The 140295-nt window shown below is 35.2% G+C and overlaps 16 protein-coding genes, 1 long non-coding RNA gene, 1 other non-coding gene and 2 pseudogenes across 23 annotated transcripts; 9 read left to right on the top strand and 11 right to left on the bottom strand.

Moving 5' to 3' along the window:
- The first annotated feature begins 3875 nt into the window (after positions 1-3875).
- LOC110699280 (putative serine/threonine-protein kinase-like protein CCR3) lies at positions 3876-6816 on the top strand. The gene has a single exon (XM_021876782.1). The coding sequence runs from the start codon at positions 4188-4190 to the stop codon at positions 6594-6596; it is 2409 nt and encodes an 802-aa protein (XP_021732474.1). The 5' UTR covers positions 3876-4187; the 3' UTR covers positions 6597-6816.
- A 3717-nt stretch (positions 6817-10533) lies between these two features.
- Positions 10534-19300, bottom strand: LOC110699279 (NF-X1-type zinc finger protein NFXL2-like). Its single transcript, XM_021876781.1, is given in 14 exon segments — positions 10534-11026; positions 11139-11228; positions 12432-12638; positions 13222-13303; positions 13889-14073; positions 14497-14670; positions 14881-15043; positions 15140-15225; positions 15593-15685; positions 17107-17173; positions 17454-17509; positions 17583-17696; positions 17800-18581; positions 18584-19300. Coding segments are annotated over 14 exon segments (2604 nt in total). The 5' UTR covers positions 18930-19300; the 3' UTR covers positions 10534-10867.
- Positions 19301-19795: 495 nt separating this feature from the next.
- On the bottom strand, positions 19796-25445 carry LOC110699278 (phosphoinositide phospholipase C 2-like). 2 transcript variants are annotated; one of them, XM_021876779.1, is made up of 9 exons: positions 25137-25445; positions 22658-22854; positions 22339-22474; positions 21914-22147; positions 21602-21840; positions 21191-21308; positions 20942-21094; positions 20741-20827; positions 19796-20277 (listed from the first exon to the last, which is right to left on the bottom strand). In XM_021876779.1, exons 1-9 carry the CDS (start codon positions 25443-25445, stop codon positions 19984-19986), a joined length of 1767 nt encoding a protein of 588 aa, XP_021732471.1. In that variant the 3' UTR covers positions 19796-19983. The 2 variants fall into 2 exon arrangements, with proteins under 2 accessions (XP_021732471.1, XP_021732472.1); XM_021876780.1 differs by lacking the exon at positions 25137-25445 and adding an exon at positions 23186-25121 and having other exon boundaries at positions 19984-20277.
- Positions 25446-27993: 2548 nt separating this feature from the next.
- Positions 27994-29849, top strand: LOC110699421. The gene is made up of 3 exons (XM_021876935.1): positions 27994-29038; positions 29138-29277; positions 29831-29849. Exons 1-3 carry the CDS (start codon positions 28760-28762, stop codon positions 29847-29849), a joined length of 438 nt encoding a protein of 145 aa, XP_021732627.1. The 5' UTR covers positions 27994-28759.
- A 196-nt stretch (positions 29850-30045) lies between these two features.
- On the top strand, positions 30046-31657 carry LOC110699462 (protein FAR1-RELATED SEQUENCE 5-like). The gene is made up of 2 exons (XM_021876962.1): positions 30046-30601; positions 30865-31657. Exons 1-2 carry the CDS (start codon positions 30168-30170, stop codon positions 31364-31366), a joined length of 936 nt encoding a protein of 311 aa, XP_021732654.1. The 5' UTR covers positions 30046-30167; the 3' UTR covers positions 31367-31657.
- Positions 31658-34920: 3263 nt separating this feature from the next.
- On the bottom strand, positions 34921-36453 carry LOC110699461. 2 transcript variants are annotated; one of them, XR_002506899.1, is made up of 3 exons: positions 36370-36453; positions 35681-36215; positions 34921-35098 (listed from the first exon to the last, which is right to left on the bottom strand). It is a non-coding gene; the product is annotated as an uncharacterized LOC110699461 (long non-coding RNA). The 2 variants fall into 2 exon arrangements; XR_002506898.1 differs by having other exon boundaries at positions 35681-36212.
- A 195-nt stretch (positions 36454-36648) lies between these two features.
- Positions 36649-38943, bottom strand: LOC110699420. Its single transcript, XM_021876934.1, has 5 exons — positions 38451-38943; positions 37894-38178; positions 37633-37794; positions 36933-37040; positions 36649-36819 (listed from the first exon to the last, which is right to left on the bottom strand). The coding sequence occupies exons 1-5, from the start codon at positions 38784-38786 to the stop codon at positions 36649-36651; spliced, it is 1062 nt and encodes a 353-aa protein (XP_021732626.1). The 5' UTR covers positions 38787-38943.
- Positions 38944-46460: 7517 nt separating this feature from the next.
- Positions 46461-51774, top strand: LOC110699419 (annotated as a pseudogene).
- A 151-nt stretch (positions 51775-51925) lies between these two features.
- LOC110699277 (phosphoinositide phospholipase C 6-like) lies at positions 51926-57779 on the bottom strand. 2 transcript variants are annotated; one of them, XM_021876778.1, is made up of 9 exons: positions 56862-57779; positions 55573-55769; positions 55334-55469; positions 54792-55225; positions 54566-54683; positions 54038-54190; positions 53867-53953; positions 52198-52297; positions 51926-52045 (listed from the first exon to the last, which is right to left on the bottom strand). In XM_021876778.1, the coding sequence occupies exons 1-8, from the start codon at positions 57189-57191 to the stop codon at positions 52247-52249; spliced, it is 1506 nt and encodes a 501-aa protein (XP_021732470.1). In that variant the 5' UTR covers positions 57192-57779; the 3' UTR covers positions 51926-52045; positions 52198-52246. The 2 variants fall into 2 exon arrangements, with proteins under 2 accessions (XP_021732470.1, XP_021732469.1); XM_021876777.1 differs by lacking the exons at positions 51926-52045; positions 52198-52297 and adding an exon at positions 52674-53311 and having other exon boundaries at positions 56862-57775.
- A 6582-nt stretch (positions 57780-64361) lies between these two features.
- On the top strand, positions 64362-78239 carry LOC110699276. Of its 3 annotated transcripts, XM_021876774.1 has the most exons (10): positions 64362-64710; positions 64910-65087; positions 65497-65579; positions 65948-66042; positions 66161-66255; positions 76981-77155; positions 77234-77308; positions 77399-77517; positions 77640-77761; positions 77862-78239. In XM_021876774.1, exons 6-10 carry the CDS (start codon positions 77042-77044, stop codon positions 78038-78040), a joined length of 609 nt encoding a protein of 202 aa, XP_021732466.1. In that variant the 5' UTR covers positions 64362-64710; positions 64910-65087; positions 65497-65579; positions 65948-66042; positions 66161-66255; positions 76981-77041; the 3' UTR covers positions 78041-78239. The 3 variants fall into 3 exon arrangements, with proteins under 3 accessions (XP_021732466.1, XP_021732467.1, XP_021732468.1); XM_021876775.1 differs by lacking the exon at positions 65497-65579; XM_021876776.1 differs by lacking the exons at positions 64362-64710; positions 64910-65087; positions 65497-65579; positions 65948-66042; positions 66161-66255 and adding an exon at positions 76765-76824.
- Positions 78240-82612: 4373 nt separating this feature from the next.
- LOC110699459 lies at positions 82613-84797 on the top strand. Its single transcript, XM_021876961.1, has 3 exons — positions 82613-82759; positions 82883-82964; positions 84154-84797. Exons 2-3 carry the CDS (start codon positions 82915-82917, stop codon positions 84380-84382), a joined length of 279 nt encoding a protein of 92 aa, XP_021732653.1. The 5' UTR covers positions 82613-82759; positions 82883-82914; the 3' UTR covers positions 84383-84797.
- Positions 84798-85353: 556 nt separating this feature from the next.
- LOC110699458 lies at positions 85354-86693 on the bottom strand (annotated as a pseudogene).
- Positions 86694-88790: 2097 nt separating this feature from the next.
- Positions 88791-93892, top strand: LOC110699275 (peptidyl-prolyl cis-trans isomerase CYP19-4-like). Its single transcript, XM_021876772.1, has 8 exons — positions 88791-89037; positions 89280-89366; positions 89519-89597; positions 91174-91221; positions 91331-91354; positions 92085-92267; positions 92649-92724; positions 93418-93892. Exons 1-8 carry the CDS (start codon positions 88960-88962, stop codon positions 93563-93565), a joined length of 723 nt encoding a protein of 240 aa, XP_021732464.1. The 5' UTR covers positions 88791-88959; the 3' UTR covers positions 93566-93892.
- Positions 93893-96323: 2431 nt separating this feature from the next.
- Positions 96324-97061, bottom strand: LOC110699274 (protein EARLY FLOWERING 4-like). Its single transcript, XM_021876771.1, has one exon. The coding sequence runs from the start codon at positions 96954-96956 to the stop codon at positions 96546-96548; it is 411 nt and encodes a 136-aa protein (XP_021732463.1). The 5' UTR covers positions 96957-97061; the 3' UTR covers positions 96324-96545.
- A 2912-nt stretch (positions 97062-99973) lies between these two features.
- On the bottom strand, positions 99974-100339 carry LOC110699418 (protein EARLY FLOWERING 4-like). The gene has a single exon (XM_021876933.1). The coding sequence runs from the start codon at positions 100337-100339 to the stop codon at positions 99974-99976; it is 366 nt and encodes a 121-aa protein (XP_021732625.1).
- A 1748-nt stretch (positions 100340-102087) lies between these two features.
- On the top strand, positions 102088-102161 carry TRNAN-GUU. Its single transcript has one exon. It is a non-coding gene; the product is annotated as a tRNA-Asn (tRNA).
- An 818-nt stretch (positions 102162-102979) lies between these two features.
- LOC110699273 (DExH-box ATP-dependent RNA helicase DExH17-like) lies at positions 102980-113143 on the top strand. The gene is made up of 28 exons (XM_021876770.1): positions 102980-103148; positions 103493-103579; positions 104309-104492; positions 104928-105089; positions 105173-105410; positions 105491-105527; positions 105623-105669; positions 105941-105978; positions 106154-106175; positions 106264-106476; positions 106581-106737; positions 106823-106874; positions 108080-108151; positions 108290-108339; positions 108430-108547; positions 108621-108684; positions 108822-108905; positions 109037-109162; positions 109243-109439; positions 109532-109720; positions 109805-110053; positions 110149-110198; positions 110436-110453; positions 110988-111070; positions 111469-111664; positions 111800-111837; positions 111929-112270; positions 112345-113143. Exons 2-28 carry the CDS (start codon positions 103512-103514, stop codon positions 112926-112928), a joined length of 3678 nt encoding a protein of 1225 aa, XP_021732462.1. The 5' UTR covers positions 102980-103148; positions 103493-103511; the 3' UTR covers positions 112929-113143.
- Positions 113144-114414: 1271 nt separating this feature from the next.
- LOC110699270 (GDSL esterase/lipase CPRD49-like) lies at positions 114415-119413 on the bottom strand. Its single transcript, XM_021876769.1, has 6 exons — positions 118890-119413; positions 117640-117717; positions 116011-116151; positions 115311-115387; positions 115077-115226; positions 114415-114852 (listed from the first exon to the last, which is right to left on the bottom strand). The coding sequence occupies exons 1-6, from the start codon at positions 118998-119000 to the stop codon at positions 114639-114641; spliced, it is 771 nt and encodes a 256-aa protein (XP_021732461.1). The 5' UTR covers positions 119001-119413; the 3' UTR covers positions 114415-114638.
- Positions 119414-120476: 1063 nt separating this feature from the next.
- On the bottom strand, positions 120477-131759 carry LOC110699269 (putative ABC1 protein At2g40090). The gene is made up of 12 exons (XM_021876768.1): positions 131031-131759; positions 129667-129821; positions 129378-129503; positions 128680-128775; positions 128457-128557; positions 128204-128240; positions 125543-125761; positions 125062-125173; positions 122515-122606; positions 122227-122406; positions 121915-122028; positions 120477-121046 (listed from the first exon to the last, which is right to left on the bottom strand). The coding sequence occupies exons 1-12, from the start codon at positions 131212-131214 to the stop codon at positions 120828-120830; spliced, it is 1635 nt and encodes a 544-aa protein (XP_021732460.1). The 5' UTR covers positions 131215-131759; the 3' UTR covers positions 120477-120827.
- Positions 131760-132867: 1108 nt separating this feature from the next.
- Positions 132868-134839, bottom strand: LOC110699457 (probable indole-3-pyruvate monooxygenase YUCCA10). The gene is made up of 4 exons (XM_021876960.1): positions 134228-134839; positions 133898-134131; positions 133471-133593; positions 132868-133244 (listed from the first exon to the last, which is right to left on the bottom strand). Exons 1-4 carry the CDS (start codon positions 134837-134839, stop codon positions 133062-133064), a joined length of 1152 nt encoding a protein of 383 aa, XP_021732652.1. The 3' UTR covers positions 132868-133061.
- Between the last annotated feature and the right edge of the window lie 5456 nt (positions 134840-140295).

Raw genomic sequence — 140295 nt, 5'->3', positions numbered from 1 at the left:
GTGTTGTAGTGGTGATTGGGGCTATAATTGGTAGGGAGGATCGCGTATTTGATCCCCGCAACAACAATTGAGAGGGGACTGGAACCTTATCACTCACAACTAATGCTTGAATCAAAATTAACCCAAAAGATGGCCTGAGAGGAAAAAAAAAATTAAAGCCATAAAAGGCTGAAAAAAATAGTTATAAAATTGTTGCATGTAATATTCGAGAGAAATAATTCCAGCTTTCTACAAAACCGAGGGCATACATGTAGACCACACATGCAAAGTACTAATGAGTTAAATAGTGTTGTCTAGTCTCCAAAAGTGGATGCCATATCCATAATCGAATCAATATTTTCACAATATTTTTATCCCTGCATGTTACATAAACATTTGTACACCAATCCTAAAAAAAAATAAAAATTAAAAAATGTATTTGTATAACTGTATAAGATACAGACATACAGTCATACATTATACATAGTGATACGGGTATTTTGGAGCATAATTATTATTTTTTTTAGGTAAAATGAAGGATCCTACTGAACCGACACCTCTCATAGGTTAAGCCAACCCAACTCCGCAAGTTAAATAATTTTGGAGCATTATACATTAGTACATTACAAAACAAAAATGTATGATGTCAATTAGCTTATTTTGTTTAAGTATATAGGGTAATCTTCAAGATTTAAGATTAAATCTCGCCTACATCATTATTTTTTATGTATCTCTATAATCAATTTAAATATGTAAAACAGTAGAAGGAAATATATATTGTATGGTTAGGATTAAAAATGTTTTAGATAATTAATACTCCTTTTTCAAACTTTTAACCATAACTCTTCATACCCCGAGTTTGATATATTATGTACAATCGTGCATTGACATCACGACATGGGTGCATATTAATATGTATACCAAAATAAAATGTGGCGTATAAAAGTAGTTATGAATACTGTACTTTTATAAGAGAGAAAAAAACCGAATTGCACCCTTATCCTATGGTATTCCATCCGTCCCTTAATGATATTTCCTTTTGGTCAAATTTTAGTCCCAAAAATATTCACCCCATTTGCTTTTTTCAACAACCATTAATATTAATTTTTTACCAAAATTTCCTCCAGTTTGCAACAATATTTGTGTAAATTTAGCTTTTCCATGTAAATTTTGCATTTTAATATACTTTTATTACTTTTTCTCTCTATTTTTTTGCATACCCTATGTAAATTTATCTTCCAATGTACTTTTACTGCCACCTCCGATACATATTACGTGCAACTTTTACTATTTTTGTCCGCTAGACATACATTCAACTTTCCAAAACTTCACAATTATAGTAAATTTTTTTTAATAAAATTACTTCAATACCCTTACTTAATCTTTTATAAACTGATTTAGATAAATAAAACACAACTTATTAAAATCCTAATTTAACTTAATTAATCCAACAACTTTCACCAAAATTCATTTCCTCAACCATCCATCTAAACTCACCCATCTTCAACTCCCATCAAATTGTTCTGGAAATTGAAACCCTAACTCCATGTTCTTCATCTTCATCTTTAACCTCAACCATAAATTTCTCTCTCCTCATCTGAGCCGAGTCTCCTCCAGACACCACCTCCGACCACGCTTTCGCCTCCACCTCCACCTCCACCTCCACCTCCGACCACCCTATTACTCATCCTCCACCACACCTTCTCATTAACCTCAACGCAAGTGATGGCGTCAAGATCGTTCGAACTCCCGCGGCTACATATTCTTGTCTCTCTTTCTCTTTTTCTTTTTAGTGAAATTGTTTAGTTCTGGTGGGTTTGAAGCCAAATTGGATGTTTTTGCCATTTGGGGGCGCAATAGGGTTGGTTTGTTGGGTTTCGCATGTTTTCCGGGTGAGCAAGTGTGGGTTTTGAGTGAGTGTATGTGCGTGGTTGGTGAGGTAGGTTTTGAGTAGGTGGGTGGATTTTGGGTGTTGGTGGGTCAATCGGGTAGAGTACCGGTGGTTGGGTCAATCGGGTAGAGTAGCGGTGGTTCAGGTCGGGTAGAGGGTGGTTAAGGTTGGGTACAACGGTGGTGGGATTTCATGTGGGTCAGTGGTGAGATTCAGGGGGTTAAGTGGGTTATAGTGGTACGGGTTGCGGTAGCTGGACGGTGGTGGGTAGGGGGATTGGGTGTTGGTGGTGGCAGTGGTACTTAATTAATTTTTCACTTTATTAATTACATTCATTTAACTTCCTTAAACAAAAATTTCCATTTTTTGTCTAGGAATCCGTACTAAGCCTCAAAGTTGCACATAATGTGTAACGGAGGTAGTACTTCTTATTTATGTTTCTTAAATCCCGTGAAATTTCACTAGAAGGGACTATCATTAAGAGACGAAGGGAGTAAAAGCTAAAGAACGCCTTGAGGACGTAGGATAGGATAACTAAAAGTAGAATTATTAAATTAAAATGAACATTTATTACACTGATCAACGCGTAATTTTGGCATACATTCCTAAATTAATACGGAGTATAATTTTAGGAGGTATTTTAAATGCTTATCTAATGCTTTGGAGGCGTTCGTTAACAATATCCTATTTATATACTCCATCTGATTCATATTAATCGCAACAATAGGTGTAGCACAAAGTTATAGGATTTTTTTAGGGTAGGGATGATAAGGTGAATTTTATAATATAAGGTATGGTTAGTAGAGATATATTTAATTGTTATTAAATGAGAGATATAATAAAAAAAAAAAAAAAAAAAAAAAAAGTAGTGTAAATAGGGTATGTAAGAGTAGGGCTGTTCATCGGTCCAAGACCGGACCAAAAAATTGAATTTCAAGAACCGAAAACTGGACCAATAAAGTTAGGACCGAACCGAAAAAATCGGTCCAAAATCGGACTGGACCGGTACAAACTAATTTTAGAATTTTTATAAAAAAATTTCCTAAATTTTAAATAATTTATGTAAAACTCGAAAAAATTTATGGAAAACTCGAAAAAAGTAAAGAAAAAAACAATATTTTAACGTCTTTTTTTTGTATATTTGGCATAAAAAAACTCATACGAGTAAAGTTTCCAAACTTGTTAAGGAAAATCTTAATTATTATTAAAGATTTTATGTACTCGTATAATTTTAAGCAAAAAATCGGTTCGATCCAAAATCAGAATTTTATAGGGTTTTGGATTGGATCGTACCAGACCGATTAATTTGGTCTAGTCTGACCGGGGTCGGTTCGGACCGATTCGGTCCATTTTTTCGATTCGGTTCCATTTTTTGGGTCCGAACCAATTTTTGAACACCCCTACATAAGAAAGTAAAATAATAAAATATTTATACAAGTGGGGTTAGTGAAAGAGAGAAATAATAAAATAGTAGTGGGTCTTTACCAAATTAAAAAGTATTACAACTATTATAAAATAAATGTAAAAAAAAAGTGTTGCAATTATTACGAAACGGAGGGATTACTCCTTACATAGTAAACCAAAATCCAAATGAAAAAACAGTCATCATTAGTCAACCCACATTTATTTCCTCACTTCCTAATTCTCTTTTCAAAAAGACTTGCGTGAACCTGGTCCACAATAATATTATTGTGGACCCGAGGTCTATATACACGCAACTGACATTATATTGAACATAGTGACCATTATTTTTAACATAGTAACCTTATTTTTAACACAACCTTTAATAAAACCACTACAACGTTTAATAATATTGTGAACTTGAAATACGACGCTATTATCTTAATTTTAACATAGTGACCTTTATGATTCATATTGATCGGTATATAAAATATTTCATTACAAAAATAACCACTTAGGCCTATATATTACCAAAATGATTTTTATTTCAACATAGTGACCTCTTTTTTAATTATAGTGACCTTTTTTTTTATTAATAAAATAACCATACTTTCTCTAATTTTAGTGGTCCACAATAAATTAGTGTGAACTAAATCCATTTAAGAATTTGTATTCTCTTTTAACGGCATAAAATACTTGTACTTGCATTAAATTCCCTCCTAAAATCCCAAAAAAAAAAAAAAATACCCCAATAAAAATTTCATCTTTCTTGTTTCAAAGTTCCCTGTTTTTCTGTTCATATTTCTCTGTTTTCTGCTTAATTTTCACTTCAAACGTTTCTTCTTCTTCCTCCAATGAAGAAACCACAAATTTCCCAACCCCAAATCTTAAATTCTCCCTCAATTAATTCCACTTTATGACGATCAAAAACCCACAAATTTTCGCCATTTTTTTCTCTCTCTTCTTTCTCTCTCTACCCCCCCTTCTCCATGGCCTCGGCTCCGGCTCAACTCTCGCTATCTCCTCCGCATCTTCCACCGTTTGCGGCATCGTCGCCGGAGAAATGAACCGCCGAATAGAGTGTTTCAGTAACGGTCAATTAATTTCAATTCAACCCAATATTTCTTACGCCGCCATTGCAGGTGGTGGGAGCTTTTTCTGTGGACTTAGATCTGGAGGAACAAGTTTACTATGTTGGGATACAACTACAATCACTGTAAATTCATCCACATTTACCCCAAAAAGAATTTATTACAGTAGTTCTTCGCCATTGAAAGAGATTTCAGTTGGGGATTCTCAGGTTTGTGGGGTAATTAATGGAACAAATGAGGTAAAATGTTGGAGAGGAATGATGGGTTCGGGTCAAAACCCATCTGGGGTTGGTGGGTTTGGGTCGATTTCATCTGGGTTTGGGTTTTCTTGTGGGATTTTGATGAATAATAGTAGGGTTAGATGTTGGGGTAGTAATGAAACCCTAGCTTCTGAAATTGAAAATCAATTTGGGGGTTTTGCTATGGTTAGTTTAACAGCTGGTGGGCAACATGTGTGTGGGTTTAATATATCTGGGTATTTGGTTTGTGTTGGTAGGAATTTAGATGGGCAATTAGATTATCCATTTGATTTGAATGAATCTTCTGGGTTGTCAAATTTGGCACTTGGATCAGATTATAGTTGTGCAATTAGGAAATTGAATGGTACAGTTGTTTGTTGGGGTAAAAATGGTTCATATTCAAGTAATTTGATTAAAGGGGTTGATTTTGAGTTTTTGGTAGGTGGGTTGAATTTTGTTTGTGGTTTAATTACTAGGAATTCTTCAATTATGTGTTGGGGTCCTGGATGGAATGGTAATAATGCTTCTTTGGGAATTGAACTTCCTTTGCCAAAGATTTTACCTGGACCTTGTGTTCAATCTGATTGTGATCAATGTGGTGTTTATCCTGAATCTGAGTCTCTTTGTTTTGGTTCTGGTAATATATGCAATTCTTGTAGTGTTCCATCATCAGTGGCGCCGGTTCCGGCACCGCCACCTAGGATATTGCCACCTTCGTCGTCACCATCGACGTCGAAGGGGTTGAGAAAAGGTCTTTTGGTGTTTGCCATTGTCGGGGCAGTAGGTGGGTTCGCTGGGTTATGTACTATTGTTTATTGCTTGTATACTGGTGTTTGTTTTGGGAGGAAGAAGATTCATAATTCGGTACAACCAACGATTACTCGTGGGGGTTCGAGTAATGCTCGTACCTCTAGCAATAGTCCTCCTTCAAGGTCCTTGACTATTAGGCGTCAAGGGTCTTTAGCATTTAGGCGGCAAAGGAGTGGAACATCTTCTACTAAACACGCTGATAGGGCAGAGGAGTTTACCTTCCAAGAGCTAGCTGATGCTACTGGTTATTTCTCTTTGGAGAATAAGATTGGTGCTGGTAGTTTTGGTGTGGTTTATAGGGGTAAATTAGTGGATGGTAGGGAAGTGGCAATCAAGAGAGGAGAAACAGGACCGCGAACAAAGAAGTACCATGAGAAGGAGAGTGCATTTGAATCTGAATTAGCATTCTTGTCTAGGGTACACCATAAGCATTTGGTTAGACTTGTTGGATATTGTGAAGAGCGCGATGAAAGGCTATTAGTTTACGAGTTCATGAAGAATGGAGCACTTTATGATCATTTGCATGATAAGAAGAATGTTGAGAAAGGAAATAGTGTTATTAATGCCTGGAAGATCAGGATTAGGATCGCTTTAGATGCTGCTCGTGGTATAGAATACCTTCACACTTATGCAGTCCCGCCTATAATTCATCGTGACATTAAGTCTTCAAACATCCTATTAGATTCTGATTGGATTGCTAGAGTATCTGATTTTGGATTGTCTTTGTTGGGTCCTGAAACTGATCAGGATTTCAGGCCAACTAAAGCAGCCGGGACTGTTGGGTATATTGATCCCGAGTATTATGGGTTGAATGTGTTAACTGCCAAGAGTGATGTTTACGGTCTTGGTGTTGTATTGCTTGAGCTTCTAACTGGAAAGAAAGCAATATTCAAGGATGGCAGTAGTGATGGAGATCCGACTAGCGTGGTGGATTTCGCTGTACCAGAAATTTTGGCCGGTGAATTAGTGAAAGTTTTGGACCCGAGAGTAGGACCGCCTGAATCCAATGAATCAGACGCGGTTGAGCTTTTTGCTTTTACTGCATTACATTGTGTGAATTTGGAGGGAAAAGATAGACCTACAATGACCGATGTTGTATCCAATTTGGAGCGCGCTCTAAACCTTTGTGATGATAGTCATGGTAGTATCTCTAGTGGCGGAATATTATCAATTGGATCAGATTGAAAAAAAATTCGAGCAAGATTGATGGTTTTTTTTTTACATTCTTTTCCAGCTTTTCCTTCATTTTGTATTCATCATTTTTCATGATTATACATGTTTATTGAATGTATATACTTCATTATTAGACACAGTAGGTGTAGAGTAGGAAAACATGATTTGTTTCATCCCTGGAAAATTATTGTAATTTTCTTGAAATGAAGTGTAAATTTGAATTTTCTTTTTCCTTCACCTTTTTCCCTTTAGGCGAGAATGAGCTGGCACTAGACGAGGCCATGCCACGTCACCTTAGTTACGAAGTCACAAAGCTCTTCCTAAATGGAAAAAAACTTCACGACTTTTTAAAGCGAACCCTAAAGTTAGCTAACCAATCTACATACTTATCGGCGACCTTTTCCTTGTGGCACGATGCATGAACTTAGATCATGCAATCAAAATCATAAGAAGGAAGTTAAGATTAGAAAATCTTGTGGAACTCTAGAAAAGGATGTTATACCAGGAGACTTTGGCAATTACCATATTATTTCATTTTAAAATAAGAAACGGTCCAAAGAGACGTCGGTCATAGTCCGAGTCTTTGATTTTTCAATTCATAATATACTTAACCGGCGAAGGAATGGCGTTTTCTTAAATTAAATTTTGATGATATAATATTGACATGCATGTTCATGCAACATTATTATAATAATTTTGTCATGAGTAGCTTAGTGATCCTATTAGGAAAATGACAACAATCAAAATATTGTTTTGTCATTAAGAAGTAAATTCAAAGAATAATGTACTACTTGGATGAAAGGTGAATCTTGGAAGAAAAAAAACATCGTCCTTGTAAGAATTATGTAGAGCTGTGAGCTAAGGTAGAAAAATTTATAAATAATAATCACTCTATTCCTAAAAGTTCGACTTACTTTATTTGGTCTCCAATATACGTCTTTGACTAGTAGTTAGGTCAAACTTGCTCGCAACCCGACTTGTACTAGTCCACCACGGGGGAATTCAATTCAAGTCCCAACCCATCAACTCGATACAAATCAACCCATCTTGATTCACTGGCTTAGGGCTTGTTTAGTTCACCTTATTTTTGCTTATCTGATTTGATTGTCTGATTTGACCAAACTTTAACCTTATGTGTACGATAACCTATAAAGAAGAAATATATCAAGTGGGGTCTTGTTATATTCATATTAATGTGTATTTTATTAATGTATAATTTTTATAATTTTTTTTCATTTCATTACGTAATTAAAGTTATTTAGTGATAAAAAAAACCCACACATAAAACGATAATCTAATCTGAACTTATTTTTTGTGATCTGATCTGATCTAAACTTATTTTTTCTAAAATAAGTAAAAATAAGTTGAACTAAATAAAGCCTTAGTCCGGCTTACTTTTAGCAATTTTACTAGACCAAAATGAAATAATAAGTCTAGCTGTATGTTTAATTAATGTAATACTGCAATGTCATTTGGGAAAAAACTTGCCACAATTGACTCCCTTTTGGAATATAAAAATTGTTTTTGGGACTATTGCCAAGTCATCTATCTCAATTCTAGAATCTTAGTATATATTGCCATCATTAATACTAGTACTATTATTAATTAATAGATTATGCATTTATACTATAATACCTTTCTTCATTGAGTAATCCAACCATTAAGCGGAATTTTTTTTTGCTGTGTTATAAAGGTTTATATTTCAAGTTGGAGCTAAATCTTGCTACGGTAATACTATAAGCGTTCTTATTTCCCTTATTTTGAATTATTGAAGCATAATTAGTTTTCAATATTAGGAAAAAAAAAATTTATTCCGAACAACCTACTTGATTCAATTAAGGTGAATCCACGTCTCCACCCCTCCACGAAATACCATTATGAGAAGTCTATAAACTAACACTTTGCTATCAAAACGCATAAAAAGTGATAATAAACGTCCCCACATAAACGAACACATGTATAGTATAGAACATTATAACCATAATAGATTATGACATTTTAAGATATGAAAACAAGAGCCACAAATTCAGTAGATAAGATAAGATTCAATTCAAGTAATTACCATATTATGAAACCAATATTTTTGGCATTGAATTTGGTCAAATTGGTGGGCCTACGATTGTTGAGTCTGAACAAGATTATATACAACTGCTGTTGTCCCACAGTAGCTTAAATTAAACTATAAGTAGGGCTCAATTAATAATGGAGTTTTGTTCATGAATTTTCATGCATACATAACATTAACATGCCCATACAATACAACCTAACAGTACCCACCACCTTATTATATACGAGTATATAATTTTAGCAATTTTATTAAATTAGTCGGTGCCTCTGCTTTTATTTCTAATTCTGATATTAGCTATATCTCATAATAATAATAATAATAACATCCAATGCATATGTTTTATTAAAAAAAAAATGAATGTATTTGGTGAAGTTGTGGATTTGGCCGGTGATCTAAATCTACCTCTGTTGATGAGTTGCTTTGTGTACTTTTTTGTGTACGTTGTCTATATCTTTGGTGAAGTTTGAACCTTAATAGCTATAGAGTTCTAGCCATTCTTGCTTTTCTAGAAGTCTAGAACACAAGTTAGGAATAAACACGTGTCTTTTCAACATTGATATAGAGAGCGATCATTAGATAGGAAAAGGTAGCAATATTGCACATAACGCTAACTATCTAGCGAAGTATAAAATAAATTTAGTGATTAAAAACAAACGCCATAAATTGCCATCTCTATCACATGGCTAATCTTACTTATATATTGGGGCTCTCCTCATTAGTTGGTAGGTAAAGTTACCAAACATTCTATATACTTCTCCATCGTAGTATTTTAGCAACAACTAAATTAAACTAGAACCATTCCATCCTTGTTGTATTAGCATCCCACGGAACACAGGATTTTTTTTTTTTATTATTAGAAATTCATTTTGGTAAAAGAAATGATCATTTAGACTTATTCTCATGATCTCATTCCCCCCAAAAAATGAACTTATATTATCATAACATATATTTTGGATAATATAGTTTATAATGTTTCTCAATACGTCAGTACCATGCTTATGTTGAATATGCATAATGTTGCTTCCTCTCTTATTATCACCCTTTTTGGGTACCACATGTTTAGTGCTTTGTGAATGAAGATAGCGGTATTGCCTGTATACAAATTAATTCAACAATCAACATCTCATTTTTATTGATATGCTTATATTCTGTATTACATTCCATTACTTTACACCAAGTTGCAAATCTTTATAGTTGCATATTCATAGTTCGTATATGCTAAGATTTGCATCAAAATATAAAAGGCTAAGACGCGTTTAAATTATATTTGCCCTCTTTATTCCTTCTTCTTCTGGTTGAGGGATGGAATTTACATCTTCACAAACAAAATGAACATGCATTTAATTTTGATACGATGATATAGGCCGGTTCTGTTTTAACAAAATGACCGTAATTGATTCGTTCTTGATTTAAAATCACACGCACACATGATTGGTGCACAAGAATACAAATGTTATTGTGCACCCAATACACGTAAGATGAGCTAGGAAAACAAAACGGACAATTAACACAAGTGGAAAGTTCAAGACGGCTGTTCTAGTTCTAGCTCTACAAGTTATAAAAAAAACAAACATCTTTGACTACCAAATTCTTAATCAGATGTTATATTGTAGGGCTGCTATGGTTTTATTTCCAATCAATTGTTGAATCCTTTATTCATTCCTTTTTTGACCGGACCTCCTCTCATACTTCAAAGGTTCCCTACCTACCTCTCATACGTGATACATGTACAAGATAAACTAATAAAGCATAGTAAAAGAAGATTTAAAAAAACGTTGAAGATATTGAAAAAGAAAGCCTTCCAAAATTTACAACAAAAATATTCAAATAAACCATTTGGTAGGTAATAATAAAAGTAAGGGACTTTGCTAAACATACGGGTCATTAAATTCATTGATGATTTGCTTATATTGTTGTATGCAATAGTAAATTAAATTTTGTGAAAGAGAAAGTACAACAGATTACATGTTACATTTTTTTAGCATCCTACATATGACCATAAGAAAGATGTAATAAGGTACAAAATACTTTCGAAGACATTTTATACAATACATACCTGAAAATTTGAAATGCCTGATTTTCAACTCTGTAAGTATATAGCTGCTCTAATACCATACGAAATACAATAGTGTAGGAAAAAATAAAGAATGGTGTAGTATAATCATGTCTGTAATGTCTTTACCAGCCACAATTAGCAGTATTTTGCCGGTGATTATTAGATCCTTCGGTATCTTCTCTTCTCACGGTGTTCTTCAACTTTGTTCATCCAGTCATTGAGTGACAAGAGACCCTTGTATCCATAGCATGCTACAGCAACTAGAGCTACCAAAACAATGATGAACATAACAAATCTTTGCAGCCAGGTTCTGAATTTCTGTTCATAAGCATGTAATTACAATTAGACAAGTTTAGGAATTAACTATGGACAAAAGGATAGAAAGTTGTTGCATTGGGATATCAATCACTAGAGAGGACATAGAAAGGACCTGAAATTTCGAATCTTGCTTCATTTCTTGTACTCGCCCACGCCTCTTTCTTCGCTTTGGTACATTTGCTTCATTCTCGATCACCTTTTTCTGTTTGACAAGAAGCAAGTAAAATTACAGAGTACTGAATTCATATCCAATCAGAGGTGGCAAAGGAGTCTTTCGGTTCAGTTTCAGGCCATATTTTTTAGAGGTGGTTACGGTCATTTGGTTCAGTTTCAAGGTTAGGGTCTCGTCATATTTGAGCCTACTGTCAACAAGATTATCATGATAAATTACATAATAATATCCATCACATTAATTTTTGGGTTTGGGATAATTGGGGTCATATTATTTCGAGTAAAGGTTTAGCCAGGGAAAGAAATGAGAAAATATAAGTTTATCTTAAACAAAATCTGTTGCTCTATGGGTATAAATGTCATTTATGCCTTTGAGTAGGGACTATTATGTCATTTCAACTGCAAAAATTTTTTAACAGTACATCTTCAAGCTTAAGGCGTGAATTGACGGAGAGGCAACAATGAAGAATATCAATGGAGAAATTCAATGAACAAATCAAGCTCAATGCAAGTTTCAATGAAGGACATGGTTACCCCTACCCTTTGGGGTTGACCATACCCTTAATTTCACTCATTTTCATAGGGTTTTCATTTTTATTTGGCGGCGAAGTCGCCCTCATCGTTGACGGAAGGTGGTGTCGAATTTGTCGGTGAAAGTTGGTGTCAAAGATGTTAAAAATGGTGGTACTTATGGTGTCGGTGGAAGGAGGAAGAAGGAGATAGCTTTAATGGAGGTCGAAGCTTTTGACAGAGGACGTTAACTTGAGCAACATCAGCATGATGTGTAAGGTGGGTACTGTTCAAGTTATTTACAAAATGACCATTAGATGATTAAGATATGTTTATCTTGATGATAAATGGGGGCTCCCCCAAGGGAAATTGGCTACCAAGCAGTTTTGCCAGGTCTACATCCAGTCAAAGTTACTATATGAAGAAAGCAAAGTACTAAAAATCAGCTTTTATAAAAGTAAAGATGCTCAACTTAGCATTCCTCAAAAAAAAAAAAAAAAAAAAAAAAAAAAAAAAAAAAAAAAAGCTCAACTTGTTAAGTTAGCATGTATCAAGAAGAATTAGGCTATTTTTCGAATTGTCTCTTATTTATTTAGACTTTCCTTCGATTTCTTACTACCATCAAACTGTCACTTAGTTAGCGTTATTCTATGAATTGCTACAGAATAGGATGCATTAATGTTAAACGGATCACAGCAGCTTAAGCCAAGCAGGAAAAAATTACCTCTGGTGCCTTAGATTTTCGCTGCAGTAATTCAGACTCAGCAGCTTGGGCTTTGCTTTTACAGCTGGAATCACAGGAAAGAAGTCCATATCCATATTGAGTTTTAGGTATATCTTTAAGATCATGACCAGAATTTCTATAGCTGGTTTGAACATCACAACACAACCACTCCTTTTTCAAGTTGTGGCATCCACAACGAACAGTAACCTTGCAAGAAGAAAAAAAACCCACCTTAGATGAATAGGTTAAAAGATGAATAGCACTTAAAATTACAGATGTAGATGAAGTTGATTTACATGTAACATTAGTAGTTATACTAGGAAAATTAACTTTCTATTTGAGCCTACTGGAAGTCATTTTGATATACTAAGCTTTGAACAAATAAACAACCAGCAAAGTAGTTATTTCAAATTTCCAATTCCCAAAAAATGAGCATTTAACTGACCCAGTCGCCCTGTCACAAGAAGAGCAAGGTTTCAAGTGGAACTACTTTTAGTAAAGTTCACTGCTTTGAAGAAATTCCTGACATCACTCGACAAAGGACTACGGTGTTTGTGTTGCGATAAGCATTGTAAATTGGACCAAAAATTGGGAAGGAAACAGAAGTAATACATGGGTTACTCAGCCATATCAAATGAGTCACATGCAATGTTGACAGCAAAATAATACAGCCGCAAACCAAGCAGATGTATTGCTAGGCTAGTTTGTGGTGGAGCATAGAATGCAAATGTTAAGCTACAACAAATTTACATTGTACTCTCCACAAAAAGTACAACTCAGAAGTAATTACCTTTTTACAGCATTTCTCGGGTGAAGGACAAGGACCAGGATGACAAGTCTCCGGGCAAAGATGTGTACAATAAGGTAACTTTCTGCATATACAACATAAAAATCACATATTGGAATTTGCAAGATTTTTAGTCAATATTGTTTCAAAAGAGAATACAGTCTACAATACCAATACAACATCAATGATTCAATGACAAAAAAATATAGGATTTTTGTTATATACTATCAATACTATGATATGTTATTCTACGATCTACATTAACCAAATTCCAAACATGCATAATAGTGGCTAATGTGTTTTTGACTTAAGGCTAACTAGATCAAACAATTAATACTCACAGCTTTCCCAATATCGGAAGTGATAAGTTTGTCCTTATAATCAGTTCACATGATAATAATCTTTAATCTAGTTTGTAAGCTGATCATACTTGTGTGAGTTGTGTCTATGTGATCATGCTAAAATAATGACTGCCTCTCCAAGGTTCTAGTTATGTCCATCCAAGAAGCAAAACCCTTCCGTGCACACAAAACGTCTTTGTTCCAATTACAAATTAAACCTAAACAAATACATAAAATCATATTTGCACAGGTGCAGACGCCTGTTGGAATTGCGATTCTATTTTTAAATTTTCCAATGAGAGGATACACTACTTTTAAAAAAAAATTACCTGTGGCAAGGTCCACCACAAGAACGAGCACTCAGTTGTTCCTTTTCAGATAAGGTGTTATAGTATATACACTCAAAAACATGGACCATTGCACCACAATGACATGCACGTTTTAAGAGCACTTTGCACAGGGGGCATTCTTCAGGATGGCATGGCTGTGGGAAAGGGTGTGAACATGCAGTGTCCTTTCCTGAAATTAAGAAAAATAGCACTTATATGATGTTTCTCCTCTGCAGAAAAACATACTCAACAAACTCAATTAAGTGATTAACTCCAGCTGCTGGGAAAGATTAAGCAGACAAGCAAGAAGTCCATTGGAAACTGCACGTTACATTTTTTATATTATTGATAAGATCTCTCCTTCATCAGTCCAAAAAAAAAAAAAAAAAAAAAAAAAAAAAAAAAAAAAAAAAAAAAATTAACTAAAGAATATAACAAAAATTTAAAGTGGAACTTCCAAAGCAATTACTCCACTGGTCAAGATTAGCTAGGGGCAAGACTAATGCATCTAGACCTTCCCAAGCCTACTGATTACAGGATCTATACAAAGTAGATTGTAATAAGTTGAAGTGCTAAACAAATAATTAGACAAAAAAGGTAAAATCTACCTTTTGGCAAGGGAGAGTACAATCTTCACAGGGCACTCCTCTTGTACGCTGATCTGATGAGGATGACACGTTCTGAAGGGCATGGCAAGTCTTTGTGCAATAATGATTGCCACAAGCAAGAGAATTTCCACACAGGTTGTCACAGGAAAATTGCGCTTTATTTGAACAAACCATCTGTGTAGAAACAAACAAAGAAGGCATAACCAAGCAAGTTTATATATATTGCAACTGCATAATACTAATCAAAAGTAATTCTGCTAGCTGGAAACTACATTAGATTATTAGTACGTGCCTCAATTTAACCTTTTTATACCAATAAGGAAAACAAGACAGTCGAAATCAAAAAACAACCAACAGAAAACTCAATTTCTATATAATACCAACCATTCTTTCTGCTGCAAAGTGTTGGCCAAGACAAGACCTCCAAACAAGTTCTGGACATGGTGGACATGGAGTTCCCACTGTTGGTTCACTCTGAAGATTGTGTTTCTTTTTCTTCGGTTTCAGTGTGAACTCTGGGTTAGGTGGAGGTCGAGGACCATGACACCTAAAACCAGAAAAAAGAAAGGAAAGATTATACAAAAAGAAAATAATGAAGACCTTGTCACTTCACCCAATCTTTTAAAAAACGCAAAAAAATTACCTTAGTTTGCAGGCATGGCCACAAGGATATTCTTCACCACAGGGAAGTCCACAAGGTGGGCAGTTTCCATAATGACATTTGTGAGGCTAGTGCACAAAAAACAGTGAAAGATTTTATCAGTGATCATGTTGTTACAATTAACAACGAAATTTAAAAATCTAGATATGCACTGAGAAGAATGATTTTTTAAGCCAAAACAGTGTTGGTGTGCTGTGGTGTGGCATGTTATAAAAGACCGACAAATTCAAGCCGGATATTTATGGGCATGTGTCTATCAAACAAATGTTATTAAGGAAAAAGAGACATAAGTAACTAAGGAAGACGATAAAGCCAAGCAAGAAAAACAATCTGATAAGATATTTTCACATCCAACCTAGTGCAGACTTCAGACTATTCAGAATTCAATCCAGAAAGACACACCAAAATGTTGTTGAGAGGCAAATCAAAACATACCTTACAAATTGATTTGTGCCTACATAACGGAGCTATCCGACATGTTTTGCGGCAACGAGGCGGCTTCTGTTCCGTTTCTGTTCCACAAGGAACCTGGTTGCAATTACGCAGATAGCTTGTAAAAACAATTCAAGTGAGGTGATTTTAAATAACATATATACTGTAAGGCTGTAAGCTAGGCAACATTTATACCAATTTACTGTGGGTTATTTTGATCCTTGCTGTTATCAAGATTTTGAAATGAAATAGAATTGGTTTCAGAAGGATTTCTTTTGTCAAAGAAGTTCCTCATTACACTCTTCCCCAACCAAAAGTAGATAGTTAGGTTGTTTTGATTCTTGCTCTAAACATAATTCATTAGCATCTTCATAGAATGATAGTAACTAACTAGGAGATATCTTTAAGGAGATTCCAATCAACAGAATCTTATATCATGTAAGTATGTAGCTAGTAGGTGTCTGATAAAAAAGCAACCTTCATGATAGTAACTAACTAGGAGATATCTTTAAAGAGATTCCAATCAACAGAATCTTATATCATGTAAGTATGTAGCTAATAGGTGTCTGATAAAAAAGCAACCTTCTAAAAGACGAAAAAACAAGAAACTCAATTGGATGATGATATCTCTTTGCCCTGAAAAGACACCTTTTCACTCTTAAGTTCAACAACCATTGAGGATAAAGTTTGACCAAATTTGGTGGGTATCCGTTACTGTAGGGGCAAGATTGTATAAATTCTACTTACAATTTCCATGCCCTAGATAGGGGTTACTTCAGAAACAATAAGCTAACTTTGATGTTGTTGGGTTAGTGTGGCCAAAATTCCATAAGCCCAATTAATTATGTCTCAAGGTCTCCAAAGATTTCTAGAAAATTTTAGTACTATGAGAAAATGATAGGAAAATTGTGGAAGAACCTAGAAGAATTAGATAATTCTCAAGATGCTTCTAGATTTAAGTGGATATTTCAAGAGCATATATGTATGTAGAAGTTTCCAAACACTTCTTCCACCTCCATATCTCATCTATAAATATTCATCATTTGGAGAATGTATCCAACTACACCATCCTCCAATGCTCCGATCCTTATACATAGAGGTTTTTACCTACATTTAAAGAATGTAGGCTCTCTAAGAAATCATGATCGGAGCTTCTACATAAACATAATCTCCTTTCCCTATAGTGAGGGTTTGGTTATACTACTCACCCGGATTCTTGTACTCTCCGTGGATTATTTCTATTGTGTGTCCCTTTTTACAACTCCCCCTGTTCCTAAACAATTGACATGGTCAAATTTGGCACACATGTCAATGTACTAGTTTGACCTTAGATGTATAGGATTAAATGTTAGTAAAAAAATATAAAATAATTGATATTATGAAACTTTATAATAAAAATAATAATACCTATTTCACAATATATTTCATTATAAAATTTGTGTTTTACATGTTGCTAAAAAATGATGGTCAAATGAATAGTGAAAAAAGTCAAATGTGTCAAAACGTTGAATTCTCACCTCAAAACGTGTCTCCCCACAAGCACATGAAATGGTTACCATAAGTGGACAAGGTGCACAGGGTCCCCTAAAACAATATAACCATAAAAGCAATACTTTAGGTTTCTCAATGAAAGAAAATAATGATTTTTCAAGTCTATATACATCATGGTACAGAACTATATATAGTTGTGAGTAGTTGACACTAGATAACTAGCACCAAATTAAAATCAGAGTACAACATCACTAACATGTACGCAGATTCTTTTTGTTCATTCTTTAAAAAATGGAAAAGTAAAAAACTTTTAGTTAGACCACTAGCATTATTTGTTTTGCATGACAATTATGCAGATACAAATGTAGTATACCTATGACATGGAGAAGGGCATTTGTGGTTTCTACAACGGAGCCTCCTGCCACAAATCTGAAAACATTCGGAACAAGATGTTATGGAAACCACAAAACATGAGCAACAATTATAGAGCAATAAGATGCACCTCTGCACAAGGTGGACAATCTCCATCACAGCAACGACGCCTACATGCGTGGCGCCCACAATTACGTTCTCTCGAACACTTCCTTTCACATGCCAAATCTTGATAGCAAGGAACCTATATTATTGTCAGTAAACATTGGTCCATGTCTCTATGCCATCGCAATATAGGCATATAGTATCTAAATCCACATTCAACCAAAAGGAAGAAATTTATATACCTGTTTCTTTACGCTTCCACATCGACATGACTTTGTGATCATTATTCTACATATCTCAACGCAAGATCCACGATGACACCTTTCATGGCACGTATGCTTGCCACAACTCAGCTTCTTATCACAGGTTGCCCCACACAATGCCACCTCAACATCACAAGGTATCCCTTCATAAACTCTCCTCCCACAGGGACAAGTCCTCCTACCCTTAAGAGGGCAATGACTGCACACTCCCCCATGGCACCCTCGCTCACAAACATGCTTCCCACAATCCAAACCCTGCCCGCACGGATTATCACATCGAAAATCCCTATCACAACACTCCCTCTCCTCCTTCACCTTCCCACATTGGCACCTATACACACCCTTCTCCCTACATGGTGGACACTCATCATTATGGCAAATCTCAGCACACCTATGAATCCCACAATCCAAAACCTTATTACATTGCTTATTACATGAAAATTCCTTAAACCCACATCTCCTAACATCCTGAATCCCCCCACAAAAACACCTACTTTTCACTAATTTAGGGCAAGAAGGACAAGGTCCAGGGTGACACAACAATAGACAAAAATGCCCACAATTATTCTTCAATGGCCTCCCACATATCTCCCCACAAGAATGGGGCAAAATCCAAGGATCATGAGGTGGGTTTTCCAATTTACCACAAAAACAATAATAATTCTTAGGAATTAAAGATTTAGAATACTCAAATCTACATTTAGGACAGTTCCATACCGAAGTATCAGCCGCGGTCTGAGCCGATATGGGGAGGCGCGTGAAGCAGCAAGAGCAGTAGATTGTTGAGCCCAATTCTGAATACATTGAAGATGAAACACAGCGAAGCAAAACCCATTACAAGACCAAGTGGGGTCAGTTGATTTGATGCGCTCAAGGCAGATGAGGCAAGAAAGAGCTCCTGAAGAAGAGGAATTAAGGAAAGATTGGATCTTTGTAAGGTCTAATGATTGTGGGGAAGAAGATGAATCTTGGCCATTGATCTCGAGGTAAGCTTTGAATATGGTGTTGGAGAGATCAACATGCCGGAGTTGATGGGCGGAGGAATTGGGGACGGTGTCGGAATCATAGTCGGAGGAGTGGGATTGTGGCGGGTTTTTGGTGGAGGACATTTTGGGACTTAAAACCAAAGATTAGCAGAAGAAAAGAAAATAAAGAGCAAATTAATAATCATCCCAAACTAGCATGTTTGATTTCAATTTTTTTTTCTTTTCTTTTTTCCTTTGTCCAGAAAGCCACAACGGCGAGGATGAGATATCGAAAATCGATCCCAAAATCCCTTAAATCGGGAGGAAAGCAATAACCTTTTGGATTATTACTCACTCTCTCATTTTTTCCCATTGTCATCCAAATCAATTACTTGCATGTGATTATAAAGGGAAAATCTTCTTTTTGTTGCTTTAGATATAACAAGTAATGATAATTGATTATAAATTGAGCCTTAAGATTTTTGTTTTAAGTCAAAGTGCTGCTCATGTTTGTGAATTTTAAGTTGTGAATTTTAAGTCAAAATGTTGATCAGAGAACATATAAAAACATAATTTAGTTGTCATACTCAGAATTTTTGGTATAAAATCATACTCAGAAAATATAAAATCAGCTCAGAAGATGATTTTGGTTGTCAAACATGTTTGCCTTCTAATCATTTTAAGTTGTGAATTTTAAGTCAAAGTGCTGATCAGAGAAGATATAAAAACATAATTTAGTGCTGCTCTACTGATACCTACTCTGCTTAAATAGTTAAATCTGCTCTGCTGTGTTGACACCTGCTATGCTCTTCTCTGCTTTGTTAATTTCTGCTTTGCTGAAATCTGCCCAGAAGCTCAAAAGAACAGGGCCTAATGCATTCACTTATCTTGTTCAATTAGGGAGCATTCACTTATCTTGTTCTTCACTTAAAACAAAACATTACCCTAACTAGACTTATTTTAGTTATTTAAGTTGTGAATTGAACATAACCCTTATTGAACAAATAACATTAACAAAAGAAAATAAAATTGAACAAGTGAAGGTAATAAGCACAACTTTGTCAACATCCAAATGAACCATATATACAATGGCAAAACCATAACCATAACAAAAGATCTAATGACTTGTTGCATTTTCGCACACAACGGAAAAGTAATACAACACATAGGTGAGAATGAAAAAAAGGAGATGAACAACTCAAATAAACTGAAAGCGCATGAGAAGCTTGACAGATGAGTACTTGATTCCCTCACGGCTACAAAGTGGGACAGACCGGATACCTTCTCTGATCTCCCAAACAGGCAAACATGTTTGACCACCAAAATCATCTTTCTCAGACATGTCATACTCATGAACTTCAATTCGAAGGAGTGCAAGTTCAGGAACAGTCAGTGGGAAGACAAACTCTTCATTCCAGGCTGGTATCCAGTTATCTTCTAATGTTTTTGTTTTCTTCATCACAGTATCTGCTGCCACTCCCGCAATCCCAACCTGAAATTGAAATTTATTGAGATGTTTAAGAGGGCACCTAGTTGCCACCAAAAACTAAAGCATTCTGTATATAACAATGTTCAGAGCTTGTGTATGCTGTTTTAAACTCAAGAATTCAAGATAACTCAATGCAACACCCTAGGGGCTGCTAACAACCTTCTTATGATTTAGGAGATTGAAAAATGCAGTGGATAGTATCATTATCAAGACAGACACAACCCCCACGATCCCAAGGTTTTCTTGTCATATATACTCATATTCTTATTATAAAAGTTGGGATAGGGTGAAAGCTTATTCCCATGCGGAGGGGCATATAGAAACCTAATGTGTAAATATATGAATCTATGTCCTGCACCTTGGAATGAGAGTCCATGAGAACTAAAGTGGACTTATAGCTTGCAAGTTAAACCTAGTGTTTAAAAGTATTCTCGAGGTTTTAGGTTGTGTTAATTTGGCAGCTTACCCTAACATAAAAATCCGGAGGGGAAAATTGATCAAAATGTGTATGCTTGAAATCATAATACCATCCTTCTCCCATAAATACAGTCACCTGCAAATTCAGAAGATTAAATGAGCACCTTTCTACATAAAATTAATTTGTGAGGTCAGACAATTGGCAGAACGTTTCGTCAACAGTACAAATAATTTGATGTAAGCCACTAACCTTCAAAGTCTTTTTGACTTCAAGTTTAGCTTTAGGATCAAAGACCTCGCCATTAGGACCACCGTTCAGAAGAAAATCTGGCTTTTTTACATAACCACATCCACCGTTAGCTCTGAACATTCCTTGCATCAGCCACAGGGATCTTCCATATCCCTGTCATTGGAGAAAAAAATAATCTTAAGCTGTACAGGGACAATGCATTACAGAGATAGTACAAGCTTCATTGCTTTGACAAGGGAGGTTAATAACCTGCATATTAAATGCAACCATCTGAGCTCCATGCATCCATCCAATGAGAGGGTTGTAATTTGATGAGGTAATTCGAGTTCCCTTAGGGTAGATCCTAAGCATATTATTCTGTGTAAACCTGAAAGAAAAATGGAAAACTTACTAACATCTGATTTAGTAACTGATTTGTATATGAATTTCAGGATAGGGAACGGGGAAAAAATGAGCTGAAACCCAGTCAAATATTAGTTGTCACATAATCTCAAGTCCCAACCCCTTATAATTTAGAATATATCAAGTATTAAGGACTACTCCATTAATCTATTCTCTCAGCCATTATTGAAGCACTGTAAGACAATGTAGAAAATGTTACGCAGAAAGAGATATTAGCAGGGCTCACTAAGAGAAATATGTTAAGATTGACATAATTACCTGACAATCTCCTTTCCATAGCGAGATGCTGCCTTTTCAAGCTGTTGTTCACTCAAGCTAAGACGTCTCACCTTATTAGGATCCACCTTTAGTGCTTCGCTTAGACCACCCTTGGGTTTTCCAGCATGAATAGCAATGAGGCGTGTGTATTCTGGTGCCTCAAACTTCTTTGACTTGTTAATGTCATCATCAACTTCTTCGTCATCATCGTCAACATCTCCATCATCCAATTCGTGATTCTGGAATTCATTTTGTTACCACAAAAAAATTGAGGCACTAAATAGAGGAAGCAATTTTAAACAAATTCTATACCTTCTGACTATGAGATTTAAGACTAGGGACTTCCTTTCCCCAAGCTTCCTCATCTCCAGAATTGTTGCCCCTCTGCGAATCTTCCTTTGCATCTTTATCTTCATGATACACTATTGGCGGCTTTGTCGATATCAAAAAACGTTTCTTCAGTGAAGCAGGGGAAGGAAGTTTCTTAAAGCATTCTGAATCCTGTTCCGGTGAAAACAGTGCGTTTCCAAATGTTTGAGTGATCATCTACAGGATAAAATCATTATTGAGTTATTTGTTGGATGGATGTTTCCATAAGAAAAGCTAGTAATTTATGGCTCTCAATAGAGAATTTATGGCTCTCAATAGAGATGATTAAGGTCTATAACCAGTTATGTGATTAATTAGCTTTCAAAATACAGATTGACCTTCAATTGATTAGAAGACCAGAGATTCACCTCAGCAGTTTTAGCTTGAAGATCGGTAGTAAGGTGGTCTTCAAGAGTTATCACGACAGGATAATCGGATGTGGAGAAGGCATGTTCCTTGATGGATCTTAAACATCTAATGAGCTCAACAGGTGAAGTCATTGTCCTATACAAGAGTTGAATCATACCCAGAGACAGTAAATGATAAGCACAGTATTACAAAGAAGACAATTGACTTTAAACATGTCAAAATATTAAACTTCATTAACTCAATAAGACAAGTCATTGCCACTATGTCTAGGAAATGCAATATCATTTCTAACTTCTTGATTTGAGAATAAACACATACCCTCCATGAAGAACATCAACATTGTCTTTAGAAGAATTGGGCCATATATCCAACTCGATCACTCTCACAGCCTTTTCCAGTGCATGTATGATAGGAACATCACTACAGTCACTAGTCAGTTGATTCCCAGTAAGATAAGAATTGTGACCGGTATATATGAAATAGTGAGACAGTGGAGCAGTCATATCTTGGTGAACCTACAAGAAAGAAAATATGATAATTGGTGGAGAGCATGAAGGACATATGCTATTAGCTTGCAGTTTAATATAAAACATAATGTAGCTATATTTGCAGAAACTTATGCAGCATAATATGATATGACTTTAGTTCAGGAACCAACTACACAGCTAATTCCGTTCCAATTAGAAGATGGTAAAATAGATAGCATAACACACATAAGAGAGTAGGAGACAATTACAGACAGAGCAAACACAGATGATTTTTTTTCTTTTTTTTTTTTTGGGGGGGTGGGGGGAGCTGTGGCAAAAGGTGTACTTCTACCAACATAAAATACCAATGGTCAATTACCTTAAAAATCCTCCAGCTTAGGGCGGGGTGAACGAGGATCAAGTGTACACAATGTTGACAATTAAAAGAGACCAGCCCTCCCCCTACAGTTTAACAGTGACTTTCTTTTATATACGCGTCACAAAATGAGAAGTAAAGGACAATTTCATGAGATATGATCTTATCTCTTGAACCCAGTGTTAAAAAATGCTCATTGGATGCTCTTTCAACTTGTTAGAAATAAAGTACTCAAAATGGATTTTTATTTTCGCAACAAATGAAATCCCATGGCCAGACCAGCTCAGTTTGAATCCATGAACTGATTCTCTTTCCACATGCCTGACCATAACCACAAAAATTGACTTGATGTTTGTGATGCTATGGATTTGTGTAGGTGTAACTAGTGCACTAAAAAGAGTTTGAATACATAAAATGCAGATGCAAAACCCCACCCAAATTATATGCTTTTCCAGACTTATTAAAGCATGCACTCAACTGACAAGCACAAACCAATAAACAGATATAACAACCACCCCCAACAACTGGCGCACAGGAGCTCAGGCATGGTAAAAGCAATACGAAGTTATTCTGGGTTAGAAGATAATTTGGGAGCTCAAACATGGATGAAAAGATACCCAGCTCCATAAGCGTAATTAAGACAGCAATAGCAAATAATCCAAGGAAATTAGACTATTGGGCGATAAAAAGATCTGGAATAGCGGTACCAGCTGTAATGAATTGGAGTTGATCAAGAAACACACCAAACATCACCAAGTATTAGCAATCTAGCAAACACAATAATGAAGAAAAATATAAAATTATAAATAGGGAAACGCAGGCATTACTTATATCCCATAAATCACAAATTCATATGAGAATGCTAACTGTCCTCACAAACTAGATTAAAACTCAAGAAATCAATGTCATTCCACAAATAAAGTGGCAAGAGTTAAGCATATGATGCAGTAAATAAGGAAACCAGGCATGATCATCAGTAACTTAGACAGAAGGCAAATCTAAAAAGAAAAGAGCGGAAGATTTATCAATTCAAGAACAAAAACAATTTTGATTGGCAACATAATTTAGAGTACTTAATAGTTAATACAGAACTTTATGGAAGGGGTGGAACTGAACAACTACAATGAAGCTCAATCCACAACATAGTCAGCACTGCCTTTTATTTTATTATCCATAATCTAACTTTTATTGCAATGAATTAACTTAACACATCAACCAAAAGGTATCCTTCATTTGCATTGCAAGCACAGAATGCAATTTGCATAAGTGCTAAAACAGCAGCAGATTAAAAGCAATTACAAGTTACAACAACCAATGAACAAACTAATAGAATGAAACATCCATCATCCTCTAAGGAAAATCCACTATCCAAAAAAACATTAACACTAGTATATCCTTCAGATGTCCTTGTAATAAACATGATCTCAAATAAACGTACACCCAAGCGTATAATAGACTTCACCTTTTCAACAATGCTATCCCATTCAAAGTCCAAACTTTTTGCATGAACACTTGTATTTTATCAAAATCAACAGTAATTGATCCATTTTACCGCACAATGGATTAATAATATAAAAAAAAAAAAAAACAGAAGCTAGTGAAATCAACAAAACAAAAGCCAAAACTACATTTAACACATCAATGTGACTAAATACAATTACTTCAAATAGTAATATGCATATGCTTGTCTAAACATGCTGTAGCTTCATCCATTGCAATAGCTTACTGGGGCCCACAACAGAGTGAAAAAAGTCAGTACAATTTAGGAAACACATTCCAAGAGCAAATTTCACCCCAATTGGGTAACCAAAATCCAAAATTCAATCCAACCCATTAAACTAAACCATCAACATCATCATATATTTCACAAATACCCACATAATAATTCAACCTCAAAAAGCAAAATTGAAATAAAATAAATGGCAAAAAAATCAAAATTAAAGTAAAAATATACCCCAAGTTCAGGAGAAAGAGGAGGATTAAGATCCCCAAAAAGATACTTGAAAAACCCTTCAAGATTAAGGCCATGCTTATGAAAAACAACAACAGACCTAACACTATCAATTAAAGCTTGAGCATTTTCAATAGTAGCTTTTTCTTCTTTTTGTTCTTCAACAAGAAAACGATGAAGAAGAGTAGGAGTCATAACACCATTTTCAGAGTAATTCTCAAATAAGGCCTTAATCTCTTTTGGGGCCTCTGAAGCTGTAAGCTTGAATCTTCTTCTGCAGCAAAAACATACTTTGTATGTTTGGTTTGACATTGAAAAAGATGAGAAATTTTTCTGGGGTTTCTCAGAATATTTTTGGAACAAATTTAACAGGAAATTGGTGTGACGTTTGGCTTTTTGTATGCCAAAATTTAATCTTTTTTTGATGAATTTAAGAATTGGGTTTAAATTTTGTGGAATTAAATTAATTTATCGTAGTTATGATTGATTATGATTGTTATTTGTTCAAGTAAAGGATAATAAATTTGCAGTGAAAAAGGAGAATTAATTAAATTGAAGAAAATGTGATGGATTTGCTCGGCAGAAACAGGTGGATTGTTGCAGGTTTTGGGCCCCAGGTGATTATGGTGTATTGGACCTTTTTTTTTTTACTGTACTTTTTTTTTTTTGGAAGTGAATGTGTGCATTTTTATGGTAGAATATTCTACTTATGTGTTGCCATTTTTATTTTATTTTTTTGACAATATTGGTGAAATTTGACCCGACTCGAAAAAAAAAAAAACACAATTTAAATACGAGTTACATCGATAAGGTTCTACTCCGTATTGGGTTAATAGGCGATGCTTAACATAGATGAAGTTAACTTCAGAATTTATATAACTAAAGTCAAGAACGGATCTAGGAATTTATTATAGACCAGGTTGGATATCTAAAGCATAGAATAAGAAAAACAATACTCCATACTTACATATCTAAAATTACTTAAGCCAATAAAAAGGATATATATATATATATATATATATATATATATATATATAGAGAGAGAGAGAGAGAGAGAGAGAGAGAGGGGAAGGCTCATATAAGAACCCTCCTCTATATAAGAACCCATTATATATAAGAACTAATCTGGACCGTACAATTAGTTTAATCTGACCGCTGAAAATAAATGATTAGTAATGGCATTTTAGTAATTTTCGCTGTTCTTTTCCCTTTCTTTCTCCTTATTCACGTTTCTTCTTTCCTTTTTTTTTGGGCTTGGAACATTACAGCTCTCTCTCTCTTCTCATACATTACAAATTTACAACTCTTTCTCTCTCCTCTCATACATTACAACTCTCTCTCCTCTCATACTTTTGGATGCAAATTCCTTCAAGAAATTAAGATTTGTTATTCAATTTTTATAATTTTGATTATCCTTTTAGTTAATTTATTTATTGATATCTATTTTTTGCGAATTTTTGTTGAATTTTTTTTATTTTGGCGAATTTGTGAGAAATTTTATTTTTTCTAATTATTTGTGGATATGCAATTCATCAATTCGAAAATCAGCAAAAATCTGTTTTTTTTTTTCTTTTTGCGATTTCATCATTCAGTTTATGTTGATTTTATCTTCTTTTTTTTTTTTTTTTTTTGCGAATTTTCTTGAGTTTTTTTTCATTAATTTCATCAATTTCGATTTTTCATTTCCAGAATTTTTCGATGTTATATGTTTTTTTGTTTTTTTTTTCCGACTTTCGAGCAATTATTTTCTGTTTTTTTCGATTTTATCTGTTTTTTTTTTTTGCGAATTTTCTTCAGTTTTTTTTCATTAATTTTCTGTTTTTTTTTTGTATTTTTTTTTTTTTGCGAATTTTCATTTCCAGATTTTCTGTTTTTTCCTTTGCTTGAGTTTTTTTCCAGATTTTTTATTTTTAGTGGATTTTAATTTCTAGTTGCTTTTTTGCTACAATATGTGTTTTTTTAAATAGGTTTTTGCATATTGATGGATTTAGATGGTGTTCGACCTAATTATCCTTCTTCTTGTGTTACTTATTCAGGTAATTTTATTGTTTTTAATGTTTTAATTTCAATTTACTTACATGTTCTAAAGTTTCTTTACTACGTTCTAAAGTTTATTTACTACGTTCTAAAGTTTTCTCTATATGTTCCCATCTGAATGATAAGCGCAAATGCCATGTTTCGTTGCCTGTTGAACTCCTTTTAGAATGCAGAATACATCGGAGTATGAAAGAGTGGTTGATGAAGGATTATAAAAAGTAGTACGTGTTAGATGCTTCATCCAAATATACCATAAATGTACCAATCGCAATTGAAATCTGCTACTGACACTGTATATTTTCACATGGAATTGAATGTGTAGTAGTGAGTCCTAGTGATAAGGGTAAACAACAATACTAATTTAGAATTGTCATGAGTCACATCTTTATGAAATAGCAGAGATATTTTCACAAGCTATGTTAGAGTGTAGAGTCTATAATTTGCAACCCCACACATGCACTTGCAAATCACTGATTTAATATTTCTTCACTAGGCTTTTCAAACTTTTTTGAGATTGTTTGTTCTCTGTTGGAGCACTGTTTAGTACTACAAACTAAAATTAGATGGATTTTATCCACTATTTTTATTTCTTAACATGACTATATTGCTTGGCCAAAACCAAATACGGAGTATAATTCAAGTAGTGCAAAAAAATAACATGAGCTAAAATAAAATATTATGGTACTAATCTGAGGAAGTTAAATAATTTGATAAATAAAAAATATCTAATCCATTTTAAATAATTTGTAATGATTCAAAGTAAACTGTGGGTAAACAATATCAATCATTATCGGATAATGCCACAACAACCTCAAGGCTCGTCTTGGAGCTTGGCATTGGGGGCTTGGGAGTTGGGAATGCTACTTTATCCTAGCAATCTGACATAGGGATAGTTGATGCATGTCACTGCTACTGGAATCACCGAACCATGGCCCCACCAATCTGACATAGGGAGTAGGGAATCCTACTTTATCTTTATATTCTAAAACTTTCATTCTATGTTCTAAAGTTTACCTTCTAGTTTTAAATTTTACTTTTTATGTTCTAATGTTTACTTTCATTGTATGTTCTAAAGTTGACCTTCTAGTTTAATTTTTTCACTTTATTCTAAATTTTATTATGTATGTTATAAAGTAATTCACTATGTTCTAAAGCAATATGTTATAAGTATGTCCCTAATTTACTATATTCTAAAGTTTATCCTTGATGTTCTAAAGTTTTCTCTGTATGTTCTAAAGTTTTCTATGTATCTTTCTCTTTATATTATAAAGTTTTTTTTTTATGTTCTAATGTTTTCTTCATATTCTAGGACTTTCATTGTATGTTCTAATGTTTACTTTCATGTTCTAATGCAGTTGGTGATATTTATCGTACTCCAGAGGTTGTTGGATCATTTAGCCCTGGTGGTACCACTAAGGAATGGATTCCAAGTGTTCCCGAGGAGTTAAAACCCAGTTTGGGGATGATATTTAAAGATCCTGAAGAGGGTCTTAGTTTTTATAAAGCATATGCAAATGCCGCTGGGTTTACTTCTAGGAAATCTACTACTAAAAGGAAGAAGAATAACAAAGATATAATTGCTTTTCAATATGGAGTTTGCAATAAGGAAGGTTAGGGCAATAAGAAAACCTATTGCTCAACAAACAGTTTATGAAGAAGGAAAAGTTCGTATTACTAGGAAACGTTTAGTCACTCGTGTAGGATGCAATGCTCACATATGTATGAGATATGATGCTGGAAAGTATGTTGTAACTCATTTCAAAGAAGAACATAATCATCCTTTATATACTCCAAGTTGTGCAAAATTTCAGAAGGATAATAGAAAAATGCATATTATGCATAAAAAGTTGATTGTTGATAATTCAAAGGTGATTTATTTTTATGTACTAAATAATGTTTTTTTTGTTTTGATTTACTATGTTCTAAAGTTAATTCTTAATCTTAGTAATATTTTTTTTTTCTAACAGGTAAATGTTGGTCCTGTGAGGTCTTATACTATGATGAAAGAATTAGTTGGATCACATGATAATGTTGGTGCATCTAAACAAGATTTCAAAAAATTTTATAGAGATTTGAAGGCTTTTATTGATGGATCAGATGCCCAAATGTTTGTGGATAATTTTCAAAATAAGAAATTGCTCTGGAGTGCATTTTTTTTTCCTATGATGTTGATGAAGAAGATAGACTTTGTAGAGCTTTATGGGCTGATCCTATATGTCGAAAAAATTATGCACTTTTTGGTGATATGGTTTCTTTTGATACCACATTCAAAACAAACAGGTGATGTTTTAAATATAAATTTCTTTCATAATGTAATTAATATTTTACTTTTACATATTAATTTTTTAAACATATGTTCTTATATTCTAAATATCATGCCTTGTGTTCCTAAACAAATATCCATCATGTTTTGATGTTCTAAACAGATATTCTTTATGTTCTAAACCATGTATGCCTTATGTTCTAAACATATATTGCTAATGTTCTACCTTATGCTTTAAAATATATCCATCATGCTTTTATGCTTTAAACATTATGCTTTTGTGTTTTACACTTTATTCTTTGTGTTCTAAACTAATATCCATCATGTTCTAAACATTATGTCTATATGTTCTAAAGTTTACTTATAAGTTTTTTAAAGCTACATTGTATATTTTTAGTTTAGTGTTTATGTTTTAGAGTAATTCATTATGTTTTAAAACAACTATATTACTGCCACGTTTAATAATTAAATTAAATTACTATCCTCTAAAGTTTATCCTTAATGTTCTAAAGTATACCTCTATGTTCTACAATTTACCTCTATGTTCTAAAGTTTACCTCTATTTTGTAACATTTTCTGCATAAATAATTTGTGTATGTTACATATATAATATGATCTTTGGTCCATTTACTGGAGTTGATCATCATAAAAAATGTGTTACTTTTGCGGCTTCTTTTGTAGCTCATGAGGATATATCATCTTTTGAATGGGTTTTCAAAACTTTTCTTAAATCAATGGGAAATAACGAGCCTGTGTGTTTGATTACCGATCAAGACCCTGCAATGAAAGTTGTTGTTCGTAATGTTTTTCAAACTACAGAACATAGGTTTTGTATGTGGCATATTATGAAAAAGGTGCCTGAAAAAGTAGGTCGGGCGATTGCCCAAGACACTGATTTCTTGAAAAAACTGTGTTCATGTGTTTGGCATTTAGAGATTGAGCCGGCAGAATTTGAAGAAAAGTGGAACAAAGTTATTTCAGAATTCCATTTGAACGATCATGAATGGTTGGCATACATGTACAACATACGTGATATGTGGATTCCAGCGTATTTCAGAGATTTATTTTTGGGTGGCATTATGAGGACCACATCTAGATCAGAAAGTGAAAATAATTTTTTCACTATGTTCACAAATCCCCATCTCACTTTGATTGAGTTCTACATGAGGTAATAAGTAATTGTCTATATATGTTCTAAAGTTACTCTTTATGTTCTAAAGTTTTCCTTGTATGCTCTAAAGTTTTCTTTTTATGCTTTATAGTTTTACTATTTATTTTATAATTCTCTTTTATGTTTTCTTTTTCTCTTTATGTTTTAATAATATTTAGATCATAATAAACATGTCATGTATATTTATATGTTCTAATGTAATTCACTCTATGTTCTACAATTATCTTCTATGTTTTAAAGTTAATTTCTATTTTCTATAGGTTTGAATGTGCATTGGATGCTCAAAGGCACACTCAAAATAAAATGGATAATGATTCGAAGAATAAGCGTCCGGAGTGTAAGACTCCAATTCCTTTAGAGAAAGATGCTTCTGAATTGTTTACAACAACAATTTTCTATGAATTTCAATATGAGCTTGAAATTGGATGTTTTAATTGTGGTGTTGAGGAGATGAAGAAGGACAATGAGCTTTACATTTTCAATTTGAGGGAAGGAACCAGAAGGAGGACTTTTGATGTTGTTTTTGATCCAACTACCTTTGATACCAAGTGTGTTTGTAAAAAATTTGAACGTGATGGTGTGCCTTGTAGGCATATGATTTGGGTGTGGAAGGCAAGGATGTTAGAAAAAATTCCCAAGGCCTACGTTCTAAATAGATGGTGTACAATGGCTTATAAGAAGCCCATTTTTTATTTAGAGGGTAATGTGTTGGAGGAATGTATTAATGCAGTAGATAAGAAAATGTTATTAAATGATTTGTAGTCTGAAATTCATGCTTGTGTGAGTTTAGTGCAAAACAATGAAGATGATCTTAGTGATCTTGTCAAAAAACTTCGAGCCATGAGGGTAGATTTGGAACAGAAGAAAACAAATGGAAGCAACAATCTTTCGAGCAAAGTTAAAGACATTGAAATGCTTATTGAAGCTAGTCTACCTTCCAATGTTTTAATCAAACCTCCTAAAATTTCGAAGAACAAAGGCACGGGGGTTCATGTTCCAAATCAGGTCAATGTTCCAAATGATGTCCATGTTCCAAATCAGGTTCATGTTCCAAATCAGGTAAATGTTTCAAATGATGTCCATGTTCCAAATGATGTCCATGTTCCAAATGAGGTTCATGTTCCAAATAGTGACAAAAGAATGAAGAGTGACAGAGAAAAGTCTATTGAACAAAGTCAAAAGAAGAAGAGATTATGTAGAGCATGTGGGGAGCTTGGTTATCATGATAGTCGTAATTGCCCTGGAAAAGTCAAGTGATATTGTAAGTAAACTTTATTTTTAATTTTCTTATGTTCTAATTTTCTAAACTTTAAGTTTCAAGTCAAAATTAATATATAATTTATACTTTGTGTTCTAAATTAATATTCTTATTTTCCAAACATAACCTCTAGTGTTTTAAACTAATATATATGTCATGTAATATTATTTTTTTTATGTTCTAATGTAATCCATTTAATGGTCTAAAGTTACTTTCTAAGTTCTAGAGTTACTTTCTTTCTATGTTTTAAAGTTTATTATTTATGTTTTAAAGTAATTCAATATGCTCTAAAGTAACTATGTTCTAAGCAAGTTTAGAACATAAAGTTATTCATATATGTTCTAAAGTAATTCAATATATTCTAAAGTTACTTTTCTATAATGTTTATTCTTTCTGTTTTAATGTAATTCAATATGCTCTAATGTTAAGAACATAAAGTTATTTATTTTGTTCTAAAGTAATTATGTTCTAAGCAAGTTTAGAACATAAAGTTATTCATATATGTTCTAAAGTAATTCAATATGTTCTAAAGTGTTTTCTCTATGTTCTAAAGTTACTTTTCTATGTTCTAAAGTGTTTTCTCTATGTTCTAATGTTTATTCTTTCTGTTTTAGTGTAATTCAATATGCTCTAATGTTTAGAATATAAAGTTATTCATTTTGTTCTAAAGTTTTCCTTTATATTTTAACTTTTCTCTTTATGTTCAAAATATTTTCTTTATATGTTCTAAAGTTTTATTTATATGTTTTAAAGGTTTCTTTAAATGTTCTAAAGTTTTTACTCTATATAATATCATGTGTTCTAAACTAATAGAAATGGCATGTTATAACATTTTTTAATGCTAAATTATGTGCTTATGTTCTAATATTGTTTTATTTTTTTTCTTTACAGGTTGATGAATATACTATTAATCCAGTTGCATGAGATGTTATATATTTAGAAACAATATCTCATTTACTAGCACGTAAAATATTATTCATGTAATTCTTAAAATATAAGAACTCAATTTATTTACTTTTAGAAACAATATATTTTTATTTCTTTTTTGTCCAATTATTATTCAGAGTATCTCTACTAGTGTTTTTCTTATCAATTTTTATGTTAATTAAAGTTGATTATAATGTTTTATAACATCTCCTGTCTTTTCATCTTCCCCCCTTTTCGTAATTATAAGTTGTTTTATTAAGTCAATTTGAACTACGAGTAATGATAGTACAAGCATTTTAGATACCTTTATTAAACAACATTTAGTTGAATCTTGCTTTAATCAACTTTTATTTATTCAAGTTTCTTAACATTGATTTACATATGCCTTCTTAGATATGCACTAAAGAGTGTATGCATTGTATTCAAAAAGAAAAATAAAGCAAAAGTAATGGATTAGAAGCAGCCAGTTTAGAACATAAGCAAATACTTTAGAACATAGATAAAAATAATTAGAAGATTAGCAAAATCAATAATTTGGACATGTAATAAGAAAAAAGTACAACATAATAAGATATAATTAGAATCAAGTTACCAATTGAATGCTTTGGAATCTTGTTACTTTGGCTGTTGTCATTTCTTGTTACTTTTTTTTTTTAATTTTCTTATGTTCTAATGTTCTACACTTTAAGTTTTAAGTCAAAATTAATATATAATAATATATTCTAATATCCTAACTTTATAAGCATATAATTATTAAAACATAATCAAAAATACTTTAGAACATACCCATATAATTTAGAACATGAATATAATTTAGCATATAAGTTTATATGATATATTTTATATTAAAATTTTAGCATTTAATATGATTCAACAATATATTTCTTGTAACAGGTAAATACATAGAACATAAGAAATTACTGTTATATTCTTTGCAAATATCACTCTACAAATATAAACTTAAGATCTTAACAATCATATATCCATTTTGTTCTCCTTTGACCACTTTTTTGATCTCCTAATCACTTTGTTCCGTTCTTCATTTACTTCTGCTGTTATTATCTTCCCACAATACTCCACTCTTAAATTTTTCATTTGGTCAAACTGCAAAAAAAAAAAAAAAAAAAAGAGTAACTTTTAGAACATAAACAGAAATACTTTAGAACATAAGCATATAATTTAGAACATGAATATAATTTAGCATATAAGTATAAATAAATATAATAAACCATAATATATCTAAACAATAACCAAACCAAACCACAACACTAAAACCATAACACCAAAACCATAAACAAAACTAATTTAAAACATGTATCTTATGTTTTAAACTTACATTGTCTAATTCTAGTCCCGAATTCCATTGTTTTACAGATTCTCCTTCATATGTTTCCATGTGCTTCAACAGGAACACTCCACAATCATGTTTGTTCTTATTGCTCTTCCATGACATACTCAAGTTTCTTGTTTTGAAGGAGGATACAAAGTCACTCTTTATATTTGAGTCAATTGAGTGAACGAAATCACCAAATGCATTCAACTGAAAAATTGGATAAACTTTAGAACATATAAGGTAAACTTTAGAACATAAAGAAAAACTGTAGAACATAAAGGTAAAACTGTAGAACATATAAGGCAAAAGTTAGAACAAAAGTATAATTAAAAAAATGTAAACTTTGATGTCTTACCATTAATCTATGGTAATTTCCATATTTATTTTGAAAAGGAATATTTGGTGGAAGAAATCTGTTGTCAATCAAATCAAATGTTCCTTCCACAAAGTTGACACACAACAAATAGTAGTGATCTGGTAAAACGACCGGGAAGAAAACCTAATAGATAAACAGAATTAGAACATAGATAAGCAAAATTAGAACATAAGCATGCATTTTAGAACATAAGCATATAGTTTAGAACACAAGCATATAATTTTTATAACATGTATTTTAGAAAATAATCTTGTAGCTAAGAACATGTAGTTTAGAACATAAGTAAGTAGTTTAGAAGATAAATAAGTAGTTTAGAACATAAGTAGATCTCCTTTTTTTCCTCCTCTTTCTTCTTCCCCTTTTCTTCTTTCTTCTCCTCTTGCTTCTCTTCTTTTTCCTCTTCTTTCTTCTTCTCCTTTTCTTCTTTCTTCTCCTCTTTCTTCTCCTCTTTTTCCTCTTCTTTCTTCTCCTCTTTTTCCTCTTCTTGCTTCTCCTCTTCATCCAATGTAGGTGGATGATCTGGATTTAGAAAAGCACAATTTAGAACATTTGCTGTCACTTCTTCGTAAATGAGTTCTGCTTCATTATCTTCTTGATTTTCTGGGACATCAAACCATAAGTAGAAACAATGAGGACACAACATAGAAATAGTTGGAAAAAATTTAGAACATTAGAAATAACTAGAATATAACCAGAAAAATTTAGAACACAAGAAGTAACTTTAGAACATAACTAATTTACAACATAATTATATTATTTAGAACATATGCACATAATTTAGAACATAATCATACAATTTAGAACATATGCACATAATTTAGAGCATAACTAATTTCGAACATAATCATATTATTTAGAAAATATGCACATAATTTAGAGCATAACTAATTTAGAACATAATCATATTATTTAGAACATATGCACATAATTTAGAACATAATCATATAATTTAGAGCATATGCACATAATTTAGCACATAATCATATAATTTAGAGCATATGCACATAATTTAGAACATAAGAAAGTAGTTTAAAACATAAGCATCTGATTTAGAAAAAATTTAGAACATCATAAATAACTTTAGAACATAACAAAAAAAAATTATAACATAAGAAGTAATTTTAGAACAAATCTAGTAATATTAGTTCAAAAGAAAAGAGTTTGAAAATAATGTAAAACTACCAACTGCTGGTGAGGGGGTCAATAAGTTGAAACTTGGAGGAGTTATATCAAAAGGTTGCTTCTTTTTTGGAGGAATTGGGGTTTTTGGTGACTCCTCATTCCTTTTCTCTTTCTTCTCAATTTTTTCCTCCTCGTTTCTCTCTTTTCTGTCCTGCTCTTTTTCTTCTTCTTTTGATCCCAAATCTTCATAGCAATTACACCATAAAAATTAAGTATTATAGCAAATAGCAAAAAATAATTAGAAAATAAAAAGTAACTTTAGAACATAAGAAATATATACAATTAGGAGACAACCTAGAAATAGTTAGAATATAAAAAATTAAGAATTAACTTTAAAGCATAACCAGAAAAAATTTAGAGCATAAGAAGTAATATTAGAACATATCTAGTAAATATTAGTACATAAAAAATGAATTTGAAAATAATGTGAAATTACCAACTACTGGTGAGGGAATCAACAAGTTTTTGTCTTTATTCTCTTCATTTCTCTCTTCTTTGTTCTTATCTTTTTCCTCTTCCTTTGATCTCAAATCTGCTTAACAATTATTTAGAACATAATCATATAATTTAGAACATAAGCATATGATTTAAGCGCATGTTTTAGAACATAAAAAAGTACTTTAAAACATAAACATCTGATTTAGAACATAAGTATAATTTGGAAATTAAGCATGTACATGTGAAATTACCAACTGTCGGTGACTTTGGTGACCTTGTTTCCTCGAATTTCTTCCATGCCTTATCCATAACCATATCCAATTCTTCAATAAATGCCGATTCATCGAAGACATGTTGATCTTGGCTGAGTATAGAAGGGCTTTTCTTTTCTTCTTGGTTCACGAATGTCTATAAAATAAGAAATTATAATTTAGAACATAATATGCACAATATTTATATAAATTTATTATACTTTAGAACATAAGCTGAAAATACTTTAGAACACAACCAGAAAATACTTTAGAACATAATTATAATAACTTTGTTGTGTACTTGCACCATATGTTGTCTATGAGATGTTGCATTTTTCTTGTTGTTTCTTCCTCAACAAAAAGATCTTTTGCTTGTTCTAACATGCCATACATCTCTTTAACATTCGAGGCAAGTGTTTTTGCCAAATCTCCAAATTTGCTCAAAAAGCCCTTCATTAGAACACAAAAATATTTTAGAACATAAAGGACATAACATGGATAATTTAACAGAAAAGGATTAAATGGAGCATAAAATATAATTTAGAACATAAACTAAATCATACCATCATGTCATTTCGAGAAGTTGTAGAACTAGAACCTATTGATGATTTTTCCATTCTCTTCTCTTTTTCCTTTTGTTTTGGTTGTTTCTTTTTTCCTTTTGGTGCCTTCTAGTATATAAATTATAAAATTTAGAAAACAACAACATAAATTTTAAAGATTAGAATATAAAGGTTAGAATAAAGTGTTTTCAATTTTTACAAGATAAGCATATGTAGTAATAATTTAAAAGGTATAATTACCATTGATGACTCTTCCTTTCTCTTTTCCTTGTCCTCTTGTCTTGATTGTTTCTTGTTTTCTTCCTACACATTATAATATATGAATTACAAAATTTAGAATATAAAGGATAAACTTTAGAGCATAAAGAGAGAACTTTAGAACATAGGCAAAAGTAAGTTGAGTGATTAGAACATAAAGGATAAACTTTACAACATAAAGGGTAAACTTTAGAACATAAAGTGTAAACTTTAGAACATAGGCAAAAGTAAGTTGAATATAAAGTTTAGAATATTTAGGGGTAAATGTTAAAATAGTTTATCACATAAAGTATATAGTTTAGAATATTTAGGGGTAAATATTAAAACAGTTATCACATAAAATATATAGTTTAGAGCATAAAGGGTAAACTTTAGAACGTAAGCAAATATAGATAGAATATAAAGTGTAGTGTTTAAACATAAGCATATACAAATATCATACCACAATTGATTCCATTCTTTCCAAGAGTTTTCCATATCCAAATCCATGATCTTTTTCAAACTTATATCTCACTTGAATCCTTTCCTTTGTCCACACCGAAATTAGTGGACATTTTCTTGGTTTTTCTAACCATCCTCTTTGTAGACGATCAAAATAGAATACCTATTTAGTACATGTTAAGAATTAATTAGAATATTTTTCACACATTTTCAACATAACAAGAATAATATATATACATAATGGTAAGAATTTAAAACTTACCATTAGAAAAGGTAAAGGACCTGTAAAGTAAGAATTTCCCTTCTTCCATACACTTACAGAATCTTTCAAGTGCTCAATCACAAATGTGCACCAATCCAATTCAGCAATTTTCTTTACATCCATACAACTATACAAGAATTTAATGTATAGTTGTGGGTTGTTTGTTGATCGAATGCAACAATTGACAACACATACCACAAAGTTCCAAAGAAATTCATCATAAACTGATTTTTCCTTCTTCAATTCTTGAATTCTGTCAATCAATCTCTTGTTGGTTGGACTTCCCTTTTAGAGGTAAAAAAAAACATATAAATTAAAACCTATGGAGATAATAGATCTATTTTAAAGCAGAAAACACTTTAGAACATAAGCAAAGCACTTTAGAACATACAATTTATAACATAACCATCTTATACCAATATAATATCATAAAAATAGCTAAATATAATTTTGAACATTACAAGTCAAATAACTACATAAATTATCTACGTTTTAAAACATAAAATTCATACTTTAGAACATAAAATTTAAAACATAACCACATTATATCATCATACTTTTTTGAGGCCAAACTTGCTTCTCCAAGCTTTTAGAAACTTGCTCCATTTCAGATTTGACTCATCATTTGGTTGCTCAATCCTTTTGCCTCCCAATGGCAACCCATAAGCCAAATGAACATCAATTGCCTCCAAAAAGATTTCTTGTTTTCTCTTTGGTAACATCAAACAACATCTCTCCGTGTCAAAATTCGTAACCAAGTTTTCTGTCAACCTAGAATTATAATGAAAAATGTAAGATTTAAAGCACAATACAGCTATATTTAGAATATAATAGTCAATCTTTAGAACATAGAAGATTAAAACATTTAGTATAATATTTAAACTTTTGAACATAATTTAGAACATTATATAATAAAAAAAGTCTATTTTAGAACATAATAAACATACATTAGAACATAACAAAAAATTAATTTAGAACATTAGTGTATAGCAATTCAAACATGAGAGATCATAATTTTAGAATACAAGAAGTAACTTTAAAACATAAGTAATTTACAACATAATCATATTATTTAGAACATATGCACATAATTTAGAACATAATCATACAATTTAGAACATATGCACATAATTTAGAACATAGCTAATTTCGAACATAATCATATTATTTAGAACATATGCACAAAATTTAGAGCATAACTAATTTAGAACATAATCTTATAATTTAGAACATTAGTGTATAGCAATTCAAACATGACAAATCATAATTTTGAACATAACATTGATAATACTTATGATTTTAGAATATGATTTTAGAACATAACATTCTACTACTTACATAGAATTAATATGGATTGGTAAATCCAATTCCAAAAAGCCTCCAAAACCAATGTTCCGAATAGCTTGCTTTTGTTTTTCCGAAAGATTTATCAACACATCCTTCATGAATTGAGTAGGAGTACTCTTTGATAAGGTTGCCTCTTAACTAGTTTATCTTGCTCATTAGCTTCTACTACTTGGACATCCTCACCATCTTATTCTTTTTCAATCTTTCTTTTCTTCTTCTTCACATCCTCACCATGAATAGATAAACATAATTAGAACATAGATAATCAAAATTAGAACATAAGCGCGCACTTTAGAACATAAAAATAAAGATTGTAAAGATTAAAGAGTATTATTACCTGAGTTTGATTTTTTTTATTGATTTTTTGTTCCTCCTCACTATCATCTTCCATCTCCTCTTTTTCATCTTTCTCTTTCATCTTTACATCACCCTTATTATCATCCTCGCCATCATCTTCACTATCATTATTCTCGTCATCATCCTTAACATTATTACCCTCTTCTTCTTTTTGATCTTTTCCTTCTTCTTGATCTTTTTCTCTTCCTTCCTTTTTTTGCAATTTTCGAGGTGGTTGAAGCCTTGTTGGAAGTTTTCTATGTCTTATAGCAACACTTTTACTTTCAATATACTTCTCAAATTCCGATCTATCAATTACTTCCGCTTCAACGTTTTCAACTTTCCTTTAAAAACAATCAAAAATAATTAGAATACAACTAATATTAAATAGAGTGAAAATATAAAGAGATAAGATGAACATAAACTATAATGGATACATATTAGAACATAATACAAATCTTTAGAACATAAGAGAAAATTTTAGAACATAATGGAAAACTTTAGAACATAATGGAAAACTTTAGAACATAATACAAATCTTTAGAACTTAAGGGAAAACTTTAGAACATATTGGAAAACTTTAGAACAAAATTTAAAACATAATAGGTAAAGTTTAGAACATTAGTTTAGTTACCTTTTTCTTACATAAGTAATTTCTTCTTCTTGTATATTAGTAACTCCTCCTTCTGATTTTTCTTCATTTTGGCCTTGCATTTTACTGCAACATTAAGAAATCAAAAACATTAGTAACATTCCAACATTATTATTATATTTTTGAACATAGGAATAATTTAGAATATGCTGAAAAATAGTTTAGAACATGCTTAAAAAGAGTTTAGAACATGCTGGAGAGTGAAAAACCCAAAATAGAATGAGTAAACTAGAAATTTAAAAGACAAATGAAACAGAAACATGATAAGGTTTGATTGAGTTTATTTTCAGCCCATGTTCTAAATTATTTCAACCTATGTTCTAATTTTTTCCTATGTTCCAAATTTTTTCTACCTATGTTCTAAAGTTTATTTTCAGCCCTGCAATCACAAGTTCACTACCAACAACCCCTAACCAATTAGTTGCTGCTGCATAAATCAACCACCACACCACAACCCCTACAAACAGGGGCAATCGCACCAACATCACCAATTTCGAAATCAAAATTCGAAAAAATCACTAATTTTTCCAATTTTCCTTAGCTTGGTTTGTAAGTGGATGAAAATAACTTTCCAGGTTGGAATAGTTTTTCTAAGGGGGGGAAAAGCATTCCTGTTCTAAGTAAGGAGAGCTACATGTGCTTCCCCAACTTAACTTCCTCCCCCCTTCCATTTCTAACCCTTCATCTCCCCTTCTTCCTTTCCTCTCCAAATTTTCAAGCAAAGAACCAACATAGGAAAATTAATCTCCATTGCAATAATATTCCATGGATTAAAGTTAGTTTGAATTGTTTCTTTTAAATCAACACAACTTAAGCGATAAACTACTTAGGAATTTTCAGCCTAAGAGATTCCTTCTAGAAATCAATTTTCATTGGGAGTAACTCCTATGACTAAAAATTCTGTTCACTGTTTCTGATCCTCACTAATCTGGCACAATTCATTTCGATGCTACAGATCAAAGCACAAAATAAAAATCAAGCATCTCCTCCAAGTTCTACAAATATCAAGTGTCTACTTGACATTGCAAATTTTTTTTTTCAACTCCCGGTCTCGCTACACAATTAGATCGTCTATAAACTACTCGAGGCATTTTGAAGCCATATTTGATTCAAGCTATATTCAATCACATGATACTCCTAAATATGATCAACTAATTGTAAAATATCCAAAAATAAATAAAAAGAGCAAGTGGAAAATTTCATAAGCAATCTATGTCAAATTACAAATCTGGTAATCAAGATTCATTTAAAATGCAAGGTTCTAATATATCAACTGAAACTCAGGACCAATTTCAGTTGCAAAGCACAAAACTGACAATCAAAATTCATTTAAAACGCAAAACTCTAATTACCAGCAGAAACTTACCACCAATTTCAGTTACAAAGCACAAAATTGACAATCAAAATTCAATTAAAAACCTAAAATCAAATCAAAAAATCGGAAAACATAAAATCGCAAAATCTACTTGAACAACATGCTAAGTTCATGGAAATTTGAACAAAATCAAAAAAAAAAAAACGCAAAATCAAATCAAAAAATCGGAAAACATAAAATCGCAAAAATAAAACAAAAAATCGCAAAATCTACTTGAACAACATGCTAAGTTCATGGAAATTTGAACAAAATAAAAAAAAAAACGCAAAATCAAATCAAAAAATCGGAAAACATAAAATCGCAAAAATCAAAACAAAAAATCGCAAAATCTACTTGAACAACATGCTAAGTTCATGGAAATTTGAACAAAATAAAAAAAAAAAAAAACGCAAAATCAAATCAAAAAATCGGAAAACATAAAATCGCAAAAATCAAAACAAAAAATCGCAAAATCTACTTGAACAACATGCTAAGTTCATGGAAATTTGAACAAAATAAAAAAAAAAAAAACGCAAAATCAAATCAAAAAATCGGAAAACATAAAATCGCAAAAATCAAAACAAAAAATCGCAAAATCTACTTGAACAACATGCTAAGTTCATGGAAATTTGAACAAAATAAAAAAAAAAACGCAAAATCAAATCAAAAAATTGGAAAACATAAAATCGCAAAAATCAAAACAAAAAATCGCAAAATCTACTTGAACAACATGCTAAGTTCATGGAAATTTGAACAAAATCGAAAAAAAAAACATACCTGAGTCGAAAATCCTTCAAATTGCAATTTCTATGGAGATTTTTGGGGGTTTGCAGAGAGAGAATGTGATGAGCACGAAGAGAGAGAAAGTTAGAGGAGAGAGAAAATTTTGATCGGGTGGTAGGGCCGTAGGGGGTATGAGGAAAAATACGTGTTTTAATCTTAACCGTCTAAATTACCTTAATCCTACGGCTGAGATTGGTTCTTATATAACTAGGGTTCTTATATAAGGAGGGGTTCTTACCGGATCCCTCCCCTATATATATATATATATATATATATATATATATATATATATATATATATATGTTTTGGGTCTCGATCCCTAAACCCAAACAATAAGGAGATACAACCAACTCAGCCAAATTATCTTCAACAAATATAATTGCAACTAAATTGTATTATACGTTTTCTGAATCATGGGGCGGGTCATGGCCTGGGCTGGCCACCTCCTGGATCCGTTTTTGACTAAAGTTATAGTTAAATTTATTCTTTGTATTGTGTTAGCTTGATTAGCATTTGGCTAAAGTATTACTCCTTCTGTGTCATAATATAGTTTTTGTTTCTCATTTTTCCCGGAAATCAAATCAATGAAAGATTGTCTTATACATGAGTACCTTTGATTAACTATGATGCAATTAAGTATATTCTCAATGTTGTATTAAATGTATATATATATATATATATATATATATATGTTTCGGCAAAAAATGAGCTAACCGGGCCTTGAAGGGGTGTCTGAGAACCTCGAATTTGGGCCTTGAATGGACCTGCAAAATGAACCCTGAGCCCCGGGGGTTGAACCCGGGGCGGAGCCTCCGACGCCCAAATTAGTTGCCAAACAATGCATATTTTGAGAGGAGTTTAGGGGAGAGAGTGGAGGAGTATGGTCATCTTAGATGATAAGAGTGACCTCCCTTTACCTTATGCCCTTTGAGGGGTATTTATATGAGTACATAAGTGGGTTTATGAGCCCTAATATTACATATGTGGGCCGTTGAAGGCCATATTGATGTATTTGACTTATTTGGGGCCTTTTATACCTTTTTTATGGCCTTTGGGCTTATATGGGTAGAGTTACCCAAGACTAAAATGGGTATGACCATTTTAGTACCCAAACAATTAGCCCCCGAGACCCAATTCTATTTGAAAAAATGAGTTGGGTTTTGTTTCAATTTCCCAAATAATTCGTTCATAGAAATTGAGTCGAAGGACTTTATTTGTTCAGGTTTGTGCAAGGCAACACTCTTGATCCGAGGATTGTAAGAGTTATTACTCTTGATCCGAGGACTGAAAGAGTTCATCCGAGGCAACACACTCTTGATCCAAGGATTGAAAGAGTTAATTACTCTTGATCCGAGGACTGAAAGAGTTCATCTGAGGCAACACTCTTGATCCAAGGATTGAAAGAGTTAATTACTCTTGATCCGAGGACTGAAAGAGTTCATCTGAGGCAACACTCTTGATCCAAGGTTTGATCTGAGGACTGAAAGAGTTCATCCGAGGCAACACTCTTGATCCAAGGATTGAAAGAGTTAATTACTCTTGATCCGAGGACTGAAAGAGTTTATCTGAGGCAACACTCTTGATCCAAGGATTGAAAGAGCTAATTACTCTTGATTCGAGAACTGAAAGAGTTCATCCGAGGCAACACTCTTGATCCAAGGTTTGATCCGAGGACTGAAAGAGTTCATCCGAGGCAACACTCTTGATCCAAGGATTGAAAGAGCTAATTACTCTTGATCCGAGGACTGAAAGAGTTCATCCGAGGCAACACTCTTGATCCAAGGTTTGATCCGAGGACTGAAAGAGTTCATCCGAGGCAACACTCTTGATCCAAGGATTGAAAGAGTTAATTACTCTTGATCCGAGGATAGAAAGAGTTTACCCTTGATCCGAGGATAGAAAGAGTTTTACTCTTAATCCGAGGATAGAAAGAGTTTACCCTTAATTCGAGGATAGAAAGAGTTTACCCTTAATCCGAGGATAGAAAGAGTTTTTTACTCTTGATCCGGGGATAGAAAGAGTTTACTCTTGATCCGAGGATAGAAAGAGTTTATTACTCTTAATCCGAGGATAGAAAGAGTTTACTCTTGATCCGAAGATAGAAAGAGTTTTACTCTTAATCCGAGGATAAAAAGAGTTTACCCTTAATCCGAGGATAGAAAGAGTTTATTACTCTTGATCCGGGGATAGAAAGAGTTTACTCTTGATCCGAAGATAGAAAGAGTTGATTAATCTTTCTTCGGTTCAGACAAACCATCTTCGGCAGCACCCTCGGCTCATATGGTTGTGAGCTTCGGCTGGGAGCTCGAATCTCGGCGAAGGTAAACCTCGGCTGGGCTCGGCTTCGGCTATGGCTAGCCTCGTCCAGGAGATAAGAGGTGAGCTTCGGCTCGGCAATGGTTACCGACCTTAACTTGGGAGCGGTAAACTGTACCACCCTTGGTTTCTGCTGAATCACCTTCGACTCGCCCAGAACGCCTTCGGCTTGGGCTGAAACTCCTTCGGTCTCGGCTGAAAAGCCTTAGGCTTGGCTGAAACACCGGTCTCGGCCCGGCTGGCTTGCCCAGAACACCTTCGGCTTGGGCTGAAACACCTTCGGATAGCCTCGGCTCGATGAGCTTCGGATTCCTTTTGCTTATCCGAGCTATTTGCTTCGGATTTTTAGATTGGTGATAGTTTGAGCTTTTTTAAGCTTCAACAATGGTAGACAACCTCGGATCTTCTTCGGCTGCTACTTTAGATGTGATGTGAAGAGATTTGGCTCACTTCACAATACTAGCCTTGACCCCCATTGACCTCGGCATGTGTTGCCTAGGATGAAATGGTGAGTCGTTCTAGTGGTGGAGTTGTGAGCCTTGAAGCTTGTGATGAAGACAATGGCAATTTCCTTCGGCAAGCATTGAATTTACATAAACTTGATTGATTTTTTATGTATGTTTCATGCCACCTGCTGCCTCTTCAACTTGGTGGTGTGAATGAAAGGCTTGCTTTTGTGAGCTTTCCATTAGAGCCACGTAGATCTAGCTTTTATTCTTCTTCAAGAATAATTAAGGTTTGACCATATTCATGGAATATTTCCCTATTTTTTTGTAAAGGCACGAAGTACCTTGTTAGTAGTGGTTAGATTGGCGACAAATCAAAATGTTTATCTATCATCTCCACCATTTGCAAGAATGATTACCCCTTTTGACAGGAGTAATAATTTTGGGTTAAATTTGCTAGAAATTTTGACCCTTTTTCGTGATAGAACACAGTAGCCATGAATTAGTGGATTTTCATGGGTAGTAGTACTCGTCTCCCCACAGACGGCGCCAAATTGTTTCGGCAAAAAATAAGCTAACCGGGCCTTGGAGGGGTGTCTGAGAACCTCGAATTTGGGCCTTGAATGGACCTGCAAAATGAACCCCGAGCCCCGGGGGTTGAACCCGGGGCGGAGCCTCCGACGCCCAAGTTAGTTGCCAAACAATGCATATTTTGAGAGGAGTTTAGGGGAGAGAGTGGAGGAGTATGGTCATCTTAGATGATAAGAGTGACCTCCCTTTACCTTATGCCCTTTGAGGGGTATTTATATGAGTACATAAGTGGGTTTATGAGCCCTAATATTACATATGTGGGCCGTTGATATATATATATATATATATATATATATATATATATATATGTTTAATTATTTATCATCATCTTCGATTGGCTCTTTTGCAATTTCACCCATATCTTCAAATCTAAAGACGATGTAATAATAAGGTACACTACCATCAATCAAATTTACGAGTACCATCTTTGATTTCAATTAATGCATTTTATCTAACTACTAAGTTGGCATAATTATACTTATTAAAATGCATAATTATATTAAATTAAATTAGTTTAAGGTGTTCATTTCAAGAAGTGTCTTCCTACAATTAATAAATTCACAATAGTGATTGTGAAATATTGTGAATGAATCAATTGTGCGGACTAGGTGTCGTTCATATTATTGAGTGTATGACAATATAGTGGTAATAGTAGTGTTTTACTGGTGGATGTATTTTTCTTTCTATTAAAAACTAAAACTATTAATCAGCTATATAAATTCAAGGTAATAAGTGATATATTTTTCTAATTTTAAATTAATCAGCTATATTTCATACATATCTAAGTACTTCGTATTAAGTATGTGACATATAGACAAACAACTAGTCTATCGAGCACTTATAGTTTAACTATCTACTTTCACATCTAATAATTAATTTCATGGTTAATCAAATTTACGAGTACCATCTTTGATTTCAATTAATGCATTTTATCTTAGTAGTATGCATTTTTCTTCAGCAATTTTATTTTTATTTTTTAAAAAAAAAAATGAAAAAAGACCAACTGATGTAGACAAATTTAAAAGCTAGGTGGCCCATTCATACAACTATCAAGAGTGCGATTTACTTTATTAGTGAAATTTTTTACTAGGTGGCCCATTCATACAACTATCTGGAATTTTTTACTTTCAATCTACATCAATTTGTGTTTTATTAAGACAGAATGAACGTGAATCCGACAATCAAGTACGTGTTAATTTTGCATTCAAAATTTAAAAACGTGTTCATGCATATCTGAGATTAGAGCTATTTTAATATGATTAGTAGTACTATTATTATTGAAAGATTAGTTGTAGAATGTAGACATAATACGGATTAATAAGGATTATTGTTTATTAGTGAAATCAGCTGTCAAAGTAAAGACTAGAAACCATCCCCTACGTGGAGACATATACGCTCCTCCTACTTCGTATTACAACTTGGAAAAGTAATACGAAGTACTACCAAATTTCAAAAGTTGACTTTTTGCCGGCAAAGACTCTATGGTATTTTCTCATATATTTTGTTTGATTTGACGTAAAATATTTTTAATGAAAAATGATATATTTTCAAGAAGATTACAGTTGAAAAATAAGTTTCCTTACTGGAAAAATTAGAAAGAAGAAAATAGAAGTGAAAAAGTGAGGATGGATTAGAGCAAAGTAAAAATGAGGTAAAGTGGAGATAGGAAAATGTGTCTTCCCTTTCTATTTTAAAGAAAAATGTAAGGTTTTAAATATACCAATAGTCCAACAAGTTAATTTTATTAACATAATTTTAAATATACCAATAGCCAAACTTGTTGGAGACCAATTATATATAAATAGATAGGATTTTATAAATTGAAAATTGCATGGTGTTTATTTTTATGTTTGGATGATTAAGAGAAGAAGCATCATATGCTCCATAAGTCATTAAGTCCTAACTAAAAGTTGCCTTTTTTTTTTTTTTTTTTTTTATCCTCAAGAAGAAAATGCATTCCAAGTAAAGAAAAAGTACAAAACAGCAAGAAAAAGAAAAACACACCAAAACACAAGGAAAAACAAAAACTAAGGAGGAACTAGGCGTGGCAAGGCCACTCCCCTAGCATCCTCCGCTATAATACTACTAAGATCAACAGGTACCGAACGAATTAAACATAATCTTGTGTCGTGAACGACTTCGCGGTTGGTCAATCAATCCGCCGCGTGATTACCTTCTCTATATAAATGTGAGCAACTTTGATCTTCCAACTGTCATCTTTGAGCTTATTGAGGCAATAGTTTATCTCATGAGCACATTCGCCTCTTCCTGCTTCTCCCTTTTGCAAGATCTGTACACACGCAAGATTATCAAGCCGAATCTCCAATTGTTGTATCTGCAAGCTTCGGGCTAACTCTATATACCACGCGCAAGAGCCATCATTAAAAGTTGCCATCTAATTTAAGGCATTGTATTATTTGACTCATTGTGTTTTAACTTATACTATATGAACCTATTTGCATGCACCATTCACTACATCAAAACTTATATTTAATGAACATCAAACTAACTTAATTTGAAATGAGTCAAGATAATTAAGTTGATCTGAGGACCTATATTATTGGAGCTTGTATTATCCTTAGATACTCCTTCCGTTTTTTTTATAAGCTAAAGTTGGGATTTTTCACTATTCATATGTCATCATTGACTTAATTTTTTTACCAATATATAATTTTTTTACCAATATATAATATATAGATATGATCATATAATATGTTGTTGGATTTGTAATAATGTCTACTTTTATAAATTAATTTTACATATTTTTTACTAATCTCTAATTAAAGATATTGATGGTCTTTCTTCAAAAAAAAAAATATATTGATGGTCGATCAAAGTTGTGTCTCGATAAATGTGCATATCCAACTCTAGCTTATAAAAAAAACAGAGGGAGTATATAATTTGTATGTTTCTTTGTTAATCTCACCATCCATGCATAAAGTACCAAGCAATGTTTAGTCTAATACCGTAAAATAATGTCATTTGTCATTTCACAATCATGAGATTGTGGGACCAAATTACACTAGAGGCACTTTAGAGTGGAGATTCCCTTAATTTCTACCCTAACACTCTAAAAAAAACCATAAAATGCTAACTTGGAGTCGAGTTGACTTGTGAAAGGTTTTGGCCTAGTTGAATCCTAACCTTCACTTTACCCACCGAAAAATAAAACAAATTTCCATGTACAAAATTTTGGCAAACTAGTCACCTTTTAGTGTGTTTTTTTCTTTTAAATAATGGTCCTAATGTTTATTAAGGTCTAACTATTTTTTACCAAAATTATGAAATAAAAAAGTTGACATATTTGGTTATTAGATATATTGGGTCAATATTTTAGTGCTACATATGAAGTAAATAAAAGCTTTGTACTTTAATTAGATCAGTTCCATGAATCATAATTAGTTAGGCCCTGTTCACGTCACCTTAAGAAAATAATATTCAGTAAAAATAATTTCAGTTCAGTAAAAATAATTTCAGTTCAATAAAAATCAGTAAATATAAAGAAGAAATATAATAGAAAATCAGTAAAAATAATTTCAATTCAGCAAAAATAATTTCAGTTCAGTAAAATTAATTTTAGTTCAGTAAAAATATTTTCAGTTCAGCAAAAATAAGGTGAAATGAACGGGGCCTTAAAACCAGACATTATACTTTTATTCAGTTGAAATCAAATAAGTATTCTATCCAAATCACTTTCAATCTTTGAAGATCAATTTCAATCAATAAAAATTATATTCATCTAAGTAATAAATCAACTTCAACCGGAAAAAATAATACTTTAAACGCGCACGTAAATATCTCAAAGAAAACACAGCTTTAAACATGGCTAATTTATTCATGTTAGAAACATAGTATATCTGCACACAATAATATAGCATAGGGTTCTTCAAATGAGATTTATAATTATTAGTAAGCACATAAACTAATAAATACTCCGCATACAATAGGGATTTTCTAATGACTTTTACAAATTTCCTTTAGGTTTGTCATTCTCCTATTTAATCCTTTTTTTATAAGGTTTTTGGTTAAATTTGATATATTTATTTTTGTAACAATAAACCGTAGAGAATACTAATTAATTAGGTATAATATATATTTGGACACAAATCATTCAAGGTTCTTATATCAAGCAAATTATACTATATAATCAACTAATGATCTATCTTTTCCATATAAATTTTGATATAATATCAAAGAGTTTTGTCATTTGTGGAAAGAATCAGGCACTTCCATATCACAATTTTAATTTTGATATGATATCAAAGAGTTTTGTCATTTGTGGAAAGAATCAAGCACTTCCATATCATAATTATTCTTTATAATATTCTAAGAAATTATAATAGTGGAAATAATAATGGACGTACATAATATGATCATTTTTTATATTTACCTTGACTTTCCATGCATAATTTTAATTTAACCCCTATAAATATAAATCTTGTAATTAAACCAAAACAAACCATTCCATCTTCCTCTCTAAATTTCTTCAACCATGGCAAAAATTCAAATTTTTTTACTTTCATTACTAATTAATAGCCTAACCTTAATTTCTCCTACACTAGGAGCCCTTAAACAAGGTTTTACAACCGATCTTATACACCGTGACTCGCCTTTGTCTCCATTGTACAACCCTTCCCTAGACAAATGGGAACGTGTAAGGAAGTCCATACGTCGTTCGTTCTCTCGAGTCAGCCGATATAGCCTATCATCATCGGTGTCTCCTAACGACGTAGTGTCCGAAGTGAAGCCTGCTAGAGGGGAGTATCTCATGGAGGTGTACTTAGGTACTCCACCAGTTAAACAACTTGGGATAGTTGATACCGGAAGTGACCTTATTTGGACACAATGCCAACCTTGTACTCAATGTTTTAAACAAAAACTTCCCATTTTTAACCCTAGAAGGTCCACCACGTACAAAGTCCAAAGTTGCGAGTCTAAAGCGTGCCAAGCTTTGGACCCTAACCAAGGCTCGTGCAGTAGAAGAGACACTTGCGAGTACATTTATACGTATGGAGACCAGTCCCACACTTCTGGGGATGTAGCCGCGGAAACCTTTACTTTTAAGTCTAGGAATCGCGGTAACACATCCTCATTCCCTAGGATTTCCTTTGGTTGTGGTATTGATAACTCTGGAACTTTTTCAGAAGAGGGTTCCGGTCTTATTGGGCTAGGGGGCGGGCCACTCTCATTGGTGTCCCAATTAGGCTCATCGATTGGGGGGAAATTCTCCTATTGCCTAATCCCCTTTGCCGTTGAAGGGAACTTCACAAGTAAAATTAATTTTGGGACAAAAGGAGAAGTGTCAGGACGTGGTGTTGTCTCCACTCTCCTAGTCCAAAAGAGTCCCGAAACATTCTATTTCCTTACCTTAGAAGGAATAAGCATTGGTAACAAAAGAATACCCTTCTCTAGTTCCAAACGATCTTCTTTATCCACCAACGATTACGGGAGTGAAGAGGGTAACATAATAATCGACTCAGGTACCACATTGACCTTTTTGCCCGAGGATACGTACAGCGAATTATCCAATTCCGTGAAACGGATTATACGAGGCACACCCGTGTTGGATCCATCCAGGACATTGGACTTGTGTTATCAAGCTAGTAGATCCCTTAAACTTCCTAATTTAACAGCACACTTCACAGGGGCGGATATACAGTTGAGGCCGGATAATACATTTATTAATGTATCAGAAGATGTGGTGTGCTTTGCTTTTGTACCAGCACAAGATATTTCAATCTTTGGCAACGTAGCTCAAGCTAATTATTTGGTGGAATATGATCTTGAAGAAGGGACAGTCTCCTTTAAGCCTACTGACTGCACTGAGGGGCAGTAAGCAGTAAATAAACATTTTCTATTTAAATTAGTCGCTTCAATTTAAGTACTTATGTTATTTGTTTTATTGCATTTTATTTTCTGTTGTCTTGTAAGATGAATTTTTCTTTCTTGAATAAAAGAATGTGATTTAGACATAATTTATCTGTTTAATTTGATAAGCAAATAGTTTTTGTTTCTATTTAAACTACTCCAGGGGTATACATACCTCGGCCCTCGGGGATATCAGCAAACCTTTTCTTACAATTACGTGCTTACAAAAAGCTTAACAAAATTGATGTGTGGAATGAATCACAAAAAAAAAAAAAAAAAAAATGTCAATTCTTTTTCATACAAAACATTACTCCGTAAGAAGTATATCATAGCTAACTAAAATATGCATGCTTCTAAATACAGTAGAGAAGTACTGAAGTTTATAATCATTCATATCAACTGACTGAATTCAAAGTTTTACCAATAAATGACAGCAAAACATTCGAGCTCCCAAAGTGTCTGCAGCACAAAATAAAAAATTTAAAAAAATGTCAGAGCAATGTATTATAGCTACAGTGCAGCACAAACTAGCTGTAACTCTTTAAGAGCTTCAGCAAGTATCAGTAGGCAACTCTCTATGAATTCATGGAAGAGAATGTGGTCATACTCACCACTAAATGTTCGCCTTTAACCTTGAAAGACATGACTCATGAGCTTCCTTTATAGATGAAGAAGACAACCTCGGATATCAAGGATTGTCCTTTCTGAACCCTGAATTTGTATCAGCCTCGGATATTCATGAGATTTTCCAAATCCGTTAAATTCATCAAAACCCATTAACCAAAATCATACAAATAGATATAAAACGTCTCTTCACCTATCAGCAATCTATGTCCTGCAGAATAGGCGATTTACAAACACAGAACATTCTGCATTCTTACCTCCAAAAAAAAAAAAAAAATAAATAAAAAATTCTGCATTCATAGAGCTTACATCATCTTCATGACCATATAGCAATGTATTCTGTTCTTGAAATTCTTTGTTGGATACATCACATCATGAAAAATGAGAAAACTTCAAATGTTGCTAAGTTTGGGTGAAACATCAGAATTATCATAGCAAAATTAAGATACCAGCGTGATTTTTTATATGAACATTCAGTGATTCAGATTCTCTTTTCATTATCTCATAGAATAGTATATTGTATCAAGTTACAACATAGCGCAAATTGTTACCACTGATAGGTGGTACATTGCTTCAACACAGCACATATCTAGCTTAGGATAAATGTTTCAAAACCACATCTTTGAGGATCTATCTAGCTTAGGATAAATCATCCCTAAAGCTGGGCATTCCCCTTGTATAATCTACTATTTCTCACCTTTTCAAATTCCAATACTCAAACAATTCAAGACCTTGTGCTGTGCAAGCTAATCATAACAGTAACCTAGTCTATACACTCGAATACTGCAGCCTCGAGTATGGTATAAGTTAAGAGAACTGAAACCTCATCAAAAGTCTGACTGATGGGAGTTTCTCTCCCTTCCTATCAAAAAGTCGGACTGATCTAATTCCGGTTTTCAACTCTGATATTGGCAAACACGTTTGCCCTCCGAAATCATCCTTCTCTGACATGTCATATTCTCTTACTTCAATTTGAAGCAGAGCCAACTCTGGGACGGTTAATGGAAATGTGAACTCCTGATCCCACACAGGTGCCCAATCATCTTCTATGACTTTCGTTTTTAGTTTGGCATAATCTGCTGGAACTCCTAGTATGCGAAACTGCTCACATAATAAATAAAAATCTGCCAATCAGCTTGAGATCTGACTTCTTCGGGCAACATGACACAAATAAAAGTATCAAGATAAAGTATGCCTTTTAGGTTGGTGTAGCCTTCAAAGAATCAACATTACAGGATTTTAATCAAATCGCCCTCAAGAGGGGTATTATATGACCACCCCCCCCCCCCCCCCTCAAATTCGATTTTGCATTTATAATATCCTTCTAAAACAATTTCCATTATATAAATGTACTTTATAGCTACCAATATTTGAATGCAAAATATGTTGTATGTTGTAGCTCTACTAGTGAATTATGTATCAGCCTAGGACATATTCAAGTTAGTAGCTTCTGCTATAAATAAGACCTCTGAACAGATCAGTAATTAGCAATTAATCATCATATTACTTTTTTCATCCAGACTGCTAAAGACCAAAACAGGACATATCAGTAACAAGAGAATTGAAGTTAGGCAAAATCAATTCATTGTACTCAAACTAAAAACTATACTATAATAGACTTCAAGAATACAGGCCATGGAAATTAAGTGGACTAACCTTCACATAGAAATCTGGTGGAGAAAAAGTATCGAAGTGAGTTTTGCTAAAATCCAAGCGCCATCCATCGCCCAAGTATGCCCTAACCTGCAAGTGTCATGCAGAGTTCAGCTGAAGAACAGTAGTAGCTCAGCCAGAACCATAAATTAAAATGATAATTTATCAGCTGACCTTCAAGGTCTTCTTCACTTCTAACGGGGCCTTTGGATCAAATACCTCACCATTTGGACCTTTTTTCATCAGAAAATCAGGCTTTTTGACAAAACCACAGCCACCATTAGATCGAAACATCCCTTGCATTAACCAAAGAGATTTACCATATCCCTGCATTTCAAAAGAATAAAAAATCCATTGGCTCCATCAGATAAAAGATAGAAAACCAAGAAAAAATCATCATATCTATGAGAACAATAAAAAAACTGAACATCAAATCAGATATAGAACATAAAAGGACATTGAATCAAAGTTACCAAGCAGAGATCAATGCTAGGATAAAGCATACAGAAACATGCTTTTATTTCCTAAGTTTGAGCACACACACAAAACACATTCTAAATCGGCAAAAATAATCAAACTAGCTTAATAGCAAGGTAAACTTGTTTGCCACAAACAGGAAAAAAAAAAAGATAAAAGACCTTTTTTTATAAAAAAAAAAAGGCATCATAAATTCAATAGCTCAGAGACAGTAATCAAAGCTACCTGCATATTAAAAGCAACCATTTGAGCCCCATGCATCCATCCAACCAATGGCTCATAGTTTGAAGATCTAATACGTGTTCCCTTGGGATAAATCCTAAGAAAGTTTCTCTGCGTGAACCTACAATTTTGAAGCAGCAAAAATGGCTATCAGTGAGTCTCACAGAAATAATGCAGCAGAAATTGCTGCTGTGAGAGAGCAGTGTACATCAAGACAATACCCACTCACCTCACAACATCAGGTCCATAATTTAATGCTGCCCTTTCAAGAGCCTGTTCACTCAAACTAAGACGTTTAACTTTATCTAAACCAGTTCTAAGTGCTTCTCTCAAGCCATTCTTTGGTTTACCCGCATGAATAGCAATCAGACGCTTGTACTGTGGTGCAACCAACTGACCAGATTTACCATCAGACGCAGCATCACTGTCTTCATCATCTTGATCACTTTCACTATCACCCTGGGTACTATTGGGTTGTGTATCATCTCCAGATGAAGCTGGTGAGGCGTTCCCCTTATCTTTGCTTTGTTTGGCCTCAAGGTATTCTTTTGGTGGTTTAGTTGAAAGAAGTATTCTGAACTTCAACTCTTCTGGTGAAGGAAAATGTTCTAAGTGTTGACACTCCGGACAGTACAGCATCTCCCCAAATATTTCAGTCACCATCTAGAGGAACAACTAATATGTCACAAGATAAAAGAAAAACAAAAGGCACAGAAGACATAGTTTGATGCAGGGGGTAAAAAAAAAAAAATAGAGTTCATGGAAAACTACCTTTGCAACTTTAGCTTGAAGGTCGGGAGTAAGGTGGTCTTCTAATGTTATTATCAAGGGATATGAAGATGCTGCAAAAGCATGTTCTTTTATAGACTTCAAACATTTAATGAGCGACACTGGAGTTGTAAAGGTCCTACAAATGAAAAGAAAATTCAGATGTTAAGATCTAAAAAGGTCTAAAGAGACACAAGTAAGGTGTACACATTCAGAGATAGGACTCAAAGAAGTTCACACACCTTCCATGAAGAACATTGATATCGTCTTTTGCTGAATTAGGCCAAATATCAAGTTCAATCACTCTGACTCCTCTCTGCAATGCCTTAATTATTGGTACATCACTGCAGTCACTGCTGAGTTGATTCCCCGTTAAGTAAGAATTATGACCCGTGAATATGAAGTAATGTTGCATTGGAGCAGTCATGTCATGATGCACCTGTGAAAAAATAACAATAAACATATGCATTATGTCAAGAGAAGACTACATGTTCCCCGCAGGAGCTCAGGAAATTCAGATTTCTTAATACAGTACTTAATATTGTCTACTTAAGTGTGTAAGGGTCCATAACACACCTTTTTAGTTACAAATAAAATCCAGTTTCAAATGCTTAAAAGTTACAACTTCAGCAGTAATTCCAGTAAGTATGGTCAGGTATATACTATATTCACAGAGATATTCCTCCAATCTGAAAAGTCCCGAAAATTGACTCAATGTACTGTCAAAGTAAGACCTACACTTCCTCAATACAACAAACTACCAAGTCTATTTCTATCAGAACAACCCAATTTGCTTTCGATACCTCAAAATTAAACTCAGAACCCTGAAAAGAAGCAACAAAAGCATCTACAACAGCCCGAATCAAGAACAACAGATTCCAAGCACCTAGCTTTCGCCTCGTGATATTGAAGCTAGCATTGACAGCATAACCAAAATGGATTCTGATTTCAACCATAAATACCTTCCCACCCATTTGGGCCATTTCTCCTACAAAACTCCAAATCATATATAGTAATCTTCCCCAAAGTCAAAATTATCTAATTACAAACTATTTCATTACGTACCAGAATTACTGCCAATTTTTAACCATAAATAACCCCACATACATTTCCCCACAAAACCTCCAATCATAAAATTCATCCTTCAGTCAAAAGTTACCACCTTTACACACAAATTATCATCCAAATCTCCACCAAAGTCCTAATTCACCTTTCCAATCACATTTTAACATACAGACAACTGATGATCAGTTGACATTTCCTCAAAAAGAATACAACAAACATATTCTGTTCCCCTTTTCCAAAACCCACACTAAAATCAATCCCATCAAAAAAAAAAAAAACCTTTTCCATTCACAAATTACCCTAATCAAATAATACCGCCTACATCATTTACCCTTTGCGACTCTCTTTACACCCGAATAAACAAATACCAAATTACCAACCCGAATGAGCAAATATCCACTTTATAAAATTCTTTAATAATCCAATCCAATCAATCATCAATAAATAAAAAACAAGGCAAAATTACCTGGGAATTAAGAGGAGAATTAAGATCATCAGAAAAGAGGAAAAAAAAGAAATCATCAAGAGTCAACCCTTGGCGCGTAAACTTGCTAAGATGTCGTCGCCGTCGTAGAATGTCGTCGAGAAGACGAGTAGCGTCGGCCTCCGTCGTATCCTCCGCCTGAAAATCCACCAGAAAACGGTGGAGTTGCGTCGCATTCATGTGGGTCCCTTTTTGAGAGTAGATTGTAAAAGCTTCAACAAGATCAAATGGTGGTTGAATATCATTGATCTTAAACTTTCTATTGAAACACATAAACATCTTGTAATTATGATGGGTACTACTACTCCCCATTTTTATTTTATTTTATTTCTTAATTTTCTCCAAATAATAATTATTATTAATTGTGAAAAAATATAATAATTTGTGAAAAGGATCAGATATAATTGAGAAATGAATGAAGAAATGTATGTATTTGAAGGGTTTAAATCGAAAAAATGGAGATTTATGGAGGTAAGAAAGTGGGAAAGAAGGGAGATTTTAAAGTTGTATGTCTTTGTATCTTATTTGATTTGATTTTTGATTGGTGAGAAAATAAATAAATGAAAGTTGGAAATTAAAGAAATAATAGTGAGTGTTGTCCTTATCTGAAATTTAATAAAACTGATTGTGTTGACCGTTAAATATAGCAGTTATCATTAACACGGCTTCGTTACGTTTTCCCGCTGCTCCGGTTGCTCAATTTTAATTTTTTTTTTTTTTATTAATACTGTTTTTTAATCTCAACTTTCACCAATTTATTTTCATTAACTCCAACTTTGGATTATTCCTCAATAGTCCCAACTTTAAGGTGACCTATCATTCTTCATACCCAAACCAGTCAACAATTCTCTATTCTAGGTTGCTGGACACGTTCTGCCACGTGAGTGGTCCAATTTTTTATTTTATATTTTTTTTTACTGAACCAAATTTTAAAAAAAAAATAATAAAACAAAAAAAAAATTCCTTTTATTTTTCATTATATTTTTAACAAAAAAAAGTAATTTTTTTATTTCCCCCTTCACCTTTAAGAGCCCCTCCCCCTCCACCTCCATTAATGGCAGCCAGCCAGCCACCTCCCCTCCATTTCCGGCAGTCCCCCCATCCCCTCCACTTCTAGCAACCCTCCTCCCCCTCCGTTTCCGGCCGCCCTTCCACTTCTCCTTGAAATCCCTACCCGAAACCCACCTGAAATCCCCTTTCCTCTTCCCTTCACTTTCTCCTCCATGACTTCCGACCACCCAATCGAACACCCAAACCCCTCAAATTCCAGAAAATACCCATCCACCTTATCGAAAGGCCCCATTCTATGACCGATTTTTGGGTTTCGAGATGTTTAGCGTATGTTTCATGTGGTTTTTGGGGATTTTCGAGTGGGACTGGTGGCTTTGAGGGATTTTCGAGGGTGGGGCTGCTGGTTTTTGGGGTTTTCGGAGTGGGGCTGGTGGTTTTTGGGGTTTGGTTGGTGGCGTGGGAGTTTCGGTGAAGAGGGATGGTGGTTTGGCTCGGAGCGACGACTCTAGTGGTAGGGAGGGCCGGCGGTCCGATGAGGCTGGGCTGGCGGGGTACCGGATCTTTTAGGGTGGTTGGGGTTTTGGCTGGGTGGTTTTTTTTTTTTTAATTTTGGTTTTTTTTTTGTTTTTTATATTTTTTAAAGCAATTAACATGTGACACGTGTCAAATAATTTTCTTAAATTTTTTTTTGACCCATTCAACTGGTCACCGGTTTTTGGGATTGAAGAATGATAAGCCACCTTAAAGTTGGGATTATTATTGAGGAATAATCCAGAGTTGGGATTAATGAAAATAAATTGGTGAAAGTTGGGATTAAAAAAACAATATTAATCCCTTTTTTTTTTTTTTTTATGTATGCTAAATTTTCTTTTACTGTAATAGTGTAAAATGGTTATGACTAATGATGGAGGAATTGTATTTTCATTTCACTCATAGTGTCTAATCCACTAACTTAAGTCGGATTGACTTTTAAGAAGTTTAAAATCGATGTATCATTCTTTTTATATATAAATAAAGGTAATGGAGAAATTATACTAGAAAGAAATTGAACCCGAATTATTGATAGACAAAATAAAATAATTGTTGCAATAAGAATTTATAACGTAGAATGAGATTCGAACCCGTGATCTTTATATTATGATGACTTCAATACCATGTTAAAGGATTATCTCAACTAAAAGTTTAAACTGGTGGTTGAAGACTTGAACTCCAAAATTATGTTTATACTCTATCACATACAATAACCCGAGATATTGTCTTGATCCAATAATTTATTTTAGTTGGATTATTTATTTTTGCTCCAAAGGCATGGGGCATCAAGTATATGTCAGATGTCACCCATATTATCAGTGGACATGTGGCAAATTAAGGGCAACTCCTCTGACAAATATCGACATAATATATGTCGCCACCAGCCCACCACTCATCCCTCGGCAAAAATATAATTGATAAATACTCCATATTCCATTAATTAAAAAAGAAAAGTATCTGACTTTATAATTATTTCATGGGAAGAACAAATTAATTTTAGTTTATGTTAATTCAATACACTACACGTAAGATTATAAAATTGATAAGAGTAGAATTATTTGCTGGCTATGACAAACGATGATTAGTTAATTACTCGGATTTGAATAATACGAGTGTTAATCACCTCAAATAAAGCTGAGGAAGAACATTTCTTAATATCACAGACGTGTGTGTTATGATTTAAGAGGGATACAACAACTTTCAAACTATTTAAGAAGTTTCTAATGTGAACGTTTCACATACTTGCCACCATCTAATTTTCTCCCTTTTCAATTATGGACATAAGCTAATCACCCTTCAAACTTGATTAAGTGTTAATCATATTATCATTGATCGAACCTCCAACGACATATTTCACGAGTTGTAATAATAAATGCGTATATGAGCTGCATATTTTTAATAGACGATTATACAAATAACGAGAATTTATTTTTTCAAATATTATTTAAGTTGAAATGATTGTATTTTCATGAATCAATTCGATTTAATTTGTTTTCTTATGACTTTGTATGCTTCCCTTTTTTTTTCGTGTTATTTAATTACACTCTAAGATGTTTACATTAAGTAAATTGAACATAACTCCTAATCTTCTCCTTATTTCACTACGAGTATTATGTAATCATTATCATGGCTTATTGTTAATGACGAAAACATCTTTGTCTTTTGGGAATACCCATAAATAACATAATGACAAAGAAGTAGATCAAATTAAGACAAAGCTATCAAAAATCTTCTATTTTGGAGCTACATTCAAAGAAATCTATCACGATAGGACAAACAAATCTAACAAAAGCTTAGAAGAGAAAATGTTAGTACTTGATCCACCACACAAAGACTAATTGTAACACTATCTTAATAGTGTTATTTGAAATTTCATGACAACAACTTGATCGTCAGAGGCGGAACTCCACCCAATTGGAGTTTTCGTGGTTTTGCAAGTACAAACAATCGGTATCCAATCTTGGAATTGTAACTCTCTTGAGGGACTCCAAAAACCCCGAAACATTTGCCGCGTCTGTGGGGAGAGTACTTCCAGAATGACATCCCACGAATTTGTACCGCCTGTTAATGAGAAACGGCCTATGGCTGAAGTTGAGGTCCACACGGACCAAGATAGTGGTGGCGACTTTGAGGTCGAAACCTATGTGGCCCCAAACGGGTCACTCAGAACAAGACGCACCCGTCCCAAGGAAACAAGGGAGCGGGGCAATGACATAGCTGGTCCAAGCAACCCAACCGGCAAGCCGGCTGGGCAACCCCAGGCGACGGAGGGTGCTGCCCCCGTTACCAGAGACGAACTCATGAAATTCATAACGAGTTTCAAAGGAGAGATAAAGGACCTTATAAATAAGAAGACAACTGGCACCAACAAGGGTCAGTCGGCCAAGAAGCCTTCTCCCTCAGGGAAAAAGCATGTGAAGGACTGTGTGCCCACTCCTCACCCTAAACCAAAGGGGGTGGACTGGCCCATGGTTGATTTATCAAAATACCGATTCCGTGAAGCAGGGAAAAGGAAGGTCATCCGGCAAGTTCAGCCGGATGGATAAAAAAAAGACTTACTCAGACGCTCAGATGCTGATCCAGCAGAAGAGAAGTCAACAGCTGTCTGAGTCGGCTTCGACGTTGACCTACTCAGACAGCTTCTAGATTACCTCAATGGGGTATTCACATTCTAACCGAGAGGATCAATCAGGCGGTATGTCCGTCCGTACCGGCCCTCAGATTATCCACTCGGCTCCGTATGTGCCCCAACAGCCATACATGCAGCCAGCCCTCTTTGGGGGTCAGGTGGCACAAAATGTCTAGCCAATGGACTGGCAGCTCCGTCTGCTAAAACTTGGGGAACAACCTTCTGCGTTCTCCAAGGAGATAATCGAGGCGGCACAGTCGGCCAAGGTTAAGAATGTGTTGATAAGTACTTACGATGGTACCACCAACCGAAAGGACCACCTAATGACGTACACCAACCTCATGTACTTACAGGGGTTGGATGATGCCACGTGGTGTCGATGCTTTCCGACAACATTGAAGGGCATAACCCAACGGTGGTTTGGTAACCTGTTAGTCGGTTGCATCAACAACTTCAAGACGCTTGCGTACTTGTTTGCTTCCAACTTCTCTATGAACATCCCTGCCAAAAAGACAAGTCTCGACTTTGGGGCTATACAGCAGGGAGACAGAGAAGGGATAAGGTCCTATGTCAGGCGGTTTAATCTGATGAGAATTCAGATTCAAGGGCTATCAGACGAAGTGGCCTACGCAGACGTTTTCAAAGGTCTGAAGGACGGGTCGACCTTTAAGTTCGACCTCGTCAGGAAGAGGGTTGTTACCCCCTAAGAGGCGCTGATGGAGGCAGAAGCCTATATACAAGCGACTGAGCTCTGTGTCATCAAGCAGCCGTCGGACCCTAAAAAGTCCAACAAAAAAGAGAGTTGGTCTGCTTAGCCGGCTAAAAAGGAAGAGAGCAAGAAAAGAAAGGAAGTTGTCCACCATCCCAGAAGAAGAATAAAAAGTTAAAAACGTAAGTCCCTAAGTACGAGTTTAACAAGGACTGCTACTCCATCCTCATGGAGATCAAAGACCGGGTGCCTATTGAGAAACCGGCTGTAATGAAAGGTTCCGCCAAAAGTCAAAACAAAAACAAATACTGTCATTTTCATGAGGATATAGGCCATACACCAATGACTGCTATAGTATAGCCTCAAGCGGTTGGTTGACCGTCTCGATGACAAAGGAGTGTTGAAGTCCTACATTCTGAAGTCTAAGGTGACCATTAGAACAAATAGTGGACAGCCGTCCAAAAAGCCTGACCAGCTTGCTATAAGCTCAGACATTGATGAAGAGCAGATTTATACTATAGCAGGCGGTTTTTTCTAGAGGGGGTCTTATCATCCAGGGCACTAAGGACTACATCAGAAAGCTCGATGTCAATTCAGTTGATGAGGGTCGGGCATCGAAAGACACCTTCCCTGAGGTGATCATCTCTGAGAAGGACAGGGGCAAGGTCAGGCGGCCACATGATGACCCCATAGTCATCGAGTGTAAGGTCGCTAATCAACGAGTGGGCCGTATCCTGATTGACACCGGGAGCTCGTCTAATCTTATCAGCTACAGGTGCTTGGCAAAGCTCAAGTACAAGCCTAGCAGCATGCACAAAGTCTCTCACTCCTTAGTTGGTTTTGGGGGTGGGGTAGTGCATCAGGTGGGGAGGATTGACCTACCCATCCGGCTAGGATTGGTGATAGATGGCCATTTATACGCCTCCTCATCCTCCTGGAAGGCATCCGCTTGTAACGAAGTTGACTCCTCAGAGTCAGATTGTTGGACGGTCTCATCGCCGTCTACATCCTCAGACTCCTCCAAAATGTTATCACTGGGTGACTCAGCTGAGCCGTCTGATCTGTAGTCGGGGTCAACAGTCGTCCGCTTCGTCCGAGCCATCATGTCCTGCACATGCACAGAGACGGTCGGATTCGTGGAAGAGAAAGGGTGGTCCAAACACCCCCAGACGGCATCCCCAGTCCTAGACACGTACAGCCGTATCAGGAGACCGGCTGACAACTGTCCTAGGCCGTGCCGTGTGTGTGTTGGGTGAGTCCATTATTCTTTACAAAGTATACAACCGGAAAAGCTCAAAAGAGTTGCACATGATAGAGACGGTACCTTGAAGGTGCTTTAAAATGGAGAAAGGCGTAGACCGGCTAAATTGGCAGGCGAAAAAAGTCAAATTGCTTGCTAGATACCCAAACGGTTGCTCGGATGTACCCACTTGGAAAGCAAGGGAAACTTGTTGAGGATGTACCCAAGCGGTGCTTTGAAGCTCTGCTTGATGACATCACAAACGGCTGACCGGCTGTAGGTGATTTGAAAGCAGGGGAATCAGCTGAAGTATGCTCAGATGGTTTTGATGCGCCTTGAGCGATGTTAGCACAGGCGAAAACCGGTTGAGTCAGGAAGTAGCAAGAGGTTATAAAGATGATGGCAGCCGGTCTTAGAGCTTTACTTTTCCTCTCTCTGAAATTTTCTCAAAGAATGTAAAATGAGGAGAAGGAAGGGGGGAGATCTTATTTATAGGAACTCCCCCGGAAGGCAAACCGTCGCCTCAAATTCTAAAAAAAAAAAAAAAAAAGATAGACGAACCGTCACTTAACCAACATGTGACACCTGTCACAGGTGCCATGTGGCTTGCCACGTCACACCTGTGAGGGGCAAATGTTCAGGGTAAAAATACCCCGGTCCACGTGGACCAATTGCATGGTGACACGTGTCACCCTCATAGAGGTTCTGAAAGAACCAATCCTCTGTTGACACGTGGCAGCCCAAGTCATGAAAGGGGAAGATGGCCTTCCTAGCCCAATCCAAAAGATCGGCCCACCAGTCTTTGGGATCCATAACCCAAGAAGGGGAGCTGATCCCCAAACCCTATAAATAGGGAGATATCCCCATTTATTGCATTCAATCAGAAAAATACACACAAACTAGAGCAATATTAATTGCAGATATTCTCTCTCGGAATTCGAGAGAAACTCTTTACATTTCGCACTTTTAACTCCGTCCGTACACATACTAACTTCACCGTCGGAGGCGGAACTCCACCCAATCGGAGTTTTCGTGGTTTTGCAGGTACAGACGGTCGACATCCAATCTTGGAATTGTAACTATCCAGAGGGACTCCAAAAACCCCGAAACAACATCCATTGTACTTGCTATATTAGTATGAATTATCACTAGTAGAAAAAATCAAATAGGCACCCCCCCTTTAGCACCGGTTCTTGAAAACCGGTGCCAAAAGAAATGGGCGGGATTGGAAAATAGGAAGTTGGCACTGGTTCCAACCAAAACCGGTGCCAACTCATTTAATTAGCACCGGTTCAAACCGGTGTCAACCTTTAAAAAAAAAACAAAACAAAGAAAGCAATAGAGTTGGCACCGGTTCGCCTTAAACCGGTGCCAACTATAGTAATTAGCACCGGTTTGAACCGGTGCCATTTAAAAAAAAACCCGGTTTAAGGCGCGTCTTTTTCTTCATTTCCTTGCTCTTTCCTCTTCGTTCTCATCTGATCTGCCTCTCTCTCTCCTCCATTGTAGCGTACTCGAATTTCTCCATCGAAGGGGGCTTATGAGCTTTCCTAACACTCCGTCTCTCTCCTTCGATCTCCTTCTCCATTAAAGGCCTCCATTCCTATTTCCTAAGTCTCTGAGTTATTTCATTGAAGCGCACTCAATGTTCTCCATTGAAGCGTTCTCCGTTGAATCTAATTCTTGTATCCCCATTGAAGCAGCTTCTAAGGTAAGTTGTTTGTTGTTGTTATCATCACATCAATTTCACAATCTAGGGTTTATATTTGATCTAATCTAATTTAATTATCAGTGCTTTAAGCTTAGGGTTCGCAAATTCTTAGATTATAACAAAACTTAATATTAAGGGTGTAGCATGTATGTTTTTGTAGAACTATTAAAACATATCACATACTAAAATGTGTGTTTAGGTACTGTGAATGCTTTGCCTCTGGGATTTATTGTGATGGATGCAACTGCATAAATTGTCACAATAATGTGGATCATGAGCCTGCAAGGCAAGAAGCAATTGGAGCAACCCTGGAGCGCAATCCTAATGCATTCAGACCTAAGATTGCAAGTAGTCCGCATGGATCCCGAATGAATAAGGTGTGCTCTCTGAAGACAAAGTCAAAGAATTATTGTGGATTAATTTATTCTGGTTTTATTGTGTTTTCTGTGTCTCAAGGGATAAGAATTTTCACGAGTGAGGTTTTAATGGATATTAAATATATAAATGTTGTTGTGGATATATAATCGTAGGAACCTCTATTGGAATTAGTTCAAAGATTGTTCTGGTAAATTTTGAAATCCTTGTGGTTATTATCATTGATTAGATATCTGTTTATGCAACGTTTTCGTATCTGTTGCTCAGGTGTGTTATCATGAATATTTTGCTTTTTAGAGATGCAGTCTCAATTTTTTACTGGATCTAATTATTGGTTTTGTCCTTTTGTTATTTTATATTGACATATTGAAAAATAACTTAAAGGGCCATTTGGCTATGGTAACTCTCCAGGATCAAGATAGAGGAGAAGTCAAGAACTCTTCATTGGCATGTATAATAATCAGCCTTTTTATCGTAATGCACATTATACGCAGGTATCCTTACCATTGTCACCATGCTAATGTAGTTGGCCTAATAATTTTAAAATTTTACCTGCTAGTTCTTTAATGTACAGGGAAAAAAAAAATACAGTTTAAATTGAAGGATTGTTTGACATACTTTTGCTTGTGTTCTCTAAATGACTCATTTATTATAGTTAATACAAATCAGAAAATTGATTTTATGCATATGATTGACAGTCTCAACATTAGTATGTCTAAGCATGTCATTTTTTTGACCTAAACAGATGCATTTCACATGCATTTCAACCACAGATTAGGCATCAGGATGCCTTTTTGATACATTTTCTTTTTTTTTTTACCTGTCTTTGTGATTAAAATGTACTTTCTTCTCTTTCTTTCAGGGAAATCATGTGAAATCTGTCCCTCCAACTCTTCCATCCGAACCACCTACTACTCGTGGGACCAGTTCCCAAGCTGCTTCAAAAATCACATATAGGTATTCCTGATGCAGTGCGCTGTTGCAGCAATGCTCCGTGCATTGTCACTTTGTGCAATTTCCAGCCTTCTATTTGAAGAACTACAGGTTGCTCATTTATGCTTTTGTGTGTCCTAAGGTCTCCGCTAGTTGGTGTCATTCAACCGCAGGACGTGAAAGAACTTTGTTCTCTTTTGGTTATAGTCTCAAAGGAGGCAGCAAAGTCTTTTGCAGGTACATCTCAAGCACTACTATTGTTTATTACGTAGTAGTACATTTGACATTGCATGATTTGCATCACTGAAATTTCCTTTAAAATTATGAATTACGATTTTGGTTTCATAATTTGAAAAGCAGTGCAGTTGAATGTTGATTTGGAGATTGAATTGCTGAATATGTTCATTTTTCATTGCGTGCAAGTAAAAATACTACCCACCTGTTCGACCACCCTAAAATACTGTGAGAATTTCGTTGGGTTATCAGTTATCTTGATTTAGTTTCAAATAGGTGATATTTTGTGTTTATTAGACTTCATACAGTGATGCTGTAAGATCTGGTGAAAGTTTTCAGATATGAAGACTCTTTCCTAACTTGTCTGATCGAGAGGCAAGTAGCTTTTTGTTATGCACATGAAAGGAAAAATATTTGGGATGACGATTTAGTTAATAAGCAACTGTACGGGCTGTGCTACTCATCTTTCGATGTTTTAGCGTTCAGGGAAATGTTAATTGTGTTTGCTCTTTTGCAATTTTACTGCTGTGCAATAAGAATTCTGCTAACTAAAATAGTTACAAGTGATTAGGGGATTTTGCTCCCACCAATCGGAATGCGCCATGTGGGCCAATCAGGTCCTGCCAAGTGTCCCCCAGTTGGAACTGTCAGGGTTTGCCACGTGGCACACGCCTATTCGTCCACCCCGGACCTATTATGTCATGACACGTGGCATCCTCCATGCCTAATGGAGAAACCGGCCACCTAGGCCCAACTTCCAAGGGAAGCCCAATCAGCCCTAGGTTAACCTAAACCTAGAATTGACACGTTTCCCAAGGTTATAAATACCTCCCTTAATCCTCATTAAGGGGGATTATGCACATTAAACACTCTCACCTAGAGAGACCCAATCACCTTTATTTCCGCATTAATTACTCCTTAATCAAGTACTAACTTGACTGTCGGAGGCGGATCTCCAATCATCCGGAGCATCCGTTTGTTTTGCAGGTACAGGCGTCCGGTTCCAGTCTCGGAATTGTAACTCTCCCGCAGGACATCAGAAAACCCCGAAACATTTTGGCGCCGTCTATGGGGAGAGTACTTCTGAGATGGCATCCACGTCTGTACCGACTCCTGAAGAGAGGCGTCCCCTAGACGACCCTCAAGTTCAGTCGGACCATGATACTGAGGAAGAATTTGAAGTTGAAGCTCACACAGCTTCAGACGGGACCCTAAGGGCCCGACGCACCCGTCATACCGAAAGGAGGGAACAAGAACATCTTCAAACTGGACTCAGTGATCCAGCCGGCGCACCGTCTGTTCAGCAGCAGCCGGCTGATGGGTATGCTCCCATTACAAGAAACGAACTCATGACCTTCATGAGGGGCTTCAAGGGAGAGATTCAAGAGTTGCTCAACAAGAAGCCTGCTCTGGCCAAGGAGCAGTCGGCTAAGAAACCTTCCACTTCAGGGAAGAGGAAGCCAGTTCAAGGGCGAGAGGCGACCCCTCATCCTAACTCTAGGAAGTGGGAGCCGTCTGCCCTTGATTTCACAAAGTACCGCTTTCCTACTCCAGGAAAGAGGAAACCTGTTCGTCATATTCAGGCGAACGGGTCGAAGAAAACATACACAGATGCTCGGTTATTGCTAGAACAGAAGAAGAATGACCGATTGTCAGAGTCGGCCTCTACTTCAGATTTCCAAGACAGTCTACGCAATACCTCGATGAAGTATACTCAGTCGTATCATGAGAGTCAGTCAGGCGGCACCTCCCGTCAGTCCGGCTTTCATAGTGACCAGGCGGTACCAAACTTACCATTTGTACCGCAACAACAATATTTTTTGCAGCCACCTCTGTTTGGTGGGCATGCAGCAAATAATGTCCAACCTATGGACTGGCAGCTACGGTTGCTTAGACTTGGGGAACAGCCGTCGGCCTTCTCCAAGGAAATTGCTGAAGCCGCTCAGCCGGCCAAAGTAAAAAATGTATTAGTAGGCGCCTATGACGGCACTACTAACCCAGAAGACCATTTGATGGCATTCACCAACCTGATGTACCTTCAAGGGTTGGATGATCCCACTTGGTGCAAGTGTTTCCCAGCGAATCTCAAAGGAATCGCACAACAATGGTTCGGCAAACTGCCGACTGGTTGTGTGAATAACTTCAGGACGCTTGCTTACTTATTCACCTCCAACTTTGCCATGAACATACCTGCGAAAAAGACGACCCTTGATTTAGGAACGATTCAGCAGGGCGAGAAGGAGGGGCTTCGTTCTTACATCAGGCGGTTTAACCTGATGAGAATACAGATTCAAGGGTTACCGGATGAGGTAGCCTATACTGACTTTTTCAGAGGCCTCAAAGACGGATCGACATTCAAATTTGATTTGGTCCGAAAGAGGGTGGCGACTCTTCAAGAGGCCTTAATTGAAGCGGAAGCCTATATACAGGCGACTGATCTTTTGTAGTACAAAACAGTCGGACGGGAAAAGGTTCGACAAAAAAGAAGGGCGACAGAAACAGTTGTCGAACAAAGATGAAAAGAAAAGAAAAGAGGTCTGGGCGGCTGATTCCTCTAAACAGCCGGCCCAGAAGAAGAAAAAAGAATTCAAACCATACTCCCCAAAGTATGCGTTTAACAAGGATAGCCAAGCTATCCTAAAGGAAATCAAGGGACGGATCTCAATTGAGAAGCCGGTCCCCATGAAGGGTTCTGCAAGCAACCGGAACCAAGAAAAATTCTGTGATTATCATGAAGATGTTGGTCATCACACCAACGAATGCATCAGTCTCATGCGGTATCTGGACCGCCTGGCCGAGCAAGGCGATCTTGACTCTTATGTCAAGAAATCTACTGGGAACACTTCCTCGAAAAAGCAGTCGGCCAAAAAGAGTCAACAGGCCGACAACTCTAATACAGATGATGCAGTCGTCTACACCATTGCAGGCGGTTTCGCAGGAGGCGGTCCCACTATTAGGGGCAACAAAGACAATATCAGGCGGCTAGATGTAAATTCCGTTCACCAACAACGGCCCCCCAAATATTCATTTCCTGAGATTGTCATCACTGAAGAAGATCTAGGAGGGGTAAGGGGGTCGCATGACGACCCTATCGTTATTGAATGTAAAGTGGCCAACCAGAGAGTCGGCCGAATCCTTATAGATACTGGAAGCTCTTCAGATCTTATCAGTAGCAAATGTCTGTCAAAACTAAAATATCAGACTGATTGCATACATCCGGCATCCCACCCTTTAGTAGGGTTTGGAGGAGGAGTCGTCCACCCAATGGGACGAGTGGATTTACCCATCCGCCTGGGTGAAAAAGGGGAAGGACGACACATGGTAGTCCGGTTCCTGGTAGTAGAAGAACTCTCGGCCTACAACATGATTCTGGGACAACCAACCCTGAATAATTCCAAGGTTGTTATAATCCCATCTCTTATGTTGCTCAAGTTTGAGAGGGATAATGGAACAGTCGGGTCCCTAAGGAGAGATCAGAGGATGGCCCGAGAGTGCTATCTCTCGGATATCAAGCCCACTGTCATGGCCGCTGGGTCAAGTGGTGGAAAAACAGACCTTGACAATGACAAGGAGAGTGCGCCTGTTCAAGAAGCAGGCGGCAAGAAGAGAAAGGCAGCCAGACGGGGGCCGCAAGAAAAGACAGAAAATAGCAATCATTGGCAGAGGAGCGGTCGGATGAATTCCGCCCTCAGCCGGCTGGTGAGCATACGGACTCGATCTTAGACGACTCACGTCCTGAGCGAACAGTCAAAGTTGGGACGACTGCTCTGAGAGTCCTGGGTGACGATTTTCACAAACTATTAAAAGAATACAAGGACATCTTTGCATTCGAAGTCCACGAAATGCCAGACATTAGTCCTGACCTGGCGGTACATAAACTGGCTGTGGATCCGAAAAAGAAGCCGGTAAGGCAGAAGAAACGGAACCATGGCGAAGAAAGAAGTCAGGCGGCAGCCGTCGAAGTTAAAAAATTACTTGATGCAGGGTTCATTCGGCAATGTTACTTCCCAGACTGGGTTGCAAATGTGGTGCTCGTTAAAAAGCCGAATGGCACCTGGCGAATGTGTGTAGACTACACAGACTTAAACAAGGCATGCCCCAAAGACAGTTACCCTCTGCCTAAAATTGATAACATGGTCGACTCAACAGCCGGCCATGCTTTGATGAGCTTTATGGACGCCTACTCTGGTTTCCATCAAATTCCTTTATGGAAGAAAGATTAGGAGAAGACGACCTTCGTCAATGATCAAGGGTTATACTGTTACACGGTCATGCCGTTCGGTCTTTAGAATGCCCCGGCCACCTTCTAGCGAATGATAAACACTGTGTTTTTTTATCAGATTGGGAGAAACGTCGAGGCATACATTGATGATATGATTGTCAAGTCTAAGCTTCAGATAGATCATCTGTCGGACCTCCGAGAAACTTTCGCCACACTCAGGCAGCACCATGTCATGCTCAATCCCAAGAAATGTGTATTTGAAGTTGAGTCTGGGAAATTTCTCGGATTCCTTATCAATCAGAGAGGAATAGAGGCGAACCCTGAGAAGGTGCAGTTGGTCATCGACATGCAGTCGCCTCGTACCGTCCGAGAGGTTCAGAAGTTAACAGGTTGTCTGGCGGCCTTGGGAAGATTTCTAAGCCGATCAGGCGACAAATGCTTATACTTCTTCCAAGCCATTAAGAAGAAGGCAAGGTTTGAATGGGGGCCGGATGCTGAGGCGGCCTTCCAGAAATTGAAAGTTCACTTGCATTCCTTGCCGAGGCTGGTCAGCCCTTTGCCCAAAGAAGTACTCTACATGTACCTGGCCGTCTCTGATCATGCGTTAAGCGCTGTTCTTCTTGCTGAAAGGTCGCTTGCTCAACGGACAAGGCGGCAGGTCTCTGATCATGCAATGGACAGGCGGAAGGAGGTACATACTTGTTGCAGTCGACTACTTCACTAAATGGGTGGAGGCGGAGGCTGTAAAGGGAATCAAGACGAAGGATGTAATTTCATTCATCTGGAAAAATGTCATCACTCGGTTCGGGGTTCCCATGTCTATGGTTTTTGATAATGGTCCCTAATTTGAGACGCCTGTTCTCAAAAGCTGGTTGGGTGACCAAGGAATTGCACACCACTTTGCATCAGTCGGCCGTCCACAAGCAAACGGCCAGGTAGAAGCCTTTCATAAAATCATCTCAGATGGTCTCAAGAAAAAGATTGAACGAGCGGGCGACCTATGGGCGGATGAATTACCACATGTTCTCTGGGCCATTAGGACGACTGAAAAAGGGGCGACTGGAGAAACTCCATTCCTCCTAACTTATGGTGCGGAAGCTGTTCTTCCAATTGAACACTACGAGCCGACTCTTCGAGTAATGCTATATGACGAAGAGGCAAACTGGGAAGCCATGCGCCTGGCATTAGACTCACTCCCAGAAAGGAGGGGCAATGCTGTCTTGCGCCATGAAATTTACCGCCTGAGAATGACTAGATCATACAACAAAAAAGTACACAGGCATCCACTCAAAATGGGGGACTTTGTACTTAGAAAAATGGAAGCAGTTGGTAGGGCTAATGAGTCTGGCAAATTAACTCCCAACTGGGAAGGACCCTACCGAATCTATGAGGAGGTCAGGGACGGTACCTACCGTCTGGAAACACCAGACGGCCAACCATTGCCTCGAACCTGGAATGTAGATAATCTTAAGAAATATTTCTTTTGAATAATGTAAATAGTCGAGGGCTACTTAATAAAAGTTTGATGTTTCATTCAATTTTGTACTAAGAGGGGCATGCCTACTGACAAACAGTCGGCTACTCTCCATGTTTAATTTTCATTCTTACCTAAGAGGGGAATGCCTACTGACAAACAGTCGGCTACTCTCCATGTTTAATTTTCATTCTTACCTAAGAGGGGCATGCCAACTGACAAACAGTCGGCTACTCTCCATGTTTATTTTTCATTCTTACTTAAGAGGGGCACGCCGCTTGTTTCATACAACCGGCTACTCTCCCATAACACAGTTCACCAAGAACTATCAAAGGCTCATAGCTAAAATGATCAGACCAGGCGCCAAGCCAACTGATCCAAATATAAGTTCAATTCGACCTGTCCCAACATTATAGCAGGCGTCCGACGGCATCTATCCGGATGAAATTCGTCGCAGAGAGCAGCTCCCTTTTAGGTGGAACATTGTTGCATAAAATCATTACACGGCACCTATACGACTGTCTAACCAAGACAACCACGTAGCCGTTTCCCGGACAAGGCTACCCTTCACTTAACTGACTAATCAGGTCAAACAAGTGTTTGCAGTAACCATCCGTGTCAACCAACCGATTGAACTACTTGGGATAAGAACAGTCGGTATCTTATGAGTTAATAGCCAACAAACATTGGCAAATAAAGGGGAGCAACCGGTACCCACCGCTTGAAACCTCTACTACTCAGTTACCCGGCGACTAGGTAACAATCATGTTTACTTGGTCACTCCTTAAAAATTTAGTATGAGACTAAAAAGGTGTTCACACTAGGCTAAATGTGGCGGGAAATAGTCGGCCTGGACCGACTAGAGTCTCTAGCTTAAAAAAAAACAAAAAAAAAAAAAAAAAAGCAAGGCAGGTAGGAAACCACCTTCCTACTTGGATAAAGGGGATCCAGTCTTTAAAGTGGCCGACTGATCGCTTAGCCTGGAAACAGACAACCAGTCGTCCAGGGGCATAGGTGGTGTGATTAACTACCTTGTACCTGTCCACAACTATCGGCCATGCAAAACAGTCGGTATAAGTATGCAATTTGATATCAGAGTTTCGATACTTAACAAATTTTAACAGATTCAAAACGAAACAAATTCGAAGGACTGGCATAAACATTCATACCCCCGACCCCTTGGCCGGGTAAAAGATAACAAAAGGAAGCCGATCATGAAGACCGGCAAAATATTCAGAACCCCGGCCCCCTGGCCGGGTAAATAGAAACAAACGGCACGCAGGCCGTAAAAAGAAGACATTAAGCTTAAGAAGGGGGCAGATCTTCAATAGTAGCAGCTGCCGCCTGGTCAGCACTCTTTTTGCTGGACTCGGCTTCAGCTGCATCCTTCTTCGATGCATCACCCCCAAGCGGCACAAGCGCCACTACCGGCTCCTCCTCCTCCAACGCCTCGTCCTCAGCAGCCGCCAGGATCTCTTGATTATATCTATCAGAGCACTGGCGGTACGTTTTTTCCCAGGAGGAAAAGTCGGCATTGGGGAAGAGGCGGCCCCAGGTCAGGCGCTAGATCTGAGCAGAGTCTTCCATCATCTCTCGGACCAGCTCCTTCTTTTCTTGCTCGGCCTTTGCCGAGAGCTCCTGAGTAAGACTCTTCTCCTGGGTCACCAGGCGTTCCTTAACGTGCGCCAAGGATTTCTCCAAGGTGTCATATGAGGACATTTTTTGGCGAAGAGGTCTCAGCTCGGCCTTGAGATTGTTGATGGTCGCCTCCAGCTCACTATTTTTCTTCTGGGCCGCCTCTAACTGAGCCCGGATAGCAGAAGTAGCCTGCGCCTGATAATAAAGAATATCAATTGTCAAAATCTCATTTTGGGCAATTTGAAACATTGCCTTATCACAGTCAGAGGCGACCATAGTTTTTGCAGCCTTTACCTCTTTGTTCTTCCTGTCAAGCGGCTTGCGAAGGCCGTTCACTCGGAGCAGGGCCTAAGTAAAAGGGAACGGGCGTCAGTTTCCAAACAAAAAACAGGCGTCCTGGAATTCAAATAACCAAAAATATGCTAAGTATACCTCAGCAAGGACCCCTGCAATCCCGTCTAGGTCAAGGGTGCCGACACCCCTGACCGCCTCCCTTTCAGCTGGAGGAACGACTTTGATCATAGACTTGGCCACCTCGACCAAGTCCGGCTCCTGAGGGCCGGCCGCATCAATTATAAACAAACGAGTTAGACCTAGTAAAGAAGGGAGCAAGTCTAAATTCACAAAGACAACTTCATACTTCTAGGCGGCCCGATTGGAGTTTTAGAAGGAATGGACGGCTGTTTCTCAGCCACCGCATGTTTCCTGGCAGAACCAGGAGAGCTCGCAACAGTTGTCCTACGGGTCTTGGAGTCCGGTTGTTGGGAAGAAGAGGCTCTTGGAGTGCCCGACTAAAAAAAAAAAAAACACTCGGTCAGTATATGCATAAACCCAACTCCAAAAAGAGAGTGAAAAGTTCGAAGCTCACCAAGGGCGCCCCCTTGTTGGGGGAGTCGGTTGAGGACTGTTGCATGATGGAGGCCCGCAACATGGCCGCCGCAGTCTTGGAGGCGGTAATTTTGCTCATGGCGTCCGCTGCAAAAACAAATAGCAAAGTTAATAAAAAGTCATAACAGTAATGCATGTAAAAACAGAGTATTCGACAGGTCGGCTACCTCTTGAACACCGACTGCTAAGGCCACAGGCGGCCAGAAAGTACTCGTCATAGAGCCATTTGAAGCTCGGGACGCAGTACAGGGGTACTTGCTCTCGTACCCCTGTAGTAGAGTCGACCCTCGACTCTACTTTAAAGAGTCCTTTATCCAGGATCTCTTTCTTGGCTTTGGGGGGAACAGGCGGCATGTTGCGGCCGCCTGCAAGAAGAGGCGGATTCCTGTTCCACTTGTTGAAGCGCTTGTTCAGCTCTGTGTCTGAACTTTCAATGATAAGGAAGGTGTTTCGCCAATCCTTCCACTTGTTTGCTTTACCTCTTGTCATGAGGTAGCCTCTGTGGCTCGTCAATTGATACCAGCCGGTACCGCCTGCCTTAGGGGTCCGGCTGAGGTAGTTCATGTGGGCGAAAGCCTCGAAGTTTGGCTCCACCCCGTGCAGTTCGCACCCGGCAACATAGCCGAGTACGTTGACCCAGGAGTTTGGGGCTAACTGCCATAACCCCAACTCATACCCATCCAAGATCCGCTGAACAGCCGGATGTAGTGGGAAGCGCAGCCCAGATGGCCGCCTCGTAGCAGCCAAAGCAGGCGCCATCATAACTAGTACCAGCCGGCCAGACAACTGTGTCTTCTGGATCCGGCACGAAAACTAAAAAGTCGGGGCCCATTGTGTGGTTCGCAATAAAGCTCCCAACTTTCTCTTGCATGGCCGTGATCCGGCCCCGTGGGACAGTGCAGTAGTAGGGGGTATTCTGCTCTCGGTAAGAGGCGGATGGCTCCGCCCAATTGTCCCCCTTCTCAACTGCGTGAGAAAGTCTCGCCTCTTGTAGGCGGCTGTTTTTCTCTTTAGAGAAGCATGACCAGAAGAGTTAGACTCGGATTCGTCCTCTGACGAGTCCGAAGAGGACGACTCCTCCCCTCTCCCCGAGGGGCCCGCCTCCTCTCCTTCAAAAGGAGCAGGAGAGAATGTAGACTTGTCAACTGTAAAATTGGAAGGGGTCACTTTGACTCCTCCCTCAGAACTGTCGGCTTTCAAACCCCTTTGGTTCACTTCCACATCTGGCGCCTGGTCAGATGTTTCACTAATCGGCACCCTGTGGGAGGAGCCATCTGAGTTCGAAATCCTAGCAGTTCTTTTTGTTCTGGCCATCATGTTCTGCATAGACACAGAGACAGTCGGAGTTTGTATAAAGGGCAAAGATGGGTCCGGAAAAGGGCAGGCGACACTCCTAGTCCTAGATTCAGCCGTCCCCGGTGACCGGCTGATCACTAACCTAGGTCGTGTCGTGTGCTTCCGTGGTGCCATTTCAAAAAAGAATAAAATAAAGAAAAAATTAAGAGTAAGAGAACCGACGGTTACCTGAACGAGTGAAGTTGACGGTGTTTTGGAAATCTTGTGTAGTCGGCTTGTCAGAGCAGGCGGTAGGCAGAAAGGGTCCGAAATGTCAGAGCAAGTTCAGGGGTCCGAATGTTCTCTCTAAAAAGTTCTCAAATGTGAAAATGACTGAAGTCAACACCCCCTTATATAGGCGAAGTGAGAAGTCGAAGGGTCACTTCCAAAATTCAAAATTTGGGCGGGAGAATCTCTCGGCCTTTCGCCGAGTGACACCTGTAGCAGGCCGTCGCCTGTCACAGTGCGACACCTGTCACAGGTAACACGTGACCAGTCACGTGCCACCTGTGAGGGGCAAATGATTAGGGGATTTTGCTCCCACCAATCGGAATGCGCCATGTGAGCCAATCAGGTCCTGTCAAGTGTCCCCCAGTTGGAACTGTCAGGGTTTGCCACGTGGCACACGCCTATTCGTCCACCCCGGACCTATTATGTCATGACACGTGGCATCCTCCATGCCTAATGGAGAAACCGGCCACCTAGGCCCAACTTCCAAGGGAAGCCCAATCAGCCCTAGGTTAACCTAAACCTAGGATTGGCACGTTTCCCAAGGTTATAAATACCTCCCTTAATCCTCATTAAGGGGGATTACGCACATTAAACACTCTCACCTAGAGAGACCCAATTACCTTTATTTCCGCATTAATTACTCCTTAATCAAGTACTAACTTGACCGTCGGAGGCGGATCTCCAATCATCCGGAGCATCCGTTTGTTTTGCAGGTACAGGCGTCCGGTTCCAGTCTCGGAATTGTAACTCTCCCGCAGGACATCAGAAAACCCCGAAACAACAAGTACATTTTCGTTTCTTCTGCATCAGCATCTAGCTGATATAACTTGGCTTCCTTTTGTGTGAAAAATTTGCTTGAAATTAATTAATGTTTTTGTTATGCTGGACATTGTACCCTTGTATGATTTCTTAGACTGTTAAAATTATCTCTGTTATGCAGGTTGGTTCTGCTGACCATCATATTCATTACTATGATCTGAGGAATATAAGCCAGCCCCTTCATGTGTTTGGTGGGCATAAGAAAGCACCCTATGAACAATTTCTTGGTTGGGCCATTGTTAAGGTTGCTGAGCCTCTTGATCATGTTGTTGTTCTTCATGTTTGCAGAAACTCAGGTACACTATTTAAATTTAAAAAAATAAATTCAAAAAGGAATTTTTTCAAATTATCAGGAAATATACTCTATGTTGTAGATGACGCAGCAAAGGAGAAGAAACAAGCTGGATGATTATCTAGATATTTTCAAGAATTTATGTGATATCAAGAAGGTAACTTTCCTCTGTTTTTTATTAATTTTTTTCTATATATAGGATTTTTTTTTTATATAATGAATGAAATTTTATGTGAATAAATTTTAGGTACAGATAAGTGGGAAGATATTGACAGGAAAATCAATAAGAAAAAGTCTAGTAAGTGAAGCAAAAGGGTGTGCTGCTGCTGCTGTAATTGTTGGAATAACAAAACCTGGTTCTATTGGGTAAGAAAATTTGACTAATTTAATAAAAACATATAAATATGAATAAGTAATTTCTGTATTTAAATTATATTATATATGTCATTGGTTCTATCTGATTACTGTGAACAGTAAATTAATTTCAGGGGTAGGATGTCAACTGCAAAATATTGTGCAAAACAATTGCCTTTAAGCACTGAAATCTTCACTGTTCATAATGGCAAAGTTTTATTTCAAAGACTCTCCAATGATGATCATATAGTACAAGGTTAATTTTTAATCCATTTATAAATAAAAAAAATAAAAAATTCATTTGGTGGTTGTTACTATATGCTAAAATGTTGGATTTTGTATGAAATTTATGCTAGGACTTGAAGAAGATCCGAGGTCGAGCTTCCATAAAGCCGGAAAATCGAATGGAAATCAGTCTGAGTTTGGAGATTCAGAAGTATCAGAAGTGGATTCTAATAGCTCAAAACTGAACTGTCAGAACTCGGAATCTGAATCAACAACAGATATCAGTTGTGAAGAGCTTGCAGAAGTTTAAACCCCTAAAAATGCTTGTATTGACAGTAAAAAATCTCTTCATATGAATGTCCAGTTAATCTTCTTCATATGGTGCTTTCTTTATCGTATCTCTGTCTCTTTACAATTCTGGTCTTTTGACTTTGATTCTCATAGAAAGGTAAAAAGCTGTCTTTTTAACCATATGTCAGTGGTATAAAAATGTGGGTTATTGGTGTTTATGTTGTTTGTTGTTCTTATTGCACAAATATATAATTTTTCGTTCCTTGCTTTGATTTTTTTTTGGACGAAAATTGTAATATTATAGCCTTTTTAATGAAAATATGTAATATATATATATTAATGTTTCTATAGCAATTTAAGTGAAAAAAATGCAAAAAAAATTATTTTTATTTTATTTTTATTTTTTTGGGGTATTTTTGGCACCGGTTTTGACCAGAACCGGTGCCAAAAGTTTTTTAAATTTTTTTTAGACTATTGGCATCGGTTTTAGTCAAAAACTGATGCCTAAAGTGAGGTTTTTCGCACCGGTTTTTGACTAAAACCGGTGCCAATAGTGTTGATAATAAAAAGAAAAAAATTCCCGCGTTTGAAGTTGGCACCAGTTAACCGGTGCCAAAATTTTGAGGATTTGGCACCCCTCAAATCCCCAACGGTTCAAAACCGGTGCCTTAGGGGGGTTTGAACAGGTGCCAAATTACCTTTTTCGCCTAGTGTATAAACTTTACTAAGCTATATTTCTTTCTCTTTATCCATTTAATAAAAGTTTTTTCATGCTATTACAACTTCTGTATTGTTTAATGACAAATAAATACAACAATATATAAAATGTTTGCATCATCATATGCCTAGATACCCGTTCAAGGCTTTCTCTTTAGGAGAAAGTTTTGAATAGTCCCCGGTTGTGACTGTTCTTGAACGTTTACTCCCACTTAGGTGGTGAATGTATGTCTTTTTTTTCGATTTTAAGGAACATCTTGGCTTACCATTTCCTCACCATGTTCTCTCGGTAGATATGTGGGTAAGTAATTATCTACATCGTGTACTTGGAGAACTGGGGGGAAATGCTGCCGGATTTTCCTTAAAATTGGAAGGTCGACATACATTAACTAGTGAGATTAGACGTTCAAGGATGGGTTAGGTTGGAGTGATAAGGACCCTTTGGAAGCATATATGCATTTTTTTTTACTATATGAATGGTATATGCATGGTGTGTGTTTGAATTTGATTTACATATATAATATATGTAGCAATTATACATTATTCATAATATGTTGCTATGTTTAGAGACAATTTACTAAATGGAGAAGGATCGTGGTTGGATGTATGGTAGACGTGATACATTAGAATTCTTTCATGGGGTTCAAGAGTTTTGCGAGAGGGCTTCATCTTATTAGCGCAGAATGGGTGTCGATTGCCTCTATTGTCCTTGTGTTGATTGTAATAATGTGAAGGTGGTCAATAGTGTTGAAATCATTAGAGATCATGTAATTTGTCGTAGGTTTAGGCTTAAATATCATGTGTGGATTTAGCACGGTGAAGGAGGAGAGTACAGTGGGGATGTTGATGGGAATGATGTGCATGATAGAAGCAATGAGATTCGTGTGGACGAGAAATACAGGAATAATGAATATATTATTGATAATGGTGATGAGGATGGATTTGAGGATGATCGGGTGGATGAGGTCGAGGATGAAGGGGTGGATGAGATGATGCGTGGTGTTGAAGGTGACGTGTTTGAGTCATTATCGGAGGCTTCTAAAGAGCCTTTGTATCCTGGGTGCAAAAAATACTCCAAACTATCAGCCGTGCTAACACTTTTTAATATCAAGTTGAAGCATGGGTCGACGGACAATAGTTTTACTTCTTTGTTGACCGCGTTAAGTGAGATGTTGCCTGACGGGAATGAAATTCCTAAGTCTTACTATTATGCAAAGAAGCTCATGTGTCCATTTGGTTTGGAGTATAAGAAGATACATGCATGTCCTAATGATTGTATTTTTTATCGAAATGAATATAAACAATTGGAGGAGTGTCCACGATGCAAGAAGTCGCGCTACAAGCGCATGAGTTGCAATGCTGGTACGAAGGGACCTCCTGCTAAGGTGTTGTGGTATCTTCCCATTATTCCAAGGTTTAAGCGTCTATTCTCAACACCAAAAGACGCTAAAAAACTTGAGGTGGCATGCAGAGGGAAGAAAGAAAAATAGAATGCTGAAGCATCCAGCCGACTCCCCGCAATGGAAGAACATTGATATGAAGTTTGGGAAATTTGGTGATGAAGTCAGAAATTTAAGGCTGGGGTTGTGCACGGACGGGATGAATCCATTTGGCACTCTTAGTACCCAACACAGCACATGGCCGATACTTTTAGTGATCTACAATTTGGCTCCTTGTTTGTGCATAAAACGTAAGTATGTAATGCTTTCACTGCTAATAGTAGTCATATAGGCCTTATTTGGGCCATTTAGGATCAAAATACGTCCTAAAACCCTTGAATTGCTCTTTTCATGTGATTTCAAGCCTTAGCAACGTATAACTAAGTAATATTGACATTTCATGAGAAAGAATGAGTTTATTTGATAAGAAATGTAGAAAATAGGCGAAGTAGCAGTCATATAGGCCTTATTTGGGCCATTTTGGATCAAAACGCGTCCTATGAATTGTTCTTTTCATGTGATTTCAAGCCTTAGCCGCGTATAACTAAGTAAAATTGACATGTTATGAGGGAGAATGAGTTGATTTGATAAGAATTGTAGGAAATAGGCATCCTAGTAGTCATATAGGCCTTATTTAAGCCATTTTGGATGAAAATGCGTCCTAAAACCCTTGAATTGTTCTTTTCATGTGATTTCAAGCCTTAGGTGCCTATAACTAAGTAATAATGACATGTTATGAGAAAGAATGAGTTCATTTGATAAGAAATGTAGGAAATAGGCATCCTAGTAGTCATATAGGCCTTATTTGAGCCCTTTTGGATCAAAATGCGTCCTAAAACCCTTGAATTGCTTTTTTCATGTGATTTCAAGCCTTAGTCGCTTATAACTAAGTAATATTGACATGTTTTGAAAAAAGAATGAGTTCATTTGATAAGAAATGTAGAAAATAGGCGAAGTAGTAGTCATACAGGCCTAAGTAATAAATTTTTGCCTAAGTGAACTTGTAAATGTTAATACTACAAAAGTGACCTTATATTAGGTAACACCAAATGGTAACACTTTCAAGGTTGTAAAGTTAATAGATATATAAGTAACATTCTTGTAACACTTTGGTTTTATATAGCACTTGGTTGTAACACTTTTATATTTGGTTTTTAATTTTTCTTATTCCAATTGCTTGATGAATATTTTGAAATTAATTACTAATTAAGATTGTCTATTGTTATATTAAGTTTTGTTTTTTTTTTAATCTAAATTCTAATCCAGATTTTCGAATTACGATTGCTGAAGACTTTTTTTTTTTTTTTTTCTTGACCGATTGTCGTTTTTTTCTTGACCGATTGTCGAAGACTTGAGGTAGGGTATTTTAGCAATTAGAGGTTAAAGTTTTAATTTGTTTTGTATTATATTCGATCTTAATGAAGGGTATTATACTAGAGAAGCTTGCAAGGGATTAAATGGGTTTTAATGAGTTGAAGGTAATGAATTGAATTGGTTTAAACTAATTGAAATTTTGAAAGATTGAAGTAATTTTGGGTTTAAAGAGTTTAAAGTTTTTGGATTAGATTTTTCAGATTAGCATTCAGATTATATGAATTAGCTGTATAGTTTAAAGCAATGATTAAGTAGTATAAATTGTTTGAGTGTATCTTCAGTAGATCATCCTCATTTGCTTCTTTTGTCTAATAGATTGAGTTGGGATCCGAGTTACCAACCTTATTGTTGTTTGTCCATTGACTCATTAAATGATTAAAATATGTTTTTTTCTGTGGTATGGAGGTTAAATCTAGTACAAGTTAACCACTGAGGGGATTGGCCACCTTAAGGCATACTCTGTTGATGACTTATTGTGTGGTAAAGAAAATAGATAGTCTCGTTCATTCTTCATTTATGTTTCTTATGCTATAGAATATTCTCACCCTATGTTACTAGGCCTCTTCATTCCTAGGTTTTGTCCTTGTTTTGTCCTTGTTAATTTGTCTCGTATTTATAGTTTTTGACAAATTACACATTAGTTCCTGTGTCTGTTAGAAGGTTTGGAATACATATCTTGATGTCCTACTTTCATTCAACATTTGGCAGTTTTCTCTTCATTTGCACTCCTATAATTATTGTTATAATTTTTTTATTCAATTAATTAAAGGAAATAAAGATTAGGGTTTTCCACCGGTAAAATATGATGGAAACCCCTTCGAAATTAACAATGGGGGCTAGAGTTTAGGAGAGAGAAGAGACAGAGGAGGCTAGGGTTTGTATTAATCACTTTCTCATATACTTTTATTACTTCACATTCTCCATCTTAAGTGACTAACAAAAGGGGACGGAGAGAGTATTATTTTTTAAGGTGAGGTGAACAGGACCTTACAATACTCTTCAACTCGGCTCATTCACAAATTACAACAATTTACGTAAGTTGAGTAGACCTGGACCCGATTTGAAATCAAAACTGATCTCACAAGTTGACTCTATTCTCGTACAATTGGTCACCGTCGCTCGGGTTCTCTTTTCTTTCCCGTCTTCTCTCTCACTCTCTTCCCTTTCCAAGAAAGAACCTTAACTCTGCTAATTCCGGTTCAATTTCAGTAAGTTCTCCCCTCTTCCTTCCCCTCTCTCCTCATCTGTTAAATTCTTGTAATTCTGTTATTCATTTACAATGTGGCCATTTTACCAATTTCATTGATCAATTAATTTTTAATATTAAACAGACAATTGATATATCGGTGCAAAATAGATCAAAATGGCTGGAAAAGAAGAAGTTAAGCATCTTGAGGAATGCTCTGTTTCGAAGTTTGTCTCTTTCCTTCAATCCCCTGAATTTTCTACTTAATGTAATGTGTTGGAATTTGACATTGTTTTTTTGGGGTTTTGCTGTCTTCATTTCATGGTTTTTTTTTTTTTTTTTCTTTCCCCTAATTGATCAAATTGCTTATTTTAAAGCATTTTTCTGCTGATTGTGAGATAAGTTATCGATCATTAATTCAGTTTGTCATGCTTAATTGAGACAATTATATTATATTTCTATTTTAATCATCCAGTATCCCCCCTCCCCACTAAAAGGAAAAAAAAAATTGAAAGGAAAGAGAAGAAATTTCTGGTTTTTTATTGCATTATGTTAATACAAGTGCTACAATCTAATTATTTATGTCAGTGGTAAGTTTACCTTGAATCAGATTATATGATATTGAATGATTCACGAACCCATGTCAGAGTTTTTGACTCTTGAACTTGGGTATGGTCACACGAGTACATGATGCTTAATTTTGGTCCAAAAACATGGAAATCTGTTGTGTATAGCTGAATTATCCTCACGTATAGTGCCAAAACCCAAATCTGGGTAACATAGACGGTAGTTAATGTTGTGCAACTCCTTGTGATCGATATCTCTTTTTCTTGTAGCTTCCTGGTTGCACCAACTCTATTTAAATTAATGTTTCAATTTGTGGGTGATGTTAATGGGGAAATAGCTGTCTGTGCAATGTTGAGATTCTTGAGACTAGAAGTATCAAAGGCACGGTTTTGAGTAAGTTACTTTTACTATACAGAGTACAGACTGCTTTCAAATTGTATAGCAGCAAAAAAGGAATATAGGATTATGAAACTGTTAGGATTGTGTACTACTATGCTTTACGCTATAGTACAAAACAAATTACTAAGATTTGTTAAACTAATCTAAAAGTATAGCTCTGGTATAATCGAGTTACCAGATGCCAATTTGCACATTTCGTTCATGTGTTCTTGGGGGGATAATCGAGTTAAATAAAACACTATTTCCAGCTTGTAATATCATAGGATCTTTTTGCTACTCTGAACCTCTTATATAAATAGCTTTTAAGTGATCAACCTTGATTTTGGCTTTGATATTTGGAAAGACATGTCTCACATATTTAGCTGTGGTGTTTGTTGTACCTACTATTTTCATCTTGATTATGTATCAGTTGTTCAAATGCAATATTCATTAGTTATGTTTTCCTTGCAGTGCCTTAGGAACATGGGTTTTTTCCGTATTGGGTGCTTTGGTAGCGATTCCTGTTGGAATAAAGAAGAAATCTCTTGCACCACTGGTATTCTTTGGAACGACAGGCACCATGCTGGACATTATAATGGGGATTAGTGCTTGTGAAAGAGAACATGCAGAGCGTCAAATGCAACTGTTGGAAGCACAAAATTCCGCTACTGATGCGTCAGTAGAGTCATTACCAGAATAAAAGCAACATTATATGGTAACTTGCTATCTTGATCAGACCAAAATTTTTCTTGTGTCAAAGTATGATAAACATGTATCTTATACATTGTTTCCTTTAGCACGGTGAAAATCTCAATTCCAAGATGATGAGCCTCCTGATTATAATGTCATGTTCTTGAAAAAATATTATTGAACATCCTACTCTACCTCATGTAGGTTATGTTTATGGTCTAACAAAATGTAGGTTATGTTTCTACCTACTTTTGCTGAAATCTGATTCTGTACTATATGATATTAGGGGATGGTATACAAAATAGTTCCTTAGAATAGTGAGCAGCAATTCAGATAGTAGTATTGAGTATTGACAAACCTCATTATTCATGTCAAACAAGATACTTAATAGAATAGTGAGCAGCAAGTAGTATTGACAAACCTTATTATTCGTGTCAAACGCGATACTTAATAGAATAGTGAGCAGCAAGCAGTATTGACAAAACCTCATTATTCATGTCAAACGCAATACTTGATATAATTGCTTAATTATGAAATCTATTCAAGAACGTGACAGCTAATTTTGGACGGAGGTATTAGTAGTTTAGTTGAAAGTTGAGGACTTTTGTTCTGAAACTTCTAATTTATACCCTCCAAAATGTAATGATTCACCACTAAAACAGGAAGAGTCACTCTGTCTTGCAATATTCTTGTAAGATCATCTTTCATCAGACTTTGTCTTTGATATGATAGGTACATTTGTCCATGACCCAAAGCTAGAGTAGAGAGGTAAGTAAAGAGATAGTTAAAAGGGTCACTTGACCCTAACATATAGATAGAATACATATTCTAAAGTACAACTCAAAATGATTCTTGAACACTTTATAGCTCTTAGCTGACTACATTATGCTCTAATACAGTATTAGATATCTCGAAGGCTAGAGGATAATTCTACCTGATTTTACAGATATTTCTGGTATGATTTACTGTAAACTTTAATTCTGCTTCCATCCAGGTTTAACTATCACTGTTAGACCTTAGACTATTTTGAAGTGAGCGACCTGGATGTTCTCAACTGGTAGCTTCTTGAAATTATTTTTCCTTTTGGTTGCGAAATAAACTCCCCAATTATATTCATTATACTTGGGGGGGGGGGTTTCGTCGTCAATTGTCTCTTCCAAAGGCTTTACCATGATGTAATGTGCTGGGTGGAAGAAGAATGGAATAGATAGCCTCTCCTTCTCTGAGTTTACCATCACCCTATGCTCCACACTCTCATATTTATCATTGCTCCAAACCTGCAACACACACACACACACACACACACACACACAATTAAGAAAAACAGTGCTCAAATTGGCCTTTATATACTATGTTAAAAGTGTTTGTCACCAACTTCTGAATTTTAGTTGTACATGTAGAGAACCCCAAGTTTATATTACAGCCTCATATATCCCGAAAGTGGGGTAATGCTTACCTGGACAATGTCACCCACATTAACGATAAAAGCACCAGGGTTGGGTCTAACACTGACCCATTCACCATCTGATTTCCGTCGGACTTGTAAACCACCAACGACATCTTGTGCCAGAATTGTCAAGGCGCCTGCATCTTTGTGTCGATTAAGGCCAAGAACCAGTTGAGGAGAAGGGCAGGACGGGTAGTAATTAAGTCGCACGAAGCTTGCATGATCCTTGAAATAGCCGTTCAGCCTATCTGCTGCAAGGCCTAAGCTTAAGGCTATCAGCTCCAGCAGCTTAAACGCGAGTTTTTCCAAATCCCTTGCATACTCTTGGGCATCCTCCTTGAACTCAGGAGGAGATTGTGGCCAGCAGTTAATCAGCTGCGTGGGTTTAAGATCATCAGGATCAACTGGAATATAGGAGGGGTCTTTAGCAGTAAAATCGAAGACTTGTTTCCAGTCTTAAACATTTCTGGTATGCTTGGAATCATAGTATCCGATTGGGTTGCCCTCATCTTGACCCACCTTCCTCTTTTCCTCTTGAGGTAAGGCGAAGAATTTCCTACCTGTGACCTCAAGTCTCTCAAGCTTCTCTAGTGGCACACCATGGTTGATCACTTGGAAGAATCCCCATTTCTCACAGGCATTGCCTATCTCAGCTATAAGAACTCCAATGTCCGTTAATATCACCACGATCATTTTCGTTGTGATTGTTTGAGGTAATGGGAGAAAGATCAATGATTGGGATTCCTTCAGCTTCAATTGTAAAGGGTTTAGGCCTTTGTTCAATGGGTTGAATGAATGCAGGATCAATTTCTGACATTGTAAGGGATGAGCTGAATAAAATTGAGGGTTGAGTATGAAATTGTTGGTTAATGCTTTATAGAGTTTATTTATACTGTTACATGTTCTCTATTTAGAGCATCTATATCCTGGACATTTGTGTGAAGATAATTGCTATGGTAATTTGGCTACAACGTTGGTCAAGTGACATGGTATTTATGCTTAATATGTGTAAAGCGAAAGCTGAAATTTTATGTTTTTTCGAAAATGCTATCGATTTTAGACTAGCACGTGAGCGAATAGAAATGATATACGTAGCGTAGTAAAAGAATTTTACTCCGTAATATTTTGGAAAATAGATACTTCTACTAAACATATATGGAAGCTTGTCAAAATTAGGTTTAAGGAATGTACCGTATTTCTCTAGGATGTTTAGGTTTATCGGCATTTTGGTAAATAAATTAATTTTATCTAGTTAACATCCATTGTGGAGCCCAAAGGCCTTGTTTTTATTGAAGAAGTTATTAATTGAACTCAACTTTTCCTTACAAAAAAAAATTAATAAATAACAAAAAATAACTCAACTTTTTTCTTACTAAACTCAACTGATTTTGCTTCAAAAAAAAAAAAACTCAACTGATTGATTTTGAATAAAGAACTAAGATTATATTTACTGTTATAAAATACATGAAATTAAAGGAAGAATAAAAGAAAGATGTAGGGAGTAATCTTCATTGTCCATATATCATCTTCATTAGGCCATACCCATACATATATATATATATATATATATATATAATATATATATATATATATATAAAATATAATATATATATATATATATATATATATATATATATATATATATATATATACATGTGAGTAGTAAGTAGTAACCTCTCAAAGAGAATGTAAAGTCATCATTATGTGAAGGATTAAAGAAGTAAAGACAAAAGGGGGTTACAAAGGAAGTAAAGGCCTAAGGGGATTACGAAGGAAAGTAATAAAACTAGGGAGTTATAAAGACATAATGGACATATATAACTCTATTTCATAACATTTACTAAACTTAACTACTAGTAATTTTTACTGAATACTAGCATGGACAAAATTACATAAAGAGGATAAGTCCTTATTTTATAGGTTGTTTTTACTTTGTAATTATTATTCGGAAAAAATCACTTTTAGATGTATAAATTTATAATGTAATAGCATAACCGGGCTCCACTTTTCATGAATCATTCATGGGATAAACTATTCCGGTTTGTTCATGGCATGAAGCTATGATTCATGAACTTAAATAGTAAAAAAGCACTTCTATATAAATAAAGTTATACTAATCGAACATATTATGTTAGTATGCTGTATGCATTAATGCTTTCAATTTGCAATACAAAGATTAGTTCTCCGGCTGCTGAATGTTATGGTACAAAATGATGATAGATTCCTAGGAGTGGTTACATTTAGAAATCCACTCACTATGACATATTTTAGCGATATTTAATTCTTGACCAAATAAAGCGTATTCGAAATAGAAATTTAAACTTTTTTAGAGTCATGAGTAAACTCTTGAATCCACTCACTGTGATGAGTTTATATTATCCTCGTGATACACAAATTTTTATATATGGTCGGAGTTATTCAGTCAAGGGTTATCTGATTAGTGTTTTGATATGTGTTAGCTTGTCGCACGGTGTGGTTGGCCACACAAAAAAACACTGCTCGTGATATGATTGATCTTGAAAATAAGCAAAATTTTGCCGATATCAACCACTACAAGCTTCCAAATATTGATCTTAAACATAAACTCTCATTATTTACTCTTTCTACTTTTTTACGCGTATCCAAGCAAACTTTCTACTATTCTACACGCATGAATCCACTGATCAATAACCCTGTTGTTCAAATATTCAAGGGAGAAATTGCAATAAACCAACCCAATAAACTTTTTAGGGAAGCAAATATCCACTCAAATTGATAGAGGCGTCAAATTCATATTTGGCCTATAAATAATCCGATTCAAATTTCAACTCGTATAAACATAAATCAAACTCGACCCACTTACCTAAATTGACATGTCTATTCAAACACGTGAAAAACATCCTAGACACCATTATACAAAATTACAAAACCTTAGAACTATACATAAAAACAACACGAAAGCGAATGTGACTAACCAATTAGCCAGGCAATCAACATGGGTAGAAAATCGGGCCGTATTAGTTACAGGTATTACTTATAGAAAACGGGCCTGGTCCAAAGAGTCCGGTAATCAGTGATCTTCTGATCTCAATCTCCCACCAAAAAAGGAAAGCTTTCTGAAGAACTTCCCTAAAACTGGAAATCGAAGTGAGCTCAGAAATATGGCGATTTCCAAACGGATCATATTTCCTGCTCTACTATGGCTTCTCGCTCTCTTCGGATTCTTACTTCTTATTCTGGTATTTCTCATTATCTTTGTTTCCAGATTTTTTGTATCTTTAATTTTATACTAAACTTTATAATTTCATGTTTTTTCAGCTTCAATCTCTCAATTTATTGGAGTTTTTCTTGATTTAATATGATGAATTTCATCCTGTTAAATCCAATTTCTGTTTGATTCAAGAAAATTTACAAAAAAATTGTAAATTTGTATACTTTTTTTTTTCATTTAATGCTACATTTTGGATTGAACTAATTGCAGAATCATTTAAGTGATCCTGGGTCACCTCAATTGCAAAAAACTAGCGATCCACTCGTAAGTAGTGAGCATTTAGGGACTGGTAATGAGGTGAGCTTATAGTTTGTGTTTGATTTGGTATCACCCTTTTGAGTTATTAGGTTTTTTTTTTTTTTTTTTATTTATTATTTTTTTTCCCCCCTGCAATTTTACATGTTATATGGTCAATTGGTGTTTATTTGATTGGAAAGTATGTGTTTTAGGGTAAGGCGTCGGATGGTGGACTGAAAGAAGTCACTCACCGTGTTTTCTTTGATGTCGAAATCGATGGGAAATTTGCTGGTATGTGCTGTTTTTAACATATACATTTGAGATTTGTTTGAATTCTTGATGAGGTTTTGAGGTGTTTTATGAGTAATGTGGCAGCTGGTAAATGAAAAAGAAAAAAGAGGTTTAGATTATTATTGCGTTAGAATGTTTACTCGTGATCAAAATAGCTAAGAAAGATATTTTGTTGGTAAGGTGTGGATTTTGTCTGCAAGTATTCGCTGAAAGTGTTGGTTTTTGCTAATAAACTAGCAATCTAGCATATAGTGTTATTATGTTGCAAAATAATTCACAATCCTGACAGTTCAATAGCATAGTTTTCTGTCACGGCCTGTATTTTTATTATACTTACTTTTGCGTGGTATGGTCAGCTTGAGGTATGTTAGCTATATGCAGGCTTAATAGGGAGGAGGCCTTTTTCATAAGACTTTAATTTATATAGGCATTTACACCTGTAAATTTGCTACAAAGTAAAAACAAGTAGCGAAAAGTCTAGCAAAATAATTGAATAAGCCAAATTTTACAGCAATCCCACTTAAACTATCAAATGTGGGCCTGTGGCCATTTTCCAGCACCAGGAACATCTTTTTCTTAATGAGATATCGATCGAATAGCCCTCAAAAGGAGCTATTTCAGCAATGATAGAGTTTTCTTAGAAAAGGTGTCATTATTCCTAAAATGATGCATCTAACCATGCCTTCACATGCTTTAATTGTGAAAATGACACAAGCGGAGTTCTCTTGTCTTCGCAAATCACAAGACTCTCAGCTTTGATCTAGAGTTGTCAAGTAAGATAGCTACGTCTTGCCCTTTGTCAATACTAATGCATGTATCCACATGCAAAGTTAATAATAAGTTATATGACTGGGACCTTGTCTCTGCAATAAGCCTCGATAAGGGTTTAATGCTCAATACACCGTACCTCCAAAATATTTGCATAAGATAGGAACATCTGCACTAGATGGCAGATTTAGTTATGCTTCAGACTTGTGCAATATGGGATTTTACCTAGCTGGAAGCATTAGTGACTGTTGAGTTTGAATTATTCAATGTAGACTTGGCAATTTCCTCCATTTTAACCAAGTATGGATGTTCTTTTCACCTGTTAATTGTTTCAGTTCTTCTGGATGGGGGATGGGTCATTGGTGGAGATAGGGGGAAGATGTAGGAGAAATAAAAGTTAAGCTCTTTCCAACATAACTTCAGTACTGTAAACTATGGAGTAATTAAATTGAACTCATCTTCCTTTTCCTAAGTTAATTTATGTTCTTTATATCCAATTGAAGGATTTAGTGTCTTCATAACATTTTAAAGCAACATAATATTGCTTTATTATTTGCTGGCTTAGAGACATAAGAGTTCATATGACAGTAACTGTCTAAAACTCTATCATGTATTGAAAAGGAATTGGCTGGGCTCTTCTAGATTTGCAAGATCAAGATGGCTCATTAAAGAATTCCATTGAGCACACATTTAGATTTCCTAAGAACAGTCCCAAATCAATAATCTCCACTGCTTTATATTATGGAACTATGTGATTGACAATTCCATTATGTGGAGGGAATCTGATTATTATTTGTGTATTTTTCAGGACGAATTGTTATGGGCCTCTTTGGAAAAACAGTCCCCAGAACTGTAGGTACAGTTTCTCAGTTCACTTTAATGCTCAATGTTTAATAACTTCACTGGAAAATCATTCAGTGTCGTTCTTTAAAACTTAACTGATGAGAAAATCTATTTTTTTGCAGAGAATTTTCGAGCGCTATGCACGGGTAGCCATGTAACTTTTGGTCCCTTTCTTTTAGTTTTGCCTCTATTCGTGGATTTGATTGCTGCAATGAGTATCCACAAATTTCCTGCTATATCTAATTTCCTTACTGTACTTCGTTTGAAGAGAATGATCTTCAAAAATATTTAGGCTTTGAGGCTAGTGTTCTTCTTTTTGCATGTTCTACCCAGATGATTAACGCGTCTTGTACATGGGTTTCTTGTGATTTATCCATTCGGCCATCCGAGCATGGATTATCTGAATCTATTACTCTTTAATTAAAAACATACAATTCTGCAGTCAAATAGTTGCTTTGTAAATTGTTTGGTGATCTGAGTGAATGTTGTTTTAGAAGCATATTTGTTATGACTTTACTAGTAATTAAAGAACCAAAAATATGGCAATGACTGAGAGTAATTGGCTGTATATTGTAATAAAATCCACATGCCATTGCCGCCTTTGCAGCTTCAGAATCCTTTTAGAAGTTTTACTTTTTGCCTCTACTCATCTTACTATTCAAGAATAATATGGAGAATCAACCATGTTTGACAACATATTCATGAAAGTTTGCATTTCTTGCTGGCATAAATGTTAGTGTGAGCTAAACTTTACAATATAGGTTATGGATTATATAAAACCAACTAGAGCTGAGGTGACTGACTGAAGTAGATCAGAATAGCTTTGTTCCAACATTGAATTTTTATGACTTATAAGTAGATCACTTTTTATTGCAGGGGAAAAAGGAATTGGAAACAGTGGGAAACCTCTGCACTTTAAAGGAAGCAAGTTTCACCGGATCATTCCAAGTTTTATGATTCAGGGTGGTGATTTCACTGTTGGTGATGGCCGCGGTGGAGAGTCTATATATGGTGAGAGGTTTGCAGATGAGAACTTCAAACTGAAACACACTAGTCCAGGTAGCATAAATTACCACACATTTTCATTTAATACTGGAGCTGTTTTTTGTGAGGGGCAACATGTTTATCTTAATTAATCTATATATTTGCTTTATGAGAATGCACCAGTGAAGCTAGCTTAAAATTTCGTTTGGCTAGCCTTTTACCTTTTCTTTTGTGCAAAACTTAGCCTTGGTGTGATTAATTGTTCAAGAGTTATCTTTCTGAGGAAGTGGGTATGCCATGGGCACATGCCTTGACAAACTAGCTCCACTGCTACTAAACCGTAATGCTTCTATTAATGATTATGGTATTATATTGCAAAAATATGATCTGCAATTGTTTGCATAGCGGTTATTCTCTCATAGTTGAAAAAATCTTATTGTTGCTTACTTTGGCCAGGACTTCTTTCAATGGCAAATGCTGGACCAGATACCAACGGATCACAGTTCTTTATTACAACTGTTAAAACAAACTGGTAAGTTGATAAGTATTGGTTTCTGTTATATGTAATTTGTTTATAAAACGGTGAGAGAGAGGGGCAGAGGGTGGAGGGCAGTTGGAATTGAGGCTCTCTTGTTCCTTTCTTTTAAAATTTCTTGTTTCTTCTTATCAAAATCCAGAACTTAGCTTGGCAACCATCCATAATACTTGGCGGTGTTGTGCATATCTAACTATTATTGCATATTTTTGGCTGTTCATATTTTTTGTGGATGCCACAACCCAGGTTCTGCCAAGTGGTCATCTGATTCACATTTTGTTAATTTTGCTATTAATTTAGTTCAATTAAGTTTATGAGTATTGGGAAAACAATATATTTACACAATGCTTTGATACTTAAACTAATTATGATATAAGAGTGGAAATTAATTTACAAAAAACGTTAACGTCTAGGAGCAGAATTTTGATGCCAAGTCCAAATCACCAAAAACCCAACCAAAATAGACTTTTGCCCTGGCACAGTAAACACCTGTCACATTGTGCTAAATTTGTCCCAAGCTGCATGTCGACATGATTTTCTTTCAGCTTTAGATGAGGTTGTGTTGGTTTGTGGAGCTTTTGGAGGAGATATTAGATTATTAGACAAGTGGGACTCAATTCTAATAAACCTTGAGTCCTTGATGCATGCTGAGGTTGTAATAATTTTTCCATTTGTGGTTGCACATTTGAGGTTGGACGGACGGCACGTTGTGTTTGGTGAAGTGTTGTCAGGAATGGATATTGTCCACAAGATTGAGGCGCGTGGTACACAAAATGGGATCCCAAGAGGCAAAGTTGTCATATCAAATTCCGGTGAAATAAAATCATCATCATCTTGAGTACAGAAGGCGTTGCACATCTTCACTCAATAGCCCTTGGAAGCTGGCACCAGTGAGATACAGCAGACTTTTGATATTTCTTGGACGAACATATACTAGCATCTTGTACAATGTTGACATTATTGTAATCCCAGCATAATATGCCACTATGCCACTTACCATATCAATATTTCTTTTTTTTTTGTTGCAACATCCTGCACTTTCAAATGTTTCAATACATTCTTCATTATTCTGAAAGCTATGCAGGAGATCATGTAATGGCATAAATACATTACTGTAAGCGGAGTCTTATAAAACTAGCATATTTCTTCATGACGGGTTGATTAAGTTGTTGCCTATTGGGGGTTGCTGGTCTAAGTTGATGATTAATGTAGGTGTTTGGCCAATTAGCTGTCGAAATCATTGATTATTCTTCTGTAACAAAGAAAAGTACTCCCAAATGGCCAAGTATTTAGGTAACCCATGGATGGGTGGGTATTCATAACTTATAAGGGTGTCCCAATACTCCCAAATGGTTTAGAGATACTCGACCATAAAGTGGTTGTTACGAGGTGCACCAACCTGGCTGCCAACGTTGCTAGAGACTGACAGAAACTCTAGAAAGATCAGCTTCTTTGGACTGCTAGAGTGCTAGTTCCCTGTGGGAATTAGTTGCACTGGGCCATGACAGTTTCATGTACTAGATTCGAGTCATTCAACTTCTTTTTTTTTTTTTTTTGACGGAAAAGAAGCTAGATTAGTTACTTAAATTGTTTAATTCATCTTGATGGGGAACATAACATGGTATTTTTCTTATCACCTATCATATCATATCAATAGGTAACAAATAAAAATGTAGATATCATATCACACATTTGCAGCATTTATGTAATTTTTTTCAATGCCATTCTCTCTTTGCTTAGACTCCTTATCCAGTTATCCGTATTCTTCAAATAATCAAATGTGCTAATGCAAGAGAATTAGATGCCAGGGTACCATGCTGCACTTTCAACCTCCACCTATGTCCTTTTCAAAGATGCTTACTGCTTTTACCAAACCTTTTCACCTGTGTTTGATCAAGATTCATATAAAAATCAGATCTCTTAAATTTGTCAACTAGATTCCTATATTACGACATTGAATACAATCAACGCGCTCCCCTCTTACAAACGCGGAAAAAATATCTCACTTCTAGTGTGGTGTGTAAGATATTTTGGAAATATCTCACTAAACTTGAACATATCCCATAAACGAGTTTAAGTTGAAATTTTTACGTCTAACCTAAAAAATATATTTTTTCGGTTAGATTAAGGGATTTGCATCCTATTTGTAATCAACAGAGACACTAACTTGACTTGATACGATTTGTTTATTATTTCTAACTACATAATAGATGAACTATATAATCGTCTATAAATCAAGTCGTGTGTACCAGATACTAGCCTTCAAGTGTACAAGATTAAAATTCCAATTTTCTAACAAATACAAGAAAGAGAATTGATCATTTACCGGAATTCTAGCCTGAAAGAGCCTCCCTCACAAAGCAAAGAAATACAGCAAACATAATCATGTTGTGTTCACTGTCAAGTGACTTGTTCAACTAGAATCCAAGATAAAAAGTTGGCTCATTAAAGAGCACCAAACAAAAGATCATGCGTAAAGTGCTCCATTTCATTTTCATTAGCATCAATTGGGACCAATTCAATACACTAGCAAATTCTAGCAGATTAGATTTTCATGAATCAAAATGTAAATGCCCCTGCCAACATGGAAATTTTTCATAGGCACAAAATCCTACTACAACGTTTTTGTTAGACTTTAATTTGTAGATGGGGAGATCAGTGACTATTCGTCTTAATATGAATATAGATAACTTCAAATACAAGTATAAACTTCATCTATGTCTTTTATGATTGTTGGTAAAGAGGAAACACGTTGTTTTAGTAGTTCATGTGATAAGAAAATAGATAAAGAATGATAGAAGGAATTCGTATGTGATGAAGATATAAATAGTTTGAGATCACATACAACAATACAAGTTAACGTAACAATTATATTGGAACATCCTTATATATATAAATGGGTGTGTGTGTAAACGGGTGCACAATACAAAATTTGATCCACACCTACTAGATTACGCTATAATGCTCCATAAAATATTTTGTTAATTGGTATTCCATGTTACAAAAAAAAGAAAGTCAAAATATGTTCATCAAGTCATCATCACTTAATCGGTTTTAAATGTGTTTCATGTTGATTGCTTTTCTTCATCTATCATCAATCCTGGCTCCAGCTATCAAAAATAGACACATCAAGTGCTAATTATCCTGATGTTTCAGGGTGCTAATCCTGAGATTACACATTTCTAGAATTGACTAAGCATGAACAAATGGGCAATTTCATGCCAATTATATGATCCTCCAATCTATGACATATATTGTCAATTTCTAACTTCATCCTTTACTTTCTGTTCAATGATTGATTGGTTTTTTTCTTTTAATCAAAGTTGGTCTATATTTAAATCATCTAGTACTGTATTACAATACCTTTATCGTGGGAGTTATTTTTTATAAGAACTAACGAAAGGTCGGATTAAACCATCATAAATATATATATTATCCTCCTTCTAAAAGTTTGAAATATATACATTAATTTTAGTTAAGAGTTTTTTGCTCCGTCTGAAATTAGATTAAATTCGAACAAATGTAGTACGGAGGAAAAAAAGAATGATAAGATTTTTAAATCATAATAAATCAAACCCACATAAAACTCATACCGATTCATTACCAAACTCATACCGATTCATTACCAATCAATGGTCATCCTTACATCACAAAGCTTAAATTACATGTAGTACATAAAATTGAACAAAGGAGCCAAATTCCCCTTCTTATTTTTATTTTTTTTTCCTTGAGAAAACTAATTAGTAGCAACTAGTACTATTTATTAGTAATAAATCACACCAAGGCAGATAATCTTTTTTATTTTTTACATTCCCCCTTTACTCGTTATCCCTCCTCCCATTGCTACTTCCTCCCTTTCCTCCACCTCCTTGCCGTTGCTGCTTCACCCTGCCGGTGAAATTCCCTGACAACTCGGAGTAAATCGACGCGACTTTTGTAATGTTCCCATTCAATTCCTGAATGATCGCCACATTCTTAACCATATTATCCGGCATCCTCGACTGATGGTTCTCGTTGGCCTGCTGGATCAACATCCTGTTTCGATCCAACACCGACTGCACTTGACTAAAACTGTCCGCAAATGCATTCCATGTCTCCGGATCCCTGCAACCGTCGCCGGAGAACTCGTTTGCTGTTCTCCGGCGACGGTTGCCGGCGCCACCAACAGACCCCATGTTCTGTTGGCGATCGCCGTCGTCTAAGCTCGAATCAGCTCTCGAGTAAGACATCTTGGTCAAACTTTATTGTATTTTTTATTATTATTTTTTTTCAAGCTACCATAGGAGGCTACTTGGAGCTCTGGTTTGAGGAGAGAGACAGGGGTAGAAGAGGGTTTATATAGAGGTGACTCATCAAATGAGGCGCGTGGAAAAGATGTTGAAAAAGGGGAAATTTGGAATTTCTCACGCGCTGAGGGTGAGAGTGGGGGAGAGTAGAGGTGAAATATCCAAGGGTGGAGATATTTTTGTAATGAAAAAGTGCAAAAAGAGCAAAAGCGATTCTGCCACGTAAGATGGGAGGGTGAGATGGTTAATACGGTGTCGTTTTGGGTATACTATGAATTGTAAGCAACTAAGCACCTTTTTGATAAGCTCTGGTTGAATAGTCTTATGGATAAAGTTTCTGGTCAACCTGAGAAAAAAAATTGATGCACCAATAATTAAAAATAAGAAATACAGGCTGGACTTTGAAATTGACATAGACATATTACATACAACTCAATACAAGTATTATAGCATGTGTGTGCTTTTAACTTGTCGTTATTATTTAGGTAAACTTTTATGTACAATTGGTTGTATACTTGTATTATGTGTAATGATGCAATCAAATTAAAATTTTAGTACTACAATCAAATTAAAATTTTAGTACTACATATTTATTTTTACGCCGTTACCTTGTGCACAGATAACTAAAAAATAATTTTGATTTTACCTTATAACAAATGATTATTTAATGAATAATATAGTCCATAATTATATGCTAATTATTTCACTAGAGATGTTTTACGCATTCTTGTTCATTTTGAAGTTTGAAATCCATTGAATACATTAAACTTTTACAAAGTGCTGAAAATGGATTGAACTGAGGGGATTAAACTCAATTCCCACACTTTAAAGAAGGAATTCAAGCTAATCAAAGGGTTTTTAAACAATGAGATGAGAATACTATCTCACTAACAATAATCTACATTGTTCAATATTGCTATGGCCTATATAATGGATTCCCTTAAAAATTATTATTAGCACCAACATAAAAAAAAAAAAAAACATTGACATATACTAAGCACAAATTCTAAGTCCCTATCATGTTACCCACTTACCCCTATGGTTTTTTTTTTTTTCTATATAATTTTTTTAATGGTAAAGAGACTTTAACCCTCATGATTAGTCTGTCTTAGGGAGTCCCTATCCTCAAACTTCCTCACTTGTCAGGGTTTGAACTCCAAGCACTCTAAGGTAATTAGTCTTACCAATATTATTGAACTTATATGAATTTCAATTCATCTATTTTTTTTGAAATAACATGAAACAAACAAACCCTTGTTTTTACTTATTTTAGGCAAAATAAACTCAAATAAAAGTTTTTAAATTTAATTAAAAAAATCGATAAATTCAAACAAAGAATATACCCTAAATTGAGCCAAATATTACCAAGATATTTATGGATTGAATATTGAGATTAGTGCTTCCTTGAGGAAAAAAAAAAAAGAAAAAAAGTTTACCACTAAGTAATAGTGAGGAGCATGCAATAACATTTTTGAAGAATCACAAAAAAGGAGCAACATATTTACGCCACGGTAGCAACTAATGTTTTTAATTTTATTTTACTTGTCTTCTCATGATGTTATCTCACAATATTTCCTCTTTCACTTTTTCCTTATCATTCAAGATCAAACCGTGCATCATCTTTTAACATTCTTGGTCCTCTTAGATAGTTGGAATAACATGCTAGTCATTTGCTATTGTTTAGTTAAAAGATGATGTTTTGGTAATATAGCACTTTAGGTTCATTGCATATTTTATAGCATAGTGACTAGTGAGCACTTTAAACATCAACTTTTGAATATAAACAAATAATATAATAAATGAAAAGTTTATTGTGGGACGAATAGAATACATAAACCAGATGAAAATAACTATGATAAGAATGTTTAATAAATTGTTGTGGTGAACTAATAAATCCTCTATCGCATTTTATATCGCACTCGAATACACTTCTTCAAATCAACATAGGTCGGCCAAATACATGTTTGGTGGGTGCATATATAGAAGTGATAAAACAATGTCGTATATGAACATATGTGAAAATTTAAATATCCATTGGGGATTTAATCCTCGTCTACTCAAATAATTGTACACATACAGATGTTTCACAATCAATATGTACTCTTTCTTCATTGTATACATCATCAACAAATAAATTTTATGAGAGTAAGATCAAAATATGACTTTTACCTTATACAGAGTATAACTGTTCATATAAAGGCAAAAAAGATGTTATACGAATTATTATTACTATGTACTTAACAAAATTATATGTTCTACTTATGTTAAGTACATAGTAATAATAATTCTCTATAATATATATATTCAAAATGAATACTTTAATAATTATATGTTCTACTTATGTGAAGTATATAGTAAAAAGAAACACTCCCGTCAAAAAAAATAAAAAAACAAAAAAAAAACTCATTCAATTTGAAAACAATATTTATACTTATCCACAACGCTAATACTACCCAAAATTACATGTACTCGGAACATAGTTTGTATTTCTTTATCCATCATCCAGTGGATTCCAATCTACCATGTACCTTTCCTGACTTCATCATTTAAAGAAAAAATAGGTGGTTGGATTAAACATATTGGTAGTCTTCTAATTCATACGAAGTAATAAAGAACAATTAATTTGCTTAATTGTCATCCACGCAATCATCAATATTCTATTCATATTGAACTTTATCAAACATGTAAGACAATTTAATTTCAGGTTAGGAAATTAAAAATTGAAAAAAAAAAAAATTAACAAAACATTTTTAGATAAACTCTTAGCCAAATTCATTTCCAATCAATGTTCATCCTTACATCACAGCCTCATTGCACAAAATTTAACAAAGGAGCCAAATTCCCCTCTTTTTTAGCTCCTCATTTTTTTTCATGTAATTTTTTGAGGGATCTAATTACTAATTACTCTGATTATTATTAGTACTAATTAATTAATACATAAAAGCTACACAAATTTCTTTCTAATTACCCCTCCCATTACTACTCCCTCTTTTACAACTTCCCTTCCCTCCACCCCCAGCCGGTTGTTGCTGCCTCACGCTCCCGCTAAAATTTGCCGACAAATCGGAGTAAATCGACGCGACTTTCGTAATATTCCCGTTCAATTCTTGGATGATCGCCACATTCTTTTTCATATTGTCCGGGAGCCTCGACTGGTGGTTCTCGTTCGCCTGCTGGATCAACTTTTGGTTCCGATCCAACACCGTTTGCACCTCGCTAAAGCTCTCGGCGAAGGCGTTCCACGCTTGTGGACCTCCGCAACCGTCGCCGGAGAACTCGTCCATGTTGTGGGTGGCGGTTCTCCGGCGACGGTTGCCGTCTTCCATACTCGATTCGACTCCTGAGTAAGACATCATAGTCAAACTTTTTTATCTCTCACTTCTTCTTTAAGAAAGCTATGTGGAGGAGCTTTGATTTGAAGCAAGGGAAAGGGTAGAGGAAGGTATTTATAGAGCCGTAGAAATGTGCGTTATCTACATGTGGCGCGTGGGAAAAATGGTGTTTAATGGGGTAAATTGGAATTTTTTTCACGCGCCTTAAGTGAGAGTATGGAAGTTTGAGGTGAAATATCTATGGGTGGAGATATTTTTGGCAGAAAAAAGTGCAAAAAGAGCAAAAGCGATTCTGCCACGTAAGATTGAGAATCGGGTTATGTTGCGACGTCGTTTTGTTCACGAGAGTCTTCTAGGAATCTAAGGTGAAAAAAATCTTTGCTTGAATTTGACTTTAATAAAAATGAAACAAGAAATGTAAAAGTGTCTCTTGATGCACTTCAATCGACATTGTAGAATTTTTCCATGGATAATTTCAACTATTTTATATCTAAGTCTTTAGAGCTTGTGTGTGTTAAGTTATCCATAATAAATTACATTTGAGGAGATAAATTGACTTGTAATGATAAGTTATCCATGACAATTAACATTGAAGTTAGTTGACTTCTAATATGTTATTAGCAAACATTAGTTGTTATTGTAATTTGAAAACGATATAGTGTACAAGACTACAGGGACATACGAAGTGTGAAATTCTATATACAAAGTATTTTTTTAGTATTTTTTTTACAGAAATATATATGGTCGATTATACATAATAATAGCTATAAATATAAATCGGAAAAATTATGTTAGGGTTTGTGTTGGTGGTTTTATATAGTCATTACTCATTTGTATGGAGTTAAAAATTTAAATTAAGAGAGTGTACCTTGACTTTTTTGTATAGATCAGACGAAAATATCTACATACACCTTATAAATTAGTAATGCCAAAGGTTTACACTATTACATTATATCGGGGAGCAAAGATATTTTTGGAGAATCAAAAAAGTGCAAAAGAGCAACACATTTATACCATGGCAACAACCATAAAAAGTTTATTTCTATGAGCATCTCCTTATATACGGCTTGTCCTTTGTTTATCCCACAAGCCTTTCACTTTTCACTTTATCATTCTATTTGACACAAAAACTCCATCTCTAAAATCAAATTTTGTAATGATAAACAAATCAACAATATTCTCATACTAATGCAAAGTATAATCTATGCGATTATAAATTTCTAACATTTGAAAGTCGTACAATAATACGTCGTATTATAGGTTTATTTATATTATATTTCATTGTCAAAAAAATAAAAATATTATACTTTATGATAGAGAATATCCGTAGAATATTCTCCTCCTAGGTTTAGGATATATTTTGTATAAGAATATCATTACATAAGATAATTATTGACATGACTTACTTCCTTTCATCTATTAAATGACATTTTTTGCACCCAATTAATAATTAAAGTTGAAAGCGAAAAAAATAAAGTAGTACAACGAAATTATTGAGAGAGTTCCATAACATTAAGCTCTTGATGTATCAAATTTCTTAAATTATTATAAGATCACAATAATAAGCATATTATTTGGTACTTGCATGCTAAATTTACTATGTACGGACTCTACGGAATAACAGAGTTAGAACAATAACCAACTGTTGTGAGTCTTGTGACTGTAGTGAGTATAGTGATTGCGAATGATTAGTGCATGTAAAATTATTTATTTAAAATTATACTGATAGTTCTACCAACGCAGCTGGAATAGCTCAGTTGGTTAGAGCGTGTGGCTGTTAACCACAAGGTCGGAGGTTCGACCCCTCCTTCTAGCGATTTTTTTTTTTCTTCCATAATACAAATACAAATTATACAACAGACCTATCAACTAGACACATAGCATCATGTCATCAACGCTGCCATAAATCCATAATGCCATGACCCATTTCATATGTTCCTAGCTTCGTAACCTTATTCATCAAAATTACGATCTTAACAACTCAGAAAGAACTCACATAATTATGTAATTGTCCTAAAGAGATAAGTCATACTATGTATTGTATTGCAGATTACATAAACGCTAATTTCACATAGAAGTAAGCAAAACCTACACAATAGCTTAGAGAAAATTTCAAAGGATAAATTGAGAATGATGCAACTCTCAAAAAATAATATTTCGTATTAGAACTTCTAAAAAGAGAAGAAATTTATAATTCTATAGTATGCCGTCATTTTAGGTTCCAGTCAATCAAATTTTAAATTCATTTTGAACTTTGAGTTGTCTATAATCATTAACACAGATTTGATATTATGATACAAACGCCATAAAGTTTTACACTTACACCTACTAAACTAATTTTCATTTTCCACTCCCAACAACATGCAGACTGAGATTTACCGTCAAAATAGTTGTTGTTAGGCGTAAACTATATCAACAACAAATTTTTAGACGTGCCACGTACCTAAAAAGTGAGTAATTGTGTTATTTTATCATATATTACCAAATTATCTTAACAATGCCATTTGCATGTCTTTGCACCTACATATTGTTTTATTATTTTTAATCACCACGAACTGGCTAGGTGGCTAATCCAACCGAAATGTCGAATAAATGACGTTATTTTGAGACGGGAGGAGTAAATCGAATATTGATTATTATTTTTTTTGCACATTTGCTGGGTTTATTTAAGCGCGCACGCTACGACTGAAAGAGGAAACTATGCATACAAATTTTGGCGCCTAGAGTCGTTAGCTTCACATACCTCCGTCGAGTTTTCGACTTTCAATTCATTTGCCCGCTGCTGCGCTACTCATAACATCAGGTGATTCTCTCTCCTCTCAATCTCTCTTTCTCTCTCTTTGAGTTTGATGATATGCTTCAGTTATTCAACACACCTTCAACTTTTTTCAAATTACACGTTTGAATCACTTTGAATTATTGAATTCTGTATTGATAATATGCTCATCTCAGAATACGGCATAAGATCGGCGTAATTCTGTTGAATTTAACGTAACATGCCGATTTTAATTGCAAAAAACCCTAAATTGAACCACATTTTGTAAATTAGACTCAATTGATGTTCGTCGCTATAATTCATGATCAATACTTAAATTCTGGTTGATTTTCTGTTTTTGGTTGATTTTCTGTTTTTGGTTGATTTTCTAGGGTTTTAGTTTGCGAAACTATGGAATCATACAACCTTAGGTCAGTGTTGGAGTTGCCTGCTCCTTTCAGATCAACCTTCGATTTCAGGTACTATTCTTAAAATTAATCTCTCTTAATTTTCCAGCGCAATTAATTTTTATTTACAACTAATTTGTTGGTTTTCGTACCCCGAGTTTGATTTTTGCTTCATTCTCACGCTAATTTTAGTCTGAACACTCAAAATTTGGCAGAATTATGATCATTATTTCGCTATTTATTTACGTTTATTACTACTAATTTGTTGTGAATCATATTTTTGGAGTTGATTTCTGTGTCTTTGATTTATGCTAATTGAGGATCAACTTTCAAAGTTTCCAAATTATGATATATTTTCATCTTAGTTGCTATTTTGAACATCGTCATCTTTGCCATTATATTGATTTTTTGATATGGAATTTTATTTTTATTCTCATTGCATAAATAGGTTCTGATTTGTTGTTTTTATGAATTGCCGCTTTGATTCATACATGTCAATTCTCAATAGTTTAGTTATTAATTTTATAGGTAGTAGTTCATTTATTTTTTTTCTTATTGGCTTTATTTGTAGCCTTGTAGGCTCATTTTATGAAATGAATATGATATTTTTTTTATCTTTATACATGACTACATGTTCTGTGCTAATCTATCCAATTTCGTCTTTTCCACTGTATCCATATGGATATCTTTCAATATGTGACCAAATCCTTCTGTCTTGCAAGAACTTATGAGTGTTTGTTTTGGCGTGCTAAATTTATAATTGGTTTATTGTAACTGCACTGATATTCTACATGGTGGTAGATATTTCAATTCTCTGCAGAGTGAATGCTTTCCTTGCTGTTTCCTCTCCGATGTAAATATGGTCGTTTCTGCACCAACTGGAAGCGGTAAAACAGTGCTATTTGAGCTGTGCATTTTAAGGCTCCTCTCAAAGTTTCTTTCAGCAGACGGGAGATTCATCCATGTGAAGGGCACCCTGAAAACGGTAACTTTTCATTGGTTGGTTTTCCTTTGGTCGATCATGTAATTGTTTGTACCTTATATAACGCTTCCTGAATTTTTTCTAGGTAATATGAAACACTTAAAATTTTCTTCCCATTTATGACATAAACTTCTTGGGCATTATTGGTAGAAACATCCATAATATCTAAGCTGGACCGATATAGTCAATTTAATCCTCTAATCTGCAGCGAATGGTGGTGAATGCTTCTGTTTTTCTTAATTGATTGATTACTGGAATATTTCTCCCTGAATGATTTATTTTTTCACTACCTATAAGCATCAAACACTTTCATTAATCATCATTACTTTGGAGCACTGCATGACTTTATGTTCACGAGAGAATAGAGATCAGTCCGTGCTTCATTTTGTTCAATTTTCTCCATATCAGTCATTGACTAGTATTATTGCTTCTTGACAGATCTATATAGCACCTTCCAAGGCTTTGGTACAAGAGAAGCTTAGGGATTGGGATCGGAAGCTAGGTGCATGGGGCATAAATTGCCTTGAGATGACTGGGGACAATGATTCGTACAATACAAAGAATATTCAAGAAGCAGACATAATTCTAACAACTCCTGAGGTACACATGATATATTCCTAGCATCCCAGGGTTTATTTTCATAAGATGTAATAAGTGATACTTTGTGCCCTTGTCTTTCACAGAAATTTGATGCCGTGACTCGCTATAAAATAAAAGATGGTGGCTTGAGTTTTTTCAGTGACATAGGACTTTTATTCATCGATGAAGTTCACCTATTAAATGATCCACGTGGTGCTGCTTTGGAAGCAATAGTGAGCAGGATAAAAATGCTTTCTTGCAGACCTGAAATGAAATCAATCCCCCTGGCTCATGTACGTTTTATAGCTGTTTCAGCAACAATTCCAAATCTGGAGGACCTAGGTACACTTTAATTGAACACTTCCTGTTCGTTAGAACTTGGTCGTATCTGATTTGATGATGGATGATGATCCTCTCTGCAGCGGAGTGGCTAGTGGTTCCTCCTCAAGGAATGAAAAGGTATTTCATGATCTCCTATCACCCAATTTGACTGGTGATGTGTTGTTCAAATTTTAATTAATTACATAGCTCATTTGTTTTATGGTATTCTACAGGTTTGGTGAAGAAATGAGACCAGTAAAACTGACTACCAAAGTTCTTGGTATTTGCAGAATTTTGTACCTGATATTCTAGCTCATAACTTGACAGGGAATTAAAAAAAGCAAATTCCTATTTTATTTTGCAAAAACATCATGTAATTGATAATGGATGAGTTTCTCAGCATGATTTATCAATGTTTTGACTATCTACCTGTTACCTTATTTATCATACAAATTTGTTCCATTAATGCCTTTCTTCTATCATTAGCTTTTTTGTTTTTTTCATAAGTTTGATATCCTGCTTCTTATTTCACCTGTCAATGTCTTTTATAGGGTATGCAGCAGCCAAAAATGATTTTCTCTTCGAAAAGGCATGAGTCTTAATCTGACTAAAAGCAAACTGATTATTTAACCAGATACACTGTTCTATTGCTTTGTTGATAGAGTAAATTTCTTTGGCATGTTGGTTAGAAGCTCTGGAAGGTCATCGACTTTCCACTTTATGTTGCTGTCATTGCTGATTTTTGCTTTGTTGCCCTCTTTCAGCGCCTCCAGAACTACATCTTTGGTAAGTTTAGGTCATATAGCTTAGAGCCAGAGTTAACTAGTTCTTTTTTCTATATCAAATTCATTAGAATGTTATTTTTTTTTTGCAGATATTTTGATGCAATATTCTAGAGGAAAATCTGCTTTAGTTTTCTGTTCGACCAGAAAGGGAGCACAAGAAGCAGCACAGAAGATCTCTCAGACAGCCATGACCTTTGGGTATTCAAATCCATTCATCAAGACAAATGAGCAACTAGAGAGATTGAGGGAAGCCTCATTGTCATGCAGTGATAAACAGCTGCAATCATACATTCTCTATGGTGGTATATATTTGACCTAATCGGAAACCATTTTAAACATAGTTAGTCTCAATATTTTGTTATACTGGACATCTTTTTTGTTCATAAAGCCTATTGGATGTTTACAGTTGGTTATCACAACGGCGGTCTTTGCATGAAGGATCGAAACCTTGTAGAGAATCTTTTCCTTAATAGTGATATTCAAGTTCTTTGCACAACAAATACGCTAGCACATGGAATCAACCTACCGGCACATACAGTGGTGATCAAGTCTACACAGCACTAGTATGTTTACACATCCTTTTTTAAATAAATTGAATGAAATGTGGAGTATAGTACTGTCTTTGATCTGCGGTATCTTTATCTCCAGTAATAAGGAAAAAGGCAGCTACATGGAGTATGACAGATCCATTGTTTTACAGGTATATCATTAATTGCACTTCACTCTTTCAACTTTCTGACTTCTGAATCTGTACCATCTATAAAATACATTCCATCCAGGGTTCCTTGTGTTATTGGGATTATTCCTACAATGTAACTTGCCTTCTACTTTTGTGTGGACACTAGGCTGCATAATCCTTTTCCATAATCACATGACTATCAAATTGGAAAGACATTTGTTGAATGTAATCTAATCTATAAAACCTATTAAAAAGTTCTATACAGTGTGAAATTATGAAGTTAAAAACCCCTCAATATTTGCATCTGTTTACCAAAGTTTTAATTTATCATACCAAGTGACACCTCTTAAGGTACGATCTTAATATAATTAAGTCAGTAAGACACTTACGAATCTTAATAACCTAAATGTCAGCTTACCAATACACAGAAAACAAAATATTGAAACTGGTGCTATAATCTTCACTTTTATGTGAGAAACAGCTATGCTTGACAATAAGATGAGTGGAAAAAGGAATTGTACAAGAAAGTCTCAGTGATGAAGGTGAGGAGTGGAGAATAATGGAAGCTATGCCTACAAAGGAGGGAGTTTAAAGCTATTATACTTGGACTTAGGTATTCTTGTTTGTCTCGGGTAGTTGTTCTAGGGTCCAAAAGTAAGCATCAACAGTCAAGTGTTCATAGTCATGCTGAAGTGTTGAGGATCTTACATGGATACTTGTGGTGGAATTAAGAGTTCGATTCGCAAAGGTTCAAACCTCTTTAGAAGCAAATGAGAAGGAGAAAAGAAGGTGTTGAATTTTTTAATAAATTGGACCTTCTTTTAATAATTTTATTTCATAGAAATGGAATTTTCAACACCTCTTGGGATTATTCTGAAAGAATGAAGAGTAGGTATTATTTTCGGCAGTCTAATCACTTCAGACAATTCTTGTACAGTCTTCAATAACTCAAGTAAAAAATAGGTAGTAAAATGGTCAAAGAGTTGGTATTCCCATAATTTATTATGCTTGAATGGTCAGTTCTATTTCTTCAGCTTCCAGAAGGCAGGGATTTTTGCAGTTTATAACTCAACTAAGGAATGCAAAATGTTTCAGACATAAGTTCAGCATTCTTCACTTGAGAAAAGAAGATTATATAGTTGTTACATATCCCTGTTCTGAATCTGTTGTCTTTATGTGTATCTTTATTATTATATCATGTTTGACGTAACCCGGTAACCTTGCAGATGTGTGGTAGAGCTGGTCGTCCACCTTTTGACGATACAGGACTGGTTATCATCATGACAAGAAGGGAAACAGTCAGTCATAACCTGATCTCCCCTAGCCCATAATGATCAAATTTGTACTTCTTACTTGTACTCTTTCCTAGTTTTATCTTTAATAATGTTGATCCTTAATCTGATTTTCAAACTGCTCATGCTACACATTTCTTTTAGGTACATTTGTACGAAAATCTTTTGAATGGATGTGAAATTGTAGAATCACAGTATGTATGGACCTTCAAAATTCATTATGCATACTTCTATACTTTATATAGGCATTTAAATTTTATATGACATAGTTTCTCTACTGCTAGATTACTGTCTTGCATAATGGAGCACTTGACTGCGGAAATAGTACAGCTAACTATCCCTGACATTACACGGGCAATTGAATGGATGAAGTGTTCATACTTGTATGTCAGGATGAAAAAGGCAAGTATCTTGAAATATACACCGTTAGTCACTTTGTAAGAATTGTCTTGCCTAATTCTTTCAGTACCTTCAGAACCCAGAGACTTATGCTATTCAGAAAGGGATTTCAAGAGACCGTATAGAGTCTCATATGCAAGGTACTAATTTCACAGTTCCCCCCCCCCCCCTTTTTTTTGGGGTGCTGTTTTCGATAGTATAACTGCATTCCAGACAGTAATATAATTTAGATCTTATCTAATGGTACATATGACTGGTTTATTGCTTGCTGTCACAGACATTTGTGTTAAGAAAGTCAATGAGTTATCAAGAAACCAGTTGATCTGGACTGATGAAGACGGTTTCCTCTTGAAGCCGCTTGGTAAGCCTGGCTCATAAATAGCATTTTTCAACATAATCTTATGCCTCACATGATTGTATCCTCTCTTGACCATTAAAGAGGGGGTGGGGACAGGTTAGTGCACTAACCAGCTGTGCTGAATAAACTTTCAGAGCCTGGAAGATTGATGACGAAGTATTATTTGAAATTCAACACGATGAAATACATTATGCAGACTCAATCAAACTGCAGCCTAGAAGATGCACTTCATGTTGTTTGCCGAGCAGAGGAGTTAGCTTGTATGTACGGAGTATATTACTTTTTGTGCAATTTCCTGCTATATGGAGAGCTGATTTACTCCTTTAATTGGTGAATGTAGGGATACAGCTTAGACGCAATGAGAAAAAGCTTCTAAATGATGTCAATGCTGACAAAGATGGTCGCCTTTGTTTTCACATCCTTGGAGACAAAGGAAAAAAGAAAAAGCGCATTCAGACAAGGGAAGAGAAAATATTTGTTTTGGTCAATGATTGCTTGACTGGAGATCCTCTGGTCCATGATTTATCCTTAAGCCAGGTCTGGTCATATCGTTACTTATTGAATTCAGTCTATTTATGAGTGGCTTGACCTCAGGCTTATGCACTGTGCTCTGGTTCATGTTCATACAGGATGCAAATTCTATATGTTCAAATGGATGTAGAATTGCCAAGTGCATGAAAGAGTACTTTTTCTTTAAAAAGAACTACAAAGGAGCATTGAACTCTATTGCTCTTGCAAAATCTCTACATCATAAACTGTGGGATAGCTGTCCTTACTTGTTGAAGCAATTACCTGGCATTGGAATGGTGACAGCAAAGGTAACTAGACACCACATATACTTTGAGATTGCTGATGGAAAATTTACTCTAAGGGTTAAGATTGCAAACTGCTTTTACGCTCAGGCATTGCATTCTATGGGAATAACTTCATTTGAGACCCTTGCTGAAGCTGATCCTAGGCGAATAGAAATTGTTGCCAATCGGAAATTCCCATTTGGAGACCATATTAAGGAGTCTTTACTTTCTTTGCCTCCAAAAGTTGAGATGGAGATTGAGGCAACTGAAGGCCAGGGGCAAGGAAAGTCCAAGCTGGCAGTAACTTTGACTAGGCTGACACAGGCCCAATCTAACAAACGGCATTATGCTGATATGGTAAATTATCAGGAATTGCTTTCTAAGTTTTGCTTTAAAACAAAATTTGGCATACTAAATTTCAGATAGCTGGATTGGGAATCCATTCTTTGCAGGTTGTTGGTATGGAAGAGGAAAATATGATCATCTACCATGAGAAAATCAGGTGATACTAGTTTCACTTGAAATCATTTCATCTTTTTATCACCCATCATTTTTAGGCATTACTTTTATGATTGGGTGCTTTGCATAATGAGGAAAACACATTGAGATGAAGCTGTTTTTATCATTACTGAACTTCCTGAAAATATATGCATATGACCTGTCATTCTCATAAAAGTGATAAAACTGTATCTGTTATTCATCTTCTGCTTTTATTAATGTTCTTTAAATATTGTGGCAGGGTGGACGATTTTCTCAGGTATGATCACTCAATTTCTCAGTTTCTTTTTGCTCTGTTTATTTGGCTGCAATATACTAAGCTTCAAATGGCTCATTATTCTTTGATAATTTATGAACTTATGGAATGCCATTAGCCAATGACATGATTTTATGTTTTCCTCAAACTTCTTTTGGGAGTGTAGCTGTGACATAAACACTTTAAACAAACATTTTACTATTACAAAAGTAGTTTTAAATTAGTAGGCTGAGATGCTCATTCACTTTGGATGTAATTATCTTGATTTCCTTGTTGAGGCTTCCTGAAATATCAGTAATTTTTATTTTCAAAGAACAGATTCTTGTATTTTCATTCTGTGCTGCAAGTCAAAGTTTTTCCTTGTATTCTCTGCATCTTCTAGTATGATATGGACAAAGCTACAAATTTGAGATTAAATCAAAGGAATTCAGTTTTATATGTTTGAACTAAGCCTTTGTATCTATTCATAGACTCTTAGTTGGTGAAAGTTGCTACCTTCTTGCATCTGTTATTGGAGATGATTTCTTTTGTTTACAGCCCATACCAGACGACAGTGGTTTTGCCAAACCATCTACAAGGAAAATCAACTGTAAAGGCTGATTTGGTTTTTGAAGAATTCAGTAAGACTTCAGATATTTTTATAAATGTCTTTTTTCCTTATATTTTGCCATTCTCTGTCTTGTTTTGTTTACTTAATTAATCGTTATTCCCTGTTAGGATTTTCTGGATTCAGATAATTTGATGATGCTCCTTTCCTTTTATACCCATCATAGACGAGTCATGAATTGATTAGGGAAAATTTAGGAGCCATACAAATTTCGCACTTGCCATGTAATTAGCAAGTGTAGATTTGGGTTGTACAAATGTGCAGACTAAGTTGTTGATCTACATGTTTTAAAAAATCAAGCAAATAAAATGGGACTGAGGAAGTAACTTCATCTGGGGGTGGGGGCTCTTTTGTATTTCTGCACGCTCTGGTACATAAACGTGAACTTAATTATGCTGTTACTCCATGCAGTTGGTATTGATATACACCATAAGATTGAGCAACTTGAAGAAATAAAGTCAAATGTGACTGTTAGACTTGGAACCAAGAGGTCTTCCTCTGTCCTACCTCCTGCAGAAGCTTCTCCACTCAAAAGCACTAGGGGAAGTGTAACACAAGCTAAGGAGCAATCAACCCGAAGCAAAGTCAATAAAAAAATTGATGACATGTAACTGAACTTTAATCTTGCCTGGCACTCCCCCCCCCCCCAACAAACACACACATGCGCGCGTGCTCGAGCGAAAGATTAGGGAAATTACTGGCATAATCTTTGTTTCTTACTTGCAAATCTTTGTATTGACAGGCCCTCTTTTAAACTCATAGAAGATGAGCCAGACGAAGGTATGGCTAAAAACACTCACTAAAATCTCATATTTACCCTTTATTTTCTGTTTATGGATGCTGAAATCTGTATTGAGGTGTGTTCTTGAAGGTAGTTTTGATGATAAAGCTGCTGAGGATGACTGCAAGATCATATCTGGGAGTACAATCTTTGATCACATTCGTAAAAAGGCCAAGGATTTCCCTGCCATAAAGAAGTCTAGTGCCATTAATTTTCCTATGTCAGAAACTTCAACTTTGCCAACAAAGAGCGTTTGTGTAGAGCAGCATGTTTCTCCTGGCATGATTGAATTTTCTGATGAAGTTGAGGGAAATACTGACAAACAACAAATGGTTAATTTTGGAAGACAGCACAGTGGCCATCTAGACATCAATGGTGATGCAACTGTTAATCAAGAGACTAATAATGTTGAAGAGTCGGCACTATCGGCAGGTAAAATACACGATGAATACAACTTCAGTTCTGCACCTCTTGTTCAATTTAACCTTTGTTTTATGTTGTATCAGGCGTATTTCATTCTCAGATAGCAGTAAACAGAAAAGAATTCCGCAGACTTGAGCACATACTTGATCATGCTAGGAAAAGGTCCAAAAATTTACCAGTGATCAATACATCAAACACCAAAAAAGGGTTTTCTGCTGGAGTACAAGGGAACTTTTCTGACAAGGAGCAAACACTAGGTCATCTGAATGTTGACAATGAGAAACAGTCATATGAACCTCCAGTTGGTTCTGTGATCTTTTCAGATCCCGAAACAATTGAGCATGAGTACAATGTAGATTCGCATGCAGGAACCTTCAAGGACAAGAAGCGTGCATCTTCAACTTCAAGAAAATCATTGGATCTTCCGTTTGACCTCTTCAACAATCAACCCAACAGAACATATAATGCTAATCCATCTCTCAACTCTTCACTGTCAAGGAAAGATGTCCACTACGAGCCTCCAGGGGATTCTGCAGAGCCTAAAAGCAGTACCACACTAAATCATCTAATGGAAGCAAGTCGAGGAAGCTGTTCACATGAAACTGGGGACAGAACCAGGAATGTCAACTCATTTCTCGGATTCAAGAGTGTCTTTTCATTTCTCTGATTTATAGCTGTTTCATTTCTTGGATTCAAGTACATGTTCTCACTTCTCTGATAGTCTGAATCCCCTTTTTCATTGAGGTAACTTCTCTGACAGATTTAGGTAGTGCTAATCTTGATCAAATGTATGCCTTATTGTAAATTACAAACTACTAAGGATTCCTTAAAACGCTTCCCTTGATAGAATTCGGAAGTGTATTGAATAGGATCATGGCTTGATGAGACTTGTGTCTATTGTTACATAACTATATTAGGATGTGGGGCGAAAAGTAGTCACCTTTTCTAATATAATAATGGTTTATATTAGTAATAAAACGTGACAACTCTAACTATATTGGGGTGTGGAGCTAAAAGTAGTCACCTTTTCTAATTTTATAATGGTTTATACTTTATATTAGTAATGAAATATACTATGTTTATAAGCAAAAATTTTGAACAAATGGAAAAGAACGAGATTGAGAGAACTAAGCTAATTATTTATTCAGTCGCCTTATCAATCATTTTTGAAGGAACCTATCAAATCTACGTAGCATCTGATACCTTATACTCGTATTATTTATCTTTTTTTTTTTTAATTCCGAAATACGAAGTTTACTAGGCCAAAAAAAAGGGAAAAAAGAAGCGCGCTAATGCTGGGGCAACACTTCACTTAGAGTGGGTTAAGGAGTCCAACACGTACTTAGCAAAGTGCCAGAATGTGTGCACCGTGCAGTCGTAGGTTGGAAACTGGTACTTTGCATGTAGCACCCACCCTAGTTACACCATCATCTGCTAAAAAATTGTAGCCAGAAGAAAAATTACTTTGGTTTGTTCTCCATCGTTTGAGTTTCTCTCTGGTTTCCGTAATTGAGTTAACAGGTATGCGCTCACCTCCATATAGATTTAGTTGTCACGTTACTAGTTATCATGTGACAAGTTGCTTAAGATTGAATTTTTTAAAACACGGTATATGGATTTGTATTTCAGAGTGAAAGATGGGTTGGCAGAGGATGGTGCAGTATCGGGTTTGGACTGTTATGGAAGATGCACCATTGGAATACTCATAGAAGAACCAGAGAGTTTTACTAAATAGAGGGGTATGATAAGTGTTGTGGTGGAAAGACGAATAGAAGGTTTAAATATCATAGTAGTTTTTGCAATTTGCAGTCTTTAGCTGCATATTATATTGTTTTGCATTCATAACATGCAAGTATTTTCTGAACATTCTAAACAAGTAACGATTAGTCTCTTGTTTAAAACTGTTTCTTAAGAGGCTGGGTGCATAAAGCAGAGCCAAAAATCTAAGTGATATGGAAAACGGGTCTTAAGATTCGGAATAACCTGGGTTATATTCAGGTGATAAGTCATTCGGATCAGGTATAGAACCTTGCAAGCTACCACACGCACAACCTGATTACAGAATAAGCAATTATCTATTCTGATGATTCCACAGAAGACGAGAGTGGATGTCTACAATCAATTAAGAACAATATAAACTGTAAGGAAAGCTATGAAACTACATAAGCCACAATTATATTACGAGATAGGGGCCTCGGCGACAAATATTTTCTTGTTCAATTTAAATAATAAAATTACGGTTGAGGTAAATACGAGCCAGTATTAGGCCATTTATCCAACTATTATCTCCAAGCTCAAGCAGCCACTTCTGCTAAGATACTCGATTCTTGAAAAGGGGTATACTTGGAAGAGGCAGCAGAAAAATCCTTAAAACAGTTCAGTCCCACTGAATTTTCCGGTGAAATGTCCAGTCTGACCCGTTTAATGCCTTAGTCCCATCAATAGAAACCATATAGTAAGGGGAGTCTTCAGCGAATTCAGTTGGCATGGATTTCCAATGCAAATTCGGCTCCCAGTCTGCTTCCTTGAGCACCTTCAGTATCTCTTCTACCAATATATTGCTTCCTTCGGCAGAGAAATGTATCCCATCTCTGCCAAGTACAAATTCAACATAAGGTTTGAGATATGCTTCTTCATAATAGTTTACGTCTTTATATAATTTACCAAAATAATAGGTCACATTCTAAATTTAGTAAATTTCTCGATGATAATTCAATGCTGAATGCATGTGAAAATAATTCAGGATTAAAGCAGCAAGTGAAAGTCTTTAAAACAGTGTAGTTAGAGGTCAAAGCAGGAAAATTATCAAACTTACGTAAAACAAGCTGTCAACCAGTCCTCCCTCCTCTGGATTGCAGAGTAAAGATCAATCACTTTCAAATCCATTTCCCTGCATAGCTCTATCAGGGCTTCAGAATATCTTTGACATTGTTCATTCGATCGAAGTAACTCCGATAGATATATACTGGTTCAACAGAAATACCTACTTCAAAATTATAATCCTGCGATGTAGAAAGTAATAACAAAAGAAGAGGTCTAAAAGGAGAACCTTTTGTTTTCTCGAATATGGTCTTCATTCACCGGAGGACTGCTAAGGAATATAATCCGTGTTGTATCTGAAAGACCCTAATTTGCAGACACTTGTATTAGACTTCAGACAATATGTAGGAACAAAGGATCCAAATAAACAAAATATGCAGTGTAGAGCAAGAGTAATTTGCGGAAAACTACAAGTCCTTCAAGTGTTTAAATGAGACTTTTGGGTGAAGTATAATTTTGGCATATAATTCTAATCTTTGCTCTTTGTTGCCATTTCCTTAGGGCCTATTGGTCAGCCACAAATCTTAAGAGAAATCTCATCACATGATTAGCTTCATAAGATGCAAAATTTGAGATGATTGAAAGAAAACGGCAGGCTCTATTATTTTGACAGGGAGGGCAGACTATTTTACAGCCTCAGGCCCTCCAAAACCTGCTTCAGTGATAATTACATACTTCCTCTGCTCCCCTAATATTGCAACATGGGGGTATTGTATGGAATTTAAGATGGGGAGAGAGACATAAAATTAGATACCCATGTGATGAGAGAGATAGAGAGAAGGCATGCACAAATAAGAAAATGTTGCAATAATTGTGAAACAACCTAAAATAGTAATTGTTGCAATATTAGAGGAACGGAGGAAGTATAATATACAATGTAAACATCACAAGAGCTAAAACTTCTTTAAAAGAAAAGAAGGCAGCAACACCTTAATATGAGTAGCAATCTTTCTCATGTTCTCAACATATTCTGAAAGCGGCACATGAGGGCCAAGGCCTGACGGGTGGCTGCCCATCGAATCATTACCTCCGAAGTACACTATTACCAATGAAGGCTGAGTACTAGCATCCTAGAGTCAAAAAAATATTATCAAGGTCAAAATCTTAGCTGGAAGAGCAATAATAACGATCATTGATAGATGCAAACAATTAGCAAGAATGAACTGAATGAACATCAAAGGCATCTGCAGCACACATATTCTTATGTGGACAATTCAAAACAAACTCAGCTTAAGACATCCTCTGCAATGTACTAGAAATAACCAATACTATAACAAGAAAAGAAAAGCTGTCTAACGAGTCAATTTTCATTAATCTCACCACAGACAGACAATGATACAGAAATAGGCGAGCAACGGAGGCAGTGAGAGAGGGGGTGGGAATTTGGGAGGGGGAAGAGGTGGGGACTGAATTTTCATCATCCTTGCACTAAAAATTAAGGGAAACAGAATACTCTGTATCACATAAGCCTCACAGAACAGCAGAACCAACCTAATAAGCCAAACAGACAAATGAATAACAAGCCACATCACAAATTGAAAAGATAAAATATTTGCATTAGCTGGGGCATTCAAATACCTGTCGTCAGGGAGAAGGGGGGCCAAAAAATAAATAAGTTGATCACAGGTAATTTCAACAAGGAACATAAAAGCTATCTACTTGAGAAACAGATCTACAGAATCTCTATCTTGTGGATTCATAATAGGACTAGCAATTCCATTTAGTTTGAGATATTTGTTATTGAATAACTTTAGCATATAAACAATAATTGATTAGTGCAGAAGCTCAGCACAATCAGCAAGAATTCAAGGATTTCTTTGAAACTCATCTGTTAGGGAACTCACAAGCTACACCGCCACTATTTCAGACCAACAATGCTCAATCCATAACACAAACAACCCTCTGAGATGAGCATGTGGCTGCTTATAGCCACTCTACTCAAAGCAAAACCTTCCCAAGGCATGCAATAGAGAGGCCGAGAATACAATAGGTCTTAGCACCAAATTCCACTCCCCAAGGCATGCATTATGGTGATCTCCAATGATCCTTCCATGGACTACCTCCTAGACAGCAAGACACAAGACATGGAATAATCCTTGCTTCCTTTTTCCAGTAACATATTTCTCCCAAGTGCCAAATTATATAAGCAATTTCACTATGAGTTATTAGCCAGTCCACCCAACTGCCAAGTATCTCTCAGAAATGCCCATTCCTCCAATTGTAATGAATTAATAATCCATAATTAGTTACGGACTCTGATAAATGTGCTCAGCTCTGATGTTATCTTCTAAGATATACTGCATTAATTTGTTCTAGTTTTTACACTCTCTCCTTACATTCAAAGACACATCAGCTCATCTATATATCTGTCTAACACCAGAAAATACCCTTGGCTTGTACATCATTCTCTAATAGTTCCTGCAATATTAGACCAGCTTCTGATGCTGTAACACTCGTTCAGTTTTCTATTCACAGTAATTACAGTTAGATCTTATATAATTAGGTGGCTCAAAGATATTTGTTTGCAACCAAAAGAATAGCAGCAACAAGAAAATTACCTTTGGAAAGACTTGATCAAGGACCTCCAGTGCACGGCGAGAGTTCCAGCAAGTATATCCTCGCACAAAAATGTCTGCCTGTGTATATCAGAAGCCAAGATTTAATAAAAGCAAGTGAGTACATATGGACTGGCTATGATGAAACTGGACGTGATGTGGGATGTTTAAAGTTAAATAATCATGGTATAAGAACCAACATAGCGCAAAGTACATTAAATCAAGATTGTCATCAGTAGTCATATTACTCCACAAGGATTTCTTCTTCTACTGAAGCGAATGTTTTACTATATATCTCCCTAGAAAGAGAGAAAGGAAAATACAGAAGCAATTCAGCACGAAAGTCAATATACTCAATCAACATAAAGAGTCAAATATAAAGCTCACTCAGGAAAATGAGGGGAAAACAATGGCTAAAGCAACTAAGCAGTCAGACTGTGTACGGCAAGAAAACACTCAAGCCATTAGAGCGAGCTCGATAATGACATGTAATGATTGAACTCTTAGGAGATCACATCTTTATTGCCCTTAAATTTCAATTTTTTTTTCCTACAAAAGCCCATACTCAAAGCTTGCTACACATCAGCCACATTGGTGAGTTAATTGAACATGTGAACTAGCATTAATAATTTTAACAGGTCATACTCATACTACCAATCAACCTCCTACTACCCTTTTAATTTTATCAATAAAAAAAACCTCTTTTAGAAGCTGTTTCCCCAACAACTTCTGTAAAGTAACATTGTTGTTGCCTAGGAGAGCCATTAATCTATAAAGCATTAGTGTGAGACGGTATCATGGTACGACATGTACTTTTCACAAAAGTTGAGGTGACATTTTCCACGACGATCAAACCAAAAACAAAATACCCCTGTAGCATTGGCCCTAAAAGCAATAAGCATTACAAACATCCTTCTACATGACTTACATATGTCAATCCTGTTTCATTTCCTAAGACAATGCTGTAAAACCATAAATAATTAATATCAAAACAAACTCAAAAAAATACCTTAACGCAACAGATCATAACCCCACAAAGTACAAACCAAAAACACCCTAATATCAATGAAATTTCACATACACAATGAAATACAAAATTAATCATTCCAAAAAACATCGTTCACAATCAAATCATTTCAACTCTAACAAGATCATTGATTCATCACCCTAAATTCACCGCAAAAAGATAACAACTTTCACATCAAACTAACATAAAAATTTAATCTTTATACAAAAAATGAGAGAGATTAAACCTTGCGAGCATAAATATCAGCAAGAGTGGCACCCCAGCCGCCATTACTAAAGCTGTATTGAACAATCGATGATCCGAACAGCACGAACTGCGGTCTGGCGGGTCCCACCATTGTTGTAACGGCAAAAAATTGGTGAAGATTGAGAGAAAAATGAGGAGAAGAAAAATTCAGAAATTTCAGAATTCAGATTATTGGTGAAGTGGGTAGAACAACTGAAAGAAGAAGTAAATAAATAAGTAGTGTTGTACGAGTAGTAGTAAGTTAGTAACTAAGGATGCATAATTTGGTGGGATATTCAATGCGACGTGGGCTTTTTTTATTTTGGGTATTCAATTGCAGAACCATACTACTTTACTCTACTCCCCAACCTCCTCCATTTCATTCATTTGCATTCAACATTGATTTTATTATGAGTTCCGTAGTCAATTTTCCAGGGGAAAGGCTATTTGCCCATCAACGCCGTAAGTGAGCTGGGTTTAGGGCGTCGTGGGAGATGTATTAGCCATATCTTAGCTTTTTACGCCTAATACAATGATTGCGAATAGGTCACGACTTATTAACCTTATAATACTAAAAAAAAGTTTCTATTAAGATTATTGAATTGAATATGTATGTTTGTCATGTATGAGTATTTGAGTAGAGGGGTGGGAATATGCGGCACTTATACAATGTTTTTTTGTGTATTGTGTAAGTCGGACCCTTTCACGTGACCACATCACTTATGTTAGAAAAGAAAAACTTATTGGTCTTCTATGAGTTTACTCTATACTAGCCAACTTATTATTTTGATTTGAACTTGACAGTTCTTAACTTTTTTTTAACTTATTATTTTTACTTTTTTTTAAAACCTAATGAATAGTACGGAAGTAATATGTATTTGAGTTGAATAAAAACGAGGCCAAAGCAAAGTGACATAAGAAGTAATATGGGAAAAAGCAGGAACTAAAATATTTGGAACACAATTTTCTACAGTAGTTTTTCCATGGAAACAAAGCACGTTCAAATAATTTCTAGAAAAGGTCTCAATTAGTACTCCACCAAACTTAGGCATACTTTAATGGTAGTTGAAAAGTCTGAAGATTACACGTCCACTTGGGTCTTTTCTATTCATTTGCTTTGAGACTGCAAGTACTGTCTAAAATAGCCAAAATGGGACTAGTAAAGCCATTGCGGAGTAACATTACTATGTGTGGTTATACACCTGCTTTACCCCTATCAGTTATCATTCAACTACAAGTACTGTCTAAAATAGCCAAAATGTACATTTTCGAAGTCTTTAAAACATAATGAGATAAGATAACTGGTTTATCGGAAGAATCAAAACCATTCCAAAAGAAATCATAACATCGGCTATGTTTCTGTTTAGTAACCATGTATATGCCTAGTAACAAGCTTTTGCCTGCGATATACCTGTAGGTTGTAACATGCTTTAGTCGTTTATATTTTATCACTTTTGGATAAAACCCCTGAAAAACATAAGGATTATAGAGAATTGCATTATATATTATGTGTGTCTGGTCCATAAATTGGAACGTAAGCTTAAGAATCACAAAAACAATACAGAAAGTGCAAAATCTCACTGGCAAGAACTCATTTTAAGTTAAATCAAATAGCTGGTTCACAAAAGTATGAAACAAAGTAGAACTGGAGGCAACAAAGAAGGTTCAATGCTGTACTGCAACAGCAGCAGCAATGCATTATTTATATCTATGCTTGTCATTAGTCAATTACAATGTAAGAACCCCTCTTTCTGCCTATCGAGGTTCGTTCAAATGTTGAATTAATTGAATAATGAATGTTATATGCAATTCAATAATATTCACTGTAATTCTAAACAATGGTTATAATCAGTTGGCTTAGGCCAATATAATATGCTTGTGTAACTGAAACAAAAAGTGAACGCCTGCAGCCTGCAATTTTAGCCGTGGAAACCAGCATTCAGCAGCCCAGAGATTTTCTGTACAGCAAAATGTTCTGGAAGTGCAACAACCATATACCAAAGTGCATTCCCAAAAGTCGAGCTCTTAAAATAATCCCTTCCAGCCAGACAATTAGCCATGTTATCAAAGATTTCTTTTTCATCAACTTTGCCTGAATGACTGCTTCAGAAGAAACCCGACCAATGATCAAGAATGTATCCAAAGATGATCCTTGCAGCTGAGCAAAATATTCATAACTGGAAGTTAGATCAGGCAATATAGTCAAATAGCAGATAAAGACAATTACTAAGAACATACTCTCAATATAACTCTGTTTATTAGGTAAAACAAATAGTTTACACCCCTAGCAAATCTCAATCACTCTGTTCATTGTTTCTTTTCCAGTGGTAATTACAAGCAAATTGGCATTGCCAAAGTTCAGTGTCATATATTTGGCAAAGTATTAATTTTATCCTACACCCAGGACTAGGATGTGCATCCATAGATCATCATTACTCATTATTTGTAATGTTGAAAGTGGCCACAATTTAAAGGACATTTGGACATTTGGTAAATAATATCTCAGTTGTCTTCCGCATAAAAATTGCATATCTCCTTCACTCTGAAAGGAAATGAACAAACCACCACCACCCAATGTGATCAGCCTATAAAGGGTTCCCAAGAACCTATTAATCTCCCCTCGGGTCATTTTTCCCCAAAACTCTCTGAGATAACCTAATGACAAAATCTATAGGCATTTTTTCCTCACGAATACAAAAAGCTCCTTACCACAATGGCAATAGAAGAGGACTAGAGAAAACAGAGTGTCGAAAATTATCTGACAACAGGTGTAAGGTGTAACAGACTAACAGGACTAATAACTCAAGATGATGAGACTTTTCATGTCTTGTGCACTCATTGTCCCCATGACCCTCAAAATAGAAAGGCCGTTTACATAAGTTTATCAAAATAAAGTCAGTTCATCAAATACTGATCATTGTTGACAACAAGTATCACTTTCATGTATACGTTGGTTCGTCCAAAAACTGGAAATTATAAAGGAATAACATATATAGTAACTGAAGTCTCAAGTTTAAATGCATTACCAAAACATTGTTGACTGATCGTAAGCAGTCATTGGTCTTCAGCATCAACAAAATCACACGAGGCAGCCTCCTCAAAAGTTCTGAGATCTGAGGGAAGTATTGGGATGCATACATCTGGAAGCAACAAAGCATAACGTTAATTTGTAACAAGTCAATTACAGAAAACCATCATGATAAAAATCTAGGATGCACATCCATGATTATTAGGAAGATCAAACTCAATTATATTAAAAACTTATATCAACACTGCATATAAAACAATCTCCTTATAAAAAAAGACAAAACGTAACGCATTGTAATAAATAAGTTTACCTGGAGTTCCGATCGATCATTCTCTGTCCCCTGTATCATCAAATGATCAACTGAGGTATCAATGACCCTATTCCAAGGCCTCATTGTCAGAATACCGGCAAATAGTGCATAGAGGTCATCCCCAGCACCCAGCTTTGCACTATTTTCTCTTATAGCCTTTTCATCAGAAAACACCAACCCCTACATTACACATCATAAAAAGATAGTCTCAAATGCTCCCTATAAATCTATACAAAATTTAGAAAACTTATATTTATTAAGATAACCACGGATAAAACAAATTTACACCTTCCACAATGCAGCATAGTTTACTCTGGTATCAAAGTCAAGTTCTTTATATAGACCATGGTCCAAAAGTACCAACTGTGGTTTTCTCTTGCCTGTTAAAGTAAAGGAAATCAAAAAACCAGTCTCAGTGCATATGACATCTCGAAATAGAGTTCTCTAGACAAAGAAAGTACGGAGATCAATGTATGATGAAAAGCTAAACAAAGATGAGCTCACCCAAGCAAAAATTTAAAAAGTATGTATTATGCACGTACGCACACAAAGTAAGGTAGCTTAAGAAATTAATCCTTTCAAGTTCAACAATACATGAACAATATACAAGTCAAATTTGCAAATTTTTGAGAAAAAGACGAATTCTAAATTGAAAAGGTCACAAGATAACACAAGAAAAGAGACCTACATAATTCAAGCTACACATTTGATTACCATAGTAAGGACAATTAGGACATGAACCTGATGACGCCATTCAAGGACACCACTTGACACTCTTCCAAAACTATAATAAGATTCTCAATTCTCCTCGTAATCCATATTCTTTAGACTCTCCTCTATTCATAGATTTCCTAATACCCCTTTTCCTTTAACTTGTTTCCTACCCTTTTCTTCAAGCTTCCTAGTTGATTTATTGTATAATTCCAATAAGACCCCTTCTATGGATGCTTCATCACATTGAGATTCAGTACAACACTCAATTCATTTCAATGCTTCTCAAGTGATATTTAACATGTTTATTAAAAATTTCATTAAGCATCTTGGGGTCATAAATGATTGTTTGGAACTATATAAGCCCACAAGTCAGTCACATAAAAGCTTGTGGTGGTCTAGAGTCTAGCAGGAGACAATTCGGTAACCATTGAAATTGATAGTAGGTAAAGTGGACTAGACGATTCAAACCACACAGGTGCCACCCGAGTTCTAGTGAGGTCCATGGGAACACCTTGTAGGTTCATAAATGTCAAAAATTGTCCAAAATTGTAGGTTATATAATCCACGCTTTTGGACTAATTTCGGAGATTTTGGTACCAGAAAACTCAAGAAATGGTGGGGATGCATTCCGAAATCATACAAGGTTATTTGGAATCATATACACCTATTAGTCAGTTAAATAAAGGCCTAAATTGGCATTGAGCAGGCATGCTTGTAACCAACTCTTTGACAATTAAGAGGTAAAGGACGGTACCAACCACCCCTATGGCCTCCGTAGGTTCCATGGGAAGCACCTTGACCTATTTTCTTTTTGGGTCCAAAAATATCTAAAATCTCCAAAATTATAAGGGTATAATACACGCACTCGGACCAATTTCAGAAACTTTTCTAAAACTTAAGTGGATGTAAGGGTTGTCTGGGTCATAAAAGTTGGTTTAGAACCATTACAGGCCTCTAATAGGTCTATGTTTTGAGAATGGTTGTAGTTTAATTATATGATTATTTCGAAATTTTGTTGATTCAAGTGGTGCTGAGGGATAAATTTCGAGGTCATCCTTGATTCCCCATATACACTCATAGGTTGGTCACATTAATGTTTATGGTGTTCTTAAGTCAATAATAAGAGGCATGTCCATGATTGATTAAATAAATAATTAAGAGGCAAATTGGACAATTTTAGTCACCCGGGGCCTCATGGGGTCCATGGGAAGCACCACGACCTCAGGTCAAAAAAAGTCGAAATTCTTCGGAATCGTAGGTTATAATCCACGCTTTCAGATAATTTTTCAGAGATTTTAGGATCCGATGTAGAAAACTCATGAAATCGAAAGGGATGCATCTCGGATTCATAAAAGGTTGTTTGGAACCATATATGTATGTAGTCGGCTTGATAGGAGGCGTGCCCGTAATTGGATAATTTAACACTAAAAGACCAAGTAGACGGTTCCAAACACCAGTGGGCTCTTGAGGTTTAGTGGGGTCCATATAATACATGGTCTTCTTTCCTATTCGGGTACAAAATTGTCGGAAATTTCCAAAAGTAAAGGTCAACCCGTGCTTTCAGACATAGTTCAGGAAATTTTTCAAAAACTATGGTGGGAATGGGGGTTGTTTCTCATGGTCATAAAAGTTGCCTTGAAATCATAAGGTCCATAATAGACTCATCATTAAGCCTATAAAGTCTCGAGACTGAATTTGATTCAATTAAATGGTTATTTAGAAAATATGTTATAGTGGATGGTTTCAATCGCAACTAGGCATCCTAGGTCTTATTAAGGTGTCAAGAATCCTTCATTACGCACCCACCTTTGTCGATGCATAGGTTGTTTATATTGGTGTTACACCCACCATTATCATTGTTGATTTTGGTTGTGTTCAATTGTTCATAGTGAAGGCTTAGTGAAAATATCCAAAACGGGGCCTTATGGAACCATGTTGATAATAATACTAGGATACCTTTCTGAGATATGGGTGACTTTCCTTAATTAGGAAAATGGTTTTTAATGGAACATGAGCGTATATCATATAAGATTTGAATTTGGTGGTACCATCTTTCCTGGATGGACCAATCTTAGACACAATATTTTGTGCAATGCAAAAAAGTACATGGACAAAAGTTACCTAATATATTTCTTTTGCCTGAAGGCAATGGGCGAACTATCAAGTTGGCTGCATGTGGATCACAGTGCACAAATCCATGTTTGTAAATCATCTCTGCAAAAGCCTCGCTAATCTACAATCAATTACAAATCATCAACCTTATTAGACAATACTGAAAGCAGAAATACAAATTTTGGACAAAAGAATTTCAAAAAATGTATAAATGAAGGTTCAATGTGACAAAATAAACTATCGGAATTCTTTATATGAATCCCAATCAAACTAGTTATCCAACTCCAAAAAATTTGCAAAGTGGATATTATTGGGATTAAAGTGGGGAAGAAAATTTATATAAAAAAAAAATAATAATAAAATAAAATCAGAATCAGAGATCATGTAATGCCAGGACCAAGCCATGGTATGCTAAGCTATACGAAAGATCTCGTCTTATGAACCCTAGACCATGACAAGCTATCAAGTGCAGCAAAATAAGGAAAATTACCAGTCTGGAAACATCGTACGGTAGAATTCCCATTTTCCGAATGCCCTTCACATCATCAATTTGAACACCATCTATATACTCCATAGTTAGCAATTTTTTGGTACTCATGTTCCAGTAGACCAATGGAACATATATACTGTCTGATATATGTGGTGATAGTTTCTGAAAATTATGCAAACATTTTTGACTGTTCTGTGCCTCCACCAAGAAGTCTAGTTCCTGATAGCCACAACAACGATAATTATATCAGGCCCTTGCATCTAATAAATAAAATCCAATTACTTGAGCATTTAAATCAGATACACATAGTTTAAATGATATTAAATAATAAACCAAATATGTAAGACAACTGGAAGATAAAGGCTAGATAAGTCATGACAATACATTAAATCCAAAAAAAAATATTTCTACTCTTGAATACTTTAATCAGTATCTTCTACAGGAGTTAACTCAAGAAATCTAGATACTAGAACTGCTTCAAATCTATTACTAGATACCAATCCAATGAAAACAGATCTAGGTTTCTTAGCTGCATGCTCTGCGAGCCCCAACTTAATAGTAGACCAAAAGCCTGGTCAGAAGACTCGGATCAGTGAGACTATTATTACAGAATTCTCAACCACAAAGGTAGATCAACCCTAATGTACGTTAATAAAACTCAGTGCATTTATTTTTAATACTCCCTCCAAAATCCTAACAGACATTGCGTGAAAGGTAAGAAAGCATCATTCATTGCATTTTCTTTTTTTTCTTTTCTACGAAATTTCAATTTTCAATCATGCTTTGGGACAACAAAATTCATAAATTTTCATCATTGTCTTCAGGCAGAAAGAATCCAACATAATATGGAAAGCCAGAAAGGTGTCCCAGGTATAAAGAAAGACAAAGTGACAAACACCAATGATTACTAATATCAATAAATTTTCATTTGATTTCCCATGACTTAGAATTTAGTTACAACAACGAATCAGCATACAACCATTAAGAAAGAAGATAGAGCAAAGGGCGGAATCACAGAATTCTTCAGATGTGACCAACAAAAACAGATAAAACTACATACACAGAATTAGCTTTTTCAGAATGAAGAACACCAGAATTAGCATATTGATAAAGCAAAGGTACAGCCTTAATCAAATAATGATATCTTGTGACAAAACATTACTCCTTCCATCCTCACATCATATACTCGTATTGATGACCTTTCGTGCCTTACGGTAAAGGTTATAATGTCAGAGTAAATTAAGTAGTTTTTTCAATCATGCCCTTGCTCACTCCACCTTATAAACCCATCTCCTCGAATTAGAAGCTTGGTCAGTCCCCAATCTTTGTCAACCCCCAACTATTATTCAATTACCTTGAATAGGATATTTACCCCACCAAAACTCCAGTGATATGGCCCCCTACTCATTTAATGAATCCCCTACTAAATACACTTAGTATGCGTACCATTCGCAAGAAAGTGGGTGTCGTGGGATTGCAGACAAACTAAGGGAAAATCACTTGCGTTGGTTCGGGCATGTAAGATAGAAACCCCAAGGTGCACCAGTACGAAGAGTGGAAGAGTGGGATCATGGAGAGGTTAAACGAGGTAGAGGGAGACCGAAAATAACTTGGTTGGAAGGAGTTAGGAAGGATATGAAGCATATGGATTTGCATAAGAATGAGGTATTTGATCGCAAGGGGTGGAGGAAAAAGATTTTTGTGGATGACTATACGGAATAATTACTTTTGGTTCATGTAACCGACCCCACTTATAGGATTAAGGCTTTGATTGATTGATATGCATTCCCAAGCATAAAAAGACAATTATCGAGGAAGGAACAGGGAATTCAGTCACGTAACCTTCTCTCTCTCTCTCTCTCTCTCTCTCTCTCTCTCTCTCTCTCTCTCTCTCTCTCTCTCTCTCTCTCTCTCTATATATATATATATATATATATATATATATATATATATCTCACACACACACACATTTAATCACTCCCCTATTATATTTTCTTAACATGTGTGCCCAAGCATAAATGGACAATTATTTGAGGACAGAGAGAGTGGTCGTTTAACTATCATTAATAAAGGGAAAAGCAGGGAATTTAGTCACGTAATCTTGTTCTTTTCATGATAAATCATGGAAGACTAGTTTAATCCATGTGCTACAATTATAAATGCCCAAGGGAGTTGCATCTGATGAGTCATTTGGCAAAGAAACATATACATGAAACCCAGAACAGTCAATAATGAAGTCTCATAGACTCATAGGGAGTAAATAGTCATATCAGCACCAAGCTACCAAGTAGATGCATATAAGCCAGATAAAAAAGTCAAAGAAGTGATTTAAAATGAGAAGGAGCTAAGACTTTTTTGCCTTTTTTTTTTAACAGAGTGCATGTTTTATTAGCTGCAACTTTTAGAATTTAATAACACGTGCAACTTGACTTAAAAGAATGTGCACTGTTATTTTAATCAAGGCAAATCTTTTTTCCATAGATGTAGTTTTGGTTCAGCAAAAGATAAGCAAACGATAAACATAGAGCTCAAAAATAATGCACATTCAGTTCCAGAAAGTTGCACGTGTCACCCTTCCAATTACAAAAGCTTTCTCATTGGGTCTCTCCCCAACATATTTAACTTCTGCTTCTCTAATTATATTTAAGTTTTACAACATACCTTAGGCAAGCTTTCTCGAACTTCAGCGACCAACCACCTATATACGACAAGAGATTTGGCACATTAGAGCAGTGTGTGTAGTTCAAGGATATAAAATTTTCAACTTTTTTTATGATGCACTAGTCCAGTGACCTTGGCTCTCATCATGTTTAGAGAAATTATCTTAGCATGGCATCATAACAGGAATTTAAGTTTGGGTAATTATGCACTTTGAATATTAACCTGTAAGCAAAAGTGCAATACTTCAAAGTACCTATAATCAAAATTAGGAAACAACCGATGAAGAGTGTTTACAATCAGCTCCACTGTTGCATAATCTGCAGCCGCAGTATCAGTCATGTGAGCATGCTGTACCTGTATATTAGAAAGTAGCAGGGAAATGTAGAAAAGAAAAGGAAATTCTAGGCTCAGCACTTAAAATCCACATTGTGTACAATCTATAATCTTATTTACATTAATAATACAGAAATTGTAACCTTCACAGCGACTTCTTGGCCATTATGCAGCTGTGCAACATGAACTTGTGCAAGGGAAGCGCTTGCTATGGGAGCAGGATCAAATTTGGCAAAAATCTGCACATAACAAAGCAAAATTTGAGCACCAGTTACCAGGGCATCAACTCTCTTCTGGGGGCTTGAGGGCATCAACTTGCCCTATTTCCTGGCCAGGAGGAAAAAAAAAAAAAAGCTCTCTGAACTCCCCCCCCCCCCCCCAAGGCAGCACAGCCTTGATTTGGATGTCACTAAGGGAGAGGTGGGTCCATCAGGAGGGCATTAATCTGCCTACCCCATCCCATCACATTGACTGGACCGGCTGGTCCATAGGCCAATATGGATGTTTCAAGTGGAACACTATCATTCCTATAAACACAAAAACAATTTTGAAGCCTATATAAAGAGAGGCCTAACTAAGGTTAGAGAACAAAAAAGTGGAAGCTTATAGTTTCTAAGTGTTCTTTTTCTCCCCTGGCACCCTACTCTATCACTAGAAGTTTTATAATGGTGTTTTTTCTCTCATGTTCTAAAATATGTGAGAACTATCCATTTGTTTGCTGAGAAGCTAACGCAGAGCATAACATAAAAGAAGAGATTAAAGTAAAGAAGTAAGTTATGGATTCAAGAAAGGAGATACACAATTTCACAAGCAATATTGGGGGGGGGGGGGATGAACATACTTCATTTGGCATCCCTCCAAGCTCCTTCTTTATAACATCACACACTTGATCATATGATGAAACCGGACATTTATTCAGCATAGACTCCCTCATTGTTTTTACATACTCTTCCGGAACTAGATATTCCTGAATCAGAGATGATAAAAAACAGCATCAAATATGTAGAAGCAAACAAAAATCCATACATGCCCTCTAACAAATCTATTAGAGACACTCATGCCAAAGCTTCAAATTTATCACAGCAAATTCAGTTTGCAATCGGTTCATAAATGCTAGTTAGAGAGAGTACCAATTGACCAATATGTTGACCAAGCTTAATATATATTCCTCCATTTCTGAAGCATAGATCTTGGAGCTTAAGAGCACTTCTAATATGAACTTCATGTTTCATTTTTGAATACTCAGTGCTCCCTTCTGGTAATCCCAGCAGAGAATATTCATAATCTGATCCATGCAAAAAGATGTCAGACATGTACACAAAATATTTCCAATTATTTTAAAGATTAAATACATATGAAGTATGAGACCATATAGTTTAGTATGACCATTCTCAAGGCATAGGTAAAGAGATAAAAACTCAAGAATAAGGCCTTGTGTATTTATTAATTACATATCTGTCAAGTAATCAAGTAAAAAAGATTACCCAACAAAATGATTATATCAACAAAAAGGCGCAGATTTGAATCCTAAATAAAGGCAACTATACGTAAACACCTTGGGAAAATGGCCTTCATTACAGCATGACTCCTACCACAAACAAAAGACAATTTGTTTAACACTAGTGCCAAGCTAGGAGATATAGTAATATGTGTGCGTTTGGGAAAAGAAATAAGAACAACAAGAAGCACCAAAACTTTTGCAGCACTCTCAAACATAAGGTTTAATGCTAGGGTAATTATATGTTAAGAATTAATCAATGGACATAAGATTTGTTCTTTAGCACATATTGCAATCTCAAACATCTAGTTCACTGATGGGCTAACTAGTGACTAATTCAGCATAGAATGTTGGAGTTGCAATAGTTCCTAGGACATCACTCCAAACAAGGCCACTATGCACCAAGAAACAAAATTCCTGCAGCTACCTGCATAAAATTTTAACTATCCTCCATTTATCAAAAACCTAGTCCTCTTATTCATCTAAAAGAAACACCTTCATACCATTTGAAATTCATTAGCCATTTTGGTATCCTAATCTGATATCAAAGATCCAACTCTTTAAACATTCCATTATTAAGTACTATGTTACTCAGCGCATTCAAAAGTATCATATACGGCCAACTTATGACAAAAATTTGCATAATTTGGTCCAAAATGAGAATCAAATCCAACAAGGGTATTATTTGAGGTGAATTGTAGCATACTAAAAATAATAGTATACACACAAGAATTAGGTTAATGAAACATTCATCTAATCATTGACGCAATTGCCAACTACTACACAAATTCATCAAAAATTGAACTTCAAATCACCCAAAATCACTTTAAAACGTCAAAATTCAACAACAAACTTCTATCAATTTCCATCAAACCAAAACAAACATCCACAAATTTGACCTCATTACACAGCATACTGAAACCCTAATCCTAATTGAAATCCCTCCCCAAATTAAAACACCAAATCTATGAGAATTATAGAAGATAAGAAGAGTACCGAAGGCGATACTAGCGGCGGTGAAAGCGTCGCGAAAGAGGCGTACAGGGACATTGGTCCACAGTTTAAACGTTGCCGGAGGATCGTCGGAAGTTAAAATGGTGGCGCCGGCAGTTCCACCGGCGACGGCGGTGCCGACCGCCATAAATTTGGCCGCAACTCCCCATAAAGTACGCGTAGCCATATTTAAGACCGCGGATTATAAAGTTAACTTTTGAATGAGCTGCTATTTATGGGCTTGCTGGGCATGCCCATGATATTGATAATACATTAATACGAGTATTTATTTTATTTTTTATTTTAATTATCGAATAGGTCTCTAGCCTTTTGGCCCGTTTGATGTACGGGTTGTTACTTAGGTAATTTTTATGTGTAGGTATGCTTTCCAATAGTTAAAACTTTTGATGTAAAATACGAAATAATTGTTTCATGACCATTGAGGTGAATAAAGTTCAGTGCTAAAACTTAAAAGAAAGAGAGAGTGAAGGTGGATTGTGGAAGAAGATGAAGGAATTTAGTTAGGTATATGAATATTGTGAGATATGAAATGACATATTAGTTTAAGTTATTTTTTAGGAGATGAAAAGACTATTGTTATTGTACTTCGTATGTTTATTAATGTGTACAAATTAGTTCAACTTATTTTATTATGGTGGATACGAACACTTCATTTTCTTACTTAAATTTGCTAGTTACATAATGCATAAAAACTTTAACATTATATATTTTTTATATTTTAAGTTTTATATCAAAAAGGAATATAAAACGGAAAGATTAAGAGAGGTGACATGTGGCATATGAGTGATTTGTGGTGACATGTGGTATATGGGTAATTTGTGGTTTGTGTTTTTAAATACTAAGTATAGATAGATTATACATTTGTAAAAAGAAAGAAAGAAAGAAAAAAAAAAAAAAAAAAAAAAAAAAAAAAGAAACCATTAATATCTTAAGTTATACATCTATATCTATACTTATCTATTAAAAAACGTTTCTAAAAAAGTTTATATGCCACGTGGCACCCTCGCCATGTCATTTTTTCATCTATGAGCATATTCTAATATAATGAAACATGTCTATCATGATATTTGAACTCATAACCACAAAAAAATGCATTAGAAGTCTTACCATCTTATCTATTGATTAATCATGCTTTTATACTCAACTCATAACTATACATATGGATTGGAGATCTGGACATTTAATAACTGCAATTCTTCAGAACATCGATTCTATTATTTGTTAATAATACTCATCGAGGTAATGCATACAAGAAAAATTAACTATTGTTATAAATTAATTTTAGTTATTTATTTATTTTGATAATAATTATGTCCTTATTTTCACTATATTATAAATTTTATACGAAGGTCATGTTTATATAATTAGGCAAAAGCTGTTCATAAATAATTTATTCAAAGGTTTAATGAAAAACTATTATAAGTAAACAAATAATCAATAAATAAATAATAATGAATGAACCTATATATTCAATTACAAGTCTTCAAAGTAACAAGCCGAGACATCGCTCGGGCCACACACTAATTTGTATAAAAAAAATGTACTGAGTACTTAAATTAGATTTTACTATGGAGTGTGTGAATAGTGTATTGTAAAATTTTTGCAAGTAAAAAAGGAGGAAGCAAAAAAATAAAGATAAAAACAAAACAACTTGATTGGGTAGGTAAGAACAACTATCATACTAATATAGGAAATTGAAACCTCTCTCAAGTCAATTACAAAAATAACTTGATTGTATGGTTTAAAATTAGTAGTATGTAAATGTTAAGTGGTTGTATTTTGTACTTGTATAACATTAAATCCACTTTAAAAGCATGAGTAATACGAAAAATAATATTCTTAAAGGCAATCTGTTGAAAATTTAAAATTTTATTTCACATCTATGTACATAAGATTATTAGCTTAACTATACAAAATCAAAATCAAAACTGTATAGGACTGCATTATTAATAAACAAGGTGATCTTGAAAATTACACCAACAACTAAAATTCATGCAAAAATTTAATATTTCTTCAGGAGCACAACTTAGCCCTTAAAACCATCTCAATATCATTGGCAATAGCTATGACATCCTTTGAAATTCCTTGCAGTCCCATTCTTGACAATCCAGCACAATACACATTAGTATTTCCTTTCCAGTGAGTTGGAAAACGATTCTTTGGAAACCCATCTTTATTTAGTATATAATCGTAATCCTAACAAAAAAAAATCTCATTAAGTGTTTATGCTATATTAATGTAAAATACTTATTGCTTGTTAAGATAAATATAGAAGAAAAAAAAAACCCATAAAGAATATGATGATGATGACCAGTATCCGTGTGTGTATGTTTGTGCATGTGTGTACTACTACTACGTATCTATTAAAAGACTAAAATTGAATTATTATTCAAGTCTCATAAGTTTGAGGTAATGTACATACCTTAAGCCATTCACAAGACGTGCTTTTATATCCAGTAGCAAATATTATTGCATCAAAGTTTAATTCAACTTTATCTTCAAATATGATTTTGCTCTCGTTAATTCTCTTAATTCCAGGTAAAACCTATAAGTTTCACAAATAAAATAAAATAAAAAAATATTAAAAAATAATTAAAAAAAAAAAGATAAAAGGTGAGAAATTGGCATATAAAGTATCGAATGATAAATTCAACGGTAAATTTTTCTAATGGGAAGGTTTTGTGGTACTTAGAAATTTAACCTAACTTTCTTTGGTACTATCCAACAATGAAACAACAAATTATTTAAGGGATGGAATATGATTTCCTTAAATAATTTGTTATTTCATTATTGTTGGATGATACAAAAGAAAATGTTAACAAACAAATATTTAAGAGTAGAAAATTTACCTTAATTTTTCTAGATTGAATTTCTGCAATAGTTCCCACATCAAGAACTGGGCTTCTCCCCTTTGTTGCCTTAAGTAAAAAAGGGCCTTCATTTGGTCGACAAATTCCATACTTTGACAAATTCTCATACGTCAATCTGCTAGCAAAAGTGACTAGAGCATCCACTATTGATAAACTAAAGTACTTCAGCAAGTGCATCCCCACAAAGATCATTTCTCTTGTAACCACATGAACCTATATGATTTGATCAACAATCAATTTAATGCACATGTACACTTTATTTGTGTTCGCTATATCTATAAGATGAAAAATATGATTAAAAAAACTAACCGGATTTCTGATGACAATTGAAGTGTTGGCTCCTGAATTACATAGATCATAACTAATTTCCATCCCAGAATTACTACATCCAACGACCAACACATTTTTGTCTTGAAACTCACGACCATTCTTATATTCACTGGAATGCATTATACCTCCCTTAAAATCCTTCAAACCAGGGATATTAGGGATGTAACCCTTTCCATTTTCACCTGTTGCGACAACCAAAAAACTTGCGACGAAAACTTTAGTTACTTTCATTAAAGTATCCTTAGCTTCAACTAGCCACTTTCCCTTGACTTCATCAAACGATGCAAATTCAACAGAGTGAAAGTATTGCGGCCTGATATCAAAGTCGGAAACATAATTATCAATGTACTCTATGAAATCATTCTTACTCATATATTTTTTGGCATGTGGTGCATGGGGCTTATAGGGTAATGAGCAAAATTCTTTTGCTAGATGAAGATGGCATCGATCATATGCGCGTTTCTTCCAAAGAGAAGCATAACAATCTTCTTTTTCAAGAACGATGTAGGGAATAGATTTTTTGGTTAAGCATGCAGCAATGCCAAGCCCCGCAGGACCCGCTCCTACTACTAGGACTAATGTTTCCTCCATATATGTTCTTTTATATAATTAATTATTTTGATTTGCATAAGAAGATGTATATTCAAAGGATGAAATGACTTTGAAATTGGTATGTATTTTCTGACTTGAGGGGAAATTTGAGACTAAATAGTGTGTTTGGGATTACCCCTCGAGATTGTTTAGTAAATATATAGAGGATTATAAAGGGTTGTATTGTAGTATAAGATTTTTCAAAACATATAGACAACCTTCTTATGGAATATGACAATTAATTAATATTGGTGGCATTTCCTATCTATGATGATTTTGGAGGAACGCAATGGCATGTGGTGTTAAGTATACTAAAATTTTTGAGTTATTTTGACTTCCTAATAATTACAACTAACACATAACGTACTAGGTCATATTAAAAAGTAATGTATCCAAAAGGCATTCCTATATTTAATATGAACAATATGACAATTAGTATTGGTAAAATTTAATAATCATTTCTGTGATGAGTTGGGTATTGTTTGGAGGGAGCGCATTGGCATGTATTGTTACAAAAAAAAAAGTTGGGACAATTTGGCATCCTGAGATCTACCTCTTATAACTTGCTAAGATGTGCAAAAAACTTAGAATACAAAAATCATTTTCTAAATTTAATATGAACACAAAATAGTAAACGACTATCTGTATTATTGATTTCATTTTTCATTCACATTTTTATAAAGTCTAAATGAGCTATACAAATTTAGCCATTAATCAATCCTCTAAATCTTTCAGTTCTTACTTTGCATACAAGTATTACATAATTAATATTTGTATTTTCACATTGAATTAAATTAAAAATGGAAAAGTTTGTAGGTAAAAATGCAATAAGTTTTACTATTTAAGGAAATTCATTTAATGCAAATTTGTAATTTTTTTATTATAAGATAAGATGCCTAATTATCTATCAAAGCTCATGTATGTATATTTGATTTGCTACAGCCATGGATTAGCTAAATTAAATGTCTTATATATGTAAGTAGACTAAACTATGATTATAATGCTTAAATGTCTATCAAAGGTCATATATGTGTATTGGATTAGCCAAAATCACCAATAATGGATTAGCTTAAATTAAATAGCCTATGTAGTACATAGAGTTAATTGTGATTAAAATGCCTAACTATGTATCAAATTAGAGGTCAGATATATGTGTATTGGACTTTCCATAGCTAAATTATCAATGGATTAGCTAGCTAAAATCAATATCTTATGTACATGAACTTTCTTATGATTATAAGATGTGATGCCTAATGTATATTGGTTTTTCCATAGCCTAATATATATGGATTTTTGTAAATTAAAATATCTTATGTGATTGACATTATAAATTTGGAAAAAAATATATTGAGAAATTTATGTTAAATGGAAAAGCATTTGTGGATTCATTTGATTTTACCATGTTTGGTGTTGAAAAGGTAAGTCACTGAAATAAAAATGATATACTCCCTCCGTTAATTTTTATCTGCAACTTTTGCCATTTTAGTCCGCTAACCATTATGTGCAATTTTCTATTTTCTTTCGATTTTTAGTAAACAAAAATCCTAAAAATTACAAATTTACCCTTACTTAAGAATTCAGATTTTCTTAATCTTACCCTTATCTTATTTTAATCACAATAACCTTTTTAATCTAATCTAAAATCATTAATCTAATTCTACCCACCCCATTTAATCATCTCCTAGTCCACCCACCACCCATTCATCTCTTTCTTCAACCTCTCTTCACCTCTTTCACCCTGTTCATCTCTTTCACCTTCAGCCTCTTCATCCCTCCTCCCTCACGAGTCACGACCACCGCCCCTCACACCACCATTCTCTCTCCTATTACAATAAGCTAGTCTCTACTCTACTACACTCCACTCTTCTTCTTCCTTTTTAAACTGTTCTTTCTCTCTCCAAAAACCACCACCATGAAATCACTCGAAAGCCGCCATTAACTCACTCTCTTTCCTCTCAAATTTCTCTGTAAAACTAACCCATAAAAATAGGGTGTACATCTTCAAAGCTCGACAACGAAGACACCGTTCGCCGCTGCAAAATGGGATCTACAGTTTGATTTGTTTCGTTTTTCGTTTTTGTTTCGTGTTTTTATTGTTGATTATTGTAGATCTACAATTTTTATTGTTAATTTTCCATTTTGTAAGCTTATTGTATGTTTTTGTATTGTATTTCTATTGTTAATTTTTCGTTTTATTGTTAATTTTTATTGTTGATCATTGTAGATCTACAATTTTGTATTTTTTTCGATTTTTTTGGGTGATTTATCTTCGAATTTCTGGATTTTTTTTCGATTTTGTTCGATTTTTTTGGGTTAGGGTTAGAGTGGTGAGTTAGTTACGGTGAGGTGAGTGGGTGGGTGGAGCTGCTGGATTTTTGGGTGGTCTGGGTTAGAAGTGGGTCTAGGGCGTGGGTTTTGGGTTTTATTGAAGGTGGTGATGGTGACGATTTCTGGGTTAGGGTTCAGACTCATGTGCCTTTTAGAACTAGGGTGGTGGTGGTTAGGTGGGGTTGGTTGCGGTGGTGGTAATGGTGGTGGTAAAGCCGGTGGTGGTGTTGGTGAAGGCGGCGTTGGTGTTGGGTGGGTGGTGGCAGTAGGTGGTTGATTTCTTTAAACATTCTCTTTCCACCTTAATTACATACTCATATAATATATTAATCACCATTATACTTCCTCTAATATTTGCCCCTTAAGTTTTGCCTCGTGAACCGCAAAACACTCTAGAGTTGCAAATAAAAATTAACGGAGGGAGTACTTCATATCATACATATCCCATCTACTTATGATAAGATATACGTAGTATTACAATACATATCCATCTGATCTACTTATGATAGGATATAATTCATATAATAGATCAAATTATAGTTTTGAGAGAACACTTGCCTAATTCTTGTTATTAAAGTTGTCCTAGTAAAATGTACAAAGTAACTATGAAATAAATGATGATTATTTAAGAAAAAATGTACCGATAAAATAATTTTTTAGGATCCATTTAGTATCATTGTAGTTTTTAGTTTTTTTTTTTGGTTTTTTGTTTAAAGTCGTGTGATGTATGTCATATAAAGAATCACTAATTAGTTTGACTTATTGAAATAATAAATATTAAGAAAACTGACAACACAAATGTGAGGTGAAAACTACTTTTTTTTCTCTCTATTTTTTATTTTTTATTTTTTTTATTTTTGGTCTTTTGTTTTCAAAAAAAGAAAACTAGAAACAAAAAAAAATGATTAGAATAATAAGAAACAAGCCCCTAGGTTCTATTATTCGTAATGATTTTTTTTCTTTCCAGTTTTCTATTTGAATGAAAATAAATAAATTAAAAAAAAGAGTAAAAACAGAACATAAGAAAAAGTGGTTTTTAATTACTTTTTGGGTTTTTTTTTTTATTTTAAGGAAGGTTAAAGGGTTAGTTTACCACTCATATTTGCCCAACCTCTTGTTTTTAAAACTAGTTGTTAGCCAAGGCAATGCCTCGGGTCATCCGATGAAATATGAGATTAAAAATTAAAACATCACAATAATATCAATTAATTAAATGGTACATTAAAAATAGTTTGCAAAGAGTCACATTAACCTCTAATTAGTGATTTGGATTATCCCACAAAATTTTTAGATGTAAGTCTAAGTTTATTGGATTAACCATTGATATTTGCATCCTTTTTTGGACTCTACATTTTTTTTATATATAGTTTTTTCATATCACAATGAATAATTACGATGCACTTGTGTTACAATTAGTGATTACGGTTTTCACGGTCATATTAAGAATCAGTTTCATAAAAAATAGTTATGAAATATTGCAAAAACTAAAATGATTTTTTAATTAATAGTTATAAACAATTAAAATAGGAATCGAAAAGGCCATGAATCATGCTGAGGCATGTTATTATTAATTTTGTTAGATTTGATTAATTTTGAACAATAATGGTTCAATTTTCATGGATAATTTTGAAGGATTGGGAAGGAATACGGAGGGGTGCGCGCCCGCGTGTGTCAGTGTGTGTTATTTTTATTCTAATATAATACCTCCGTTTTATAATTCATTTAAGTTTTTTCACACGATTTAAGGATAATGGAAAGAGCATGTAATAATAACGTATTAAAAGTATGAGCATTTTATATTGAATGAATAATGACATAACTTTGGATATAGAGATATTTTATATGGAAATGGTTAAACAAAATAGATTTATTATGTCAAAATTATGTAAAATAAAAATGCTAGCTTTGGCTATAGTGAGTAATAAAAACAAACACATTATTTTGGGACACCTTAAATGAATTGTAGGAACTATATTATGGGATAGAGGGAATTTATAGCAATGGTATTTTTTTTCATGGTTAATTATTTTTTAATTCTATGAAATTTTATTTTATTTATATTTTTTAAAGCTAAAATGTTTTCTCTCATCTTAATTAAGGTTCTTATGTACTGATAGCATTAATGTAAATCGCAACTGGTTGCTTTGGGTTTTAGAAGTAATATAGATAGATAGATAAATAAATAGATATGTGACTATACATATGATTTGGTGCTATGTCATTTGTTAAAAGAAGGTGACATATGGCAGCATGATTTGTATTGCAATTGATACATGGCAACATAACATGTATTACCATTGGGTTTTAATAATACAGAATATAGATAAAGATGCTTATCAAGAAAATGATCCATACTTAGGCCTTGTTTAGTTCAACTTATTTTTACTTATTTCAGAAAAAATAAGTTCAGATCAGGAAAAATAAGTTCATATCAGATCATCGTTTTATATGCAATTTTTTATTGCTAAATATCTTTAATTTCGTAATGAGAAAAATTATGAAAATTACATATTAATAAAATACACATTATTACGAATCTAACAAGATCCCACTTGATATATTTTTTCTTTACAGATTATTGTACACTTAAGATCAAAGTTTGGTCAAATCAGACAATAAAATCAGATCAGATCAGACAGACCAGATTAGATAAGTTCAGATAAGCAAAAATAAGGTGAACTAAATAGGGCCTTAGAGTTAGTTTGCCACACTGCCACATGATTAAGTACCTGGTACCATACATAAAAATATGGACCATGCTAACGTAAATGATAAGCTAAACTCCTTTGAAGTGTTATATATTAATCATGAACTAATCATATGCCCGTTTTTCTTTTTAAGGTCCTGTTTAGTTCACCTTATTTTTGCTTATCTGAACTTATCTAATCTGGTCTGATCTGATCTGATCTTATTGTCTGATTTGACCAAACTTTGACTTTAAGTGTACGATAATCTGTGAGGAAAAAATATATCAAGTGGGATCTTGTAATTAAGATTCGTAATATTGTGTACTTTATTAATATGTAATTTTCATAATTTTTTTCATTATGAAATTAAAGATATTTAGCGATAAAAAATTACACATAAAACGATTATCTGAACTTATTTTTTCTTATCTAAAATAAGTA

This window comes from Chenopodium quinoa, unplaced genomic scaffold (genome assembly GCF_001683475.1).
Source record: "Chenopodium quinoa cultivar QQ74 unplaced genomic scaffold, ASM168347v1, whole genome shotgun sequence".
In the NCBI taxonomy this organism is placed as follows: Eukaryota; Viridiplantae; Streptophyta; class Magnoliopsida; order Caryophyllales; family Amaranthaceae; genus Chenopodium; species Chenopodium quinoa.
Note: the sequence above shows the minus strand (reverse complement) of the source record. Positions and strands in the feature narration are given on the sequence as shown.

What these genes read in the sequence shown, in the direction of transcription:
- LOC110699280 (XM_021876782.1), top strand. Translation starts at nt 4,188, where the DNA reads ATGACGATCAAAAACCCACAAATTTTCGCCATTTTTTTCTCTCTCTTC.
- LOC110699276 (XM_021876775.1), top strand. Translation starts at nt 77,042, where the DNA reads ATGTGTTTGGTGGGCATAAGAAAGCACCCTATGAACAATTTCTTGGTT. An exon ending in TCATGTTTGCAGAAACTCAG is followed by an intron (nt 77,156 to 77,233) that starts GTACACTATTTA and finishes TCTATGTTGTAG; the next exon opens with ATGACGCAGCAAAGGAGAAG. An exon ending in TGATGATCATATAGTACAAG is followed by an intron (nt 77,762 to 77,861) that starts GTTAATTTTTAA and finishes AATTTATGCTAG; the next exon opens with GACTTGAAGAAGATCCGAGG.
- LOC110699273 (XM_021876770.1), top strand. Translation starts at nt 103,512, where the DNA reads ATGGAATCATACAACCTTAGGTCAGTGTTGGAGTTGCCTGCTCCTTTC. An exon ending in ATGATTTTCTCTTCGAAAAG is followed by an intron (nt 105,979 to 106,153) that starts GCATGAGTCTTA and finishes GCCCTCTTTCAG; the next exon opens with CGCCTCCAGAACTACATCTT. An exon ending in TCATGACAAGAAGGGAAACA is followed by an intron (nt 108,152 to 108,289) that starts GTCAGTCATAAC and finishes CATTTCTTTTAG; the next exon opens with GTACATTTGTACGAAAATCT.
- LOC110699275 (XM_021876772.1), top strand. Translation starts at nt 88,960, where the DNA reads ATGGCGATTTCCAAACGGATCATATTTCCTGCTCTACTATGGCTTCTC. An exon ending in ATTTAGGGACTGGTAATGAG is followed by an intron (nt 89,367 to 89,518) that starts GTGAGCTTATAG and finishes TATGTGTTTTAG; the next exon opens with GGTAAGGCGTCGGATGGTGG. An exon ending in ACAACTGTTAAAACAAACTG is followed by an intron (nt 92,725 to 93,417) that starts GTAAGTTGATAA and finishes TGCACATTTGAG; the next exon opens with GTTGGACGGACGGCACGTTG.
- LOC110699462 (XM_021876962.1), top strand. Translation starts at nt 30,168, where the DNA reads ATGGGAAATAACGAGCCTGTGTGTTTGATTACCGATCAAGACCCTGCA. An exon ending in TTGATTGAGTTCTACATGAG is followed by an intron (nt 30,602 to 30,864) that starts GTAATAAGTAAT and finishes TATTTTCTATAG; the next exon opens with GTTTGAATGTGCATTGGATG.
- LOC110699459 (XM_021876961.1), top strand. Translation starts at nt 82,915, where the DNA reads ATGGCTGGAAAAGAAGAAGTTAAGCATCTTGAGGAATGCTCTGTTTCG. An exon ending in GAGGAATGCTCTGTTTCGAA is followed by an intron (nt 82,965 to 84,153) that starts GTTTGTCTCTTT and finishes TTTTCCTTGCAG; the next exon opens with TGCCTTAGGAACATGGGTTT.
- LOC110699421 (XM_021876935.1), top strand. Translation starts at nt 28,760, where the DNA reads ATGGAGTTTGCAATAAGGAAGGTTAGGGCAATAAGAAAACCTATTGCT. An exon ending in TGATTGTTGATAATTCAAAG is followed by an intron (nt 29,039 to 29,137) that starts GTGATTTATTTT and finishes TTTTTCTAACAG; the next exon opens with GTAAATGTTGGTCCTGTGAG.
- LOC110699457 (XM_021876960.1), bottom strand. Translation starts at nt 134,839, where the DNA reads ATGGAGGAAACATTAGTCCTAGTAGTAGGAGCGGGTCCTGCGGGGCTT. An exon ending in TTCAATCTAGAAAAATTAAG is followed by an intron (nt 133,594 to 133,897) that starts GTAAATTTTCTA and finishes TGAAACTTATAG; the next exon opens with GTTTTACCTGGAATTAAGAG. An exon ending in CGTCTTGTGAATGGCTTAAG is followed by an intron (nt 133,245 to 133,470) that starts GTATGTACATTA and finishes TTTTTTTGTTAG; the next exon opens with GATTACGATTATATACTAAA.
- LOC110699274 (XM_021876771.1), bottom strand. Translation starts at nt 96,956, where the DNA reads ATGTCTTACTCGAGAGCTGATTCGAGCTTAGACGACGGCGATCGCCAA.
- LOC110699418 (XM_021876933.1), bottom strand. Translation starts at nt 100,339, where the DNA reads ATGGAAGACGGCAACCGTCGCCGGAGAACCGCCACCCACAACATGGAC.
- LOC110699269 (XM_021876768.1), bottom strand. Translation starts at nt 131,214, where the DNA reads ATGGCTACGCGTACTTTATGGGGAGTTGCGGCCAAATTTATGGCGGTC. An exon ending in CGCCGCTAGTATCGCCTTCG is followed by an intron (nt 129,822 to 131,030) that starts GTACTCTTCTTA and finishes TGCATGGATCAG; the next exon opens with ATTATGAATATTCTCTGCTG. An exon ending in TTTCCTAATTTTGATTATAG is followed by an intron (nt 128,241 to 128,456) that starts GTACTTTGAAGT and finishes TGTCGTATATAG; the next exon opens with GTGGTTGGTCGCTGAAGTTC.
- LOC110699270 (XM_021876769.1), bottom strand. Translation starts at nt 119,000, where the DNA reads ATGGTGGGACCCGCCAGACCGCAGTTCGTGCTGTTCGGATCATCGATT. An exon ending in CTGATATTTATGCTCGCAAG is followed by an intron (nt 117,718 to 118,889) that starts GTTTAATCTCTC and finishes TGATATACACAG; the next exon opens with GCAGACATTTTTGTGCGAGG. An exon ending in CATATTCGAGAAAACAAAAG is followed by an intron (nt 115,227 to 115,310) that starts GTTCTCCTTTTA and finishes CTGTTGAACCAG; the next exon opens with TATATATCTATCGGAGTTAC.
- LOC110699277 (XM_021876777.1), bottom strand. Translation starts at nt 57,191, where the DNA reads ATGGGGAGTAGTAGTACCCATCATAATTACAAGATGTTTATGTGTTTC. An exon ending in TTCAAGCTAAAGTTGCAAAG is followed by an intron (nt 55,226 to 55,333) that starts GTAGTTTTCCAT and finishes TTGTTCCTCTAG; the next exon opens with ATGGTGACTGAAATATTTGG. An exon ending in CACCAGATTTCTATGTGAAG is followed by an intron (nt 53,312 to 53,866) that starts GTTAGTCCACTT and finishes TTATGTGAGCAG; the next exon opens with TTTCGCATACTAGGAGTTCC.
- LOC110699278 (XM_021876779.1), bottom strand. Translation starts at nt 25,445, where the DNA reads ATGTCAAACCAAACATACAAAGTATGTTTTTGCTGCAGAAGAAGATTC. An exon ending in CTCTTTCTCCTGAACTTGGG is followed by an intron (nt 22,855 to 25,136) that starts GTATATTTTTAC and finishes TCTTTCTTGTAG; the next exon opens with GTTCACCAAGATATGACTGC. An exon ending in TGGTTGCATTTAATATGCAG is followed by an intron (nt 21,095 to 21,190) that starts GTTATTAACCTC and finishes CTCCAATGACAG; the next exon opens with GGATATGGAAGATCCCTGTG.
- LOC110699420 (XM_021876934.1), bottom strand. Translation starts at nt 38,786, where the DNA reads ATGTTCAAAAGTTTAAATATTATACTAAATGTTTTAATCTTCTATGTT. An exon ending in GCAAGTTTGGCCTCAAAAAA is followed by an intron (nt 38,179 to 38,450) that starts GTATGATGATAT and finishes TACCTCTAAAAG; the next exon opens with GGAAGTCCAACCAACAAGAG. An exon ending in AAAGAATGGAATCAATTGTG is followed by an intron (nt 37,041 to 37,632) that starts GTATGATATTTG and finishes TTTATATACTAG; the next exon opens with AAGGCACCAAAAGGAAAAAA.